The sequence below is a fragment of the Schistocerca gregaria genome, chromosome 11, assembly GCF_023897955.1.
Source record: "Schistocerca gregaria isolate iqSchGreg1 chromosome 11, iqSchGreg1.2, whole genome shotgun sequence".
NCBI classification, from domain to species: domain Eukaryota; kingdom Metazoa; phylum Arthropoda; class Insecta; order Orthoptera; family Acrididae; genus Schistocerca; species Schistocerca gregaria.
Window position 1 is genome coordinate 110413667 of NC_064930.1, and position 144179 is coordinate 110557845.

Here is a 144179-nt window from a genome sequence, read left to right on the forward strand (position 1 = left end):
ATGCACGACCGCATGTTGCAGGTCCTGCACGGGCCTTTCTGGATACAGAAAATGTTCGACTGCTGCCCTGGCCAGCACATTCTCCAGATCTCTCAACAACTGAAAACGTCTGTTCAATGGTGGCCGAGCAACTGGCTCGTCACAATACGCCAGTCACTACTCTTGATGAACTGTGGTATCGCGTGAAGCTGCAAGGGCAGCTGTACGTGTACACGCCTTCCAAGCTCTGTTTGACTCATTGCCCAGGCGTATCAAGGCGGTTACTACAGCCAGAAGTGGTTGTCCTGGGTACTGATTTCTCAGGATCCATGCACACAAACAGTATAATCACATGTCAGTTCTAGTATAATATATTTGTCCAATGAATACCTGTTTATCATCTGGATTTCTTCTTGGTGTAGCAATTTTAATGGCCAGTAGTGTATAAATTGTGGCCATAAGAGGCTGTAGTAATTTGAATGAATCTAGTCAGAAATGTCTTCGAAAGGGAGTAAGAATGCAATCATATTGTGGAAATACACTGAGATGACATTTCATCGGATAGTGATGTGCACATATACAGGTGGCGGTATCATCGCGTAGACGAGGTATGAAAGGGTAGTACATTGGCGAAGCTGTCATTTGTACTTTAGTGATTCATGTGAAAATGTCTACGACGGACGTGATTGTGGCCGCATGACAGAAGTTAACAGACTTTGAACGTGAAGTGCTACTTGGAGCTAAAAGCGTGAAATATATCATTTAGGGAACCATTAGCGAATTCGATATTCCACGACCCATAGTGACAAGAGTGTGCCGATAATACCATATTTCAGACGTAACCTCTCACCACCGACAATGCAGTGACCGATGGCCTCCACTTAACGACCAACAGCAGCGGCGCTTGCATAGAGTTGTCAGTGCTAACAGACAAGCAACACTGCGTGAAAGAATGGCCGAAAACAAAGTGGGATGTGCGACGAACGCGTCCGTAAGGAGAAAAAAGCGAAACTTGGCGTTAATGGGCTGTGGCAGCAGGCAAACGTCACGACTGCCTTTGCTAACAGCGCGACATCGGCTGCAGCACCTGTCCTGGGCTCGTGACCGTATAGTTTGGACCCTAGACGATTGGAAGACCATCACCTGGTCAGATGACTCCTGATTTCAATTGGTAAGAGCTGTTGGCAAGGTTCGACAGTGGTGCAGGCCTCACGAAGCCATGGTCCCACGATATCAACATGTCATCGTGCAAGCTAGTGGTGCCTCCATAACCATGTGTGTCGTGTTTACATGGAATGGCCTGGGTCCTCTGGACCAACTAAACCGGTCATTGACATAAAATTGTTATGTTCCATTGCCTGGAGGGCATTTCCAGGTATTCATATACTTCATGTTCCCGAAGAACGATGGAATTTTTGTGGATGACAATGCACCGTGTCATCGAACCACAATTGTTCCCCAATGGTTTGAAGAATATTCTGGACGATTCCGGCGAATGATTTGGTCACTTATCGAACACCTATGGGGCATAATCGAGAGATCACTTTGGGTACAAAATCTTGGACCGACAACACTTTTGCAATTAGGACGCCTGTAGGGTGAACATCGCCCATTATATCATCATGGGTCTTTCAACTTGTTGAGTCCATGCCACATCGAGTTTCTGCAATATGCCGGCTATTAGGAGGTTCAAATGGTTCAAATGGCCCTGAGCACTATGGGACTTAACGTCTGAGATCATCAGTCCCCTAGAAGTTAGAACTACTTAAACCTAACTAACCTAAGGACATCACACACATCCATGCCCGAGGCAGGATTCAAACCGTCGACCGTAGCGGTCGCGTGCTTCCAGACTGAAGCGCCTAGAACCGCTCGGTCACACTGGCCGGCGGTATTATGAGGTATCCCATGTAATGGCGTGGAAAAAGACATCGTGGAGTCGAAAAAGAAAAGACGCAAGGAAACGATTATTGTTGATTAGAAATCGCGGAGCAGTATTACCATAGTAGGTGCATACAGAGTTTTTGTGGTGTGCAACATTTTCCACACACTGCGACAATGGCGTAATTGCCTTACCTTACAAGAAAGACAAGGGCCAGGCATAAACAGTCACTCACGTATCAGCATTCTCTTCGTAATATAGAAGATATATGCTTAAATTGTGATCATCGCATAGAATTCGAAGAACCCTGCGTTTCAAAACAGCCAAGGAGCAAGCCGAATGTAGAGGTGGATATAAGGTAACGCGCCACTTGCAAGTCGCGAACATAATTTTGGAGCGAAGCAACGACTATGAACTAACACTCTTCTCGGCTTCCACAGATTTCACGAAAGCATTAGACTCGGTTTCAACAAAATTGCGCTGTCAACCCTCGGGAAAGAAGTAATTTCTCAGCTTGTGTTCGGTACACAAAAATATAGTATCGTCGTTTTTTATGCAATTAGAACAGCGACAAACGCAGAACAGGGGAGAGTAAGAGCAACCAGGAAGGAAAAGTCCACACCACCACAACTGTTGCCAGCGGCTGTACAGTAGGAGAAACTGACAGGTCCTCATAATGGCAAAATGAAGTAGCGATATGAGTTAATGGAACATACATAAACGACCTTCGTATTGCTATACACTTCACATTGCTTTCCCGTAGTATAAATGCACGAAACAACGAATGTAACACCTTTACAGCAAAACTGAAAATTGGTCTGGATACTATAACAACATTTCCAGAATGAGATTTTTCACTCTGCAGCGGAGTGTGCGCTGATATGAAACTTCCTGGCAGATTAAAACTGCGTGTCGGACCGAGACTCAAACTTTGCTTTTCGCGGGCAACCCAAGCACGACTCACGCCCCATCCTCACAGCTTTACTTCTGCCAGTACTATAACAATATGTTTACTTTTGTGCGTTAACATACAGATATAATCGGAAGTGAAAATATATTTGCAGAGGAAAGCACATAATGACATATATTGTATTTTAGGCCAATAGACATAAATAGTTATTGTAGTGTTTTTGAATACCTTTACCGGCCAAGGGTAAATGACACACACACACACACACACACACACACACACACACACACACACACATATATATATATATATATATATATATATATATATATATATATATATATATATTGCTACCTCAACATGAATTTCCTATGGGACCGAAGTTTATCATCCATTTACCAGCAGAGTAAGGTGCGGAGAAAATATTTCGCTCTATGCAATTTCCGTCCGATTTCGACAGAACAATTTGTGACCGTGAACCATCAAAATTTGCAGAAACATAAAAGAAAATTAAATACGTATGGTCATGAAGTAGAGAGATATAGCTTCTATACTAAATAATTAGTCCATACACAAATTCTGATCCTGGTGGAGGTTCGAGTCCTCCCTCGGGCATGGCTGTGTGTGTTTGTCCTTAGGATAATTTAGGTTAAGTAGTGTGTAAGCTTAGGGACTGATGACCTTAGCAGTTAAGTCCCATAAGATTTCACACACATTTGAACAGAACACAAGTTCCATTTAACTTTAAATTTATGGCCATCAATTAATAACGAACTTAACATCCTTCGGCATTTCCAGATACACGTCGCTCAATATAGCTTCTCACATGAATCTACTGCTATGCAGTATGGCACTTTCACGTTACACTAAAATAATATTTTTTAAACAATAATAATAATACGGTGGCAAGACATGCGTGTCCGACACAAATTACAAAAGACAGAAGAGTGAGTAACAGTTCATCGAGAATACCTCGTACATCAAAAGAATGTGTAAAAATGTTCTTCTTTTGTCCGCCTGCAACGCTTTCAATGTCAATAGCTCACTGCATCTTTGACGCCGCTTCCACAATAAACACGTCACGTCACAGGACGTTCGTTTTTTACATTCTCGCAACCTTATTTGCTAACTGTAGCTGTTGCCGAGCGACTGCTCGGTTTGTGAATGATTTAAAATGGTAGGCAATCACATAATGTTATTTGCCTTCCGTGGGAATCATGGAAATCAAGGAGGTTGCCAAGATTCACATGTCGCCGTTAACATTATGGGATTGAGTACTTTACGGATTTGCATGGATTAAACATAGAATTTCTGTCATTTGACTCACTCTGAGATAAAAGACAATTCTTAAGGTAAAGATACACAGAAAAAAATTTAAAAACTAAAGCAGTAAATCTACGAAGTTTACAATGGAGATTATACATTATGCTCATTATACTCCATTTTACAGAGTCCATAAGGACCACCTTTGTGGCCTAAAGTTATTGTCTAGAGCTCATAGGCTCTTTGCTCCTGAAAGAAAACACATATACATTCATTTTTTTTTACACACATATAATTCCCACACATAGAATTTCTTACACGTGTCCATCTTCCATTGCTCACTAGATGTCGTGATTTTTACGTTTTCATTATTTTTGTATTTGACAGGTAAGTTAAAATTGATTCTTCTCCAGATGAAGTTTATCGTTTGTGAAGTTGAATTGCTACTTTGCGTTCTCCGAGAAGAAAGCTTTCCATAAGCTCTGGTGGGTGAGTCTCGCTCGTACGTTAGGTGCACACGTTACAAATATACAGGGTGATTCAAAAAGAATACCACAACTTTAAAAATGTGTATTTAATGAAAGAAACATAATATAACCTTCTGTTATACATCATTACAAAGAGAATTTAAAAAGGTTTTTTTTTCACTCATAAACAAGTTCAGGGATGTTCAATATGGCCCCCTCCAGACACTCGAGCAATATCAACCCAATACTCCAACTCCTTCCACACTCTCTGTAACATATCAGGTGTAAAAGTTTTGATAGCTGCTGTTATTTCTCGTTTCAAATCATCAATGGTGGCTGGGAGAGGTCGCCGAAACACCATATCGTTAACATACCCCCATAAGAAAAAATCGCAGGGGGTAAGATCAGGGCTTCTTGGAGGCCAGTGATGAAGTGCTCTGTCACGGGCTGCCTGGCGGCCGATCCATCGCCTCGGGTAGTTGACGTTCAGGTAGTTATGGACAGATAAGTGTCAATGTGGTGGCTCTCCATCCTGCTGCAATATGAATTGTTGTGCTTCTTGCTCGAGCTGAGGGATCAGCCAATTCTCTAACATCTCCAGATACTGTAGTCCAGTTACAGTAGCACCTTCGAAGAAAAAGGGACCAAAAACTTTATTGGCAGAAATGGCACAGAAAATGTTCACCTTAGGCGAGTCACGTTCATACTGAGTTGTTTCCCGCGAATTCTCAGTGCCCCATATACAGACATCGTGACAGTTGACTTTCCCGTTAGTGTGGAAAGTTGCTTCATCACTAAACACAATCTTTGAAACGAAAGATTCATCTGTTTCCATTTGAGCAAGGATAAAATCACAGAAATCGATTCTTTTAATCTTATCAGCTGCAGACAGTGCTTGAACCAATTTCAGACGATAAGGTTTCATAACTAACCTTTTTCGTAGGACTCTTCATACAGCTGATTGTGGAATTTGCAGCTCTCTGCTAACTCTGCCAGTCGATTTTCCTGGGCTGCGAACAAATGCTTGCTGGATGCGTGCTCCATTTTCATCACTCGTTCTCGGCCGTCCAGAACTTTTCCCTTTGCACAAACACCCATTCTCTGTAAACTGTTTATACCAACGTTTAATACACCACCTATCAGGAGGTTTAATACCATACTCCGTTCGAAATGCACGCTGAACAACTGTCGTCGATTCACTTCTGCCGTACTCAATAACACAGAAAGCTTTCTGTTGAGCGGTCGCCATCTTAGCATCAACTGACGCTGACGCCTAGTCAACAGCGCCTCAAGCGAACAAATGTACAACTAAATGAAACTTTATAGCTCCCTTAATTCGCCGACAGATAGTGCTCAGCTCTGCCTTTTGTCGTTGCAGAGTTTTAAATTCCTAAAGTTGTGGTATTCTTTTTGAATCACCCTGTATATATCTAAGAACTAAGATTAAATCTAATTTTAGGACTTGGGATTCATAGGAATCTGACTTTGTGAGGTTTGGCTGTTCGCATTTCATTGATGGGATTACATTTTCTATGTTGTGACCCATTTAAGTGTCTTTTATTTTGGGAGCAGCTTTCATGGAAAGTCCGTTTCGTTGAACTACAGTGGGAGTGCTGTGCTGGTACATCACTTTAAATTTAACGCGTTTGTTGCGTGGATGGCCGTTGGCACGGTGCTGAATCGCAACTGGAGGCGCTGCCTAGTCGCCACGCGGTGTTTCAGCTTTCCCGCGCACGTTTCAGTGAACACGTTGCGTCGATGGTATTTTGTGGTTTGCTGAGCTGGTTGCGGAGGGACGAGGATTACCAGGGACAGAGACTCATCTGAAACCATCCCTGACTCCACATTTTCCAGCCGATTTTGAAGATTTTAAGGCAGGCTAGCGCACGTACTTTGCAAAGCAGCTAACACTCACACTGTTTCCGATGCACTGCACTTAGTCACATCACCGCCTTCGGTTACACCACCGGAGAATCACTGCCCGTCGGCATATCTGCACTCTTAACACTTATTATTTTCATCGTAAATGAAATTATCACTTATTTATAACCACGACATATTGCTTCATGTCTGTGGCAGACTTCCACAGCATTTTAAGAATTCACTTATTCACTGCTATGTACACAAAACTATTTTTTTACAGTTTACAATCAAATGGTTTGTCTCACTTTGAGGCTTGCTAACTGAGAGCTTCGAATATCATGTCCATTTCAATTTCTGTTGCTTTGTTGGTAGCCACCTTAACATTTCGCTTTACATTACTCATCATCTTTCTCTAAGACTAATTACGCTTTCGATTCACAGTCACAATACATTGGTTCTTCGATTTTTTAGCAATTACTTTTTGGATTCATTTGAATCGTTATTTCTATTCAGTAGATTAATTTAAGGTACCACTAACATTTCGACAAAAATTTCCTTTTTAGTAGATGCGAGGATCAATCAGTCACACATGATCGCCCTCTCACATCAGCACAAAACACCATTCAAGAAAACATTCAAATTCCTAATCTCAATCGCAGTTCCCAAATTCAAATGGCTCTAAGCACTATGGGACTTGACATCTGCGGTCATCAGTCATCTAGACTTGTTGTTGTTGTGGTCTTCAGTCCTGAGACTGGTTTGATGCAGCTCTCCATGCTACTCTATCCTGTCCAAGCTTCTTCATCTCCCAGAACCCACTGCAGCCCACATCCTTTTGAATCTGCTTAGTGTAGTCATTTCTTGGTATCCCTCTATGCTTTTTACCCTCTACGTTGCCCTCCAATACTAAATTGGTCATCCCTTCATGCATCAGAACATGTGAACATATCCTATCAACCGATCCCTTCTTCTGGTCAAGTTGTGCCACAAACTTCTCTTCTCCCCAATCCTATTCAATACTTCTTCATTAGTTATGTGATCTACCCATCTCATCTTCAGCATTCTTCTCTAGCACCCCATTTCGAAAGCTTCTATTCTCTTCTTGTCCAAACTATTTATCGTCCATATTTCACTTCCATACATGGCTACACTCCATACAAATACTTTCAGAAACGACTTCCTGAACTTAAATCTATACTTTCCTTGCCAGTCTACATTTTATATCCTCTCTACTTCGACCATCATCAGTTATTTTGCTCCCCAAATAGCAAAATTCCTTTACTACTTTAAGTATCCCATTTCCTAATGTAATTCCCTCAGCATCACCCGACTTAATTCGACTACATTCCATTATCCTCGTTTTGCTTTTGTTGATGTTCATCTTATATCCTCCTTTCAAGACACTATCAATTTATATCGACTGCTCTTCCAAGTCCTTTGCTGTCTCTGACAGAATTACGATATCATCGGCGAACCTCAAAGTTTTTATTTCTTCTCCATGGATTTTAATACCTACTCCAAATTTTTCTTTTGTTTCCTTTCCTGCTTGCTCAATATACAGATTGAATAACATCGGGGAGAGACTACAACCCTGTCTCACTCCCTTCCCAACCACTGCTTCCCTTTCATGTCCCTCGACTGTTATAACTGCCATATGGTTTCTGTACAAACTGTAAATAGCCTTTCGCTCCCTATATTTATCCCTGCCACCTTCAGAATTTGAAAGAGAGTATTCCAGTCAACAATGTCAAAAGCTTTCTCTAAGTCTACAAATGCTAGAAACGTAGGTTTGCCCTTCCTTAATCTAGCTTCTAAGATAAGTCGTAGGGTCAGTATTGCCTGAAGTGTTCCAACATTTCTATGGAATCCAAACTGATCTTCCACGAGGTCGGCATCTACTAGTTTTTCCATTCGTCTGTAAAGAATTCGCGTTAGTATTTTGCAGCTGTGACTTATTAAACTGATAGTTCGGTAATTTTCACATCTGTCAGCACCTGCTTTGTTTGGGATTGGAATTATTATATTCTTCTTGAAGTCTGAGGGTATTTCGCCTGTCTCATACATCTTGCTCACGAGATGGTAGAGTTTTGTCAGGACTGGCTCTCCCAAGGCCGTCAGTAGTTCCAATGGAATGTTGTCTACTCCGGGGGCCTTGCTTCGACTCAGGTCTTTCAGTGCTCTGTCAAACTCTACGCGCAGTATCGTATCTCCCATTTTGTCTTCATCTACATCCTCTTCCTTTTCCATAATATTGTCCTCAAGTACATCACCCTTGTATAGACCCTCTATATACTCCTTCCACCTTTCTGCTTTCCCTTCTTTGCTTAGAACTTGATTTCCATCTGAGCTCTTGATGTTCACACAAGTTGTTCTCTTATCTCCAAAGGTCTCTTTAATTTTCCTGTAGGCAGTATCTATCTTACCCCTGGTGAGATACGCTTCTACATCCATACATTTGTCCTCTAGCCATCCCTGCTTAGCCATTTTGCACTTCCTGTCGATCTCATTTTTGAGACGTCTGTATTCCTTTTTGCCTGCTTCATTTACTGCATTTTTATATTTTCTCCTTTCATCAATTAAATTTAATATTTCTTCTGTTACAAAAGGATTTCTACTAGCCCTCGTCTTTTTACCTACTTGATCCTCTGCTGCGTTCACTACTTCATCCCTCAAACCTACCCATTCTTCTTCTACTGTATTTCTCCCCCCATTACTGTTCCCTTATGCTCTCCCTGAAACTCTGTACAACCTCTTGTTCTTTGAGTTTATCCAGGTCCCATCTCCTTAAATTACCACCCTTTTGCAGTTTCTTCAGTTTTAATCTACAGTTCATAACCAATAGATTGTGGTTAGAGTCCACATCTGCCCCTGGAAATGTCTTACAATTTAAAACCTGGTTCCTAAATCTCTGTCTTACCATTATATAATCTATCTGAAACCTGTCAGTATCTCCAGGCTTCTTCCATGTATACAGCCTTCTTTTATGATTCTTTATGATTCTTTTATGATTCTTGAACCTATGATTAAGTTGTGCTCTGTGCAAAATTCTACCAGACGGCTTCCTCTTTCATTTCTTTGCCCGAGTCCATATTCACTTACTACGTTTCCTTCTCTCCCTTTTCCTACTACCGAATTCCACTCACCCATGACTATTAAATTTTCATCTCCCTTCACTATCTGAATAATTTATTTTATTTGATCATACATTTCTTCAATTTCTTCGTCATCTGCAGAGCTACTTGGCATATAAACTTGTACTACTGTAGTAGGTGTGGGCTTCGTATCTATCTTGGCCACACTAATGCGTTCACTATGCTGTTTGTAGTAGCTTACCCACATTCTTATTTTCCTATTCATTGTTAAGCCTACTCCTGCATTACCCCTATTTGATTTTGTGTTTATACCCCTGTAGTCACCTGACCAGAGGTCTTGTTCCTCCTACCACCGAACGTCACTAATTCCCACTATATCTAACTTTAACCTGTCCATTTCCCTTTTTACATTTTCTAACCTACCTGCCCGATTAAGGGATCTGACATTCCACGCTCCGATCCGTAGAACGCCAGTTTTCTTTCTCCTGATAACGACATCCTCCTGAGTAGTCCCCGCCCGGAGATCCGAATGGGGGACTATTTCACCTCCGGAATATTTTACCCAAGAGGACGCCATCATCATTTAATCATACAGTAAAGCTGCATGATCTCGGGCAAAATTACGGCCGTAGTTTCCTCTTGCTTTCAGCCGTTCGTAGTACCAGCACAGCAAGGCCGTTTTGGTTATTGTTACAAGGCCAAATCAGTCAATGATCCAGACTGTTGCCCCTGCAACTACTGAAAAGGCTGCTGCCCCTCTTCAGGAACCACACGTTTGTCTGGCCTCTCAACAGATACCCCTCCGTTGTGGTTGCTCCTACGGTACAGCTATCTATATCGCTGAGGCACGCAAGCCTCCCCACCAACGGCAAGGTCCATGGTTCATGGGGGGAGGCACCTAGACTTAGAACTACTTAAACCTAACTAACCTAAGGACATCACGCACAGCCCTGCCAGAGGCAGGATTCGAACCTGCTACCGTAGCAGCAGCTCGGTTCCCGACTGAAGAGCCTAGAACCGCTCGGTCACAGCGGCCGGCTTGCAGTTGGCGTCTCGGATTGACTTTAAAAGAAAAAGCAAAAACATTTCAAAACTAGCTTTTCCCGGTTTCGTACACGCATTTCCTTTTGAAAATCTTGTGCCCAAACCAGCCTTCCATGTCAACCGCGTTTCTCAACCTGTGACGTCAAGTATACGGCATTGGTTTAATCGGGTTAGGATATTTACACAAATTCAGAAGACAGACATAGATACAATAGCACATACAACAAGAAATATAGCAAACAACTCCATGTTCCTTATGACTTAGAAATTAATTTTTCTTACCGTCCTACGTCTGTGTACGCGCTCTAATTAAGAAACATCTGATTTGTTTTACTGGCGGTTTCATTGTCATTTTATTCTCGCTTTGACACCTGCTTGCGTTGCGTGCATTGGGCTCTATATGACCTTAAGTCATCACTGCTTTCTCCCGGTCACTTATGCTCTTATGCTTGGTATTTTTTTTTCATTTTTAGCTTTCAATATATCTGACCTTCGTATTGCAATTACAATTAATTCTGCTCTGTTTATCTAGATGAACGATAGCGCTATCGTCATGTTGCTACTTACGAACAACTCACATGCTTCGTAAGCATTACGTCATTTTAATGCAGATATGAACTTGTTCCAGACTTCTGTGTATATTACAACCTAACCTAGACGTCGCTGACTTAGAAACTACTTCCTTTTCAGTGGCATCATGCACCATTAATAATCAGGCGACCCTGGCCCTTAACGAAAATAAATTTCCTTTTTCGACCATTGCTCCTTGAACTAAAAAAAAGAAATGAAAATAAAACGTAGTATGTAGGAATCATTTAATATCGGAGAATCTGGCTTGTTAGGCACATCCTTCGCTTTATATTTCATTTTTCTCTCATAAAAATTATATGCTTAAAACTGAATCTTAAAATTAGAGTCCAGGGAGTCGATCACTTTCTTCATTAAAAAGAATATTTCATCAGCTTATCTGTACATAAATTATGGCTCAAGATAACATATTTTAAATTCTCTCCAGTATAGCAAGACAAGCTCACTGTCGTGTACTTTGTAAGGTGTCAGGCAAATCCAACACCTTCCATGAAAACCCTGACATGATAAGCAAATCCAGTAGTATGTCACATAGCTCCGAATAAATCGTGACATTAAATTAACCAAAGTAATACGAGTAACGAGTGAGCAAATGGAATACCACAGACTAACACAAGAATGCCTAAATGCATGTCGTACCTTCCCACCATGAGACTGACGCAGTTCCATCCGTGTTAAGCTGGAAGGCCCTACGATAAGTGACGGACTGGACACCCACGTCGGCAGCCTACCGCTAAGACTACCACCCGCACGTTTTAGCGTGAGACTTTTTCGCGTCTCTGTTACGTTAGGACCACCCCCCAGCCCATGTTAAAAGCTAGAGCCCTCCAGAAAAACAGTATAGATCTTACGATAACACAAAAAGGGCCACTACCACCCGCAAGTTTTAGCGTGAGCCTTTTCGCGTGTCTCTTACATTAGGACCTCTCCCCAGCCCATGTTAAAAGATAGAACCCTCCAGAAGAACAGTATAGATCTTACGATAACGCTAAAAGGACCACACCAGCTGCAGGTTTTAGCGTGAGACTTTTTAGCGTCTGTGTTACGTTGCAAACATTTCCTCACCACGGAAAGTATAACGTTTCTCATTGGATAGACAGAATTTTTGTAGGCGGAGCTTAAGGTTAAAATTGGGGCCCTGATTGGTCAGATAAAAACACAGCCAGATAGCTTTTTTAAATCTATTTCGGTAAATTGTAGTAAGGAGAAGTTAGGAAAGAGTTGCTTCCGAGATGGCGAGTTGAGCGGAGCTGTGCTGCCCGCCGCTGCCCTGACGCTGCCTAAACACCGACAAGGTAATGAACGCACGCGATGCCGCATTTTTGAGCGCATAAGGCTTCACTCAGAACTGCAGAAGTCTCATCTGTTACACCCCCTTTTTTGCGTAATACTAGTGTCGATCGTTAATTAAAACTCATGGTGTTCACATTTGCCACTTGAAGAACAGATCTGAAACGCGATGATTTTTCTGTTATATAGTTATTGAGAAGCCACATCAGCCACTGTAATTTACGACAAGTTAGATAAGTTATTAAAGATAATTGAGGGTCACTCTAGACCATTTTGATAGTTTTCTCTTTTGTGAAACTAAATTTAAACCTAGATTATAGATGTGATATGGCATAGGTCATCCTTCGATCCATTGTAGAACTTGGAAACCCATTCAGGGAATATTCGTTCGCATTTTTGTTGAACGCAGTTGGTTTTTACCATCCTGTATTAAAACATTTCCTTTTATCAATAGTGCAATTTATAAACGATGTTTTGTGAGTAGAATAAGATTTCCAATGGTAAACTTAACTGCTTTTTCGACGTTATTTTACCAGCTAACTAAAAATAGGAAAGCGTTGAACCCTTTCCACTATATTTAGTTAGTATTAAGATTCTTTTACAGGGAGTGCAGTGGAGCTGACGCTGAGATCATTTAGTATTTGGTTATATCATCGCTAGTCTCACCGAACTCTTCTGAATTCTACATGTCATGTGTGGTCTGGCGTCTCCTTACCAGCAACAGGTCCCAGGTTCAAACTAGTCAATTCCCTAAAAAACACGCTCAGAGCGTCGTTGCGCGAAAGTGGTAGGGAGACACGATATAGGACAAACAGAAACCACCATGAATGTTTAGAACTTTACCCTACGCATTTGTAACGAAGTCAGTTTTCACTTAGTTACTAGAGGCTAACCTTCTCTTGCCATTATAAAGCTTTCTCTTCACTTATTTTGTAGCATGATACATTTTAAAATCACAGTGATGGTATAATCCTTTTATTTTTCCATTTGCGGGATCAGAAATCAGATAACAACCTGTGTGCGGTATACGAAGGGTCTCGTAAGGTGCGTTTTTAGCAAGACCTTTCCGCCTACTTTATAAATTAACACCTTATTAATATGTTCGTCATGGGCCTTCTTGCGTAAATTGGCTTGGGTGGTGAATGTTGTTAGAGCTTGTCTTATTCTGTCGTCTAAACTAGCGCTTGTGTTGTTACACTTTGGAATTCAATTGACTCATTCAATTTTCTCTTGGTCTGAAGACATCAGCTCGCTCGGAATGAAACCAGTAAACAGGTGATTATTCACAATTTCCTCGAAAGCTGACACAAAGTCAACCTAGCAAGTCTGCTGATTTGGTACATACGTTCGAATGAAACGATTAAACTCCTTGAAGACTCCATCAGTCAGGTTCGACTGGGGCCTAAATTTTGACATAAGGACATGATGACGAGCAAGGAAAAGTGTCCATCTTTTCATCTTTTGCAAACAAAGCTAGACCCGTTGTCTGAGAGAATTGATTCAGGTCTTCCGAATCTAGGAAAGTAGTCACGTTCTAAATGATTGACGATTGGTTGCCTGTTTGTAGGTCTCATCTCAAATGTTCGGTAAATAGATGGATGACAGCTACAAGGTACCTTAGTCCTCCACGACCTCGTGGATGTGGTCCTGCCAAATGTATGCCTAGGATTTGCCTAGGTTTCTCTGTGATGATAGGATTCAAATGCAGTATATTCGAAAGATTAAAAGGTTTTGCCTTTTGACAAATGACACAGTGTTTCAGCAGCTTGTGAATTCTGCTATGAAGGTTAGGAATGTAGCAGTACTTTGCTATTTTACGCTTACACTTTTCTGGACCAAAGTTCTCCCAAGAAATATGTGTATACTAGAGTAAGTGTTCTACATATTCCTGTGGAGTGCATACTAGCCAATTTTCTGACGACAATGATGTTTGGTGGAAAACAACTTGATTATGTAATTTGTAATATTTGCACATGCGGTGGGCGGGATTAGTTTCGAGGATCTGTTTCACACCTCTCCATCTTGGATCAGTTTCCTGCATTTAGACAAAGATCAAAGAAATATTTGCGATGTATTGGATCCTTCAACAAAATAATGCTGTAATTTGACATTTGTTCCAAAAGTTCAGAACTGTCAGAAGAGCCTTCAGGCATGCAAGATACAGCATCTGCAATAATTTATATAGATTATTTTGACGTCAGAAGATAACTAAGAGCCCGATGATAAGAATAAACTTTGATTTTCTTGCCATTGATGTGGTAGTTGAATCTCTTGAAAGCCCAAACTACTGGAAGAGCTTCCAATTCGGTAATACAGTAGGATCGTGCGGTCTCTGTAAGAACCCTACTAGCAAAACTAATTACTCTGATTTCTGCTGTTTCATTGGCTTCATGGATCTGGAAGAGACATGAGCATAATCCCTGAAAACTTGCGTCAGATGACACACAAAATTCATTTTCCATATCTGGATGATTAAGGATATTGCTGTTTAACAAAGCTTCTTTGATATCGAGAAATGCCCTTTGACAGTTGTCAGTCCAATTACACTGAGTATTTTTCTTTAACAGTTTCAATAAATGAGGGTTGTTCATTACTTGCTCTGGGAAGAATCTTCTGAAGAAAGAAGTGAGTCCGAGATAACCTTTAAGCTGTCGTTTTGAAGATGGAATAGGAAAATTTTTAATTGCGCTTAGCTTAGCAGGATCAGGACGGATTCTGTCAGATGAAATGACGTATCCTAAGAATTCGATTTCGGCTCGGCCAAAGTGTGACTTTTGCAAGTTGGCAGTGACTCCGTATTCCAGGAATCGCTGAAACACTTTTTGTGTTAGTTCAACGTGGTTTTCCCAGGTTTTAGTAGCAATTAAAAGATCATCAACGTAGAGAGTGGTTTCATCAAGAAAATCTGGACCGAGAACATGATCTAGGGCAGAGATGAATACTCCAGAACTAACATTCAATCCAAAAGGCATGACCCAAAAGATCGGCCAGCGAAGATTAATGCCGTATACCTTCGTTAGTTAGGACTTATTCTCAGAGCAGTACTAGGCGCTACAGTCGAACCGAGCGACCGCTACGGTCGCAGGTTCGAATCCTGCCTCGGGAATGGATGTGTGTGATGTACTTAGGTTAGTTATGTTTAATTAGCTCTAAGTTCTAGGCGACTGATGACCTCAGAAGTTAAGTCGCATAGTGCTCAGAGCCATTTGAACCAACTTAGTCTCACTTGCCATTATGACATCTTCAAATCAAAGCTACTCAAATACTTAATTCCATAATATCTGTGCAGGTGTTCTTCAATCGCTTCAGGTCTGGTACAATAATTTTATTTATGTTTCTTGCCTGCCGGCATTTCTAGGCGCTACAGTCTGGAACCCTGCGACCGCTACAGTCGCAGGTTCGAATCCTGCCTCGGGCGTGGATGTGTGTGATGTTCTTAGGTTAGTTAGGTTTAAGTAGTTCTACGTTCTAGGGGACTGATGACCTCAGAAGTTAAGTTCCATAGTGCTCAGGGCCATTTTTATGTTTCGTGCGTCAAGTACGAGTCGTACTGTGTTATCCTGTTTCAGTCCGCCCCCGTAGCTGAGTGGTCAGCGCAACGCACTGTGAATTCTAAGCGCCCGGGTTCGATTCCCGGCTGGGTCGGAGATTTTCTCCGCTCAGGGACTGGGTGTTGTGTTGTCCTAATCATCATCATTTCATCCCCATCGACGGGCAAGTCGCCGAAGTGGCGTCAAATCGAAAGACTTGCACCAGGCGAACGGTCTACCCGATGGGAGGCCCTCTTCACACGACATTTCATTTCATCCTGTTTCAAAATCGTCAACGAAGGGCTACTATATGGCGACTTAGAATACTCTATGACTTCCCAGCTCAGCATCTTAATTTCATTGCGAACTGCTTCCCTTCTTGCATACGGTGTGGGGTATGTCACGCGACAGAAAGTTTGGTGCGGCACCACTTCCATAGTATATTCATAGTCCTTTATAATACCAGGTCGTTTGGAAAACTCTGCGATATATTGTGACAACAAACTGAATAATTCCTGTCTCCGAGGTTCGGATAGCTCTGTTGGTTCTGAGATGTTATTGGTTGTTTCCTGTGGAGAGCATAAGTCACTGACTGTTATTGCATCATTAAATGTATCACAGTTACCATATAACAAGTTGGAATGATTACGACAAGGAGGTCTTCTGCCTACCCTCTGTAATCTAATGCTATGACAAGTGCCAAAGTTTTCAGTCTTTCTTTCACTAACTCCAGTGCTACTTCTGTCTGCTGTACTGGCAGAAAATCCAAGAGACATGGCACTGCCAGATTCTTGACAACGAGGAAAATGCATTTGATGGGTACTGATTGAATCTCCAGTGGTACCTAAGCTTGTATACTGCCCTTTCGTGTCTGGGAGCCGATGGCTCCTGTTACTGAACATCCTTGGGCCGGTAATGTTGGAATTTTAAATAATGCACTAATTTGCTTATACACTCCTGGAAATGGAAAAAAGAACACATTGACACCAGTGTGTCAGACCCACCATACTTACTCCGGACACTGCGAGAGGGCTGTACAAGCAATGATCACACGCACGGCACAGCGGACACACCAGGAACCGCGGTGTTGGCCGTCGAATGGCGCTAGCTGCGCAGCATTTGTGCACCGCCGCCGTCAGTGTCAGCCAGTTTGCCGTGGCATACGGAGCTCCATCGCAGTCTTGAACACTGGTAGCATGCCGCGACAGCGTGGACGTGAACCGTATGTGCAGTTGACGGACTTTGAGCGAGGGCGTGCAGTGGGCATGCGGGAGGCCGGGTGGACGTACCGCCGAATTGCTCAACACGTGGGGCGTGAGGTCTCAACAGTACATCGATGTTGTCGCCAGTGGTCGGCGGAAGGTGCACGTGCCCTTCGACCTGGGACCGCACTGAAGCGACGCACGGATGCACGCCAAGACCGTAGGATCCTACGCAGTGCCGTAGGGGACCGCACCGCCACTTCCCAGCAAATTAGGGACACTGTTGCTCCTGGGGTATCGGCGAGGACCATTCGCAACCGTCTCCATGAAGCTGGGCTACGGTCCCGCACACCGTTAGGCCGTCTTCCGCTCACGCCCCAACATCGTGCAGCCCGCCTCCAGTGGTGTCGCGACAGGCGTGAATGGAGGGACGAATGGAGATGTGTCGTCTTCAGCGATGAGAGTCGCTTCTGCCTTGGTGAGAATGATGGTCGTATGCGTGTTTAGCGCCGTGCAGGTGAGCGCCACAATCAGGACTGCATACGACCGAGGCACACAGGGCCAACACCCGGCATCATGGTGTGGGGAGCGATCTCCTACACTGGCCGTACACCTCTGGTGATCGTCGAGGGGACACTGAATAGTGCACGGTACATCCAAACCGTCATCGAACCCATCGTTCTACCATTCCTAGACCGCCAAGGGAACTTGCTGTTCCAACAGGAGAATGCACGTCCGCATGTATCCCGTGCCACCCAACGTGCTCTAGAAGGTGTAAGTCAACTACCCTGGCCAGCAAGATCTCCGGATCTGTCCCCCATTGAGCATGTTTGGGACTGGATGAAGCGTCGTCTCACGCGGTCTGCACGTGCAGCACAAACGCTGGTCCAACTGAGGCGCCAGGTGGAAATGGCATGGCAAGCCGTTCCACAGGACTACATCCAGCATCTCTACGATCGTCTCCATGGGAGAATAGCAGCCCGCATTGCTGCGAAAGGTGGATACACACTGTACTAGTGCCGACATTGTGCATGCTCTGTTGCCTGTGTCTATGTGCCTGTGGTTCTGTCAGTGTGACCATGTGATGTATCTGACCCCAGGAATGTGTCAATAAAGTTTCCCCTTCCTGGGACAATGAATTCACGGTGTTCTTATTTCAATTTCCAGGAGTGTAGAAGCATAAGAACATAGCTTTAATATTTGCACCTGTACCTATGATTACAGTAGTCAAAATTCCCGCTATAGTAAGTTTTTCATGTATCGGTTCGTCACCGTCAGTCGCCTCTTTCTCTTGCAATAATTCTCCTCTCATCTTAATTCCGTCATTGCATCTCAGTACAAGTAGGTCATGGTTAGTCTCTCTGTCGAATTGGTCGCTCCCATTCTGTATCACAACATCACATAGGGAGCTTTCAGATGCTAAAATTAATTTTCCTGCTTTCGTGGTTTTGATTGGCCATCATTAGGAAGTAGACCAATGTGACATTATGAGAACACTCAGGAACAAAATTACTACTGCGTACAAACCTCGTGTCATAGTGTTGTTGCGTTTGTTCTGGTGACAATATGTGTTGCAGTGTTCCGTGTTCCGAAAAATACAGGGGGATTTTACTGCCTTCACGGGGTCTGATGATTTTTATTACCATTATGATTTCCGGAACTGTTACCGTGGAGTTCACCTCGACTCTGTATCTTGCCGTTAAACTGTGTGTTTCTATACATTACCTGTACTTGTTTTTTACTAGGCGCGGTATTGTGTTCGTATGAGTGGACGTTACGAGCTGTTTGTTGCTGCCCGTAATCTGAATGTTGGCCGTACGAGTACGGTGCATTCCATTGCGATCCGCTCCTCTGTGGCCAAATCTTTCGACTGAAACCATTTCCAAACTTCTGTTTGTACGGTTTAGTGCCGTATTGGTTACCAGTCGTGTCATCCATTGCCTTTATTTCCGTTTTGCCAATCGTTACTATGTTTGTAACCATTCCCTGGCTTTTCATAGCTGTTACTCTCGTAATGGTGTGGCCAATAATTGTGTAGAGTATTCCGCAGTTTGTTAGCTCTCAGGTCCTCTTAGATCAAGTCTAGGGAATCTAATATCGACAGAAATGTATATCTGGATCATAATCTGGTGGTTATCAGCTTCTCACGAATTGATGTGGGTAATGTAGACTTCTACATCTACATCTACATCCATACTCCGCAAGCCACCTGACGGTGTGTGGCGGAGGGTACCATGAGTACCTCTATCGGTTCTCCCTTCTATTCCAGTCTCGTATTGTACGTGGAAAGAAGGATTGTCGGTATGCTTCTGTGTGGGCTCTAATCTCTCTGATTTTATCCTCATGGTCTCTTCGCGAGATATACGTAGGAGGGAGCAATATACTGCTTGACTCTTCGGTGAAGGTATGTTCTCGAAACTTTAACAAAAGCCCGTACCGAGCTACTGAGCGTCTCTCCTGCAGAGTCTTCCACTGGAGTTTATCTATCATCTCCGTAACGCTTTCGCGATTACTAAATGATCCTGCAACAAAGCGCGCTGCTCTCCGTTGGATCTTCTCTATCTCTTCTATCAACCCTGTCTGGTGCGAATCCCACACTGCTGAGCAGTATTCAAGCAGTGGGCGAACAAGCGTACTGTAACCTACTTCCTTTGTTGTCGGATTGCATTTCCTTAGGATTCTTCCAATGAATATCAGTCTGGCATCTGCTTTACCGACGATCAACTTTATATGATCATTCCATTTTAAATCACTCCTAATGCGTACTCCCAGATAATTTATGGAATTAACTGCTTCCAGTTGCTGACCTGCTATTTTGTAGCTAAATGATAAGGGACCTATCTTTCTATGTATTCGCATCACATTACACTTGTCTACATTGAGATTCAATTGCCATTCCGTGCACCATGCGTCAATTCGCTGCAGATCCTCCTGCATTTCAGTACAATTTTCCATTGTTGCAACCTCTCGATACACCACAGCATCGTCTGCAAAAAGCCTCAGTGAACTTCCGATGTCATACACCAGGTCATTTATGTATATTGTGAATAGCAACGGTCCTATGACACTCCCCGTTGATCATAATTACATCTTTACTATTCATAGGGATATCCCAATACAGGATTTTGCCAAGATATTTTCGATGTACCTTGTCAGGCTACTATTCCTGGGGTCAAATTGCTCCGCGTTATAAACTTCTTTACGAAGGCGCTTCTGAACACCTTCGCTCCAAAATTTGCTGAGGAAACAGTGCTCAAACCCCTCATATGTTCGACACTTCACTTATCAACCATTTCGGTCCCCCATATTGCCGATTCATCCACCTATATATCCGGCAACAAATTATATACGGTGTCTATCGGTCCACGAATTTGGAAAAATGCCAGAGGATCCACGAAGAAAAACTATTGGGTGTATGTTTCGTTTTCCCGGGTTAAGGGTTTGAAAAACACGATATTTTATCATGCTTTCTTCCTTCATCATTTGTACTACTGAGTCAGATTACTGGTTTCGGTGACTAACTAAAATATGTGGCGGTGAAGTGTGTTCATTAGATACAACAGGTATTCGGAATTGCCGAAATAGTTCATGTTCTTCCTCTGAGGCTAAAGAGGTAGGATGGTTCGGTCTCTGTTTTAGGGAACTACTACTCGCTTGTGCCTTCAAGTTATTTAGTTGTTCCGCTACCTCTTGCTTCCAATTTGGTATTTCTTGCTGAAGGGTACGCCTAATGCTACCGAGTTCAGACATTACAGTATCTCCGGAGCTTCCAGGAACTGTCAAGATACTAAGAGTGGTTGCTTTCACAGTCTCTACTAGGTCTTTGTTAATTTTATTTTCGACAAATTTGTCCTTTCCAGCAATCCAGTTCTCATACTTTTCTCTAAATTTTCTCTCATGCGTATCTAGCCTCTCTTTTACTTTTGTTTCAGTTTCCAGAGTCAAATTTGACATTTCCTCGCTTAGTTTTTCTACCTGCATAGTTACCCTGTTTAATCTATCATTAAGCGTGGTTACAGAGCAATCAAGATTCATGGTTATGTCTCGGATGTCAGCTGTCTCCATTTGCATGGTAGCTAAAGCGTCATTCAGTTCGGAAATTCTTCCAATTCGCATTTGAGAAACTGCATCCTTAACATGATTTGCTACTTTGTTGGCTACGTCTTCTCTAACAAATGATGGTTCAAATGGCTCTGAGCACTATCGGACTTAACGTCTGCGGTCATCAGTCCCTTAGAACTTAGAACTACTTAAACCTAACTAACCTAAGGGCATCACACACATCCATGCCCTGCGCAGGATTCGAACCTGCGACCGTAGCGGTCGCGCGGTTCCAGACAAGCGCCTAGAACCGCTCGGCCACTTCTCTAACAGTTTTTGTTTCTTCGCTTACTGTGGAAAGTTTATCTTCAAGCGACCCTAACATTTGTCTGTTATCCTCCATCAAATCTTCCTTCATTTGATGATTTTCGTCTTTCAAATCCTTTTGAATGGACTTCACAATTTGTCGATTTTTTTTCTTTTAAATAATTTTTAATGGTATTCACTATTTGGAGATTTTCTTTCTGTATCGTTTGACTTATTTGATTCAGTAGATGTTTGAACACATCGCCTGTCACTACCACTGGATTACTTTCGCCTGCCTCCCTTGTAACCAGTGTATGGCTATGCATACTAGTGGCAGAAACTGTGCTAACATTGTCTAGTTCAGTAACAGTATGGTGTGAGGCACCAAAGTCCACTTCACTTTCTACAGTTGTTTCGATTGATTTCTCAGCCCTACTAATGAACCTGCGGGACTGTAAGTAACGCGTCACTTCACTCGTTTCATTCTGTTCATTTGAATCTAGAGATGACATTTTATCGTCTGCCATAGCTCACTTATTTACAAACAGCAAGTCAATGAAGTTCGTTTGAGCTACAGCAGTCTGCTGTCGACAGAGATGTAATTTATTGGTAGCGAGTCGGCTGTCACTGCTACGTAAGAAGATCGGAATTTCCGGAGTCGCACCTAACGAGAACAAGTGACTGTTCTTGACCGCAAAGAAAGTATGGCTGCTCCAGGGTCAAAATAAGTGAAAACTAATACTGGTCAGCTCCGTGAACAGGCAGCGAACATTTATGAACAACTGATATACAATACACAACAATGGAATTTAAGCAATCGTTAAAGAAATGGCCAATCTACTAAATGCAAACTACTGGATTTCAAGCAAATTTTCTACTGCAACTACTAAAGATGGTCACAAATTGATTAATGACGCCTGAAACTAAGGAAGCTTAGCTACGGCTGACAAAATTTTAACTTACGTTACTGATGACTGCCTTCGGCGATGCAACACGTTTATCGCACAAATTCTGTTCCAAAACATCTCTTTTTCCGTAAATTTCTCTAATTGCCTTATCTCGGTTGTTCGATCGATGGAAATTTTATTGGATGGTGTTTGATGCAAGTAACATATCAAAAGCACAAGATTAGCTACTATTCTTTATGAAAATTTCCACAATGCGTATCTTACTACAATTTTTTTATTCCTTGGAGCAGTAAACGAGATTTTTAATTCGTGTCTCTGTTCAGAGGCGCCAATTGTAACAATATGTTTACTTTTGTGCTTTAACATACAGCTATAATCGGCGGTGAAAAAATATTTGCAGAGAAAAGCACATTATATATATTGTATTTTAGGCCAATAGACGTAACTAGTTATTGTAGTGGATTTGAATACCTTTACTGGTCAGTGTCCGACGCAGTAAATGACTACTGAAAATATTTCTTTTTTTGGCTAGATCAGCATGCATTACCTAAGGGACCGAAGTTTATCATGCATTTACCAGCGGAATAAGATGCGGAGTAAATATTTCACGTTACCGGTATGCTACCTCCGTCCGATTTCGACAAAACCATTTGTGACTGTGAACCATCAAAATGTGCAGAAACATAAAAGAAGATTGAATACGTATGGTCATGTAGTAATGAGACATAGCTTCTATACTAAGTAATTAGTCCATACGCAAGTTCCATTTGACTTTGAATTTATGGCCATCAATAAATAACGAACTTACATCCTTCGGCATTTCCAAATATACGTCGCACAATATAGCTTCTCAGATAAATCTACTGCTATGCAGAATGGCACGTACACATCACACTAAAATAATATTTTTTTAAACAATAATAATACAGTGGCAAGACGTGCGTGTCCGACGCAAATTACAAGAGAAAGAAGAGTGAGTAACTGTTCATCGAGAATATCTCGTGCATAAAAAGTATGTATAAAAATGTTCTTCTTTTGTCCGCCTTTCGCGGAGCGGCTTTCAAAGTCAATAGCTCACTGCATCTCTGACGCCGCTTCCACAATAAACACGTCACGTCAGAGGACGTTCGTTTTTTTTTTTTTACATTCTCGCAACGTTATTTACTGTAGCTGTTGCCGAGCGACTGCTCGGTTAGTCAATGATTTAAAATGGTAGGGCAATCACACAATGTTACAAAACCAGTTGTAATTAGATAGAACAATTTATAACGAATACGTCGAAAATAGGTAGTATAGATTGGCGACGAAGTTACGGAAAAAATTCAAACGTATTTTGTAATATGTAGAAGAAAATGATTGGATGGCTTGCTAATAAATACACAAACATCAACGATGTGGCACACTTTTGGTAAGACTGATAGGGTTTTCTGTACTAAGCATTTGAGTGTTTAAAAACGATAGTTAACAACCTGGTTATGTAGTGACTTATGAACTGTAGCAGCGATACCATTAAATAAATTTTTTTCATGGAGCAACGCATTGATGAAGATTGGGAAGTATTGGGAGAGACCAGAAGCCAAACAGATGTATATGAGAACAGACTGCATTAAAACTGTACGGAGTATCTAATGGAGGTAGAACGAACATGTAACTAAGTGAATAGATGGTAGATAACGAAAGGAATATAAGGGAAAGAACTGCAGGTCAGTTTTAGAAAAAGACATCATCCTGCGAGAAGAAGTTGACAGAAAACCGGGAGACACGAGATGCATCAATGATTCTGCGTGAAATTCATTCCCTCAGAATTATTGAGATCCTCCAGAGAGCCAGACATGACAAAATTGTTCCACAGGTTTGTAGCCTTTATGATAAATGTAGAATACCCTCATACTTCAGGAAGAATGCAACAATTTCAAATCCAAAGAAGACAAGTGCTGACAGATGTGAACACTATCGAAACATCAGTTTAACATGTTGCGATTGCAAAACATTGACTTAAAATTTTTACATCAGAATCTAAAACTAATGGAACAAGCTATGCAAAGCAAGTCCTACGGCAAAGTCGACAAAATACGTTGAAGGAAAGCAAAGCTGCAGTTATGGAAATTGTAGAGGTAGCTTTTCAGAAAGTTGACTTTACTTTCAAATTTTGAGCGTAACAAGGGCAAAAACCATGAATCGAAATGTTATTTACGACTTCTGCAGAAATCAGACCTCAGTTATAAGAGCCAAAATACAAGAAAGAGAAGCTGTATTTGAGAAGGGATTGTGACAGGTTGTTAGATTGTTTGTAACTATATTCAGTCACTACACTGTGCAATTTTCGATGGAAACCAGGGACAAATTAGGAAAGGCAATTAAAGTTGAGGTAGAAGAACTAAAATCTTTGAATCTTTTCGATGACACTGCGATTCTGTTAGTGACAGCGAAGGATTTGGAAGAGCAAAGTAACTGTATGTATAACAGTCTTGGAGCATGATTATAAGATGAACTTCAAAGAAAACAAAACTAGAGTAATTAACTGTAGTTGAATTAAATTAGGCGATACTGAGGTAATTAGATTAGGAAATGTAACAGGTGAGGTAGTAGCTGTGTTTTGCTGTTAAGGTACAAAAGTAAGTAGTGATAGCCAAAACAGAAAAGACATGAAGTACAGAATGGGAGTAGCCCGAAAAGCATTTCTGAATAAGAGATGGCACAACTTGAGCAAAAGAGGGGATCAATTGACAGTCCTCTTCCTGAAACACCCAGGGACGTTCAATATGGTAATTGCAGAAGGTGAGGAGCGTAAAACCTATAGAAGGAAACAAAAATTGGAACGCAGTAAGCAGGTTCAATCGGACTTAGTTTGCTGTAGTTACATAATAAGATGTGGCTTCCACTGGACACACTAGTGTGGACAATAGCATCAAACCACTCTTTGGACTGAAGACCACAACAACGACGGTGTAGAACTGGCGTCAGACGAACATGATACACACCAGAGTCGACTTCAGGTGGTTCTGTGATGATTTGGGAGAGATTTTCGTGTCGTTAGTTAAGTCTATTGATTCATGCCAACATTCCAGATGTTCCGATGTTCTCCATTCTTCTACATATCACGATGAGTATGCTGTGGACACTCGCATCTTCCAAATTGACAACAGTCATTCTCAAAGAGTTGTGCTGTTGGGTTCTTGATTTGGTACACTGTAGCATCAAGTCTTGCCCCTCTAAATCAATCGTTCTTACTCCCTTAAAAATGTCAGGGACTATTTGGAACAGAGAGTAAAAATAGCAAACAAGATCCTTGCAATTTTGTACGAGGTGCATTCAAGTTCTAAGGCCTCCGATTTTTTTTCTAGTTAACTACTCACCCGAAATCGATGAAACTGGCGTTACTTCTCGACGCAATCACCCTGCAGACGTACACAATTTTCACAACGCTGACGCCATGATTCCATGGCAGCGGCAAAGGCTTCTTTAGGGGTCTGTTTTGACCACTGGAAAATCGCTGAGGCAATAGCAGCACAGCTGGTGAATGTGCGGCCACGGAGAGTGCCTTTCATTGTTGGAAAAAGCCAAATGCACTAGGAGCCAGGTCAGGTGAGTAGGGAGCAAGAGGAATCACTTCAAAGTTGTTATCACGAAGAAACTGTTGCGTAACGTTAGCTCGATGTGCGGGTGCGTTGTCTCGGTGAAACAGCACACGCGCAGCCCTTCGCGGACGTTTTTGTTGTAGTGCAGGAAGGAATTTGTTCTTCAAAACATTTTCGTAGGATGCACCTGTTACCGTAGTGCCCTTTGGAACGCAGTGGGTAAGGATGACGCCCTCGCTGTCCTAGAACATGGACGCCATCATTTTTTCAGCACTGGCGGTTACCCGAAAGTTTTTTGGTGGCCGTGAATCTGTGTGCTTCCATTGAGCTGACTGGAGCTTTGTTTCTGGATTGAAAAATGGCATCCACGTCTCATCCATTGTCACAACCGGAGAAAAGAAAGTCCCATTCATGCTGTCGTAGCGCGTCAACATTGCTCGGCAACGTGCCACACGGGCAGGTGTGTGGTCGTCCGTCAGCATTCGTGGCACCCACCTGGATGACACTTTTCGCATTTTCAGGTCGTCATGCAGGATTGTGTGCACAGAACCCACAGAAATGCCAACTCTGGAGGCGATCTGTTCAACAGTCATTCGGCGATCCCCCACAACAATTCTCTCCACTTTCTCGATCGTGTCGTCAGACCGGCTTGTGCGAGCCCGAGGTTGTTTCGGTTTGCTGTCACACGATGTTCTGCCTTCATTAAACTGTCACACCCACAAATGCACTTTCGACACATCCATAACTCCATCACCAAATGTCTCCTTCAACTGTCGATGAATTTCAATTGGTTTCACACCACGCAAATTCAGAAAACGAATGATTGCACGCTGTTCAAGTAAGGAAAACGTCGCCATTTTAAGTATTTAAAACAGTTCTCATTCTCGCCGCTCGTGGAAAAATTCCATCTGCCGTACGGTGCTGCCATCTCAGGGACGTATTGACAATGAATGCGGCCTCATTTTAAAACAATGTGCATGTTTCTATCTCTTTCCAGTCCGGAGAAAAAAAAATGGGAGGCCTTAGAACTTGAATGCACCTCGTAGTTCACAGTTCTAATGTCAAATTACATGTAATGTACATTATCTTTATTGATAGCTCATTTCCTTGCAAACTAAATGGACAGTTTGTGTGATTCAATTTTTTTACAAGTCTTACATAGGATTGTTTTATTATATCTTGGTATGTACTTGTGATTTTACAATTAATTAAAAACTTACAAAAGTAACATTAGACTTAGAAACTGGAGGAATTAACACAAAATTGTTTCATTACAGAGGGGAAATAAAGGGCAGGTTAGAATGTGTGAGAGCCCACCACTGGTGCCATCACAAATGCGAGGAAGTTGATGGTACACTTAACTCGTCTTTCTTAGACACACTGATTTGTGATACCTGTGCTGATGGTAGCGAAGCATCTCAGAATGAACCTGGTGTCCTTACCATGAATCCCTCTTCCATGGTAATCTATCCTAATCTATATTCCATTCGAGTCCTTTTATCGTTCTGTGTGGCTAGTGTATTTTGTTTACATACGATCTAATGGTGTCTTGCTACTACTTCTAAGCTGTAGCTACTTCAAGTTCAACATGACTATGTAGGACGCAATCTGGCAGCGTTAGCGCTAGCTATAGTCTACACATGTTACTTCAAAAAACGGCTCTGAGCACTATAGGACTCAACTGCTGTGGTCATCAGTCCGCTAGGACTTAGAACTACTTAAACCTAACTAACCTAAGGACATCACACACATCCATGCCCGAGGCAGGATTCGAACCTGCGACCGTAGCAGTCGCACGGTTCCGGACTGTGCGCCTAGAACCGCAAGACCACTGCGGCCGGCACACATGTTACTTCCTGGGAGTGTTGTGTGTCTAGTTTTTTCATTCCACTTCATCTCTCATTAACTAACCACTGTCACTGTCAGAATGAGTGTTATCATTCTGTTCTCTTTTCTCTGCATTGAGCATGTAACATATGATGTGTACTGTCAGCCTGTCTGTTGATATTTGCGTTTTATCTGGCTCTCTAATGGATTCTCGGATGTCGTCGTGTGTCAACTGTGTTCATGTCCCCATATCTCTGTGCATTTTAGAAATAAATGGTCAGTATTTTCCCCATGGGACCAAAGTCCGCTGAGTGAGAAGCATTCGACGTGGATGCATTGGGTAGGAATTGTGTCGCCTTAAAGAAATGCACTATGCCTCGACTCGGGTCTAAATGGCTTATTTGCAACCGCTCCCGGATGTCGGGGAGAAATAAAAACACTGTACGGCCTTTGACACTGATTGCCACCCCCCCCCCCCCCCCCCCCTTCTTCCTTACACTGCCATCTACTGACTCGCCACTGTTATAGTTGGCGGCTGCCCCTGAAATCTTCCCACATAATTTCCATTTTCTTCCACTAGTCTTTAAAATCTTAAACTTGGCTGGAGACAGCAAGTGTAATGTACCTTTCGTGTAGTAAATGGTGAAAACACATGAAACTTCCTGGCAGATTAAAACTGTGTGCCCGACCGAGACTCGAACTCGGGACCTTTGCCTTTCGCGGGCAAGTGCTCTACCAACTGAGCTACCGAAGCACGACTCACGCCCGGTACTCACAGCTTTACTTCTGCCAGTAACCGTCTCCTACCTTCCAAACTTTACAGAAGCTCTTCTGCGAAACATGCAGAACTAGCACTCCTGAAAGAAAGGATACTGTGGAGACATGGCTTAGCCACAGCCTGGGGGATGTTTCCAGAATGAGATTTTCACTCTGCAGCGGAGTGTGCGCTGATATGAAACTTCCTGGCAGATTAAAACTGTGTGCCCCGACCGAGACTCGAACTCGGGACCTTTGCCTTTCGCGGGCAAGTGCTCTACCAACTGAGCTACCAAAGCACGACTCACGCCCGGTACTCACAGCTTTACTTCTGCCAGTATCCGTCTCCTACCTTCCAAACTTTACAGAAGCTCTTCTGCGAAACATGCAGAACTAGCACTCCTGAAAGAAAGGATACTGTGGAGACATGGCGTAGCCACAGCCTGGGGGATGTTTCCAGAATGAGATTTTCACTCTGCAGCGGAGTGTGCGCTGATATGAAACTTCCTGGCAGATTAAAACTGTGTGGCCCGACCGAGACTCGAACTCGGGACCTTTGCCTTTCGCAGGCAAGTGCTCTACCAACTGAGCTACCGAAGCACGACTCACGCCCGGTACTCACAGCTTTACTTCTGCCAGTATCCGTCTCCTACCTTCCAAACTTTACAGAAGCTCTTCTGCGAAAGGCAAAGGTCCCGAGTTCGAGTCTCGGTCGGGCACACAGTTTTAATCTGCCAGGAAGTTTCATATCAGCGCACACTCCGCTGCAGAGTGAAAATCTCATTCTGGTGAAAACACATGCTGAAAGCCCCATACAGTCGGAGCAGGGCCCGCCTGTGCCCTCCCCTAACCACTGTTCTGTTCTGATCACTGTGAGACAAAGTCCGTAAAGTAGTTACTCCGAATTTTTCACGTGAAAACTCTGAATTTTTTTTTAAAAAAAAAAGCAAACGTTGTTAACATTCTATCTACCACACCACACACGAGCACAACGACATCTGCATCAATCTGATGCCTTGGACTCATTGTCATGGATCGTCCTCCTTTCTGTCCCGACTAGGCCGCAAGCGGTTTTTATCTGCTTCCGAAAGTTAAAGAGCACCCTCAAGGACTTCACTTTCACAGTGAAGAAGTGATGGATGCAGAGGTGAGGTTATGGAATAATCAACAAAGTCAGACATACTACAATGACGATCTCAACAAACTGTTCTCTTCTGGAGCGAAATGTGTTTGTCGCCATGGTGACTATAGTGAGAATTGAATATGCAGGCGTGAAGAATAAAGCTGTAAGTTATTAGCAATGTTTGTTTTCAGAATGAGATTTTCACCCTGCAGCGGAGTGTGCGCTAGTATGAAACTTCCTGGCTGATTAAAACTGTGTGCTGGACAGAGACTCGGATTCGGGACCTTTGCCTTTCGCGGGCAAGTGCTCTACCAACTGAGCTACCCAAGTACGACTCACGACCCGTCCTCACAGCTTTAGTTTTGCCAGTACCTCGCCTCCTACCTTCCAAACTTTACAGAAGCTCTCCTGCGAACCACGTAGAACTAGCACTCCTGAAAGAAAGGATATTGCGGAGACATGGCTTAGCCACAGCCTTGGCGATGTTTCCAGAATGAGATTTTCACTCTGCAGCGGAGTGTACGCTGATATGAAACTTCCTGGCAGATTAAAACTGTGTGCCTCGCCGAGACTCGAACTCGGGACCTTTGCCTTTCGCGGGCAAGTGCTCTACCAACTGAGCTACCCAAGTACGACTCACGACCCGTCCTCACAGCTTTAGTTTTGCCAGTACCTCGCCTCCTACCTTCCAAACTTTACAGAAGCTCTCCTGCGAACCACGTAGAACTAGCACTCCTGAAAGAAAGGATATTGCGGAGACATGGCTTAGCCACAGCCTTGGCGATGTTTCCAGAATGAGATTTTCACTCTGCAGCGGAGTGTACGCTGATATGAAACTTCCTGGCAGATTAAAACTGAGGGGGCGTGAGTCGTGGATGGGTAGCTCAGTTGCAGAGCACTTGCCCGTGAAAGGCAAAGGTCCCGCGTTCGAGTCTCGGTCTAGCACACAGTTTTAATCTCCCAGGAAGTTTCAATGTTTGTTTTATTTAAAAAGCTTTCACCCTAGTAATAGCAACGTGTTTTCCATAACGCATACCGCCAAGGGAATGTACTTCACCCCCAACACAAGAAAGACAAATTTCGTTAAGTTTTGTCAACTTCATCAATAACGTCATTTTTAAATAACGTTCTGACATATAGGTACGGCCAAGAACCTGAAAATTTTTCGTAATGTGTACACAGAGAGCACCACATTTTTTTTAAAAAATACGGAATTCGTTAACTATCGTAGACTTTTGTTGACTTCATACTTTTTACAAATATGCAGTATGTTTATGTAAGAGAGATTCTCAACACCAAAATATGAAAAAGCCATATTTAATATTAAGACTTAAATTTTTGGGTTACGTTCTACCGAAAAATACAAAAAAAGGAAAAAATACAAAACCTGATATAAAAAAGGTCATCTAAAGCAATAAATATTTCTTTCAATATTTTAAATTATACAGTAGGTATATGAGTAGATTACAATGTTTTTAAAAGGTGAGCATGAAGACCGCTCGGCCCTCCTTCTTCCCTCCCCCCCCCCCCCCCCCCACAATATTACGAGGGTTACGAGTTTTCATATACAAAATTCTTTCGGAGGCATCACTTTTCAGTGCACTCTCGTACTATTGATTCAATTGATTCAAACAAAGCTGAGTGATAGATTCGTACAGTTTTCAGCAGCAGTGTGTAATTCTCTTGCTGCTTGTGAGTTTTCAAGATTTCCTGCTTGATCAGTTGCATGTTTTAAACGTCGGTTAAACGTCAGTCGATCGCCAGTATGTAGCCCTAAGTATCATATTTCGTGCTTTCTGTGAATACTCACATTGTGCAGCTTTACTATCGGGCTCCGCTGTAGCTTTCCCTTCAGTAATACGTCTACTCTGGAGCCACAGTGTACTTGCTTTTCATGCATAATCTCCCCATCCCGTGTAGAATGCCACCGGATTTGATTTTTTCTCTTCTTGAGGTGGCTGGCGCCACAAGAAACGAATGATAAGTGTTGTAAGTAGGTAGTTTAGGTATGTATGTTGGTAGCGCTGTGCAGCACTCGGTATTTAAATCACTGACTGCGGTGTGTGCAGACTGTGGCTGGCTGGACTCATTGTTGGAAGTTACTCGCCAGTTGGGCACTTGGATGTGAACAGCCCGTAGCGTTGGGCAGTTGGAGGTGAGCCGCCAGGAGTGATGGATGTGGGGAGAGAAATCCCAGAGTTTTGAGATCTTAATATGAGCGGACGATCTGGACGTGCGTCCGTCAGGAAAAGGAAATCTGTTAAACTGGATGTCAAGAATTTAACACGTATCCGAAGGGGGCGAAAAAACAGGAGTTCGTGTTAAAAAGATTCGTGTTAAGTGAATAACACAGATTTTAATAAGTGTACATGTATAGCAGTTCACCAATGTGTAATACACTACACTATCAATCACGTTATTGTAGAATTATAACACTATAAAGTGATTGTAAAATCCAAGTACTCACAGCCAGCCACGGTTGCCTCGCGGTTCTAGGCGCGCAGTCCGGAACCGTGAGACTGCTACGGTCGCAGGTTCAAATCCTGCCTCGGGCATGGATGTGTGTGATGTCCTTAGGTTAGATAGGTTTAAGTAGTTCTAAGTTCTAGGGGACTGATGACCACAACAGTTGAGTCACATAGTGCTCAGAGCCATTTTTTGAACCAAGTACTCACAAATTATGTACGTTACTTTCTTCGAAAAAATTCGGTCATTGTTTGCTGACGTTCATGGGAACGATAATATTTTGTAATTTCACAACCAATTGTGATGATAGCGTCCGTAAACCCAGCAGTGACGTCAGATGTTGAAGCGAACCGTCCTAAACAGTCCAAGGCTGTAAACATCTCCTGACGGGTAGGTGGAATGGTATCTGTATTCTCTTCCTCTTCACTTTCTTCTGATGGCCCTTCTTGCACCTCGTTCACAGCTTTTGGCACATCCGTTTCCACAGAAGCAACATCGTCGTCTACACTAATGAATTCTTCGAAACGAATCCCAGGGTTCGCAACGGCCATTCATCAGGTGAAGTGGCATCTTCTAACTCGTGGACATCTTCAGTGTTGCTGTGTCTACAGGCTCTATTAAAGCACTTCCCTATATGATGTGGCGATACTGAGTTCCAGGCTGCCGCGATGGTTTTTATTACGTCAAGCAGATTCCAATTTGGGGTTGCATTATTGTTTTCAGCAGCACAAATTGCAGCTCTTAGAAGTCGCTTACGATAAGCTCTGTTTATGAGAAAGATTATGCCTTGGTCCGAAGGCTGAAGGCGGTTTGTGCCGTTGGGTGGAAAAAACTGAATCTTTATGTTGGACAGGTTCAGATCATGAACGTTATCGGCAGTACATCTGTCCAATGTAAGAAGAATATGTCTCATTTGAGTAACCATTCGACTGTTGAAACGAAGAAGCCACTTGCGAAATGATGTGCCATCGATCCAAGCTTTCTTGTGGTGAGAGTAATGCAAGGTAAAGTGTCCATATATATGTTTTGTAAACAACGTGGTTTCTCGGATTTACCGATAATCAGGGACGAAACTTGTCACTGCCGTCAGCATTACAGCACAGCACAAGAGTCACACGCTGTTTGCTTCGTGCTCTACTGTGACACTTATCACCTTTTATCCCCCGGGTGTGATTTGGAAAAAGATTGTAGAAAAATCCAGTTTCATCCACGTTAAAACACATCACACGAGGCATACTTTTCCCTCACTCGGTTGAATTCATGCAACCAGCTGTTCGTACTTTCTTCATCAACTTCATTTGCTTCACCACAAATTTGCACCGATGAAATTGAATGTCTCTTTTGGAACCGATACGACCAACCAGCAGAACAACGAAAGTCTTAGATGCCCATATCTTTAGCAATATCATTTGCTTTTGACTAAATCACAGGGCCAGTTAAAGGCATGTTCGATGCACGCATATGATTGAACCATTCTAGCAGTAAAGTATTGATGTCTTCATACTTGGCGGTACGAAGTCGTTTAGATTTGTTTCCAGAACCTGATGTCGCAGCTTTAATAATTTTTTGTCGATTCTTAATAATCGTAGATAAAGTAGATTTAGGTATTCCAAACTGCTCTGCAATTGCTGTTTTCTTGGTACCACGGTCCACTTCATCTAGAATCTTAAATTTGTACATTTAGAGCTGTCTGTTTCCTCTTTGCCATTTTCGCGTGCTACGGAACGGTTGTAACTGTAGTTTTATGCAGTATTCCAACTCGATACAGCTAAGACTAACAGAACACCTGTCAAATCTGCACTGAGTACATTCTTAAATGCTGTTGCACATATTATTGAATGTCTTACAATTTACAGCTTACGCTGATTGTTGATGTGATAATCGCGCCTACCGACCTCCGATACGTTAGGAACGAGTCAACAATAAGTATAATTAGCATTGTAGCTACATTTCTTACATTCATTTTGGGAAAAAAATACTCTTTAGAATACTCTAAGGTCGGAAGTTCGTGTTACAGTGAAATTTAATTACGCTAAGAACTGAAGCAGAGTTCGTAATTCTCCGTAACCGAAATTCGTGTTAACCGATAAAACGTATCATAAGAACTAATGTATTCCTGGCGGGACCAATATTTTTTTTTTTTTTTTGCGTTAATAGCGAGTTCGTCTTCTGCGAGTTCGCGCTAACGAGGTTATACTGTATTATGACTTTTCAACACTATTAAGGTAAAGATAATTTTTTGTTCCCTATCAAAATCTTTCATTTGCTAACTATATGTGTATCAGTAGTTAGTGCCTTCAGTAGGTAGAATCCTTTATGTAGCTGGCAGTATTGGTGCTCGCTGTATTGCAGTAGTTGGACTAACGAAGATTTTTGTGAGGTAAGTGGTTCATGAAGGTTATAGATTATTGTTAGGGCTATTCTTTTGTAGGGATTATTGAAAGTCAGATTGCGTTGCGCTTAAATATTTTTTATCAGTTTAGAAATGATGGGGATAAGTAAAGAGAAAACAGTCTCAGAACGTTCATTTTCAATCTGGTGTTTGAAGAAGTAACGTAGAAGTTTTACCAGCAGTCATTCTTTGCATTCACAGTGGAAGTTTCAGTGTACGCGGCAATCCCTTTGAAAGCGCTCGGTCGATTTCTTTCCCTATCCTACACACTGTCCGAGATTGCATTCCGTGGCTAATGAGCTCCGAGTCGACGGGACCCTAAGCCCTAATCTTCCTTCATCTGAAAATTACATTTAGCATCTACGGTGCAGGATACAGACCAGGAAGCAGATGTGCAGCCAATACGAGGCTGAATCGCGTCGAGGAAGAAGTCGTACTGTCGAGAGGTTATCTCGGGTTGAACGGTCGCAGATACGCTCACGGTCACCTCCTACTACTGCTCCAAAAACTCTGGGCTGCGTTTTGCGCAACTCACACTTGAAAGCTGAATGTTTCGCGTAGTGTGGCTGCAGTACCCGCATTTCTACCCCATTAACCGGTGACGTCACCTACATCTACGGTGTGCGCCAGAGGGTGCTTCAGCTACAATTGTCTCATGCCTCTTCCCCCTTACATTCGCGAATAGCGCGTGGAAGGAATGGTTGAAAATAAGCTTTCGTATTTGCTATAATTTCTCTAATTTTCTCGCTATTGTCATTTCTGTAGACGTATCTGATATGTTATCTGACTCCTCCTGGAACGTACTTTCTCGGAATGTCAACAGTACTGGTGGGCAGGAAATGGCGTATCTGTTAGAAATCACAGTGATTGAGAAGTCACAGATTTCACAATAACAACTTTACAAAATCTAACTGCGATTTCGGTCACAGTTAGCAGTCGCAAGTAGCATTTCACATTAAACGCCGTGAGCCATCTGTTGGCCGAATTTCATACCGCTTTCTGCGATTTCAGTGACAAATCGCAACTAAGAGTCGCAAGTAGCAACTAAAACGCTCAGTTAACAGTGCTATCTGTTGGCCAAAGTTTATACTATGCTCATCTCTGCGACACGCTATCGAGTCTAACTGCGATTTCCGTGACGAGTCGCAAATAAGAGTCACAAAGTAGCAACTAAAAAGCGCAGTTAACATTCTTTTCCTAGTGCCATCTGTTGAACGACGTACGTACTTCGTTATGAGAGCCTTCTGCCTCACGAGATCGGTGTGCTGTGTGTGCATGTGAAGGGCTTATTTCATTAGTGGTACAAGTCCATTTTTGTTCATTTTGAGATACAGAGTCGTAAAGTTAAACGAGCGCTGAAAAATCTACAGTTGAGATACCGGAAATATTCAAGCATATGGCTTCTTGCTAGAAATGAACCGTTATTAATGTATGTTTGGATCATTAATTTCAGAAGCATTATAGACAGAAAAGTGGAGTTAATCGACTTGTACCACTATTGAAATAAGCCCTTCACATTATATGACAATATGCACATTCAGCATCAGTTATGGTTGGTCAAACACAGCTGTGACACTGAATGTACACTCCTGGAAATTGAAATAAGAACACCGTGAATTCATTGTCCCAGGAAGGGGAAACTTTATTGACACATTCCTGGGGTCAGATACATCACATGATCACACTGACAGAACCACATTCACATAGACACAGGCAACAGAGCATGCACAATGTCGGCACTAGTACACTGTATATCCACCTTTCGCAGCAATGCAGCCTGCTATTCTTCCATAGAGACGATCGTAGAGATGCTGGATGTACTCCTGTGGAACGGCTTGCCATGCCATTTCCACCTGGCGCCTCAGTTGGACCAGCGTTCGTGCTGGACGTGCAGACCGCGTGAGACGACGCTTCATCCAGTCCCAAACATGCTCAATGGGGGACAGATCCGGAGACCTTGCTGGCCAGGGTAGTTGACTTACACCTTCTAGAGCACGTTGGGTGGCACGAGATACATGCGGACGTGCATTGTCCTGTTGGAACAGCAAGTTCCCTTGCCGGTCTAGGAATGGTAGAACGATGGGTTCGATGACGGTTTGGATGTACCGTGCACTGTTCAGTGTCCCCTCGACGATCACCAGAGGTGTACGGCCAGTGTAGGAGATCGCTTCCCACACCATGATGCCGGGTGTTGGCTCTGTGTGCCTCGGTCGTATGCAGTCCTGATTGTGGCGCTCACCTGCACGGCGCCAAACACGCATACGACCATCATTGGCACCAAGGCAGAAGCGACTCTCATCGCTGAAGACGACACGTCTCCATTCGTCCCTCCATTCACGCCTGTCGCGACACCACTGGAGGCGGGCTGCACGATGTTGGGGCGTGAGCGGAAGACGGCCTAACGGTGTGCGGGACCGTAGCCCAGCTTCATGGAGACGGTTGCGAATGGTCCTCGCCGATACCCCAGGAGCAACAGTGTCCCTAATTTGCTGGGAAGTGGCGGTGCGGTCCCCTACGGCACTGCGTAGGATCCTACGATCTTGGCGTGCATCCGTGCGTCGCTGCGGTCCGGTCCCAGGTCGACGGCACGTGCACCTTCCGCCGACCACTGGCGACAACATCGATGTACTGTGGAGACCTCACGCCCCACGTGTTGAGCAATTCGGCGGTACGTCCACCCGGCCTCCCGCATGCCCACTATACGCCCTCCCTCAAAGTCCGTCAACTGCACATACGGTTCACGTCCACGCTGTCGCGGCATGCTACCAGTGTTAAAGACTGCGATGGAGCTCCGTATGCCATGGCAAACTGGCTGACACTGACGGCGGCGGTGCACAACTGCTGCGCAGCTAGCGCCATTCGACGGCCAACACCGCGGTTCCTGGTGTGTCCGCTGTGCCGTGCGTGTGATCATTGCTTGTACAGCCCTCTCGCAGTGTCTGGAACAAGTATGGTGGGTCTGACACAGCGGTGTCAATGTGTTCTTTTTTCCATTTCCAGGAGTGTATTATATTAATAAGAAGCAACATTGCCTTTTTCTCCTGAAAATATCAAGTAACGTAACAAATGTGATTCTGCTCCCAATATGACAATTTTCGTTAATACTCCACATGTCTATAGGACTTTGCAATGTTAACACAGCAGAACTCAGACATCTGTATAAGTGTAGTGAAATGAAAACAGCATTATTGAGTCATATGAATGCCTCACTTTTATTCCGGCACAGTTCAAGACTCGGGATGAGAGTTTTGCACCTGGTGTTCTACATGGCAACTTCAAACACACGAACTTTTTGCCGACACTACTACCACCTACATAAGTAAGCTTTTCCTGTGTTACTTTCAAGTAATGCACTTAAGCTATTCCTGATGTAACTGGAAGATCTGTACTTCCCACTTTCATATCAACAGCCTCAAAATGCATATTGTAGACTTTGGGCTATTTTACAGGTCAGTGTCATACCAAGATTGTGGAGAAGGGGGGGGGGGGGGGCGGCATGTCACTCTCCAACAAGTGTTTACCAGTAAATAAGTGGCGGAAAATTGCGGGTATAGGACGGCTTAAACATATGGAAAATGAGATTTTCATTATTCACTCACTGTATTTATTATTCATTTAAAATCGTATAACAACTTCAATAAACCACAGTTTAATCACTCATCTGCACACTTATTTCACAATTATGTCACTTTTAAACTGCAAATACTCTAAGGGCTGTCTTAAATCTTCACGAGTCTCTCTCAACAGCCTTGATGTGGACAGATACGTACAGCAACCAGTAATCAAGAGTCAGAACTGTGTCTGCAAAATCACAAGGATTATTAAACAATTTTTGCTGTCACTAAATACAAGCAATATAATTGACAGAGTAGATTGCTAATATTTGCTGTAATGAAATCCACTCAATGGGGTATATTTCACATTTGCAAGAACGATCTCACTGAAGTAATTAAGTCCATCAAAACAGAAACTAACCTATCGTCTGACGAAAACGGTCTAAAGACGCAGTGGCAATTTCTCCAGATCTGTTGACAATGATATTTTGAGTTATCAATTTACTGAGTGACTGAAATGTAGTTCGGGTACCTCTGAACATAACAATATGTTAGAATTCATTTTCTAAACACGAACTATTACGCTACTGTATGGCTACTTACATATTAATTGCACTATTAATATTTTCACAGTTGTTTCTTTAATACATAATTAAAGCCAACGGGAGTACAAACGTAAAACGTACTTACCAATAACAGGTTTGTTGAGATACAATTTTCTGTGTGGGCAGATGTAACTTTTTCATACGGTGGTAAGTCGCAGAAATCGCAGGAGTCACAGAAATCGCAGAAGTAGCAGAAGTCCCAGAAATCGCGGAAGTAGCAGAAATAGCAGTGGCGGAGGGATACGCGACCTACGTTCCTTAACTGCGACTCTTAACTGCGACAAATCACAGTTAAGAATAGCAGATACTGAAAAGTAGCATTCACAGAAATCACTGATATCGGAAAATCGCAGTTTAGCCCATCACTAGTCAACAGCAAACCTCAACACTCGGGGTTGTTGTGTAACTCTGCAACGATCGCTCTCCAACAATATGACCGAGTGACGTCACGCGCCGCTCTTGTTTGGGTCCTGTCAACTTCTTCTGTTAATCCGACTTGGTAAGGAACCCACACTAATAAACAATACTGAAAAATAAGTCGAAGAAGTATCCTGTAAGGCACTAATTTAGTGGATGAATTACGCTTTTTTAAGACTCGTGTGAATATGAGTCAGATATCTGCTTTTTCTACTGTTTTTTTTCTATATGTTGCCACTCCACTTATGTTCATTCCAGATGGTTGTATGTATGTATGTAGGTATGTATTAAACTGGGAAACTAGAAACGACTGAGAGGCTTCGTACCCACCGTAGCCCTCAGTGGTTCACAACCCCACAACAGGCTGCAGCAGTCCACTCACCCCAGCGCCGCCCCACACAGAACACAGGGTTGTTTTGCGGTTCCAGACACCCCCTCCACCCCCCCCCCCCCACCCCCCCGCGATTGTCTCATACCAGACGTGTGCAACCCCAATGTTTGCGTCGTAGAGTGATTAGCGGAGACAGTGTCCAGATGGTTACTGCATGATATTTTACGGTAATAACAGTTTCCACCAGTTTGTCAACAACAGTCCAATTGCACAGCAGTAGGTTTCTTCTCCTAAGTATGCATAATGCTTTACATTCATCAGAATTTGACATTCTTTCGGAGTTGTTACCTTTTGTCTTCTGTCTGCAAGGAGGTCGCGAATCCAGTCACAAATCTGGTCCGAGACGCGCTAGGCTCTTATTTTTCTTTTCACTAAATGGCAGTGGGGTGCTGTGTGAAGAGCATCTCTGGAGTCGATTACCGAGCCATCGCAGCAGCGGCGGTATCCACAGGGCTGTGGACCTTATAGTAGCGATCAGAGTCTCGCCAGATCCCAGTTAATCTCAGAAAATGTTCAGCTTAAAAAATGGCTCTGAGCACTATGGGACTTAACAGCTATGGTCATCAGTCCCCTTGAACTTACAACTACTTAAGACTAACTAACCTAAGGACGTCACACCACACCCAGTCATCACGAGGCAGAGAAAATCCCCGAACCCGGGAACCCGGGCGCGGGAAGCGAGAACTGTCCAGCTTACATAAACAGATGTGCTTCGAGTGCTACGTTTTTGTGATGTAACAATTATCTGTGAGTTTTTACCCATATGACAAATTGGCGTGAGGTCCAACTTAAAACGAACACGATTAATAAGCAAAAGGTTTTTTTGACACCTGAAGATGACAGCAAAGTGTGTCGAAACCCACTATTTTAAATTGAGAAGTATTTATGCGATCTTGCCTTTCCATTGTTTTTGCAAGTATAACAGATCCCTCCTTCTGTCTTCTCAAAACGAGAAAATTTGGTCAGATCTCAATTTCTGGAATCCATGTTCATTTTTATAAAGCAGATTTTTTTCTCTCAAGAACCGAGCTAATAGGTGAGCATAGAACGCGTGCCGTAATTCTACAACAGGCAGACATCAGCGATGTGGGGATGTATTTTGTGCATCTGTCCTACTGCACATCGTGGAAATGTGAATGACCTTCGCTTTTTTTTCACTACGCACTAATCGTTGTGTAGTGACCAATGATAAACTGCTGTAGTAGGGGAGCAAGTTCTCTTGTGTAATGTCTGATTTCGTCCGCGTGCCCTGCTAACCGTTTGTACCTATTCGGTTCCTCGATCGCTTACCGCAGTATCTAGCATTTCGGCGTTCGTGCGATGCTAGAAAAGAGGGACCACGTCACTATCTTCCGCCGTGAAATTCTTGCAAAAAAACGAATTCTGTGTTTCGGCCTGTTCTGTTATTTCGCACTATAGACGTGATATGGTTACTGAGTGATTGCATACAAAATTTCGATACACTTACTTATTATATGTAAGAACAAAGTCTTCGTAGGACTTTTGGTCAGATCGTTTGGCAAAACTTTACCTTGAAAGTTAGTGAACGCCACAAAAGTGACGTTTCATTGGCGTTTGTTGGTGTCAGACATCGCGTAGCGAGACTTCGGACGTCAGACGTGCTCACGGGTTATCGTTGCAGGAAAAGGGCAGGGGAATGTGGAGTGGGGTATGGAGTAGAGGGAAATCGGAGAACAGAGTGGGTGGGAGGTGGCAGCCCTGCCGAGCCGTGCACAGCCCAAGGTTAAAAGGAGCGACTCGCGACCGCCGACCGCCATAGAGTAGGCTGCTACGGCGCGGACCGGAGAAACACGTGTCTGGTAAGTCTCTGCGTGTTTCCTCCATTACTGTGCCGTGTGCTGTACGTATCACTTTCTGGAATTTGACACTATCCTGTTCTCTGTCCTTTTTTGGTTTTTTTTGTGACTGGTTTGATGCGACCCGCCACTAATTCCTCTCCTGTGCCAATCTCTTCATCTCAGAGCAGCACATCCAACCTTCGTCCTCCATTATTTTCTGGGTGTACTCCAATCTCTTTTCTCTACAGTTTTTGCCCTCTACAGCTCCCTCTAGTGCCATGGAAGTCATTCCCTGATGTTTTAACAGATATCCTGTCATCCGGTACCTTCTCCTTGTCAGTGTTTTCCACATATTCCTTTCCTGTCCGATTGTGCACAGAAACTCCTCATTCCCTACCTTATTAGCCCATCCAATTTTCAACATTTGTGTGCAGCACCACCTCTCAAATGCTTCGATTCCCTTCTGTTCCGGTTTTCCCACAGTCCATGTTTCACTACCACACAATGCTGCGCTCCAAAGGCACAGTCTCAGAAATTTGTTTCTCAAATTAAGGCCTATTTTTGATACCACTAGGCTTCTCATGACTATGAATCTCCTTTTTGCTGGTGCTAGTCTGCTTTGATGTCCTCTTTGCTCCACCCACCATTGGTTATTTTGCCGCCTAGGTAACAGAATCCCTTAACTACATCTACTTCGTGAGTATCAATCCTGATGTTAGGCCCCTCGCTATTCTCATTTCTGTTACTTCTCATTAATTTCCTCTTTCTTCTATTTACTCACAATCCATATTCTGCACTCATTTGACTGTTCATCCCATTCAGCAAATTATGTAATTCTTCTACACTTTCACTCAGGATAGCAATGTCATCAGCAAATCGTATCATTGATATCGTTTCACCTTGAATTTTAATTCCACTCCTGACCTTTCCTTTTCTTTTCTTCTTCGATGTGCAGATTGAACAGTAGGGGCGAGAGACTACAGTCCTGTCTTACACACTTTTTAATCCAAGCACTTCGTTCTTGGTCGTCCTCTCTTAACCTATTCTTCCTCACAACTTTCTTGGCTCTTGTACATATTGTATATTACCTGTCTCTCCCTATAGCTTACCACTATTTCTTTCAGGATTTCTAACATCTTGTACCACATTGTCGAACGCTTTTTCCATGTCGACAAATCCTATGAACGTTTCTTGCTTTTTCTTTAGTCTTGCTTCCATTATCAACCGGAACGTCAGAATTGCCTCGCTGTTGCCTTTACGTTTCCTTAAAGCCAAACTGATCGTCACCTAACACATCCTCGATTTTCTTTTCCAGTCTTGTCAGCAACGAAGATGCGTAAACTATTAAGATGATTACGCGAGAATTCTCGCACGTGTCAGCTCTTGCAGTCTTCGAAATTGTGTGGGTGGTATTTTTCTGAAAGTCAGATGGTATGTCGCCAGACTCATACATTTTACACACCATTGTGAATAGACATTTTGCTTTCACTTCCCGCTATTATTTTAGAAATTCTGATAGTATGTGGTCCATCCCTTGTGCCTTATTTAATTTTAAGTCCTCCAAAGCTCTCTTAAATTGTGATTGTATTACTGGATCCCCTATCTCTTCTAAATCGACTACTGTTTCTTCAGTTAAATCTTCCCCCTTATAAAGGCCTTTTGTGTACTCTTTCTGCACCTTTGCTCTCTCCTCTGAATTTAACAGGGAATTCCCGTTGCACTGTTAATGTTACAACCATTGCCTTCAATTTCACCAAACATTGGTTTGACTTCCTATATGCTGAGTCAGTCCTTCCGACCATCAATTCTTTTTCGATTTCTGCACATTTTTCATGCTGGCACTTCGTCTTAGATTCCTTGCACTTCCTATTTGTCTCATTCCTCAGCGACTTGTATTTCTGTATTGCAGAAATTCCCTCAACGTTTTTGGACTTCCTCCTTTCATCGAAGAATTCAAGTATTTCTTCTGTTACCCATGTTGTAACCGCGGGTGTAAACTTCTCAGTGTTACTCATTCTTAAAAGAGTTGGTTATGAAAACGAGGAAAACTAAAGAAAGCACCAAGTCATTTTCTTTTCTACTCTATTTTCCACGATTTGCGCGATAGCTCTTCTGTGTCTTCCTGTATTGGTTTGTGTCAGTTACGTGCTTTAGGAGACGACTCCTAACCAACTAAAGATGCTACTTGCAGTTCCTATTACTCTTATATGGTACATGCCCATGCATCAAGTTCCTCTATGAATGTTACTTTTTTTGGCAGTTTGTTGGATCTAATGAAACCTGTGTGACGTCTGGTGTACTTGGCGTAGTGTCCAAGACATTTGTACGTCGGTATTAGGCGTGTAATGAATCTAGTAGTTGCAATTTTGCACATCATCTCATCGATATTATTGAGTACACTGTTCCTTATGCACTGAAGCGCCAGAGTAACTGGTATACCTAAGCATGATCAAATACAGAGATACATAAAAAGGCAGAATACTGCGCTGCAGTCGGCAACGCCTACGTAAGACAACAAGTGTCTGGTGCGTTTGTAGATCGGTTACTGCTGCTACAATGGCAGGTTATCAAATTTAAGTGGGTTTGAACGTGGTGTTACAGTCCGCGCACGTGCGATGGGACACAGCAGCTCCGACGTGGAGATGAAGTTGGGATTTTCTTGTGCGACCATTTCAAGAGTGTACCGCGAGTAGCAGGAATCTGGTAAAATAAGAATCTACGACATTACTGCTGCCGGAAAAAGATCCTGCAAGAACGGGACCAACGACCACTGAAGAGAATCGTTCAACGTGACATAAGTGCAACCCTTCCGCAAACTGCTGCAGATTTCTGTGGTGGGCCATCAACAAGTGTGATCATGCGAACCATTCAACGAAACATCATCGTTAGGGACTTTCATAGCCGAAGACCCAATCGTGTACTCTTGATGACTGCACGACACAAAGCTTTACGTCTCGCCTGGGCCCATCAACACCGACATTGGACTGTTGATGACTGGAAACACGTTACCTGGTCGGACGAGTCTCGTTTCATATTATATCGAGAGGATGGACGTATGTGGGTATGGACACAACCTCATGAATCCGTGGATCCTGCGTGTCAGCAGGGGACTCTTCAAGCTATTGGAGGCTCTGTAATGGTGTGGGGCGTGTGCAGTTGGAGTGATATGGGGCCCCTGATACGTTCAGATACGACACTGACAGGTGACATATACATCAGCATCCTGTCTGATCACCTGCATCCATTGATGTCCATTGTGGATTACGACTGTACTTGGGCAATTCCAGCAGGACAATGTTACACCCCAAACGACCAGAACTGCTATAGAGTGACTCCAGGAACAATCTTCTGAGTTTAAACAGTTTCGCTAGCCACCAAACTCCCCAGACATAAACATTATTCAGCATATCTGGGATCTCACATTCTTACGGATTTATGGACAGCCCTGCTGGATTCATGGTGTCAGTTCCCTTCAGCACAACTTCAGACATTAGTCGAGTCCATGGCACGTCTTACTGCGGCACATCTGCATGCTCGCTGGGGAACTACGCGATTTTAGGCGGGTGTAACAGTTTCTTTGGCTCTTCAGTGTATATGACGCTGAAGAAAGTCACAATGTTGACCACATAATTTTTATTCGGAAATATTATGAATGCGCATTTACATAATGAATACACCCATGATTAAATATCATCAAACTTAAAATATTCACGATGTTGTATTATTAGGAACAGAAGCGCATAACTCATGCTATTTTAATATTATGTGTAACCTTCACAAATTCAGAGTAATGGCACATTTACACCATCATACTGTTCTAAAATCTGCTGCAGTATTTAGAACACGTAAAATGACCGAGATGTGACATCTGTAGTATTTACTGACTTCTTTAGCTTTCATTTAATATCTAATTTTCCACAATAGCTCAAAGTAGTTCTTAGTTATTACTCTCTAGTGCCTATCACAATTTTCACAATTACAAAAATTCGTAGCTGTTGCAATAACTATCGCAAAATCATGACCCATGTCCTTTTGAGCTCGTCTCACCGCGATCAGCTTTTAACTGTCTTAGGTTCATCACAGCGCGTGACTAGGAGAATGCAACAGCCATATTCGACACAGCGACCTGTAGCCGCCGTTATATCCCTAATGCAATAGTTTTCCCCACGACCTCGCTGGGAAGCTGCCCCTCGCCCGCCCTTACACGCCTGAGGCTCATTTAGCCACCTGATGCCTTTGCTACAGGCAACACACACCCCCACCCCTCTCTCCCTCTGTGTGAAACATTAGCACACAATGTAATATACTGCAGCTTCATTAAGGAAATTAAAGTTGATACCGATACCTCTGCAACTGATATAGGTGTGACAAAAGACTATAAGTCATTTACAGAGCACTTTCCGACAGTTAATCAGATGTAAGCAGAAATACACTCCTGGAAATTGAAGTAAGAACACCGTGAATTCATTGTCCCAGGAAGGGGAAACTTTATTGACACATTCCTGGGGTCAGATACATCACATGATCACACTGACAGAACCACAGGCACATAGACACAGGCAACAGAGCATGCACAATGTTGGCACTAGTACACTGTATATCCACCTTTCGCAGCAATGCACGCTGCTATTCTCCCATGGAGACGATTGTAGAGCTGCTGGATGTAGTCCTGTGGAACGGCTTGCCACGCCATTTCCACCTGGCGCCTCAGTTGGACCAGCGTTCGTGCTGAACGTGCAGACCGCGTGAGACGACGCTTCATCCAGTCCCAAACATGCTCAATGGGGGACAGATCCGGAGATCTTGCTGGCCAGGGTAGTTGACTTACACCTTCTAGAGCACGTTGGGTGGCACGGGATACATGCGGACGTGCATTGTCCTGTTGGAACAGCAAGTTCCCTTGCCGGTCTAGGAATGGTAGAACGATGGGTTCGATGACGGATTCGATGTACCGTGCACTATTCAGTGTCCCCTCGACGATCACCAGAGATGTACGGCCAGTGTAGGAGATGGCTCCCCACACAATGATGCCGGGTGTTGGCCCTGTGTGCCTCGGTCGTATGCAGTCCTGATTGTGGCGCTCACCTGCACGGCGCTAAACACGCATACGACCATCATTGGCACCAAGGCAGAAGCGACTCTCATCGCTGAAGACGACACGTCTCCATTCGTCCCTCCATTCACGCCTGTCGCGACACCACTGGAGGCGGGCTGCACGATGTTGGGGCGTGAGCGGAAGACGGCCTAACGGTGTGCGGGACCGTAGCCCAGCTTCATGGAGACGGTTGCGAATGGTCCTCGCCGATACCCCAGGAGCAACAGTGTCCCTAATGTGCTGGGAAGTGGCGGTGCGGTCCCCTACGGCACTGCGTAGGATCCTACGGTCTTGACGTGCATCCGTGCGTCGCTGCGGTCCGGTACCAGGTCGACGGGCACGTGCACCTTCCGCCGACCACTGGCGACAACATCGATGTACTGTGGAGACCTCACGCCCCACGTGTTGAGCAATTCGGCGGTACGTCCACCCGGCCTCCCGTATGCCCACTATACGCCCTCGCTCAAAGTCCGTCAACTGCACATATGGTTCACGTCCACGCTGTCGCGGCATGCTACCAGTGTTAAAGACTGCGATGGAGCTCCGTATGCCATGGCAAACTGGCTCACACTGACGGCGGCGGTGCACAACTGCTGCGCAGCTAGCGCCATTCGACGGCCAACACCGCGGTTCCTGGTTTGTCCGCTGTGCCGTGCGTGTGATCATTGCTTGTACAGCCCTCTCGCAGTGTCCGGAGCAAGTATGGTGGGTCTGACACACCGGTGTCAATGTGTTCATTTTTCCATTTCCAGGAGTGTATAATGCGCTGACCGAAGTGTCATCTGTCTCTTAGAACGACGTAATCCAAGTTACATTAAAACATTAATTTACAATAATTAATATGCTATACACCTTACACAAGGAAAATCAATTTTGTAACTCTATTTGTTCATAAAATTACAGGTTGTGCAATAGTGTGCAAATCTGATGTAAATATTTCGTGGCAAAAGTTCTACACACTTGGGTCCGACATCTTAGTCTTTGCATCATGTTCCGCAGAAGCATTAGTTGGTTCATCTGCATTTTGGTGGCCGTAGTCATAGCTGCAAATTGCAGTGACTCAGATTCTATTACAGGTAAATTTTCTTTTTTTGTTTATGTAAGTTTAGATAACGAATAACAATTTCATAGTCAGTAATAAAATAGATTTGTATGAATTCTTTTACAGGACCCGATCTGGAAGTCAATGTTTTACGCTTAAGATCTGAAAACCAAGGTAAATATTCTTTTGCATAATTTCTAAGGACATTTCAAGGTCTAATAGCTTCATTTGGTGCTGACCTATCTCGTTGTGGCTCTCTACTTCTGTGATTTAATAAATCTGTTACCTGCTGTAACGTCAGTTGTAATCAACACGTGTAATTTATATGATTTTATTACTTGTATATTGGCCGGTGTGGCCGTGCGGTTATAAGCGCTTCAGTCTGGAACCGCGTGACCGCTTCGGTCGCAGGTTCGAATCCTGCCTCGGGCATGGGTGTGTGTGTGATGTCCTTAGGTTAGTTAGGTTTAAGTAGTTCTAAGTTCTAGGGGACTGAAAACCACAGATGTTAAGTCCCATAGTGCTCAGAGCCATTTGAACCATTTACTTGTATCCTCTTCATCCCAAATTTCAGCGTATATCAACGTGAAGAAACGTAAATTTTGGAGATTTTTCGGTATTTACGAGAGCTGCATGTAAAAACTGTTTTTAGTAAATGGACTTTGACGCTTAGTGAAGCACATGTTATCGCAAATTATAGCTGTTTTTGAGTCTGTTAGCTACTGTAACTTCAAAAAACGTTTAAGATAAATTACTGTATTTTTACCCCTGGTTTTTCTACTGTGTTAATAGATACTAGTTCTCAACTGTAATTAGTTATACCTTTAGCTTAACTGATCCAAAGATTAGAAGACAATCCGCTAGCTAATTTTAGTGATATTTGTTTGCTATTCTATAAAAAGCTGCAGCGACCACAACGCAACTCCACGGTGAATGCTGATGAGTTAGCTGAAATTCGTTCACAGCTGGAATTCACCCTGACTACGGCCAAACAATTGGAAATTGTGCGAACAGGTGTGTTTGGAGGGCTCTTCACAGTCGTGTACCAGAGACAGCAAGTATTCTGTCTCCTCTACAGGATGTACAGTTTTCATCATTACTGATGCACTTGTCACTGAGTGAGTAGACGCCATGAAAAGGAGAGAGAGTGAACAGAGAGAGCTTCACATGTTTGGAAACATGCTGTGTCCTGTGTGAGGACCATCTAAACGCATAAATGCCAGAGGTCTATAAATCGTCGGCAATTCCAATGAATGGTGAATGATGGTAACCCTTAGAGAAATTGCGACAATCGAGCGAGGTGGCGCAGTGGTTAGCACACTGGACTCATATTCGGGAGGACGACGGTTCTATCCAGCGTCCGGCCGTCCTGATTTAGGTTTTCCATGATTTCTGTAAATCTCTCCAGGCAAATGCTTGGATGGTTCCTTTGAAAGGGCACGGCCGACTTCCTTCCCAGTCCTTCCCTAATCCAGTGAGACCGGTGACCTAGCTGTTTGGTGTCTTCCCCCAAAACAACCCAAGAAATTGCAACAAGGGTTGGGGAGCGACACGGGTTTCACTCATTTTGCACACCCGATGTCCTCATTTGACATGTTGTAGGGTCTATTCTGGCAGCTACTGAGGGAACAGGATGCACCTACTGCAGATTGTGGCGCACATTGGAACGAAAATGCCTGTCGTTGCAGCTCCGAGATCGTGCTTGGATCATTCCAGCATCTGGCACAGAAGATGGAGAACACGTTCATGGAGTTCTGACGAAGCTCACAATCTGCAGCACTGTCTGAAGATCTGATAGTGCCTCCTGGTTCTGAATTTAGAGCAGGGCCGGCCAAACGCTGCACAATGTGCAGACGTGCGGAAGTGCTGCACATGTGCGACAGCGACATCTGTTATTAGACGTGTGTCCTAAATGAAAGGCAGCGGCTCCTCTTCCCCGTTTATGTGGTACAGGCAAGAGCGCAACATACCCAGTCTCGTTTACCCCTGGTGACCGCAACTTTAACAGAGAAGTACTGAGAAATGGCAGGTACTGTGAAAAAGCAAAGAACGGAAGATCTATGTTCTCAGTTCAAAAATGGTTCAAATGGCTCTGAGCACTATGGAACTCAACATCTTAGGTCATAAGTCCCCTAAAATTTAGAACTACTTAAACCTAACTAACCTAAGGACATCACACACACCCATGCCCGAGGCAGGATTCGAACCTGCGACCGTAGCGGTCTCGCGGTTCCGGACTGCAGTGCCAGAACCGCACGGCTATGTTCTCAGTCGTTTCGATCAAGCACAGGGATGAAAATCTCCTGCAACTGCTTGCGTTTGTCAATGAGCCGTGCTTTTGTGCCCGATATTAACTATATCACTTCTCATGACCAGTGATAAACGTGTTTGGATTTATTCCTTTCATAATTAAAAAATTTGTTTACTAACTGTGCATTATTGGATCATTCTGCTCCATGTTACATTATTATCAGGAAAATTGGTCATTAAACCGTTTGTTCCAATGTGTACTTACATTTAGGTTGTGTGAAGGGCTACGCTCAGCTGAAGTCGATAAAACATAACATTCATCTAATTGTCGGTTATTATGCAGATTTCAGACGGAACTGATGAAAGATGTAGCAATAATGGTATTGAAATAACAGGTGATCATCGAGAGGTCTGCGGTTGTCATTCTGTTCAGAGGTCAGTGAGACAGAAATTATGTAGGGGGTAACTGAGGGCACCGAGAATTAGTTATGGGAAACCTTGCATTGGTTTAATGTTATTTGAAATCACGAATAAGGATCGTTGGAAGTCGCTATGTGCTCTCTTTCTTAAATATTAGATCAAAAACATTACGCGTGTTTACGTGCCGTCAGTCAAGCGGCCTTAATAAAAACCCACGGTTGTTAACTGTGTTACTTCTCTTACTGGGTTAAACTGTTAACATAAAAGTAGACGTCTCAATGAGTAGACTGTGACAGTATTTTAAATGTTTAATAAGCGAAATACCTTCCCGTGGTTGGCTTGCAAGCTGTGGAAAGAGCACTAGAACGCGCCGGTACAGAGTACCCCAGCAAGTGGATAAAGCGACATTGGTGGGCATAAATGAGCACTACATTAGCGCTGACGGCTGCGGCGTGCACGCTGTGACCCGGGAGTTGCACATGTGCAGGAGCGCCGCACGCATGCAGAATTTCTGGCCGACCCTACATTAACGCTGACGGCTGCGGCGTGTATGCTGTGACCCTTAAGTTGCACATGTGCAGGAGCGCCGCACGCATGCAGAATTTCTGGCCGCCCCTACATTAACGCTGACAGCTGCGGCGTGCATGCTGTGACCCGGAAGTTGCACATGTGCAGGAGCGCCGCATGCATGCAGAATTTCTGGCCGGCCCTACATTAACGCTGACGGCTGCGGCGTGCATGCTGTGACCCGGAAGTTGTACATGTGCAGGAGCGCCGCACGCATGCAGAATTTCTGGCCGGCCCTACATTAACACTGACGGCTGCGGCGTGCACACTGTGACCCATAAGTTGCACATGTGCAGGAGATCACATGCGTGCAGAATTTCTGGCCGGCCCTGATCTAGAAGAAGCCAGTTCAATGAAACGCGTGGCTGCAGTTTCCGGGACTTGCACCATTGGCTTGAGAACTGTAAGGTCCCACTAAAGTGGTCAGGTGTACATTAGAAGCTGGTACCCAGGTAGCTGACTACATGTGGAGTGGAGTACCTGTCTGATGTTAAGTCTTCCTAATTTTCCCGATAAGAAACACCACCGTAACTGCTTGTCCTACAACTGCGACAGACCCTTGTCTTACATTTCTACTACCTCGTGTTCCAGGGGAAAGATTCACTTGGCGCTGACATTACACATTGTACACTGTTCGCGGGGCTACGGCAACATGTTTCCATTTCCACCGAGTGGTCAAAACGCGCTCCTGACGCATTAACTCAACTCGTACTGTTTCTCCGCGAGATGCAGAAGGTCACAGATACAGCCCTCTCTGACTTCCGTTCACGTCCGACTTAGAGTGAGACCGTCACATGGACGAAGGTGCAGGGATGGCAGGGCAGAGATTGAGGAGCAGCAAAGGGACTGTTTAAAAACAGTGCTGGAGTTTTTGCTGTGTGGGATCCTTGGCAGATAGATTCGAAAAAGGTGACTCGTTTCGAGATACGAGTAGCTTGTCACTTAGTTACCCTGGAACACTGTTTTCTCGTGCTTTATCATGAAAGTCTTCACGTATGATTTTGGCTCTTATATACAGGGTGATCAAAAAGTCAGTATAAATTTGAAAACTTAATAAACCACGGAATAATGTAGATAGAGAGGTAAAAAATTTACACACATGCTTGGAATGATATGGGGTTTTATTAGAACCAAAGAAAAACAAAGTTCACAAAATGTCCGACAGATGGCGCTGGACAGCAAATCTGCTACCATGGCGGGTGAGAGGTACGCCGATATGTTACAGAATTGCATCATCCCCAGCCTTGGCTGATAAACACGTGCTGGAACGTACGATGTTTATGCAGGATGGCGCTCCACCCCATATTGCTAGACGCGTGGAAAATCTCTTCCGCGCATCATTTGGTGATGATCGTGTGCTCAGCCGCCACTTTCGTCATGCTTGGCCTCCCAGGTCCCCAGACCTCAGTCTGTGCGATTATTATCTTTGGGGTTACCTGAAGTCGCAAGTGTATCATGATCGACAGACACCTCTAGGGGTGCTGAAAGACAACATCCGACGCCAATGCCTCACCATAACTCCGGACGTGCTTTACAGTGCTGTTCACAACATTATCCCTCGACTACAGCTATTGTTGACGAATGATGGTGGACATATTGAGCATTTCCTAAGAAAAGAACATCATCTTTGCTTTGTCTTACTTTGTTATGCTAATTACTGCATTTCTGATCAGATGAAGCACCATCTACTGTACATTTTTTGAACGCTCGTATTTTTTTGGTTCTAATAAAACAACATTCAAGTATGTGTGTCAATTTGTACCTCTCTATCTACATTATTCCGTGATTTATTCAGTTTTCAAATTTATACTGACTTTTTGATCACCCGATACTTTAATGTTATAGTATCTCCATGTAACTTTACCTGTTTTATTTATCATGGGTTCGGGATGTTGTTCACTTTCACTACACCTATATCTAGCTGTTCTCTCACATGTTGAGGTGCCTTCTCTTTGTATGGAATAAAAATAGCTGCTGACACGCCACTTTCTTCTTCGATTCCTTTGCGAATATAGGTTTTTACCTGTGTACGATGCCAACCAGTAAGTGTTATCTCGTTTTTATAATGCTTTCTAAGCTATCAAGTTTATTGCTACTTTCATATTCTCACACACCTACTATATATCTGCAAAAGCTATGTACATTCTTAAATTTCATTCGTAGAGCTCTCTAAAGTGATTTTAAATTTTATTTTGGAACCAAATTGATTTTCTGAGAATGTGGCGTCAACTGTTCGAGGACGAAGGAGTTGGATGGTAAAGTTTTTCGGTAATTTTCGCTTTTTAAGACATTCTCAATTTTGCGGATGGGCATTATAAGGCTTCGCTCAAAATCAGCTGGCAGTTTTCCAAGTTCATGTACGCTACAGTTAAGAGCATATAACAGGACTTTGATATCCATTCCAGCCACATACAGAAGTTAGGACAGAATATTGTCGATTCCTAGGGTAACTAGCTGCTCATGTTTTTTGGAGCTACTACAAATTCTGATTTTAAAATGAATATAACGAAGTCTTGGGTTAGTAGACGGAAGGACATCTGATATATGTAAAACGTAATTTAACCTCTCATTTGAAGTATCCCCTTATCATCTAAAGAGGATTTTCTAGACACTGGTTATGAACAGGAACTGGTAATTTTTTGAACGAAAATTAGATCTTGCAATTGAGAACTTAACTTTTCAAATTTTTTATGTCATCTGAAATGCTGTTTTAGCGTACATCCGCTCAAAATAATATCAGCAAGGAAAGGTACACTATGTGATGAAAAGTATCCCGACACCTGGCTGAAAATGACTTACAAGTTCGTACCGCCCTCCACCGGTAATGTTGGAATTCAGTATGGTGTTGGCCCACCCTTTGCCGTGATGACGGCTTCTCCTCTCGCAGGCATACGTTCAATCACGTGCTGGAAAATTTCTTGAGGAATGGCAGCCCATTCTTTACGAAGTGCTGCACTGTGCAGAGGTATCTATAACGTTCGGTAAGGCTTTGCACAAAGACGGCGTTCCAAAACATTCCGAAAGTGTTCTATAGGGTTTAGGTCAGGACTCTGTGCAAGCCAGTCCATTACAGGAATGTTACTGTCGTGTAACCACTTGGCCATAGGCCATGCATTATGAACAGATGCTCGACCGTGTTGAAAGATGCAATTGCAATCCCCGAATTGCTCTTCAACAGTGGGAAGCTATAAGGTTCTTAAAACATCAATGTAGGCTGGTGCTGTGATAGTGCCACGCAAAACAACAATGGGTCTAAGTCCCTTCCATGAAAAGCACGACCACACCATAACACCACCGACTCTGAATTTTACTGTTGGCACCACACACGGTGGCAGATAATGTCCACTGGGGATTTGCCATACACACACCCCGCCATCGGATCACCACATTGTGTATCGTGATTCGTCACTCTACACAACGTTCTTCCACTGTTCAATCGTCCAATGTTTACGCTCCTTACACCAAGCGAGGCGTCGTTTGGCATTTACCGGCGTGACGTGTGGCTTATGAGCAGCCGCTCGACCATGAAATCCAAGGTTTTCTCACCTCCTGCCTAACTGTCAAAGTACTTGCAGTGGATCCTGATGCAGTTTGGAATTCCTCCCTTATGGGCTGGATAGATGTCTGCCTATTACACATTACGACCCTTTTCAACTGTCGGTGGTCTCTGTCGGTCAACATACGAGATCAGCATGTACGCAATCGTTCTGTACGTGTCCTTTCACGTTTCCACTTCACTATCACATCAGAAACAGTGGACCTAGGGATGTTTAAGAGTGTGGAAATCTCGCGTACAGACGTAAGACACAAGTGACACCCAATATATTCAATAAACTTACCACGTTCAAAGTCCGTGAGTTCTGCGGAGCCCCCCATTCTGCTCTCTCAGGATGTCTAATGGCTATTGAGGTCGCTGATATGGAGTACCTGGCAGTAGGTGGTGGCACAATGCACCTAATATGAAAAACGTATGTTTTTGGCGGTGTCCGTATACTTTTGATCACATTTTGTAGTATTGGAATGTGTAAGAAGCGCTGAAAACTGGTTGCAGTCTGATTATGCTGCTACCCCAAGTTAATGGTTCCTAGAATCGCACCCGACACACTATTAACCCGTTGTTGATCCTGTGTAACTGGCAACAAGGAGGTCAGGAGCAGAGCAATACAGTTTCCTGCAATACAAGATTGTTGTTTCTTTGAATAAATGGAAATATCAGGATGATGACTCGTTGAATAAAGAACTGCCACTTTGTGAATGATCTCCTGGGCAAATAACTGTAGGAGGAAATTACGGATATGAGATTTGCACCCCATCTGTGGCTTGTTTTGCAGACGAAATCTACTGAAATCAATAGAAAATTGTTTAAGTGGCTTAATTAAAGACTTGATTACCACTCGTTGCTTCTCCCACGCAGACTGTATGGTGTGCACAGATATTTCTTTCTTTAATCGAATTTTTATATTGTTCACAAATTTGTACACGTTCTAAACATTTCACGCATATTAAGGCCACCGAAGTGTGGTCTTTTCTGCACATACTTCTGCCAAAAAGATTATTCTGGTCGCTGAAGTCCAAGTTTTTTTTGTTAATCATGCGTTTTACGTTCTTGTGTTGATATTGGCATAGAAACTTTCATTCTCTAATACACATTTATTTATATCTAATCGAGAATTGAAATACTATTTTAATAGACTTGACTCTACAGTTTTTAATGAAATATTTTCTTGAAATTTTCCATCCCTCCATTTCACCCCCTCGGGGGTTCAGTTTCCAAACAAAGTGAAACACATAATGTACAGGGTGTTTCAAAAATGACCGGTATATTTGAAACAGCAATACAAACTAAACGAGCAGCGATAGAAATACACCGTTTGTTGCAATATGCTTGGGACAACAGTACATTTTCAGGCAGACAAACTTTCGAAATTACAGTAGTTACAATTGTCAACAACAGATGGCGCTGCGGTCTGGGAAACTCTATAGTACGATATTTTCCACATAGCCACCATGCGTAGCAATAATATGGCGTAGTCTCTGAATGAAATTACCCGAAACCTTTGACAACGTGTCTGGCGGAATGGCTTCACATGCAGATGAGATGTACTGCTTCAGCTGTTCAGTTGTTTCTGGATTCTGGCGCTACACCTGGACTTTCAAGAGTCCCCACAGAAATAAGTCACAGGGGTTCATGTCTGGCGAATACGGAGGCTAATCCACGCCGCCTCCTGTATGTTTCGGATAGCCCAAAGCAATCACACGATCATGGAAATATTCATTCAGGAAATTAAAGACGTCGGCCGTGCGATGTGGCCGGGCACCATCTTGCATAAACTACGAGGTGTTCGCAGTGTCGTCTAAGGCAGTTTGTACCGCCACAAATTCACGAAGAATGTCCAGATAGCGTGATGCAGTAATCGTTTCGGATCTGAAAAATGGGCCAATGATTCCTTTGGAAGAAATGGCGGCCCAGACCAGTACTTTTTGAGGATGCAGGGACGATGGGACTGCAACTTGGGGATTTTCGGTTCCCCATATGCGCCAGTTCTGTTTATTGACGAAGCTGTCCAGGTAAAAATAAGCTTCGCCAGTAAACCAAATGCTGCCCACATGCATATCGCCGTCATCAATCCTGTGCACTATATCGTTAGCGAATGTCTCCCGTGCAGCAATGGTAGCGGCGCTGAGGGGTTGCCGCATTTGAATTTTGTATGGATAGAGGTGTAAACTCTGGCGCATGAGATGATACGTGGACGTTGGCGTCATTTGGACCGCAGCTGCAACACAGCGAACGGAAACCCGAGGCCGCTGTTGGATCACCTGCTGCACTAGCTGCGCGTTGCCCTCTGTGGTTGCCGTACGCGGTCGCCCTACCTTTCCAGCACGTTCCCAGTCCGTTGAAATTTTTCAAACAGATCCTTTATTGTATCGCTTTTCGGTCCTTTGGTTACATTAAACCTCCGTTGAAAACTTCGTCTTGTTGCAACAACACTGTGTTCTAGGCGGTGGAATTCCAACACCAGAAAAGTCCTCTGTTCTAAGGAATAAACCATGTTGTCCACAGCACACTTGCATGTTGTGGACAGCACACGCTTACAGCAGAAAGACGACGTACAGAATGGCGCACCCACAGACTGCGTTGTCTTCTATATCTTTCACATCACTTACAACCCCATCTGTTGTTGAAAATTGTAACTACTGTAATTTCGAAAGTTTGTCCTCCTGAAAATGTACTGTTTTCCCAAGCATATTGCAACAAACGGTGTATTTCTATCGCTGCTCGTTTAGTTTTTATTGCCGTTTCAAATATACCGGTCATTTTTGAAACACCCTGTATGTATTTCTGACATAGAAGGCAAATACAAATTTCCGTAGATTTAGCTTTTAATATGCTTTCGTAATGAAATAATTCCATTAAACTTTTCGTCGTGTGTCTCACTCCCCTAGATCTTGGACTTCCAGAAACACTGAAACACTTTTTTTTTTAAAGTCAAATACCAATTTCCACAGATGTATTTTTTTAAATGTTTCATTAGTTCTTCAATATGATTTACTTTCAAATAAACTTTCACCCACTGTTTTAGCCCCTTAGTGGCTCAATGTCCATAATTTTTCCAAGTATTATTTATTTCTGACTGAAAAACCAGATACCAATTTTCGTAGTTCTAGCTTCAAAATTGCCACAGCCCTTTAATACCGTGTATCTCGAATTCGCGTCATATCAGTGCTCTACTAATAAATGGAAGGTTAACTGTTATTTAATAACACTGCCACTAGATGCTGATTCTTCATGAATCTTACAAGGCTTCTGACATGTGTTGTATTTATGGGCACATCTAAAGCGCCATAGTTTTTGTTTATTACTTTTCATTTAGAAATTTATACAGGCATTAAGAAGTTGCCAGTGACCTATTTTCAAAAAACGCTTCATCCCCCATTTCACCGCCTTAGGGGTGGAATTCCAAAAAACGCCTTCCTAAAACGACGCCTACAATTTAAGATCAACGTGCTCTCAAAATTTCAACTTTCTATCCTTAGCGGATTGGGCTGGCTGGTGATGAGTCAGTGAGTGATACACTGAAGAGCCAAAGAAAGCCTAACATCGTGTGCGGCCCAACCAAGCATGCAGAAGTGCCGCAACAAGAAGTGGCATGGACTCGACTAATGGTTGAAGTAGTGCTGGAGCGAACTGACACCATGAATCGTGAAGGGCTATCCATAAATCCCTAAGAGTACGAGCAAGTGCGATCTCTTCTGAACAGCACGTTGCAAGGCATTCCAGATATGCTCAGTAATGTTTATGTATGGGGAGTGTGGTGGCCAGCGGAAGTGTTTAAACACAGAAGAGTGTTCCTGGAGCCACACTGTAGCAATTGTGGACATGTGGGGTGTCGCATTGTCCTGCTGGAATTTCGCTAGTCCGTCGGAATGCACAGCGGACATTAATGGATGCAGGTGATCAGACAGGATGCTTACATACATGTCACCTGTCGGGAGTCGTACCTAGACATATCAGGAGTCCATATCACTCCAACTGCACACACCCCACACGACTAGAGAGCCTCCACCAGCTTGAACAGTCCACTGCTGACATGCAGGGTCCATAGATTCATGAGGTTGTCTCCATACTGGCACACGTCCATCTGCTCGATACAGTTTGAAACGAGACTCGTCCGACCAGGCAACATGTTTCCAGTCATCAACAGTAGAATGGTAAGGTTGGCGGTCCCAGGCGAGGTATAAAGCTTTGTTTCGAGCAGTCATCAAGGGTACACGTGTGGGCTTTCGGCACCAAAAGCCCACATCGATGATGTTTCGTTGAATGGTTCATACGCAGACAGTTCTTCATGGCTCAGCATCGAAATCTATAGCAATTTACCGAAGGGTTGGACTTCTGTCACGTTGAATTGTCTCATGAGTTGTCATTGGTTCTGTTATTGCAGGATCTTCTTGCAGTGTTGTCTGAGATCTGGTGTTTATACCAGGTTTCTGATACTTGTGGAACACTCGCGAAATAGTCGTACCGAAAAATCCCCACTTCATCACTACCCCGGAAATGCTGTGTGCGCAGACTATAGCACCACGTTCAGACTCACTTGGTAAACGGTCTAACAACTGCAGCCGACACTTATTGTCTTAGGCAGGCGTTGTTGACCACTGCATTGCATTCTGCCTGTTTACGTATCTCTGTATTTGAATATGTGTGCCTATACCTGCTTCTTTCGCTCTTCAATGTATATTGAGATTTGCAGCTGTTTACCTATTTCATTATTCCGAGAGAGAAAGCATATTCTTGCGACCCAAATAAAGCGTAAAATATTCGCAATAGTTACTTGATGCAGTTCTGCATAAGGCTTAAGTAACTAAGAAGAGTGTTCTGTGGTGGCACATAGTTCTTAGTGACACTGTGTGTTTCAGGACAGTCCACAGTGGAACCAGAAACGGAGGGTAAGGAGACCCCAGCTGTGGATCTGAGCGCCCTGCTGGACGCCGGGGAGGGCGCCGTGGTGACCCTGGTGGCCGGCGAGACGCGTCTCGCAGCGCACAGGGCCGTCCTGGCTTCCAGGAGCCCCGTCTTCGAAGCCATGTTCCGGCAGGACCCGCTGGAGGCCAGCAGCGGTCAGGTCGCGGTCCAGGACGTGGAGGGCCCGGTGCTGCGCCAGCTGCTGGCCTACCTGTATACACTCCAGGCCCCGCGGCTGCCCGGCCTGTCTGCACAGCTGCTGGCCGCAGCTGATAAGTACGGCGTGTCGGCCCTGAAGGCGGACTGCGAGCTGCAGCTGGCAGCACAGCTGTCTGTCGAGACAGCGGCGGCCACGGCTGCTCTCGCGGTCAGGCACTCTTCTGACAGCCTCAAGCAGGAGGCCATTACATTCATAAGGGCTCACTTGGTCCAGGTGATTTTCACACGGGGCTGGGCTGACGCAGTGCGCTCCCAGCCTCAAGACATGGCTGATGTGTATCGCCTGCTCTTGGAGACACCAATGGAAACCAGGTAGGCACAAGACGGGCCGCTCTTCTGTCCTGTTCACTTCCATATGTGTGCATGTGTGTGTGTGTGTGTGTGTGTGTAAATTTACCAGCCTACATTGTTTGCCACTGAGTTTCCTTAGACGTGCTTTATCATCAATGGCCATTTGCTACTGATGCCTCCCCTGACTTCTCCTAACATGTTCATAAAATCTCTAATTTGAACTGTGTTTCTTAGTATACCAGTTAACGAACAAAAATCATGGGAGACTGAATTCGTTCTTTCTGTGCAGTTGTAGACAACCAGCTGTTATTAAGCATGCGGCATCAAGCCTCTCAAAAAAACTGTGAAAGTAGTGGGACCCATTCAGGCAGTGAACAAAGTGATGTGCTGCTCACAAGAGAGACTCACACAGTGGTGCGTTTAATTTGCAGCAGGTTGCAGCCCTGTCAAGCAAGTGTGCGGACTCCATTTTGTGTGCCATTAGGCTACTGTTAACTTGTTTATGCAAGTAGCCGTTGTCATTACTTCTTGTCTCTGCTGCTGCTGACAATGAGGTACCTATAAATGGCGACATGCTGTAAATTGGGAACATAAAGATGAGAAGCATGTGTGTCATATATATCTAACGGACGACTTTGAAAAGTCTCAAGTACTACAATTTATTTGTTCAGAGGGGGAAATCCAACGATACCACACTCAACCTGTCAGCCCACCACATGCATTGGTGGTGGAAAGCAACTTAGAAAGCTTCAGTGGGAACACTCGCTTTTTATTATTACGATTCAACAACTAAATCGACAAACATTTAGTCTGAAGTATTTTCTTCATTCCGCCAAATCCCCACCTGCATTGTGTGAGAGTACAGGAGGCCAATATACTACAATTCAGATTTAAAAAAAGTTATAATTCCAATTTATTTGTTCAGAGGGGGAAATCCAACGATACCACACTCAACCTGTCAGCCCACCACATGCATTGGTGGTGGAAAGCAACTTAGAAAGCTTCAGTGGGAACCCTCGCTTTTTATTATTACGATTCAACAGCTAAATCGACAAACATTTAGTCTGAAGTATTTTCTTAATTCCGCCAAATCCCCACCTCCATCGTGTGAGAGTACAGGAGGCCAATATACTACAATTCAGATTTAAAAAAAGTTATAATTCCAATTTATTTGTTCAGAGGGGGAAATCCAACGATACCACACTCAACCTGTCAGCCCACCACATGCATTGGTGGTGGAAAGCAACTTAGAAAGCTTCAGTGGGAACCCTCGCTTTTTATTATTACGATTCAACAGCTAAATCGACAAACATTTAGTCTGAAGAATTTTCTTAATTCCGCCAAATCCCCACCTCCATGGTGTGAGAGTACAGAAGGCCAATATTTCGTAACTTCTAATAGGGAACCCAATTCGCAAAATTGTATTCATTCAACATATTGAAAAGGGGGTTACTCGACATGCCATTGTGGTCATGTAGCGAACTATGACACATCGTAACAGGCAGTACACTGTGACCAGATCTTAAATATCATTTGGACATAGAACAGATATTGGCTCTAAACATTACAATACTTGCACTTCACACCTATCTGTCATTTGGTACACGCTGGTGCAAGTGGACAATGAATGTTGGAACCACAGAAAAAAAAATTATCCTGTTTTATCCTGTTTTATGGAGCATGTAGGAGGCTGCTGCTGCCTTGTATGCCTGTGTAGGTACCTCTCATTGTGTACAAACTGCTGCTAGGTACGGTAATCTACCAGTGTGGGGAGCTCAACAGAAGTGGTGGATACAGTGATTAGATCACTCCTACTGGAGCTACTACTGTTGTTGGCAATGTGTTGACCACTGTTATTTGTGTGCTGACAATTTCCCATTAGTACTGGCTGCAGTAAACTGCCCTCTGGCCCCCATGTGGAGACACCCTCCTGGGCAGTATCTCTTTGTGCAGCGCGCCAGCTGTTGGAGGCAGTGACAGTGGGACCGCTCCCACCCCCACCACTCAGCCACACAGCGACCACGGCCGGACTCCTGCCACAGCCGCACCACCCACCACTCAGCGCCCAGCTGCTCCAACTGATGGCCACGCCCTCTCTCTCCTGCGGTGAGTTCTGTCACTACAGACGCACATCTTCCTCATCCACGGTGTAGCTTATGGTGGCATTAACCAAACGCTGTGGAAAAAACTGAATTTAGCAGTATTGCATTTTTCTGTTCCCAATGAAGCTGAGCTTGTGACTGTTAACAGCAAACTTATTGTTTCAGTTGATCTCTACAACCTTCATAGCATATATGTACTGAATTGCACTAAGTTTCGAGTCTGGATGTCATTCCATTGTTGCTCCACATACTTTTCTCGATTCACCGTGCGTGCAATCTGCTCCTAAACATTTTAAAATTGAGTGTATGTTTTCGGTGTTTAATTTTAAAAGAACATTATCGCCTTATTTGTTTTATATTATGCAACATTTGTAAAACAATTGGGCTTTCAAGAGACAGTGATAATCTGCTACCTACCCACTTCACCATGGGTTACTAAAGTACCAATGGAACCTGCAGTATAACTTGCCAGTAGCCAAAGAGGCCTTGAGCCAGAACCCATTGAGGAGCAATGTGTTGACACATGTGGAAGCTCATTAAAATTAATTGTCAGGATCTAAATCTCTTAGTGCACAGTGGTACATATTTGTATAATATGATACATAACTTGAGTATATAGTTTCTTGAAAGACAAGTAACACATGGGAAGGCAGAAATGACGCCTTGTCTGGTGCCAGTCAGCTGCGTGTGGCACCCGTGGTGCAAGGACATAGATGTCCCTTTACTTTTGTGTCACGTCATCCACTTCTCCTAGCGGTGTCAACCACACAGGCGTCACTCTCTTCGTCCTATATCTACAGCGTGATGCGATGCACAGTATGTGCAACTTTTAGCACAGTTAGCATCTTTGTCCCAGAGCAGATCTGGCCCCAACGCCCATCATCTCTCACGATACATGGGCTATGCTGACCATTCTCCAGACCATCGTTATTATCAGAAAGTGAAATGCCTCATGCTGACGACTAGTCACAACATCATATCTCTGGTTTAATTCATGATTTCCTGTTTCATTTTCCCATATCTTCTTATTCTGGATTCATTTTGATGTCTTTCTAGTAGACAACAGCTTTGTATAACATAGAGAGCTATCTAGCATCCATATTTACCACTGTGCCTCCTACATCATGGTCCTTTAACGCCTGAAGTACATTTAATGGCTATTGCTATTTCCTAGGGCGTTAACCCGATGTTGGGAACTAACATCCGCAAGTGACAACATTGGCAAGACCCTACAAATTAGGAACACTGACTGATATGCCAGCTGCTATTAAACCAGACCAACAGGCTACAGCACGGAAGCCGACAAGGTCACACACAAACAAACCGCCAACACTATCCTATACCGTGAATACGATATATGACCTATTAAACACCAAACGATGATGAACCTATCTGTTACAGATATGCTGACGCTCACCGAGAAGCCAACACTGGCACCCCACTGCAGACGCCGAGTAACACCACTGCACAACGTCAAAGGTATGCACCTGTACGATACCCACTACTAACAAAGTCTACCCTTGCGTGAGCTATGCAGGCAGAAACAAAACGGCTACTGCTCTTACAACCCGCCCCACCTATCGCAGAACTGTTTCGTTTTGGCTCTTGCCTAGGGACCTTTTTCCCGCTGCCCTTCAAACCGCTACTCTTCTGTCAACTTAAGACCCAATCCCTCTCCAGAGTCCACAGCTCGTGGTCTCGCGGTAGTGTTCTCTTTTTCCTACCATGGGGTCCCGGGTTCGATTCCCAGAGGGGTCAGGGATTTTCACGTGCCTCGAGATGACTGGGTGTTGTTGTGTCGTCTTCATCATCATCATTCATCCCCATTACAGTCAGAGGACGGCAATGGCAACCTACCTCCGCTAGGACCTTGCCTAGTACAGTGGTGTGGGTCTCCTGCATCGTCCCCCACGCTCTGTGAAGGAGAATGGGACTTCATCATCATCATCATCTCTAGACGAGCGCATTAATCATAAAAGACATACACAAACATCGCAGTACCCACATCCTGTGAGACCTTACTTAGTGTTACTGTAGAGGGGCTTCACCCTATTTCCGATTTTAATTTCTATACCGTTGTTATCGATATGTATTCAAACTGATGTCCAATATTTGCCACATAACTCCAGCATAACTGTTCACTCCTGTATGTACTTTGGAGTCTTTCGTTTTCTGTACGAAGTGTTGATTGGTGTACTAAGCTCATACTATTGGGTTATCATGAAGACTGAATACTGGTTAGGTCAGTGGTAAATAATTCATCTTAGTGGACCCACTACTGTCATTGTTACAGTGTATTATATGATTTGTGTATGGACAATCCATCAGAAGTAATAATCTGCTCTCTGACCTCTGAAAACACTTCGCCAGTCAGTCTCTCTGCGTGGCAGTCAAGCCTGTAGAGAGAGTGTGGACACCCCAGCCATTCCACTGTCTCTGGGCTCCTGCCTCAGCTGCGCCGTCCACAGCTCAACACCCCCCTGCCACACTTTGTAACGCCACCGTGTCTCTCCTGTGGTAAGTTCTTTGTGCACCTTTTCCACATTCACGTTATAACTTATTGGGGCATCCAGCAAGTGTTATGGACCAAAAATGGAATATCACATTAATGGATTTTTCAATAAAGCTGAGGTTAAGACTGTTAACAGCAAACTTGCTCGCAAATTGAATTTTCACTTTGAGACGGAGTGTACACTCATATAAATCTTCCCAGCAGGTGTGAATGGTGTCTGGACCAGGACTCGTACCGAGGACCTTATCCTTTTGGAGGCAACCGGTCTACAAACTGATGATCCCCAGCATAATTTTCGACGGGCATCGTTGTTTTACTTCCACTGATAACTTCCAAACTACAGGGAAGTTTTCCTGCCATAGTTGGTAGAATCGTTCTTCCGGTAGAGAGGTTATTGTGGAGAAGTGGCTTAGGCACAGCCCGTGAGAGTGTTTCCTTTCTTCTGGCAATGCTGGTCCTGCAAATTTCGCAGTAGAACTTTTGAGAAGTTTGGAAAGTAGGGTAGTGAAGGATGTACAGCTATGAGGGCGGATCCTAAGTCGCGCTCAGGTAGAGCAGATGTGCTGTTGGTAGAGCACATGAATAGGAACAGGTCCGATTGTAATCTTACCCTCCCTCATTAAATTTTCCAGTCTCTTCATTAGTTTCAAAAGCTTCGCGAGGCGTAAGATATACAAAAAAAAAAAACTTTTTTACTTATTTCATTTCCTCATTGTCGGCTGCAGTCACGCCTAGGAGTTGATTATTGAGGCTGTAAGTTTTTTAACTTAGTGGGTTACAGTTGATCTGATAACTGATGAAGTAATTTCTCTTTCTATGACTTTTTCTTTGCTTTTCCCATTGTTCTATGTCACACTGTCTTTACAATTTCCACTTCCATAATAACAATAATTACATTGCTAGTGCAATGATTCCATCAGAAGCATGCCCACTATTCCTTACATTCTGCAGTACTAACTATAATCCAAAGAGTTTACAAAACAAAAGAGTATACAAACTTTCTTGACAAAAGAAGAAGCTTCATCAAGTTATATAATCTTTAATAAGTGAGTCAGAGACAAATTTAATAATTAGCATTAGATTGTGCAATTAATAATATGAATTTTACATATGGCAGATATTTCGTAATTACAAATATTTCTAAAAGAAGAGTAATTTTAACTGTACGTATATATCGTTTGTAATAAATTAATTTCTTTTTTATACATTTTAGCCTGAAATATAATGCATCATAGACAAAAAATGAAATTCATTTGGTAGAACAGCTGAAATAATGTTCATGTATACAAGAATCGAAAGTACACTTGGTATCAACAATTTCTGTTACAAGAGGGTAACGTTAGAGGAGGATGTTCCATTACACGATCCGGAACAGTTTTGATCCACCCCAGCAAACTTGTTGTTTCAGTCGATCTCTACCTCCTTCTTTACATTAACGGGTTGATTTACGCTCATTTTGGCGACTGAATGTCATACCTTCAATTCTATACATATCTTTCTTGATTTACCACATGTCCATACTATCTTTAAAGATTTCATAGCTGGATAATTTCTTTTACGTTTACGTTTAGAAGAATGATATCACCTCTGTTCTTTTAGATTATGAAAAATTTCGAAACCGGTCTTGCTTTCAAGAGACAGTGACCATCTGCTGCCTACACACTTTTCCTTGGGGTACTAAGACAGCAATATCAAAAAAAAAAAAATGTTACAGCAGGCACCTCTTTTACTTGGCAATGGCAGCGGAAGTAGTCATTGTGGAGAACTCATGGAAATTTAAAAATTTGACACCTCCAGTTCCTGATTGAAGTTAATTGTTGGTTGTTATACACCTACTTATTTTGTATCGAAGGATACATAAAGTGGTTCTCAGTTGTGTTGTAAGTCAAGTAATGAGCAGCGGAATGGCGTCACTCGGTTTGGCACAAGAACTGAGACGTAGTTTCAAGAAGATCCCACAGTACACGGATATAGATGCCCTTCCTTTCTGTGTCACGTCATCTGCTTCCCCTACTGCCAAAAACCATGCAACAGCCACTCTGTTTGTCCCGTGTCGAAAGCGCAACAGCTTATCCAGGGCGCGAGTTGTCTGACACTGTCAGCATGCTGGTCCCAGAACAGTACAGGTACCTGACACTTGTGCATTCTAACGGCAGGTGTGTTTCAGTTGGCATCAGTCCCTGTGCGTTGTCGGGACACACAGGCGTCGGTTATGCTTTTTAGTGTCACCAATAGCCCCATGAGCCAACGGCCTTGCCGCTTTGGTAACACTGGTTCCCATCAGATCACCGAAGCTGTGCTGTCAGGCTGTACTAACACTGGTATGGGTGAGCAGCTGGTCTACCGAGTGCTGTTGGCAAGCGGGGAGCACCCAGCCCTTGTGAGGCAAACTGAGGAGCTACTTAACTGAGAAGTAGCGGCTCCGGTCTCGGAACGTCATACGGCAGGGAGAGTGGTGTGCTGACCACATGCCCCTCCATATCTGCATCCAGCGACGCTTATGGGCTAAGGATGACACGGCGGCCGGTCGGTACCATTTGATCTTTATGACCTGTTCGGGAGAGGTTTTGTTTAATTTTTGATAGCCCCAGGAAATGACATCACACATGTTAACTCCTTCTCACGTCATATCACTGGATTAATTTATCGTTTTTAATTGTATTTTTCATATTGTTGTATGTTCGGTTTATTTTCATGTCTTCTTTTTTGCAGACAGCTGGAATGGAATAAGACAAAGAGCTATTTAGCCTCCCCATTTACTGTTTTCTATATCCTACAGACCAGTGCCTGATGCCCAGGAACAAACATTATCTGCGATCATTGAACTGTATGTTGTACGTAAAGGGTTGATGCCTTTAAAATTGCTGAGTGATTGCTGTTATGTATTCAGAATCTGCCAACCAGTCACTGTCACATCAGTACATCATAACTGTCGACTCTTGTATGTACCTTTCGTCTCTGCTTTAATTCGGGGCACGCAGCTGATTCAGATGCCAGGCTATTGCTGTGGGGAACTCTGGGGAAGCACAGTGTAAACTGATTAGACAAATGGTAAGTCATCTATCTTCGCTGAATCACTGTTTTGGTCGCCAATGTGTATCTCATTATTTGAGTATTATTTTTTGTGGTTTTAGGGCACACAACTACAGTGGTCATTAGCGCCCAAGACAATCACGGACACGGAGACACCGTGTGTGTGTGTGTGTGTGCGTGCGTGTGTGTGTGTGTGTGTGTGTGTGTGTGTGTGTGTGTGTGTGTGTGTGTGTGTGTGTGTGTGTGTGTGTGTGCGTGTGTGTGTGTGTGTGTGTGTGTGTGCGTGCGTGCGGGCGGGCGAACAATTCCTCAGCGCTACTGTCTGCGGTATGCTGTCCTCCGGCCTCCAGGTGAAATACTTTCCCAACGACTGCGCCTCTGTGCAGACCGCCAGCCACTGCAGACGGCAGAAGCACCCCAGCTACTGAGGCGCCCAGCACCCGTGACTGGACTTCGGCCACAGCTGCGCCGCCCACGACTCTGCACTCCACACTCTGGCCTGGTGGCGGCACCGCCTCTATTCTACAGTGAGTTACATCACTATATGTGCTATTTTCCCACATCCATAGTACAGCCTACGGCGGCGTAAGTTAGAAAAACAAGTATCGTTTTATTGTACGCACATCAAAAGAAGTTTTGCATCACCTCGGTCCCGAGAGTTCCAGAATCTGTGCAGTAAATTAGAATATAGATCAACATAAACACCATTACACCTTTTTTATTCCTCATAAAAACCACACATTGTACGTTATACCACCATACAGCGAGACCTTCAGAGGTGGTGGTCCAGACTGCTGTTCGCACCAGTACCTCTAATACCGGGTAGCACGTCCTCTGGCATTGATGCATGCCTGTACTTGTCATGGCATACTATCCACAAGTTCATCAACGCACTGTTCGTTAACATTGTCCGTCTCCTCAACAGCGATTCGGCATGGAACCATCAGAGTGGTTAGTGGGTCACGTCATCCATAAACAACCCTTTTCAATACATCCCACGTATGTTCGATAGGGTTCACATCTGGAGAACATGCTGGCCTCTCTAGTTGAGTGATGTCGTTATCCTGAAGGAAGACATTCACAGGATGTGCAAGATGGCGGCGCGAGTTGTCGTCCACAGAGACGAATGCCTCGCCAATACACTGCCAATGTGGTTGCACTATTGGTCGAAGGATGGCATTTTACCAACTTCAAAAAGATAGAGTTTTCAGGATGTTTTGCGCGCTTGCAACTTTAAAGTAATTCAATGAAAAGTGTCCTCCAGATTGTGTGTTTTGAACTGAATAGTGAAGTGTGAATAAATTTCTGTTTGGACTGGTTCCAAATAGAGCAGTGATTTCATTGAACTTTGACTGAGCTAGTCTCTCAAGCTTTACAATTAAAGTAAGTGCACGAAAGTGTCTTTAGGACAGTGTTTAATCCAAAACAGTGAGTGTATTCTGTTTAACACTGTGACCAGGAGAAATATCTTAATTTTTTTATGTTATACCTTTAGTTCCGTAGTGCCAAATTGAGGAGCCAGTCTCCAAGGTCAACGAACGTGTCTGTGCATGAAAGTACAACATGAAAGTGGTAGACAAAATAAAGTGTTTACTAGCCCAGAAAAAGACAAGCCAAAAGTTCATGTAAACGCAATCAACAAAATAACACAGGTATCAGCTTAATTTTTCAAGGACTTATCGACAGAGTAGAAGTAGTGACGCATGAGGAAAAACTTCAGTTTCGATTTGAAAGCTTGTGGATTATTGCTAAGATTTTTGAATTCTTGTGGTAGCTCATTGAAAATGGATGCAGCAGTATCCTACACATCTTTCTGCAAAAGAGTTAAGGAATTGCGATCCAAATGCAGATTGGATTTCTGCCTTGTATTAACTGAGTGAAAACTGGTAATTCTTGGGAATAAGGTGATATTGTCGACAAGAAAAAGACAGCAAAGTGTATGCATATCGAGAGGCCAATGTTAGAAAACCCAGACTAATGAACAAGGTTCGACAACAGATTCGTGAACTTAGATTCACTTAAAACACACTAGTCCTGCCTAACCTTTACTACTGTGATGCAGTTCAACACGGCACAAATGGTGAAAATTCTAGATGCCTCGAGCTAGTGATGAATGCTTGCGTTAGATACGTGTGCAATATTCGGTTGTATGATCATATCAGTCCTTCATACTCCCAGCTAGGTTGGATACGCCCACATACGGCACGCGATCTCCACACGATGTGCTTGCTTCATCGATTTCTCAGCCACTGGTGCCCCCAATACTTATCTTCTCACATTAAACACCTATCATCATTCCACAATCGCAACACCAGATCGGATACGTCTATCATCTTGGCTGTACCTTTACATAACACAAAATCTTTCTCCGTGTCATTCTGCATCTCAGCCATACGACTATGGAACGCGCTCCCCTGTGATCTGCGTGTTATCCAGAACTACTCAACATTCAAGAGGGAACTCAAAACTTACATATTAGGGACGGTATAGCCACCATTCTTGTGCCCCTCCCATCTCTTTCTTTCTCCTCTCCATCACAGCTTCGAATTTTACCGTTCTATTTCTCTTCCTCTAACCTATCTACCTCTTATATATCTCTTTCACCCCATTCTATCGTCTTATGTCTCTGCTCGATGAGAATAACTCACAAGCTGCAAGAACATAACGAGAAAATTCCCAACTAACAATGGGACTGACGTTTAGAAAAGAAAAGTATGTTTACTTTCATATACATAGTCATTATTATTATTATTACTACTATTATTACTATTACTATTATTATTACTATTACTATTATTATTATTATTATTACTATTATTATTATTTTTTTTATTGTTATAATTATTTTTTATTGTTATAATTATCATTGTACTACTGTCATAATATCTATTTTTTTCTTTAACATCAATACTGCATAATAGGTTATATGTCCTTAATGTTATGTAGAAACTGTAACTCGTTCAATCTGAGTATGCCTGGTTAGGTGTAAGAGAAGCCCTGAAGGCCCTAATCTTGCCAGGTAAAATAAATGCATAAATAAATAAATAAATAAGTGACATGGTACTTAAATGGACCTTTGGACAATTTCTGAGCGTGTGAGATGTGTTAGATAAATATTTTACCTCAGGGGTGTAACTTAAGTGTTCTCCTTTCGTACTTTGTCAAAGAGAGTACATATATGGCTAGTGTTCTAACGTAAACAACTGACATTGACTGATGTTCAAGATATTCGGCCCCATGGAACACAGAAGAGCGTCTCAGATCTACAGAGGATAATGGCTGTGCATATCACTGTAGTGACAATCTGCAGGCACCTTGGAAGTGTGGTGTACGCTCTCATCGTTCTCGTCTTCTTGAGTGGTACAGCTCGACACATCCTGCTGCAGTCACGGCCGTTATCGTCCTGTGGTGCAGCGCAGAGATAAGTACATGAGGGTGAAGCCCGAACTGCAGCTACAAGCTTATGACTAGGCAGGAGCAAGCTAGTGGGTGAACGAGTAAGTGTGAGACTGACGAGGGGAACTCTGTTGGTGAATAACAAGGTACGTTATGAGGATATTACCAAACACACACATCAAAAAAAGTTTTCCATCACCCCAGTGCCCAGAACTCCACGTTGACTGTGGATATTGTATCACAGGCACGGTTCCTTCGACTGCTCAAAGATGTCACCAAACCCACCCAAATACACTCCTGGAAATGGAAAAAAGAACACATTGGCACTGGTGTGTCAGACCCACCATACTTGCTCCGGACACTGCGAGAGGGCTGTACAAGCAATGATCACACGCTCGGCACAGCGGACACACCAGGAACCGCGGTGTTGGCCGTCGAATGGCGCTAGCTGCGCAGCATTTGTGCACCGCCGCCGTCAGTGTCAGCCAGTTTGCCGTGGAATACGGAGCTCCATCGCAGTCTTGAACACTGGTAGCATGCCGCGACAGCGTGGACATGAACCGTATGTGCAGTTGACGGACTTTGAGCGAGGGCGTATAATGGCCATGCGGGAGGCCGGGTGGACATACCGCCGAATTGCTTAACACGTGGAGCGTGAGGTCTCCACAGTACATCGATGTTGTCGCCAGTGGTCGGCGGAAGGTGCACGTGCCCGTCGACTTGGGACCGGACCGCAGCGATGCACGGATGCACGCCAAGACCGTAGGATCCTACGCAGTGCCGTAGGGGACCGCACCGCCACTTCCCAGCAAATTAGGGACAATTGCTCCTGGAGTATCGGCGAGGACCATTCGCAACCGTCTCCATGAAGCTGGGCTACGGTCCCGCACACCGTTAGGCCGTCTTCCGCTCACGCCCCAACATCGTGCAGCCCGCCTCCAGTGGTGTCGCGACAGGCGTGAATGGAGGGACGAATGGAGACGTGTCGTCTTCAGCGATGAGAGTCGCTTCTGCCTTGGTGCCAATGAGGGTCGTATGCGTGTTTGGCGCCGTGCAGGTGAGCGCCACAATCAGGACTGCATACGACCGACGCACACAGGGCCAACACCCGCCATCGTGCTGTGGGCAGCGATCTCCTACACTGGCCATACACCTCTGGTGATCGTCGAGGGGACACGGAATAGTGCACGGTACATCCAAACCGTCATCGAACCCATCGTTCTACCATTCCTAGACCGGCAAAGGAACTTGCTGTTCCAACAGGACAATGCACGTCCGCATGTATCCCGTGCCACCCAACGTGCTCTAGAAGGTGTAAGTCAACTACCCTGGCCAGCAAGATCTCCGGATCTGTCCCCCATTGAGCATGTTTGGGACAGGATGAAGCGGTCTGCACGTCCGGCACGAACGCTGGTCCAACTGAGGCGCCAGGTGGAAATGGCATGGCAAGCCGTTCCACAGGACTACATCCAGCATCTCTACGATCGTCTCCATGGGAGAATAGCAGCCTGCATTGCTGCGAAAGGTGGATATAGACTGTACTAGTGCCGACATTGTGCATGCTCTGTTGCCTGTGTCTATGTGCCTGTGGTTCTGTCAGTGTGACCATGTGATGTATCTGACCCCAGGAATGTGTCAATAAAGTTTGCCCTTCCTGGGACAATGAATTCACGGTGTTCTTATTTCAATTTCCAGGAGTGTATGTAAACAACCAAGCATGAGCAGCGCCTATTAGATGGAGGGGGTCCGACAGCCCATCGGTTCCAGTCATTCCACCAGCAAGACGGTCGTTGGTTAGACAATCAATAGCACGATGCGATTGCGTCTGTATTGTTACTTTGTGCCAGGAAGGGCTCTCAAAAAGGGAAGTGTCCAGGTGTCTCAGAGTGAACTGAAACAATGTTGTTTGAAAATGGAGGAGATACAGAGTGTCATGAAGCGTCGACGACATGCCTCACTCAGGGCGGCCAAGGGCTACTACTGCAGTGGTTGACCGCTTCCTACGGATTATGGCTCGGAAGAACCCTGACAGTAATGCCACCGTGTTGAATAATGCTTTACGTGCAGCCACAGAACATCTTGTTAAGACTCAAACTGTGCACATAAGCTCCATGGCGAGGTCCATCCTCGCAACCATGACACAATGCAGCGTGGTACAGATGGGCCCAACAACATGCCGAATGGTCTGCTCAGGATTGGCATTACGTTCTCTTCACTGATGAGTGTCCCATATGCCTTCAACCAAACAATCGTCGAAGACGTGTTTGGAGGCAACCCGGCCGGGCTGAACGCGTTGGACGCTCTGTCCAGCGAGTGCAGCAAGGTGGAGGTTCCCTGCTGTTTTGGGGTGGCATTGTGTGTGGCCGACGTATGCCACTGGTGGTCACGGAAGGCCCTGTAGTGGCTGTGTCCATTATAGACACTGCATCAATTTTGAATAAACACTACTTGAGATTTAAAACTATCTTAAGGATTTCTCCCATTGAGTTGTCGCCAGTTTGAGATCGTCAGGTTAGTGCACCCATTGTCTGATTCAGTAGCAAGTGAAAGTTTACCTGTAGTCACAGGACGTTCAGAACAGTCATAGCTTGGACATAACATTGTCTAATTTCTGTAAACTATACGATTTTGAAATTTTTAGGGTGTGTAGACATGAAGTTTGATTTGTATACCAGACTTCTTTGACACTGACTGTGATTTCATTAGCAAGAGAAAAATTACCAGCAGTCACTGCTGTATAACGCCATAAACATGTCAGCTTCCATTTCTTACTGTGTTGAACTTCTATTCTTGCCAATTAACACGAATCTAAAATTTCGAATTTCTGTTGAGAGAATGGTCGATCTGATTACAACACATATCCACATACCTCCAAAAACATACGTTTTTTCACATTATGTGCATTGTGCTGAGACTTACTGCCAGGTACTCCCTATCAGCGACCTCAGCAGTCATTAGACATCGTGAGTGAGCAGAATGGAGCGCTCTTCGGAACTCATTGACATCGAACGTGGTCAGGTGATTAGGTACCACTTGTGTCATAAGTATGAACGAGACTTCCACGCTCCTAAACGTCTCTGGTCCACTGCTTCCCATATGGTAGTGAAGTGGAAACGGGAAGGGACCCGGACAGCACAAAAGTGTATAGGCTGACTTCTTCTGTTGACTGACACGGAACACCGACAGTTGAAGATGATCTTAATGTGTAATAGACAGACATCTACCATCACACAAGAATTTTGAACTGCATCAGGATCCACTGCAAGTACTATGACAGAGGCAGGAGGTGAGAAAACTTGGATTTCATGGTCGAGTGGGTGCTCATAATCGACAAATCACACATGTAAATGCCAAAGGTCGCCTCGCTTGGTGTACGGAGCGTAAACATCGGACGATTGAACAGTGGAAAAACATTGTGTGAAGTGACAAATCACGGTACACAGTGTGGTGATCCAATGGCAGGATGTGAGTATGGCGAATCCCCAGTGGACGTTATCTGCCAGTGCGTGTAGTGCCAACAGCAAAATTTGGAGTCGGTGGTGTTGTGGTCGTGTTTTTCATCGAGGGGGCTTGACACTTTGTTGTTTTGAGTGGCACTATCACACCACAGGCCTACATTGATGTTTTAAGCAAATTCTTGCTTCCCTCTGTTGAAGAGCGATTTGGGGATGGCAATTGCATCTAACATGATCGAGCACCTGTTCATAATGCATGTCCTGTGGCGGAGTGGTTACACGACAATAACATCCCTATATTGGAATGGCCTGCACAGTGTCCTGACCTGAATCCTATAGAACACCTTTGGGATGTTTTGGAACCTCTCCTCAGTGCAGCACTCCGTGAAGAATGGGCTGTCATTCCCCAAGAAACCTTCCAGCACAGGATTGAACGTATGCCTGCGGGAGTGGAAGCTGTCATCAAGGGTAAGGGTGGGCCATCACCGTATTGAATTCCAGCATTACCGATGGAGCGTGCCTCGAACTTTTATGTCATTTTTAGCATGGTGTCCAGATGCTTTTAATCACACAGCGTACATGACAAATAAGGCGCGACGTGGAGGACTTTAGCCCACGACGAAGAATATGACTAAATGCAGTTCGTAGAAACTCTACAGCCCACAGCTTTTTGATACTACAGTATGTTTCTGCGCATTAAACGACTCGACGGAAATGCACAGATATATCTACCTCCATCTTCTAGTGCGACTTTTACTTTCAAAAGTATACTATCTATTAATTTCTTATATGTTAAGCACCACTTGTAATCCAAGTCAAGATTTGAAGAGATCATGTTTATCCGCTACATGTCCAGTTTCTCGTGGACTATTACTATATCAGTATGGACAAAAATACTTGCCGCACGTAGCGGCCGTGCGGTTTGACGTACCAAGTCACGGAATGTATGGCCTCTCCATCCGGGTGTTCGAGTCCTCCCTCGGGCATGGATGTGTGTATTGTTCTTAGCCTAAGTTTGCTTAAGTTGTGTGTAAGTCTAGGGACAGATGATATCAGCAGTTTGGTCCCTTAGGAATTCACAAACATTTGAATATTTGAAAAATATTTACAGCAGGCACCTATTTCTTTACAACAGCCGAATAGCACTCACTCAGGAACTTGTGGAAGCTGAAGTACTTGAGACAGATGGTAGGTCATTAAACTTAAGCATTAGATGTTACATATCTACTTCAATTACACAAAAATCATTTCTAATGTTGTAGAATATACACTATGTGATCAAAAGTATACGGACTCATGGCTGAAAAAGACTTACAAGTTCGTGGGGTCCTCCATCGGTAATGCTGGAATTCAGTGTGGTGTTGGCCCACCCTTAACCTTGATGACAGCTTCCACTCTCGCAGGAATACGTTCGATCAGGTTCTGGAAGGTTTCTTGGGGAATGGCAGCCCATTCTTCACGGAGTGCTGCACTGAGGAGAGGTATCAATGTCGGCCGGTGAGACCTGGCACAAAGTAGGCGTTCCAAAACATCCCAAAGGTGTTCAGGTCAGGACTCTGTGCAGGCCAGTCCATTACAGGGATGTTGTTGTCGTGTAACCACTCCGCCACAGGCCGTGCATTATGAACAGGTGCTCGGTCGTGTTGAAAGATGCTATCGCCATCACCAAATTGCTCTTCAACAGTGGGAAGCAAGAAGGTGCTTAAAACATCAGTGTAGGCCTGTACTTCCACGCAAAACCACAAGGTGTGAAAGTCCTCTCCATGAAAAACACGAACACACCAACACCAGCGCCTCCGAATTTTACTGTTGGCACTACACAAGCTGGGAGATGACGTTCACCTGGCATTCGCCATACCCACACCCTTCCATTGGATCACCACATTGTGCACTGCGCTTCTTCACTCGACACAACGTTTTTCCACTGTTAAATCGTCCATTGCTTACGCTCCTTACACCAAGCGAGGCGTCATTTGTCATTTACTGGCGTGATGTCTGGCTTATGAGCAGATGCTCGATCATGAAATCCAAGTTTTCTCACCTCCCATCTATGTGTCATAGTACTTGCAGTGGATCCTGATGCAGCTTGTAATTTCTGTGTGATGGTGTGGGTAGATGTCTGCCTATTACGCGTTACAACGCTCTTCAACAGTCAGCAGTGTCTATCAGTCAACAGACGAGGTCGGCCTGTACGTTTTTGTGGCGTATGTATCTCTTCACGTTTCCACTTCACTACCAAATGGGAAACAGTGGACCTACGAATGCTTAGGAGCGTGGCACAAGTGACACCCAATTACCTGACCACGTTCGAAGTCCATGAGTTCTGCAGAGCACCCCATTCTGCTCTCTCACGATGTCTAATGACTACTGAGGTCGCTGATATGCAGTACCTGGCAGTAGGTGGTAGCACATTACAGCTAATATGAAAAACCTATGTTTTTGCGGGTGTCCGGATACTTTTCATCACATTGTGTATATACTGGGTCTCAGTTTGCTTGAAAAGCGAGTAGCTAGCGGTGAGATGGAAATGACGTCTTGGCTGACATCAGTCTTGTCGATATGGGCGTGATGGCACGTTTCCAAGCAGCTTCTGTTGCGCGCCGACAAAGAGGTCACTTCTCTTTTCTGTTGTGAGATCCGTCTCGCCCAACGGCACCACTTACTTTGTCGTACAGCCACTGTAGCACATTATTCCTGGCACATGTGCCATTTCATGTTTTCCCCATCCAATCCCAAGACAGAACTTGCACCATTACATATGTTTTCTAACGGAATACAGAGGTCACTGACAATTTTTGGGCCATCGGTAGGGGCAGAAAGTGAGGTCACACATTCTGGCAACCTCTCAAAACATCGGATCAGTGGTACCACACTGAGGTGACGAAAGTCTTGGGATAGTTCCTGATACCATGTCAGAGATCTTTTTGCCCAGCGTAGTGTACCAACTCGACGTGGCATCGACTCAACAGGTCCTTAGAAGTCCCCTGCTGAAACACTGAGCCATGCTGCCTATAGCTGTCCATAATTATGAAAGTGTTGAGGATTCAGGATATCGTGCACAAAGCGACATCTCGATTATGTCCAGTAAATTTTCGATAGGATTCATGTCAGCTGATTGAGTTCGCCAAATAAAATTCTGCCCAGAATGAACTTCAAACCAACTGCGAACAGTTGTGAACCAGTGCCATGACCTTGTTGTTTGGGAACATGAAATGTATGAATGGTTACAAGTGGTCGCAAGTAGCTGCACATAACTACTGCCAGTTAATTGTAGGTTCAGGTTGGAGCAGGGGACCCAGTCTGTTCCATGTAGGCACATCCCACAGCATTTTGGAGCCACCACCAGCTGCCACAGTGTCTTGCAGACAATCTGGGTCCATGGTTTCGTGAGGACTGCGCCACACTCGAACCCTACCGTCAGAACTCACTAACTGAAATCAGGACTCATCTGAACAGGCCACGGTTTTCCAGGTTTCTAGAGTCCAACGATATGGTCACAAGCCCACGAGAGATTCTGTAGGCAATGTCGTGTTGTTATTAAAGACACTCGCATCAGACATCTGCCACCATAGGCAATTACTGCAAAATTTCATCGCAGTCTCCTAACGGGTCCGTTCCTCGGGCATGCCCCATTACACAGTATTGCTGTATTTCTTGTCCATTAGCACTGACAACTCTACGCAAAGAGTATCGCTGTCATTCGTCTAGTGGAGCACGTCAGCCACCGCACTGTCCGTGGTGAGCGGTAGTGTCCGCATTGTGGTATTCTTGGCACGCCCTTCACACTGTTGACCTCACAATATTAAATTCCCTAACGGTATCCATAATGGAGTGCCCCATGCATCTAGCTCCAACTACCTCTCCGTGTTCGAAGTCTGTCAATTCCAGTCGTGCGGTCATAATCACATCAGAAACCTTTCCACATGTCCTACCCGAGTACAAGCGACAGCTCTGGAAGTGGTCTGTCCTTCTGAACGTTGCGTGCGTGATGCTGCCACCGTCCGTACGTACAGCGTGTTTCAAAAATGACCGGTATATTTGAAAAGGCAACAAAAACTAAACGAGCAGCGATAGAAATACACCGTTTGTTGCAATATGCTTGGGACAACAGTACATTTTCAGGCAGACAAACTTTCGAAATTACAGTAGTTACAATTTTCAACAACAGATGGCGCTGCAAGTGAGGTGAAAGATATAGAAGACAACGCAGTCTGTGGGTGCGCCATTCTGTATGTGGTCTTTCTGCTGTAAGCGTGTGCTGTTCACAACATGCAAGTGTGCTGTGGACAACATGGTTTATTCCTTAGAACACAGGATTTTTCTGGTGTTGGAATTCCACCGCCTAGAACACAGTGTTGTTGCAACAAGATGAAGTTTTCAACAGAGGTTTAATGTAACCAAAGGACCGAAAAGCGATACAATAAAGGATCTGTTTGAAAAAATTCAACGGACTGGGAACGTGACGGATTAACGTGCTGGAAAGGTAGGGCGACCGCGTACGGCAACCACAGAGGGCAACGCGCAGCTAGTGCAGCAGGTGATCCGACAGCGGCCTCGGGTTTCCGTTCGCCGTGTTGCAGCTGCGGTCCAAATGACGCCAACGTCCACGTATCGTCTCATGCGCCAGAGTTTACACCTCTATCCATACAAAATTCAAACGCGGCAACCCCTCACCGCTGCTACCATTGCTGCACGAGAGACATTCTCTAACGATATAGTGCACAGGATTGATGACGGCGATATGCATGTGGGCAGCATTTGGTTTACTGACGAAGCTTATTTTTACCTGGACGGCTTCGTCAATAAACAGAACTGGCGCATATGGGGAAACGAAAAGCCCCATGTTGCAGTACCATCGTCCCTGCAGTACTGGTCTGGGCCGCCATTTCTTCCAAAGGAATCATTGGCCCATTTTTCAGATCCGAAACGATTACTGCATCACGCTATCTGGACATTCTTCGTGAATTTGTGGCGGTACAAACTGCCTTAGACGACACTGCGAACACCTCGTGATTTATGCAAGATGGTGCCCAGCCACATCGCACGGCCGACGTCTTTAATTTCCTGAGTGAATATTTCGATGATCGTGTGATTGCTTTGGCCTATCCGAAACATACAGGAGGCGGCGTGGATTGGCCTCCCTATTCGCCAGACATGAACCCCTGTGACTTCTTTCTGTGGGGACACTTGAAAGACCAGGTGTACCGCCAGAATCCAGAAACAATTGAACAGCTGAAGCAGTACATCTCATCTGCATGTGAAGCCATTCCGCCAGACACGTTGTCAAAGGTTTTGGGTAATTTCATTCGGAGACTACGCCATATTATTGCTACGCATGGTGGATATGTGGAAAAAATCGTACTATACAGTTTCCCAGACCGCAGCGCCATCTGTTGTTGACAATTGTAACTACTGTAATTTCGAAAGTTTGTCTGCCTGAAAATGTACTGTTGTCCCAAGCATATTGCAACAAACGGTGTATTTCTATCGCTGCTCGTTTAGTTTGTATTGCCGTTTCATATATACCGGTCATTTCTGAAACACCCTGTACACATATCGTTATGCCAAGACTTATCTCAGTGTACATTATTCTTTCCTATGTTTACTTCATATTCCTTTCTGGATGGAATTTATTGTGTGCTAGGCACCAGATGCTGTGTTGTTTGATTTCAGTAAGGCACTTGACACCGTCCCGTATTGCCATTTAATGAGAAAAATACAAGCTAACGGAGTATTGGAACAGACCTGTGATTGGATTCAAGACTTTCTTGCAGATAGAACTCAACACGTCGCTCTTAACGGATCTAAATCGAGAGATGTAAAGCTAATATCCAGAGTGCCACAGGGAAGGGTGATAGGACCGACGCTGTTTAGAGTATATGTAAATGAACTAGTAGAAAGCGTCCGATGCTCTTTAAGGCTATTACCAGAGGGTGCAGTTGTTTATACCAAAGTAGCAACGCCAGAAGATAGTAAGAATTTGCAGAACGACCTGCAGAGAATTGGTGAATGGTGCAGACTCTGGCTGTTGACCCTGAACGTAAATGAGTGTAACATATTGCTCATACATAGGAAGAGAAATACACTACTGTAGAGCTACACTATTGATTACAAACAGCTGGAGACAGTGTCTGCCGTAAAATATCTAAGCGTAACTATCCAGAGTGACGTTAAGTTGAATGATCATATAGAGAAGGTAGTGGGAAAATCAGACACCAGAATCAGATTCATCGGAAGAATCTTAGGGAAATGAAACTCATCCTCGAAAGAAATTGCTTACAAGGCGCTGGTTAGCCTGATTCTTGAGTATTGTTCATCTATATGGGATCCCTATCTGATAGGACTAATATGAGAGACAGAAGATCCAACGAAGAGCAGCGCATTTCGTCACGGGGTATTTTAGCCGCCGACTGAACGTTACATAGATGCTAAACAATCTCCACTGGCAGACGTTACAAGAGAGGCGTCGTGCATCATGGAGAGATTTACTATTGAAATTTAGGGACAGCACTCTTCAAGAGGAGTCTGACAGCATATTACTCCCTCCCACATACATCTCGCGTGTTGACCATGAGGAGAAAATTCGAGAAATCATAGCCAATACAGAGGCATTCTTCCCACGACTATTCGCGAGTGGAACAGGGTTGGAGGGATCACAGAGTGGTACCGAAAGTACCCTCCGCCACGCACCATTATGTGGCTTGCGGAGTACAGGTATGATGTAGATGTGGACATAGAGTAACACAAAGAGATTTTTAGCACTTCTGTTTCCCACCTGTTTTTCTTTCAACCTAATTCCAGAAATGTGAGTACAAACACTGATAGTTGCTGCCCCACGCCATGTACGAGGTGCGGCAGTAAAGTAATGAGGCTGATGTGAAAAAAAAATGTTAGTCAAGTTTAGTGTTGTCTCCTTCAAAGTAGTTCCTATCTGATTGCACACACTTTTTCCAACGTTTCTGCCACTGATGGTAACATTTCTTGAACTCATCTTCTGTAATATCCTCCAAGAACCTCGTCACACCTTTTTGGATATCTTGTGTTGTTCGAAAATGGTGTCCATTGACTGCCGTTTTGCTGTACTGACAGAGCAGTCTGGGATGGCGCATTATTGTGATGCAGAAACCAATTTTCTGCAATATTGGCACTGACACGAAGAACTCTTTTACAAAGTCTTTCTAAAATTTCTTTGTAGTAATATCGTTTAACTGTTTGTCAAGGAGGCACCCACTCTTTATGAACAATTCCCTTGGAATCAAAGAAGCACATAAGCATGCATTTCGCTTTTGACTTTGACATGCGAGCTTTTTCAGGCCTGGGTGATCTCTTTGAGCGAACTTTGGCGTTTTGTCTCTGTATCGTACTGAAGTTTCATTACGATAACAAATCTTGACTGATTTCCGTTTCCTCTAACAGATCGGCTGCCACATTTTTCCGTGTTTCTTGCTGTTGTGATGTGAGACTGGGTCAAATGGCTCTGAGCACTATGGGACTTAACTTCTGAGGTCATGAGTCCCCTAGAACTTAGAACTACTTAAACCTAACTAACCTAAAGACATCACACACATTCATGCCCGAGGCAGGATTCGAACCAGCCACCGGAGCGGTCGCGCGGTTCCAGACTGCAGCGCCTAGAACCGCTCGGCCACTACGGCCGGCGATGTGAGATTTTTTGGGACCATTTTTGCACAAACCTTTCTCATACCAAGAGCTTCAGTTATTATTTGACGAACCGTTTCTCGATTGATGTTCAGTTCTTCTGCAATCATTTTCATGGATAATCTTGAATCACATCATACGAGTCCACGCACCCTGGCCAAGTTGACATCCTTCCGTGAGGTTGGTGGTCGTCCACTCCGGTCTTCATCTTCAACATTCGTTCTGCCTTCACAAAACCATTTATATCAACGAAAAACTTGAGTTCTTGGCATAACCTCCTCTCCAAAAGCCTTCTGAAGCCTAACGTAAGTTGTCGTCGCGTTTTCATCCAGTTTAACACAAAAAGAAATGGCATACCGTTGAGTAATATTATGCGGTTCTATTTCCGTGACCAGAAACTCAAACATGTGTTAACTTTTTACAACACAAATTACGACTGAGCAGCTGCATCGATGTGCCACTTGGACTAGAAGCAGCTTATAGACCAAGGTCAAAGATATTGGGCCTACGCAAGACTGCAGAACTGCCACATCTTGCAAGTAAAATCAATCTCATTACTTTATTGTCGCACCTCGTATGTTAAAAGGATATTGCCGTTTCGATTTTCGTTGTTATGTATTCAAACTAAACTGTCCAATCCCGCCAGCATCACTATTGAAACTTGTACGTACCTTCCAGCCGTGCTTTATTATGTACAAACTGTTGTTTGGTGTGCTAAGCTACTTGTATGAGGGGCTCAGGAGACCAAAATTGTAAAATGATGTGGTCAACAGTAAGTCATTTGTCTAAGCATGCATATTACTGTTGTTGACTATGTGTGTTCTATTATCTGTGTGTAGACAGTCCCCGAGCGAGGTGGCGCAGTGGTTAGCACACTGGACTCGCATTCGGGAGGACGACGGTTCAATCCCGTCTCCGGCCATCCTGATTTAGGTTTTCCGTGATTTTCCTAAATCGCTTCAGGCAAATGCCGGGATGGTTCCTTTGAAAGGATTGATTTCCTTCCCAATCCTTCCCTAACCCGAGCTTGCGCTCCGTCTCTAATGACGTTAAACACGAACCACCACCACCACCCCAGCTGTTACTGCCTGCAAAAAGCTGCCCTCTGGCCTGCATGTGAATGCACTTTTTCACGTAGCTTCTCCCACACAGCACACCAGCCACTACAGAGAGCTCAGTCGCCTCCACCTCTCAGCTGCAGAGCAACCACAGTGACCACAGCCGGACCTCCGCCTCAGATGCCACGCCCACAGCTGCCAGCCCGATTCCCTCAACCGATAGCGCCGCCATCACTCTGCTGAGGTGAGTTTTGTCACGACATGTGCCCTTTCTTCACATTCATAGAACAAATCATGTGGGTTTTGAACCAAGTGTTATGCCAAGAAAGACAGATGTCTTATTGTATTTTTTTAAATGATGATATATACACTGAAGGAACAAAGAAACTGGTGCACCTGCCCAATATTATGTAGAGCACCCGCGAGCATGCATAAGTGCTACAATACGACGTGGCTCGGGCTTGATATGTCTGAAGTAGTGCTGAAGGGAACTGACATCATGAATCCCGCCGGGCTGTCCATAAATCCGTAAGAGTATGAGTGGGTGCAGATCGCTTCTGAACAGCACGTTGCCAGGCATCCCAAATATGCTCAATTATATTCATGCCTGGGGATTTTGGTGGCCAGTGGAAGTGTTTAAATTATACTGAGTGTTCCTGGAGCCACTCTGTAGCAGTTCTGGACGTGTCGTGTGTCACATTGTTCTCCTGTAATTTCCCAAGTCCATCAGATGCACAGTGGGTGTGAACGGATGCAGATGATCAGAAGTACATGTCAGAGCTGTATCTAGATGTGTCAGGGGTCCCACACCAATCCAACAGGACATGCCCCACACCATTACAGAGCCTCCACCAGCCGGAACAATCCCCTGCTCACATGCAGGGCCCATGGAGTCATAAGATTGTCTCCATACCCTCACACGTCCATCCACCTGATACAATTTGAAACAAGACTCGTATGATGAGGTAACACATTTACAGTCATCATAAGTCCAATGTCAGTGTTGACGGGCCCAGGCAATGCGTGAAGCTTTGTCGTGCAGTCATCAAGGTTACAGGAGTGGGTCTGAGGCTCCAAAAGCACATATCAATGATGTTTCATTGAATAGTTCGCACATTGACATTTGTTGATGGCCCACCATTTAAATCTGCAGAAATATGTGGAACGGCTGCACACCTGTCACGTTGAACGATTCTCTTGAGTCGTTGTTGGACCCGTTCTTGAAGGATCTTTTTCTACCCCCAGAGATGTCGGAGCTTTGACGTTTTACCAGATTCCTGATATTCACATTACGCTCGTGAAATGGTCGTACAGGAAAATCCCCACTTCATCGCTACCTCAGGGATGCTATGTCCCATCGCTTGAACGCCGACTATAACACCACCTTCAAACCCTCTTAAATCTTGAGAACCTGCCATTGTAGTAGCAGTAACAGATGTATACAAATACCTGCACCAGTTTCTTTGGCGCTTCAGTGTAGTTACCAGGAAAATTTATTCCCTTCATAAAATTTGACATTCAAATAGGTGTGTGAATTACATTCAGATCAGAATGGGTATGATTTAATAAATGCTGATACATAGGAAATATGCTATAATCTGTACTTATGTGGCTCCGCTGCATCGTATATCTCATATAAGGACGTTGAATGTTATGTTATGAGACCAAGATGTTGCTGTGTTCGATTATATAGTTTACTAAAATAGGCCCGTATTGATGTGGCTGCCATTTCCAAGTCATGTGTGGAAAGTATAGAATTTGGTAGCGTGTTTCAAATTTTGAAGTAGACAATACATCTTATTATTAAATTTTGATTTGCTATGTCCTTCGGGTGGCCTTGATATCTGCATGACATCAGTGTATCACTCGCTGTTGCACAACTATGGAAGTTTGATCCTTCGATATTGATGGAACTGTAGTGTGCGTTTAACTTTTCCTCGAGCAGTTAAAACTGGAGCAGTATATAACGTTCCAGCAAAAGTTTAACAGCTACAGTAGCTGCATCAACATCAAACAAGCAAGCTTATACAGCAGCATGACAGAAACTGCGGCATCAACCTCTTATAGGTATCAAGACCACCTGATGTATATAGCAAATCATAATTCTATAATATGTTGTATTATCCGTTCCAAAATTTGAAATTATTAATCAAACTACAAATTACATACTTGCCACAGATTATATATATATATATATATATATATATATATATATATATATATATATATATATATATTTGTTCGACACCATTTATGGTTTGAGTAATAACAGATAGCTGGAAGTAGAGGGGCAGAATGATTGATTGGTGTGTTAGGAACTTTTCTTATAAATGCATTTAAAAATCGAAGACACTGCAAAAATTAATATAATTCAACACGCAATAGACTCTGAAATCATTTATTAACAAAAGTTACCCACAAATTTAGAGAAAACTACATTAAACACATCTATATTAAACAATAGAATTGCAGCCGTCACACTCCTCAGTACACGCAAATCTTAAGTAAGAAAATATTGTGAGTATTAAGTATGAACTGGTTTCTCATGAAAAGCTGCTAGCTGACAAAAGGAAAATTTATACAAAGTCCTCCCTGAAATGACTTGGCGACTTCTGTGCAATCACGTGACAGAGGAACAGTTTTCCTGTACTAGAGTCACCCACTCCGTATGCCCATTCAATGAGACCATTTGCAACACTACATAATAGATAGGAGAGCATTTAATTATGGTGCATTAAAATCAGTTCTTCAAGAGAACAGCACTGAACAAAAGAAATGTTCCAAATAGGCATATACAGGTTGTATTTAAGTCCAGGAACACTTTCAATTATTTATTGCATAAGAACCAAACATTGTACAGATATCATACACATGTCATTTTGAAGAGAAACTGTGAAAGTTTTTTTTTTCATGTCTACCGCCACAGCGTAGTTTGGTAATTTGCCGATAGTCAGTGCTACTTGTGAACAATCGCGAGTGCAGGTGCAGAGCGAGCTTTCTGTATGTCGGAGTCCAACAAAAGCAAGTGCGCTGCAGCTGTTCAACGGATGTTTAGAACCAAGTACAGTAAGAAGCCGCCAACAAGGAAGGCCACTTACCACTAGAACAACAAATTCGTTAACACGGCTTGCTTGTGTCCAGCAAAGAGAAGCAGACATCGCAGTGTGGGTGAAGTGAATGTGGAGCACGTACGAGAGACACTCGTAAGGAGTCCAGAGAAATCAGTGCGTCGTGCATCGCATGAGCTTGAAATGGCGGCAGTGAGAGTGTGGGAAGCCCTGTGACAGAAGCTGTCTATGAAACTATTCAAATTGTAACTCGTGCAGGAAGCTCAATGGCGATGACAAAGACAAGCATTTTGAGTTTTGTTCGCAGTTGCTACAACTGAATAAGGATGGGGATGGCATTGCTGATCGCTTAATCTTTAGTGACGAAGCCACTTTTCACGCTAATGGGAAACTGAAGGGGAATAACTGTCGAATCTGGGGGTACAAAGCATCCACGCAATTCATTGGATTTGAGCCCGATTCCCCAAAGGTAAATGATTTTTATGCCTTGCCATGTCAAAAACTGTACGGGTCATTCATCTTCCCCGAGAGCACTGTCACTATACATCCCTACTTGGACCTGTTGCAGCAATGGATGATGCCTCAAATGCAGTCGTACTCTCCGTTCATGTTTCAGTAGGATGGGACCCCACCCCATTTTTATCATGAGTTCGTGGGTACCTGAACACGGAGCAGCTGCATCGATGGATCGGCGTGCCACAGAAGGTGACTGCTGTTTCATGAAATGGCCTCCCTGATCACCCGATCTCACTGCCTGTGACTTTTTTCTGTGGGGACACATTAAAGATCTGGTGTATGTGCCGCCTCTACTACGTGATGTAGCAGAGCTTCGAGAGGAATACAGGAAGTGATTGCCATGCTGGGACAGGTATGGCAAGAATTCGATTACCGTATTGACATCTGCCAGGTCACTCATGGTTCACATATCGAATGTTTGTGCAAGATTTTGAGAGTTTGTCTTCAAAATACAATATGTATGACATGTGTACAATGTTTAGTTAATGTGCAATAAATAATTGAAATAAAGCATCATCTTTTCCCTAGTATCGGTGTGTTTCCACTGAGTCAAATTCTTCCATACAACATCAGTTTTTCTTCTTGATTCTTGCTTCTCCTGTCAATAATAACACTCTGATACATATTTGCTTTAGTGCTTGCAGACCAACGCAGTGCAATAAAATGCCACTTACAACAAACTCACGTTAACGACTTGCAGGGACAATGTTAAAAGGTAGTTCCACAGTAATCCACAAGGGTACTTCGCTGGAAACACGATAAGCACTATAAATAGTTTACTATGACACAACGACTAATGCCTGCCTCCAACATCAGAAACGCTTAGAGTGCTCAGTGGCGTTGAAAATCCCTTGGGACATAATCACAGCTTGGGTACGCAATCCACAGTGCGTGTTCCAATCCAGTTGCTGCCAAACGTGGGTAGTCTTGCATCCATGGTGCCATGGTAACTGATGTCAAGTGCACCATCTCAACACCCACATCGCCTCAATGCACACCTCCCATGCCACCTCGCGTACACCAGCACGATTCCTGCCAGCAAAATGCCACGTCCTCTGTCAGTGTGGGACACGATCTGATTTCCTTGGTATCTGTCTTAATCGGACAGAGATGGGCCCTTAGCTCCTGACAAGTGTGCAGTTCTTGTAGCAGCACTGTTATAACTTCGTCCAAACAGGTGTTGGAAGGCCCAATGGTACCGACCAGCCGCCGTGTCATCCTAAGCCCACAATCGTCACTGGATATGGATATGGAGGGGCAGGTGATCAGCACACTGCTCTCCTGGCTGTATGTCCGTTTATGAGACCGGAGCCGCTACTTCTCAATCGAGTAGCTCCCCAGTTTGCCTCACAAGGTCTGAGTGCACCTCGCTTGCTAACAGTGTTTGACAGACCAGATGGTTACCCATCCAAGTGCTAGCCCAGCCTGACAGTGCTTAACTTTGATGATCTGGCTGGAACTGGTGGTACCACTGCAGCAAGGCCGTTGGCAGCAATGTTATAAGGGTAAGATAACCCTAGAGTAAGAATGGTCCCCTATACCAGGCCAACAAATTCTTAGTAATACTATCAGCTGACTTAATATTCCTCTGAAAATTCTTAACGTGGACCTCATCCCCAACTTGTTAAGAATTGCGTTCCTTATTTAAGTGTATTGCCTGGGTGTTCTTCCTGGTTGTCCTCTACTGCTGTGGAGTCTTTCCTTTAGGCAACAGGTCCTCTAATGCCCACAAATTGCACAGTGGAGTTGCCACCTCATACCCGAAGGCACTTAGGCCAGTGTTGACTTATGTGTTTCACAGAATGCTGTATTGAGGGCCATAGCCCCAATTATCACAGTGAACGATCCGAGTTGCTCTGGCCCTTGTGATGACACACAATCAATGTAAATCTAACATTATGATTGAGGCATTCAGCAAAAGATGGGTTTGGGGTAATGTGAAGTTGTGGGAACGTGTTTTTACCCCATCCCTAAAGAGAACTACACAAACGCCTCAACCGATAGCTGGCCAGGATTTGGGCAATGACTTCATTTATTGGATTGGAACCTGTCCTGACAATCACTAAGGATATGGTCAAACTAGAACTATTTAACTGGCTTAGGAAGCAGCACGTAGAATACTGGAGCAAGATCCATAAACAAAAATATGGTAAGGTAATGACGTCCAAGTCATATTTTGAAAGAAGCTCTGTAATCCTGGGATTGAACAGGACAGAGATCAAACTCATGACTGGACTAATGACCGCCCATGTGAATTTTAAAAACCACCTACACACATTGGGTATAATGGAAGAAGACCATAAATGTAGGATTTTTGATAAGGGTGAAGAAACTGCATCACATCTAATTTTCGAATACATGGCATTGGAGAGTAAAAGATACAGAATCTTCGGGAAAACTAGACCTGAAGAAATTGTTGTTGTTGTAGTCTTCAGTCCTGAGACTGGTTTGATGCAGCTCTCCATGCTACTCTATCCTGTGCAACCTGCTTCATCTCCCAGTACCTACTGCAACCCACATCCTTTTGAATCTGCTTAGTGTACTCATCTCTCGGTCTCCCTCTACGATTTTTACCCTCCACGCTGCCCTCCAACGCTAAATTTGTGATCCCTTGATGCCTCAAAACATGTCCTACCAACCGATCCCTTCTTCTAGTCAAGTTGTGCCACAAACTTCTCTTCTCCCCAATGCTATTCAATACCTCCTCATTAGTTACGTGATCTATCCACCTTATCTTCAGTATTCTTCTGTAGCACCACATTTCGAAAGCTACTATTCTCTTCTTGTCCAAACTAGTAATCGTCCATGTTTCACTTCCATACATGGCTACACTCCAAACAAATACTTTCAGAAACGACTTCCTGATACATAAATCTATATTCGATGTTAACAAATTTCTCTTCTTCAGAAACGCTTTCCTTGCCATTGCCAGTCTACATTTTATATCCTCTCTACTTCGACCATCATCAGTTATTTTACTTCCTAAATAGCAAAACTCCTTTACTACTTGAAGTGTCTCATTTCCTAATCTAATTCCCTCAGCATCACCCGATTTAATTTGACTACATTCCATTATCCTCGTTTTGCTTTTGTTGATGTTCATCTTATATCCTCCTTTCAAGACACTATCCATTCCGTTCAACTGCTCTTCCAAGTCCTTTGCCGTCTCTGACAGAATTACAATGTCATCGGTGAACCTCAAAGTTTTTACTTCGTCTCCATGAATTTTAATACCTACTCCAAATTTTTCTTTTGTTTCCTTTACTGCTTGCTCAATATACAGATTGAATAACATCGGGGAGAGGCTACAACCCTGTCTCACTCCTTTCCCCACCACTGCTTCCCTTTCATGCCCCTCGACTCTCATGACTGCCATCTGGTTTCTGTACAAATTGTAAATAGCCTTTCGCTCCCTGTATTTTACCCCTGCCACCTTTAGAATTTGAAAAAGAGTATTCCAGTCAACATTGTCAAAGCCTTCTCCAAGTCTACAAATGCTAGAAACGTAGGTTTGCCTTTTCTTATCCATTCTTCTAAGATAAGTCGTAAGGTCAGTATTAGCTCACGTGTTCCAACATTTCGACGGAATCCAAACTGATCCTCCCCGAGGTCGGCATCTACCAGTTTTTCCATTAGTCTGTAAAGAATTCGCGTTAGTATTTTGCAGCTGTGAGTTATTAAACTGATAGTTGGGTAATTTTCACATCTGTCAGCACCTGCTTTCTTTGGGATTGGAATTATTATATTCTTCTTGAAGTCTGAGGGTATTTCGCCTGTCTCATAAATCTTGCTCACCAGCTGGTAGAGTTTTGTCATGACTGGGTTTCCCAAGGCCGTCAGTAGTTCTAATCGAATGTTGTCTACTCCGGGGGCCTTGTTTCGACTCAGGTCTTTCAGTGCTCTGTTAAACTCTTCACACAGTATCGTACCTCCGATTTTGTCTTCATCTACATCCTCTTCCATTTCCATAATATTGTCCTCAAGTACATCACCCTTGTATAAACCTTCTATATACCCCTTCCATCTTTCTGCCTTCCCTTCTTTGCTTAGAACTGGGTTGCCATCTGAGCTCTTGATATTCATACACGTGGTTCTCTTCTCTCCATAGGTCTCTTTAATTTTCCTGTAGGCAGTATCTATCTTACCCCTAGTGAGATAAGCCTCTACATCCTTACATTTGTCCTCTAGCCATCCCTGTTTAGCCATTTTGCACTTCCTGTCGATCTCATTTTTGAGACGTCTGTATTCCTTTTTGCCTGCTTCATTTACTGCATTTTTATATTTTCTCCTTTCATCAATTAAATTCAATATTTCTTCTGTTACCCAAGGATTTCTAGCAGCCCTCGTCTTTTTATCTACTTTATCCTCTGCTGCCTTCACTACTTCATCCCTCAGAGCTACCCATTCTTCTTCTACTGTATTTCTTTCCCCTATTCCTGTCAATTGTCCCCTTATGCTCTCCCTGAAACTCTGTACAACCTCTGGTTCTTTCAGTTTATCCAGGTCCCATCTCCTTAATTTCCCACATGTTTGCAGTTTCTTCAGTTTTAATCTACAGGTCATAACCAATAGATTGTGGTCCGAGTCCACATCTGCCACTGGAAATGTCTTACAACTTAAAACCTGGTTCCTAAATCTCTGTCTTACCATTATATAATCTATTTGATACCTTTTAGTATCTCCAGGGTTCTTCCACATATACAACCTTCTTTCATGATTCTTAAACCAAGTGTTAGCTATGATTAAGTTGTGCTCCGTGCAAAATTCTACTAGGTGGCTTCCTCTTTCATTTCTTAGCCCCAATCCATATTCACCTACTATGTTTCCTTCTCTCCCTGTTCCTACTACCGAATTCCAGTCACCCATTACTATTAAATTTTAGTCTCCCTTCACTATCTGAACAATTTCTTTTATTTCATCGTACTTTTCTTCAATTTCTTCATCATCTGCAGAGCTAGTTGGCATATAAACTTGTACTACTGTAGTAGGTGTGGGCTTCGTATCTATCTTGGCCACAATAATGCGTTCACTATGCTGTTTGTAGTAGCTTACCCGCATTCCTATTTTCCTATTCATTATTAAACCTACTCCTGCATTACCACTATTTGATTTTGTGTTTATAACCCTGTAGTCACCTGACCAGAAATCTTGTTCCTCCTGCCACCGAACTTCACTAATTCCCACTATATCTAACTTTAACCTTTCCATTTCCCTTTTTAAATTTTCTAACCTACCTGCCCGATTAAGGGATCTGACATTCCACGCTCCGATCCGTAGAACGCCAGTTTTCTTTCTCCTGATAACGACATCCTCCTGAGTAGTTCGCGCCCGGAGATCCGAATGGGGGACTATTTGACCTCCGGAATATTTTACCCAAGAGGAAGCCATCATCATTTAATCATACAGTAAAGCTGCATGTCCTCGGGAAAAATTACGGCTGTAGTTTCCCCTTGCTTTCAGCCGTTCGCAGTACCAGCACAGCAAGGCCGTTTTGGTTAATGTTGCAAGGCCAGATCAGTCAATCATCCAGACTGTTGCCCCTGCAACTACTGAAAAGGATGCTGCCCCTCTTCAGGAACCACACGTTTGTCTGGCCTCTCAACAGATACCCCTCCGTTGTGGTTGCACCTACGGTACGGCCATCTGTATCGCTGAGGCACGCAAGCCTCCCCACCAACGGCAAGGTCCATGGTTCATGGGGGGGGGGGGGGGGGCTGAAGAAATTATGTCTAACAAAAAACTGGTAAAGGGACTCCTTGCACTATTTAAGGACCCTAGTTGGTTTTACTAGTTACACAGAGAGCGATACCACACAATTAACTCGGTTTTGATGCAGGTAGTGACGGGTTAGACCAAAGTTGTTTTGGCTTCCCTGTGAAAATCAAATCAAAACGCCTCAGCCTTGCATTATCGGTGACCATTGACTGTGGCGGCCAGAAAGTCCTATAAATACTGGACTAAATTCTGGGTAACTGCTCAGGGCGTTGCACCTCTGATTGACAGCAATCACATAAATCTAGTACACGCATCAGTACACACGAAAATGTTTCTATTCCCCTTCTTAGACCTTGGTAACGGGGCAGCAAAATTGATATACATTTGGTGGGAAGCTTTCTTTGTGGGTTTAGACGCGAATTTACCAACCCTGGTATCCTGAGCTGCCTTGGTCATAGCACATACCTGGCAGCTGGCTATCCTCCCATCCACTTTCGGTCACAAGGACTGTCAGAATTTTGCCTGCGTCTTGTAGACACTTAAATTCCCTCCTACTGGGAATTCATAAAAAATATTTGAACAACAAAGGCACCTAAATCTTTCGCTCTTTTCTCCATCATGGACGGCTAAATTACTTTTCTAATTCACACCCAGGTCTCCATCATTTTTCCTATACCGTTCTTTAATCGCCACAATATAATCCCGTATTTCCTTCACCTGTTGCGCGTTAACACCGACCAAGTCGTTCAGGCTATCAATATAATGATCCAAGTGGACCTATACTGACACTCTGCTACTATCCTGAATCATTTCTATGATTTCTACCAATGTGGCACAAATGGCAGCAGGGGCAAACTGCTTTCATTAGGTACGATAACTTTATGTACCACTTGCCTATGACTGTGCTGACATACTTGTTGAATCAACTACTGGACCATACCCCATGACTCCAGCCCATGTCGCTCCAATTTGTAAACAAGCTCACCTCGCCTCCGACAAGCCAGATCCTTGACAACACCAGACATTGTGGAAAATACAAATTAATTACAATCCACTACTTAACTTCAAGAATGCACTACTTACCAAAAATGTAATAGGAGGCTGGAAGTCAAGAGCGGGATGACTCATTTAGGGTTAGCGGATCTTTACCTTTTATATACATGTATTTAAGAAAAACAGAGACAATCCAAAAAATTAATAAAAATTCAACTCACAATAATCTCTGAAAGAAAAACCAGTAAACTCATCCGCACTAAACAACAGACTTGCAGACATCAGGCTCTGAAATAATATGCAAATGTAAATTAAGAAAATATTCCAATTATTAAGTTGTTGTTGTGATCTTCAGTCCTGAGACTGGTTTGATGCAGCTCTCCATGCTACTCTATCCTGTGCAAGCCTCTTCATCTCCCAGTACCCACTGGAACCTACATCCTTCTGAATCTGCGTAGTGTATTCATCTCTTGGTCTCCCTTTACGATTTTTACCCTCCACGCTGCCCTCCAATACTAAATTGGTGATCTCTTGATGCCTCAGAACATGTCCTACCAACCGATCCCTTCTTCTGGTCAAGATGTGCCACAAACTTCTCTTCTCCCCAATCCTATTCAATACTTCCTCATTAGTTATGTGGTGTACCCATCTAATCTTCAGCATTCTTCTGTAGCACCACATTTTGAAAGCTTCTATTCTCTTCTTGTCCAAACTATTTATCGTCCATGTTTCACTTCCATACATGGCTACACTCCGTACAAATACTTTCAGAAATGTCTTCCTGAGACTTATATATATACTCGATGTTAACAAATTTCTCTTCTTCAGAAACGCTTTCCTTGCCATTGCCAGTCTACATTTTATATCCTCTTTACTTCGACCATCATCAGTTATTTTGCTCCCCAAATAGCAAAACTCCTTTACTACTTGAAGTGTCTCATTTCCTAATCTAATACCCTCAACATCACACGACGTAATTCGACTACATTCCATTATCCTCATTTTGCTTTTGTTGATGTTCATCTTATATCCTCCTTTCAAGACACTATCCATTCCGTTCAACTGCTCTTCCAAGTCCTTTGCTCTCTCTGACAGAATTACAATGTCATCGGGGAACCTCAAAGTTTTTTATTTCTTCTCCATGGATTTTAATACCTACTCCGAATTTTTCTTTTGTTTCCTTCACTGCTTGCTCAATATACAGATTGAATAACATCGGGGAGAGACTACAACCCTGTCTCACTCCCTTCCCAACCACTGCTTCCCTTTCATGTCCCTCGACTCTTATAACTGACATCTGGTTTCTGTACAAATTGTAAATAGCCTTTAGCTCCCTGTATTTTACCCCTGCCACCTTCAGAATTAGAAAGACAGTATTCCAGTCAACATTGTCAAAAGCCTTCTCTAAGTCTACAAATGCTAGAAACGTAGGTTTGCCCTTCCTTAATCTAGCGTCTGAGATACGTCGTAAGGTCAGTATTGCCTCATGTGTTCCGACATTTCTACGGAATCCAAACTGATCTTCCCCGAGGTCGGCTTCTACCAGTTTATCCATTCGTCTGTAAAGAATTCACGTTAGTATTTTGCAGCTGTGACTTATTAAACTGGTAGTTCGGTAATTTTCACATCTATCAACACCTGCTTTCTTTGGGATTGGAATTCTTATATTCTTCTTGAAGTCTGAGGGTATTTCGCCTGTCTCATACATCTTGCTCACCAGATGGTAGAGTTTTGTCAGGACTTGCTCTCCCAAGGCCGTCAGTAGTTTCAATGGAATGTTGTCTACTCCGGGGGCCTTGTTTCGACTCAGGTCTTTCAGTGCTCTGTCAAACTCTTCACACAGTATCGTATCTCCCATTTCGTCTTCATCTACATCCTCTTCCATTTCCATAACATTGTCCTCAAGTACATCACCCTTGTATAGACCCTCTATATACTCCTTCCACCTTTCTGCTTTCTCTTCTTTGCTTAGAACCGGGTTTCCATCTGAGCTCTTGATATTCATACAAGTGGTTCTTTTATCTCCAAAGGTCTCTTTAATTTTCCTGTAGGCAGTATCTATCTTACCCCTAGTGAGATAAGCCTCTACATGCTTACATTTGTCCTCTAGCCATCCCTGCTTAGCCGTTTTGCACTTCCTGTCGATCTCATTTTTGAGACGTCTGTATTCCTTTTTGCCTGCTTCATTTACTGCATTTTTATATTTTCTCCTTTCATCAATTAAATTCAATATTTCTTCTGTTACCCAAGGATTTCTACTAGCATTCGTCTTTTTACCTACTTGATCCCTCAAAGCTACCCATTCTTCTTCTACTGTATTTCTTTCCCCCATTCCTGTCAATTGCTCCCTTATGCTCTCCCTGAAACTCTGTACAACCTCTGGTTCTTTCAGTTTATCCAGGTCCCATCTCCTTAGATTTCCACCTTTTTGCAGTTTCTTCACTTTTAATCTACAGGTCATAACCGATAGATTGTGGTCAGAGTCCACATCTGCCACTGGAAATGTGTTACAATTTAAAACCTGGTTCCTAAATCTCTGTCTTACCATTATATAATCTATCTGAAACCTGTCAGTATCTCCAGGCTTCTTCCATGTATACAGCCTTCTTTTATGATTCTTAAACCAAGTGTTACCTGTGGTTAAGTTGTGCTCTGTGCAAAATTCTACCAGGCGGCTTCCTCTTTCATTTCTAACCCCCAATCCATATTCACCTGCTATGTTTCCTTCTCTCCCTGTTCCTACTACCGAATTCCAGTCACCCATGACAACTAAATTTTCGTCTCCCCTCACTATCTGAATAATTTCTTTGATTTGATCATACATTTCTTCAATTTCTTCGTCATCTGCAGAGCTAGTCGTCATATAAACTTGTACTACTGTAGTAGGCATGGACTTCGTGTCTGTCTTGGCCACAATAATGCGTTCACTATGCTGTCTGTAGTAGCTTACCCGCATTCCTATTTTCCTATTCATTATTAAACCTACTCCTGCATTACCCCTATTTGATTTTGTGTTTATAACCCTGTAGTCACCTGACCAAAAGTCTTGTTCCTCCTGCCATCGAACTTCACTAATTCCCACTATATCTAACTTTAACCTATCCATTTCCCTTTTTAAATTTTCTAACCTACCTGCCCGATTAAGGGATCTGACATTCCACGCTCCGATCCATAGAATGCCTGTTTTCTTTCTCCTTATAACGACATCCTCTTGAGTAGTCCCCGCCCGGAGATCCGAATGGGGCACTATTTTACCTCCCGAATATTTTACCCAAGAGGACGCCATCATCATTTAATCATACAGTAAAGCTGCATGCCCTCGGGAAAAATTACAGCTGTAGTTTCCCCTTGCTTTCAGCCGTTTGCAGTACCAGCACAACAAGGCCGTTTTGGTTATTGTTACAAGGCCAGATCAGTCAATCATCCAGACTGTTGCCCCTGCAACTACTGAAAAGGCTGCTGCCCCTCTTCAGGAACCACACGTTTGTCTGACCTCTCAACAGATACCCCTCCGTTGTGGTTGCACCTACGGTACGGCTATCTGTATCGCTGAGGCACGCAAGCCTCCCCACCAACGGTAAGGTCCATGGTTCATGGGGGGAGGAAAAAATTATTAAGTATAAACTGGAATTTCATGAAAAATCGCCAGCTGGCAATAAGAAAATTTACTCAAAGCCCTCCTTGGCGACTCCTGAATAACGAAACTTGCTAACAATACAGAATGTTACAGAACAACTCCCCTATGCTAGTGTCACCCACTTTGTATGTCTGTTCAATCAGACCATTAACAGCACTGCATAGAAGACAGAATAGCATTTAATTATGGTGCATTAAAATCAGTTCTTCTACAGAAACAGTATGAACAAAAGAAATCTTGCAATTAGGCATATAGAAAGAAAAACAGTATACAACCAACATGAATCAAGTAAAGCAATCTGTCTTCCCTTCCATCAGTGTTTTGTTGCCGAGTCAAATACTTCCATATGACTTCAGTCTTTCCTCTTGGTTCTTGCTTGTCCCGCCAATAATAACACTGATACACTTCAGCTTTTGTGCTTGCGGAACAACACAGTGCAATAAAATGCCACCTGTAACAATTTTGTGTTAAGAACTTGCAGAGAGAATGTTGAAAAGTAATCAATTCCACAAAAATCCACAAGGCCAGTTCCTTGGAAGCACGATAAGCATTATAAATGGTTTACTATGACATTGTGACCAGTGCCAATCTCCGTTATCAGGAACACTTAGCATCCTCAGTGGAATTCTCTATCACCTTGGACATAATCACAACTTGAGCACATAATCCACAATATGTGTTCCAACATAGTTAGTGTCAGACATGACCCTGGGTCAAATGTACATATAAAACCCTCATATGGTATAGGCTGACAAAAAAGTTTACTCACTGTTGCAGATAATCATGGAAGACACAACACTTATTCTGAAATTATGTCAAGAATAGGAGCCTGAGAAGTATCTGCTACATTTGATGTATTAAAGTAATGTGAATCATGTGACACATGAAGATGTGCATGTTAACAACCAGCCACAAGACGGTGCCACTGAAGAATAAGCAGACAGATCAAAGTGGAGATCACTTTCCAAGAAAGATGACACACCAACATGTATATCCACAAATGCAGTGAGTAACGTTCAATGGAGTGTGACCAGGAAATGGGTTAAATTGTGTAGCACATACTAAAATATAATGTAGTAGAACCTCTAGAGGGAAAGGAACATTACATAAAATAAAAACCAGTAGAGGAATAGAATCAGAAATATGACATGGGAAGGAAAGAACTTTTCAAGGTACATCAATATAGAGTGTGAAAAGATGCTGCAGCAGAGAACCACAGCCGTTTATCAACAACTGAAAAACGTGATAAATGTACAAGCACAGGAAGAAGTAAAAGTGTTAGAGCAAAAAATATAACAAAGTAGGACAATATGTGAAATACAAAGCTAAAAATTTGTCAGTAAAGACAACAAGACGTCTGTTTAGAAATAGTACATAGGCATATAAATACGAAAAACGACTTACAAGGTAAAGAAAATGATTTCCTTCTTTGATATGCAGTTGCCTGATGTGGGGACATATAACAGAACTTACACAAAAAAAGGTCAGTGCCTGACTAAGGCTAAATACAATTAATGGTGTTGGAAAAAGAACTCCATAGTTTTAAATATAAATTTAATGGGGAAATCAATGAAAAATTACATCAATAAGTACATATCATGAAAGAGAATTCCTTCAAGTTTTATTTAATGTTAGCAGGCTTCAACGTGGGATCCATATGTTGCCCTACCCACGTCAAGACGATATTCCACTTCTCGCCACGTATTGAGCAACATTTCAGGTGTAACTCCCATCCGCCTCGAAGATTTTTTCCAGTACACTACATTTGTTATGTCTCTCCAAAAGAAAAAGTCCAGTGGGTTTAAGTCTGGGCTTCGTGGTACCCAAGGCATCAGGCCAGCCCTGCCTATCCTATCCACGTTCCTGGACAGCGAGCAACATGAGCCACACACACACACAGTTACTGTGATGAGGTGGGGCGCCATCTTGTTGGAAAAACACAAGCCCCTTTTCCACCTCAGTATAGTCCATTTGGGAAAGGCGTGCTCTGTCAACATGTCTCAGTGAATGCGTGGACTGAACTGAGGGAACAGAGGGGAAAATAGCAGTGCTGCCATCTTAAGATCAAACAGACCTGCTAACTGCAGAGGAGCCAAACTTGGGAGAGTTGATGAATCAAACAGCACAAACTAGTGTATGTCTTTGTACAGATTCTAGGACACATTTGAACTAGGAAATTCTTTTTCAAACACACTGTACTTTAAACATAAACTGTACACGGTCATAAGTAAAATTACAAACTCTGAAAACTGTCTTTCAGACTAGAATAATATAAATTTTTTTTACAGGAAGTAGAAATCAACAAAATCTAAATACTTGGTGATGACACAGTACATAATGTAAGTGACAAGAATGGGAAAACTATTCAATTTGGTGATGGAGTAAACTGTAAAACATCAGCATTTCTTAAAAATCGAAAAGATGCAGTGGCATGGCCAAAGGACCTGTTGTTGGTGCATATTTTTTTGCCCCTTCGCTGTCATTACGGGAACATTTTAATTGTAAAGTTGTGTAGAAGCCAAATTTTAATTTTATGAAAGAGGTGAATGCTTCGGACATGCACAGTACTGCACCTCATTATACTTACGCAACAGTCCATGACAAGAATAAATTCTGATGAGACCTTAATATGAAATGCAACATGTTGGAGTTATGGACACGCGACCTGATAAAGAATGTGTGTAAGCAAAAGAGAGATGAGTGGAAGATCTAGAAACGGTATGGGCCTCAAATGAGGAAATCTAATGATCTAACAGACTCTGACTAAGGGCAAATTGTGACGGCCTGGCGTCGGGGAAAAGGGCTCGACAGTTGATGTGCAACTGTTGTAAGCAGCCAATGAAAGTCGTTGCCAGACGGTGAAACCAAGAGTAGGGGACAAGAATTTGTATCTATATTTCATGTCAGAGAACATGGATATCAGAGCCTTATCCATTCTGTAAATCAGCATAGGCGGCAGTTTGTGGCACATCTGAGGATGGAGCTCAGTGCTGATATAGGCACAGTGATTTGAAGCACATTTTCAAGTACTTGTTGATGAAACACAGGACTCTGTAACACACCACCTCTGAGAGTTCCCCATTGACCCAATGACGTCGTCAGCTATGACTTGAGCGAGCACAAGATCATCGAGATATTTATTTATTTATTTCATTAACAGTACAGATCAACCCACTGCCTTGAAATGTAAGGTAGGTCGGATGCTTATAAATCGAACAGCAAACACTTCTCATTATTACAATGTTATTGGTATACAGTTGTTAATGCTTTTTTAAATAATAGAAAGAACATAATATATAAATATCTCTCTAAGGCTACAGCGAATTGAGTGCTTAACAATTGTTAAAATGATTCTATATAATTTGTCTCTGCCTAGTTGATAAGAATATAATTTGTACAATGCAAATGTCAAAAAAATAAATAAATAAAAAATAAAAATGTTATACAATGAGTGTGGTGAAAATAATTTGCAATATGTAGAGGGAAGTGATGTACTCTATCTGGCTGTGTAATAAAGCCTATGTAGCATGTTGGTTGGTAATGCCCTGTTTCTACCTATTTCTGGTGAAAAGGTATCGGGAGAGCCTCGAGCTATTCTCATCTGAAATGGTTTGTGCTTATGTATGTTTACTGTGTTTGTGTGTGTGTGAGTATATTACTGGAAGTATCCCAAGTCAGGACACTACATAACAATGAGCAGCTGTTTGTTTGCCCCATTGTTGGAAGTTACGGTATATTCTTTGTGATACCTTAGATACATACACCTGGTATTATACACATTAAATACCGTCTAGGCATTTGATACGTGGAACACATGAATTTTAGCTTTACATGATAAATACACTTATGTTTGTAAATTTGTTAATAGAAATAGAATGTAGCTCATAGCTACTTCATTGCATTATTCCTTAAATAACTTAATACATTACATTTTTTATCCATACTTTACACAGAAAATCGAGATAGGGCTGTGTTTCTATCATCGAGATAGAAACACAGATGTGTATCAATGTGAAGGTACCGCCTTCATAGATGAATGACGTTTCTTGTTGCTTCGTGTCCATGGCCATGTCTGGATACGCCATCATCCAGGTGAGTGACTGCACACTTGTGCCACAGATGCAGGACTCTGAGAGAAGTATTGTACTGTGAGAGGCATTCTTGTGGATTTTCTTGGGTCCTGTAAACCCTAATCAGAGGTATCAAAGCGGCTGTGAACTATGTGATCATTACTGCACACCAGCTGCATGCTTGAATTCTTTGTGTGTCTCTTGATAGTGATCGCATCTTCCAGGAGGATAATTGTCCCTGTCACTACGACTGATGAATGCTGCAGTGATTTCAGGAAAATGGGAGTGATCTTCTGTCCACCAGTTTTGGATAACTGTTAGTTTCACATGAGCATAATCATGGTATACAGATTTGATGAGCATAATAGGAAACTCATGTCGATGACTTGGCCACGAAATTCGGCTGATCTGAGCACAATATAACACTCCCAGGACATTACCAGGTGGCATCTCCACACCTCTAGACCATCATCCCATAATTTATGGGAATTGCGTAACGTGATTATCAAATTAGGAACTACCCACTGCTATAAAAGAAATCAAGGCAGAAGTGTGTTTCACCCCTCCTACACGAGTGTTTTGAGGGTTAAATGGTGACACACGTGTGACACAGCAAACAAAGGGTAGATTAAGAAAATCACAGAATGTCATTACATGGGTCTTCATGGCATGTGCCTAAAGTGATGTAGCACAAAAAGCAACTTTGAGATGATTAACTGGAAAGAGTTTGTAATAATAAATTTAACACATCTAATATTTACAAGTTAGTGTGTGTGGGATAGAATTACACAAATATAACACTTCTAATGTTTACAAGTTATTGTGTCTGACATAGAATTATATAAATATAGCACATCTAATATTTACAAGTTACTGTGTGTTGGATAGAATTACACTCAATATAAACCATAGAGTACATATTACACAAAGAATAAAAAGGAAATCAGGACCCACAAAAGAACAGTTAATGAGCAAGGACAGAATGCATTGCCAGATCAAGGATGAAATTAGTGAACACACTTTAGGTGATCTACCACCCTATATGTGAATACTTGTACCAAACAAGAAATTGGCGAGATAAATCGTCTTCAAAGACACAGCATCCAGCATTGATAGTATACCTTTGCATTTATTGAATAGCTATTGATGACAGTTAGCACAGAGTTTACCTGCACACATAATTAACTTTTGGCCAAACTAGTATTTCCTAGAGATCTTATTGACAATCTTGGAGTGGTCATGACAAAATACTAAACCAGATCATCACTGTACGACTGTAGATTGATAATATTTGCTGATTACAACTTCTGGCATGACTAGTAAATGTGAGATTAAAACTGCTTCTGAAAACGAATTAGTACCATAAAAACTCAGTATCACCATAGTTAGCAGCAAGACAGATTTATTGGCAGAATGTACAGACATATTTCATATCTCACCTCAATTCTTAAATCACAGTCTACAACATTACAATAGATAAGGCATCCAGAATTAGTTGTACAGCTATATTACAACACCATTATCGATAACATGCACGATTCCCCATGGATGTGTGTTGTCAGTAAGATTAAACGCAGTTGAACAATACATTAACAGGACTCCAGGTTTCCAAAGTGAGGAACACTCTCTAGATGCCGGCAAAGACCCACTGTCTCCACCAAGGCCACTCCCAAGAAAGAGCTGTGGAGGTGGAAACCACTTCCAGACTGTTAACCGCTGTACAGTAGTGCAGTAAACACGTTTAATGTCTCACCATTATATAGGAAAGATCAAGACACATTTGACACAGTTTTCAGAACACTAAGATTCATTTTTGTGTATGCACTGTGCAATTTTCAGTTGAAACAGCCACATTAGTACCTCCATATGCGCATAACGTTTACAGAAGAAGATAGTAAGTACCTGATCGATGGATGGATATTGAAATTATCAGCTGTAATATGCCACTTGGCAGAAAAACAGAATGAATTTGTTTTTAATTGTAATTACTCCACAAAGAATTCGTTATTTCTAGCTGCTGGGCATTTGCAACATGAATCTTCTTCTATGAGTATCGAGGTACTATCCGTTAAGCTCTTTGTAGGGAGTCTGTCACTTGCAAATAACATGGTGTGTTGACTACAGGATATTCAGGGAACCAAGATTTAGTTGGAGCAGTATTTCCTATGGCAATCGGGACAGTTGCATGACACATTAATTTACTCTCATATGTGTGTGTGTGTGTGTATTGGTTATACATGCAAGGATGTTTATCTCTGCCAGTGTGCATGTAGTAATCAGCATATTTGTGTATGTAGCCCAGGAAATCTAGTTACCATCATTGCTGCTTCTGAAATGTTTCCGGCAAATGGTTTCCTGTTAGACATACTAATTCTCTGTTTGATTAGTCTGTCAGTAAATTTGTAAGTATGTGGGCTGATGTTCTTATGCCATGACAGTAAAGTTTCTTTAAATATCTGGAGATGTGATTCGTTCTGTGTGTCCTACGTATCAGTGTGGGAAGGGATTGCTGTATTCGAAAGATCAGTATCAGCTGCATGAACCAGCTCTTTCATTGCAGAGCAATTAAGGATTAACAATAACATCCTGAGGTCAAAGCAACTCACTGTCAGGATTGTGAACATCCTGAAAGACAGAATATAGCAATTCAAATTAGACAGCAGATGAACATATTGAGAGGAGGGTACCATTGCAAATCTATACCTTCTGATACAGAGATTTTCGCATAGTTTTTTATTGGAGAGAACTGTAGATTTTAGACTTATCAGTTGTCAATACACAGATGTGTGTTTAGAACTGGCCTTAGTGTTGCTTCTGTGATAGTGTTCTTCATCAAGTGTGTGTGTTTCCTGAAGAGTTTAAGAATTTCTTTCTTTTCTGCAGGAGCATTTCTGGAGAGAAGGGCCAGAGGCTGCTACAAGCAGCTAAGGAAGGGGCAGTGGAGGAGCTGCAGGCCCTGCTTAAGGCTGGAGCAGACGTGGAGGCGATGGACGGGAACATGGAGACCGCCTTGCACTGGGCAGCAAAGCGGGGACACGTGGAGGTGGCGAGACGTCTGCTGGAGGCCGGGGCACAAGTGGAAGCCAGGAACAATAGGAAGAGCACGCCGCTGCAAATGGCTGCAGAGAGTGGCCACGCAGCTATGGTGCGGTTACTGATAGCGTCTAATGCCGACTTCAATGCCAGGAATCAGTATGAGAGTACAGCAATGCACTATGCGGCAGAATATGGCCACACAGAAATTGTGAAAACGCTGCTGGAGGCAAAGGCAGAAGTGGACACCAGGAACGTGAAGCAGAGCACAGCTCTGCACATTTCTGCATGGAAAGGCCACACAGCTGTGGTGCGGCTGCTGTTGGCGTCTAAAGCCAACCCCAATGCCGTGAATAAATTTGGGATGACGCCGCTGCACTATGCGGCCCAGCAGGGCCACAGTGAGGTGGCGACACTGCTGCTCGAGGCAGGGGCTAACAGGGAGGCCAGAGATAATGATGGGAACACACCACTAGACCTCGCAAGGCTGAAAAAACTCCAGAAGTTGATAGATATGCTAAGATGAAGCTAGAAGTCCGTCAGATATGTCTAGACCAAAACCAGACGAGTTTCATCATTTGAATTTTAGTTCTTTTTAAAACAAAGAATACAAAAAGATAATCTGACAGTTGTTCTTTGTACACAAATTAATATAGTGCTTACATCTAATCTACTAGCACCACAACAAAAACAATAATGAGAGATACCTACTAACTAATGTAAACACCAGGATGCACGCTTCCTTTCGTGAAAATTCGGAAAAATTCGAAACATGCCCCAGCTACTGATAAAGACCAGTTCTCTATATCTGAGTACTGAAAGATATTTGATAGGAACATGTCTGGTGCATTGAGAAACTACTGTGAATTTGCAAGAAATGCGTTCTCAATTGCAAATATGACGAGACTGCAGCTGTGACCTCCATTTCTCACCCGGTATTCATGTCCTGCATTCACACAGTCGCCGTGATTGCTGCACAGAAGACGACTCATTACTATAGTCGTGACCTTTGACTAGACATGAAAACAGTATTTGCAGTGCCAGTATTTAATGATCTACTATGCAGTGTTATCTGATTTAGCCTGCTCCAGGACAACGATAGTGTGGCCCACCAAAGAGGATGCCATATTTTGTTTAAATGGGGATCTGAGACTAAGGGCTAGCCCTTTATTTAGAAAACACATTTGCTCGTGATTAAAAATGATTCTAGTTTGGTTCTAAACCGTATGGTAAAAGTTAAAATTACATTCAGGAGCTACTTCTGAAGCAGAGTCAAACCTAACACCTAATCTCTCCAGCTTCCTGACATTAGAACTAATAATATTATCCTTCAGACAATCAATGAGATACAAAATATGTGCATATGCATCGCCGAAAATAAAATGGGTCAGTTCATTAGAAAATTTAAGGTGCATTACATAGGCTTTCCTATTTAGGACATTTTTTAAATATAAATGTCTAATTTCTTTAATGATAGCAGTTATCATGAGCTGCTGAATGTAACATAGTGAGCTAACAGTCTTCTGATAGAATTGGGGATCACGTTATATGCTAGACACATTTAATTAAAATTAATGGTGGCTGATGTCAGACAGAGTCTCTTGCGTTAATTCAGAAGTCAGTAATATGTTCCAATTGCTCTATGTGGCATTTTACTACAAACAATCCTGTTGAAAGAACATTCGCAACTAAGAATTATATGTTGAAAATACCACTTCAGTTGTAAATTTCTTTATTTTCATACGACTGGTTTCAGACTGTTATAAGCCCATATTCTGGCATTGTACTGGAAATATCACAAGATGGGAGACAATCTTCACACGCTGCAACACGCATGGAAAAAAAATTCTAAAAACTTCTAAAAAACATTTAGAAACTGTCATTCAGGCTAGGTGCTGTGAAACCTATGTCAATGCAAAAGTGACACCAGACAGAACTACAGATGACTGTCTAGATAGGGAAATATAGAAATAAAATCACGACACTTACGCTGTGCTGTGGCCCCGAGTGCCACGATGGATGTGTACTAGACACGCTGTGCTACCTATGAACGCAGAACAGGGAGTAGCGGATGTAAAAAAGGAGGGAAATTGGTACATCAGAGTGGCAAAAGTGCTGCCATCTATTGACAGAGAGAAGAATGTAGGGCCACTAGCCTGGCCGTTCACAATTTGAATTTAGTGGTTTACATTTAGAATGAAGAAAAACGAAAAAAATACATAAAAAGTACACAAAATAAGTTATCCTTCTCTTAATATTGAATGAAGTTAGATTATAGCTTTTTGATATGCAGCACATGAACCCCTCCTCTGAAACACTAACTTGTACACAGAAAAGGCACAATTTCCAGGTAATGTAAACCGTTTTTATTCACTTACTTCACAGAATTTAAAGCTAATTGTGAACCATTTATGCATTCCATCAAGGAATCTGCAATTGTTGTCAATTTGATGCCCCAGTGTATTATAAATAGTTCAAGCTGAATCTAGAGTGACAGTGTGTAATAGTCTTAATAACAATATGAGAGGATAGACTGCTACTCACTGCACAGAGGAGGCACTGAGTTGGTGAACAGAACACTTCACAGTACATTTCAAAGTAAGCACAGCTCACAGACAAAATCCTTCACAAGATTTATAAAAACACAAACATTTCTGTAAATATCTATCAATGGACCGAAGCCTGAGCCCCATTTTATCTACAACAGAGCATACGTAATCACTTCATTTCATATTTCTAAAAACTGTTATAACCAGGTACTTATACAAGTAACTAATTCCTATTGTGTCTCATTGTATGGAAGTCAGAGGATACTACATCACCACAGAAACTCTGGAATTTGCCATGTTGAAATGGCTTGAGTGCCTTAAAGATGTAGCTAGCCATATATTAGTTGCACCCACAATGGAGGGGTATCTGTGTAGAGGCCAAAATAACATGTTGTTCATGAAAATGGGAGGCAGCATTTTCAGCAGCTGCAGGGGCAGCAGTGTGGGTGATTGACTGAGCTTTGTAACATTAGCCAGTATGGCTCCAGTGAGCTATTCTGTATGGTTAAATGATGATGCATCTTCTTGGGTAAAATATTCCAGAGGTTAAATAGTCCCTCATTTGGATCGTCACGATGGGACAACTCATAATACTTAGTTTACGAATCATGAAGATCGTATATGTGGAAGAGATCTGGGGTCACTGAAAGATTTCAGAGAGGTTATACAATGGTAATGTAGATCACAAAACCACATTTAAATGCTAACATATTTCTGGGGGTACATGTGAGCGACGAGGTCATTACAGACGGAGCACATCCTCACATATGCAAAATGACAGTGAAGGACATCAGACAGGTTGTTTTCAAATGAACGAACATGTCATTTGCCTTCAGCAAATTAGTGAACTAAAGTTGCAAATATTGAAATTTACTCCAGGAATTGCACTTAACTTTAGTAGCTATAGCTGTACTACCTCAAACACCATATGAAAATTCGTTGCCAAGCCGGGACTCCAACACGGATTTCCCACATATCACGAGCAGTTAAATTTCAACTTAGGCTATCTGAGCACATTCCCCAGACAGATTCAAATGTCAGGTTTCAGAATCAAGACAACAGACAACGTGAAGTCATAAACTATTGTTGTCATTTTTGACACACAGCCACCTCAGCCTGATATATAAATGGTGAACTACAGTTTCCCGTGCTGAAATTTATACTTGTAAATCAACTAAGAAGGTATAAACGTACTATCTAAAACTACACATGAAAATTTGTGCCACACAGACAATAAGTGGAAAATTCATGCTAAAGTCGTGATCTGGCACAAATTTTCATATGTCACTTTAGGTAGCATCTGTGTCTATTCCACTTTAATTTCAGCAATAAATTTGGTAAAAGCATAGAACTCCTAAACCTGTGCTGCTGCATGGGAACTTAAAAATCACTATAATCCCTAATGTAAGTATAGTGAACTAACCAATAAAGCATCTCACTCAGTGGGTGATATCCAATATGAATAGGCCTACATTCTTACGATGTATCAGTAGCTGTTTGTGCACGAGAGATAAAAATGTGATCATGAGCAGCTGTAAATGTAGCTGAATACCCAGTATTTTTTCTTCTCCAAATCAGTGGCATTCTTGTAAGTGTTGTTATATTACATTTACCTTGAACAGGTTCAAATAGCTTATAACACACTATTGTTGGCTCAAAGACTGGTTTGAAGTAGCTCTCCACAACAGTCTATACTGTGACAGACCCATCATCATCGCTTAACTACTGCAACTTACATCCATTTTGAACCTTGGTCTTCCTCTACAATTTGCATCTTCCCTCAGTTACCAAACTGACAATTCCTTGATGCCTCAGAACATGTACTGTCATCTGATACCCTCTTTTAGTCAAGTCATGCTATAGATTTCTTTTCTGCTCAATTTAATTCAGTCTCATGTGATGTATGCACTTAATCTTCAGCATTCTCTTATAGCACAACTATTCAAAAACTCCTGTTCCTTTCATGACTGAACTGCTTATCATCCATATTTCTTTTCTGTGCGAGGTTTCACTACAGACAAATCCCTGATAAAAAAAAAAGTTCCTTAAATTTATATTTATATTTATTATTTCTCTTTTTCAGAACACTATCCTTGCTATTATCAGTCTACATTTTACACCCTCTCCATTTCAACCATTGTCAGTTACTTTGATGCTCAAATAGCAAAACCAGATACTAATTTTAGTATCTTAGTTCTTAATGTCATTCCCTCAGCACCTTCTTATTTAATTCAACCACCTACGTTCCATTACCCTCCTCTTTCTTTTGCTAGTGTTCATCTTCTAGCCTCTTTTCAAGACTCTATTCATGGCATTCAACTGTTCATCCAAGCCTATTGCTGTCTCTGACAGAATTACTACATCCTCGACAGACTTAACAGTTTTTATTTGTTCTCCATGAACTTCATCTCCTGTTACAGATTTCTCTTTGGTTTCCTCTACACATTGAATAACATTGGGGATAGGCTACAATCTGTTCCACTCCCTTTTCAATTACTGCTTTTCTTGCATAGCCTTCAACTCTTACAACTGCAAACTGGATACTGTACAATATGTGAATAATTTTAGCTCTCTGCATTTCATTCCTGATTTCTTCAGAATTTCAGAGAGTGTACTCCAGTCAAAACTGTCAAAACCTTTTTCTAAATCTACAAAGATTATAATCATAGGTTAGCTCTTAAGGTGTGTTTAGGATATGCCGTAGGGTTAGTATTACCTTATGTATTCCAACAAGTCTCCAGAGTGCAAACACAGATCTTCTCCAAGGTCACTCTGTACCACTTTTTCCGTTCTTCCACAGAGTCAATATTTTGCAACCATGACTTGTTAAACTGATGGTCTGGTGGTATTTGTACTTCTCAGCACTTGCGTTCTTTGGAATTAGAATTGTTACTACTTTCTCCAAGCCTGAAGGTATTTTTGCTTGTGTCCTATTTCTTGCAAACCAGGTGGCCAAGTTTTGCCAAAGCTGGCTCCACCGAGGCTCTCAATAATTCTGAGGGAATGTAGTCCACTGTAGGGGACTCATTTCAACATTGATCTCTCTGTGATCTGTCAAATTCATCAGGTAGTGTAAAACAGTTAAAAATCTGAATGGAATAACAATAGTATGAACTGGATATTATTGTACTATTAAAGTCCTTCATGAGACAGGAAAGTGAGTGAGGACACGTGCGCTCACCCAAACACACACACACACACACACACACACACAAAAGTGTGATGAGTAGCACTCATATCTATAGTGAGTAGTTGGGGGTACAGAAGGGCTGCCTATGATCTCTTAATAACCTCTGGTTCTTTCAAATGATGTAGGTACCCTCTCCTTAATTTCCCACCTTTCAGCATTTTTTCCTTCAGTTTAATCTGAAGTTTATAACCAATAAATAATGGTCAGAGACCACATCAGCAACTGGAAATTTCTTACAGTTTAAATTCTGGTTTCTAAATATCTCTCTAACTATTTTATAAACAATCTGGGACATACCAGTGTCTCCTGGTGTCCACCACATACACAACTCTCTCATGAATCTTAAACCAAGTACCTGAAATGATGGAATTACACTATATGCATAATTGTACCAGGTGGTTTCCCTTTCTTTCTTTTCCCCCAGTCCATAGTCATCATATTCTCTTCCTTCTCCTACTATTGAAATGCAATCCCTTGCCCTACACAATCAGATTTTCATTTGCCTCAATTCTCTTAAGAATTTCTTTAGTATCATTATAGATTGCTTCAACCTCATAGCTTATACACACTCTATTTTTGTTATTTATTATTAGACCCTTCCTGCACTACCACTATCTCATTATATATTTACAATCATAAACCTACCTGTCGAGAAGTCTTTTTTTCTGCCATTGCACTTCACTACTTCTCAATAAGTAATTTTAGTCCGTGTTTCCCTTTGCACAATCCCTAACCTACCTAAGGGGTCTAACATTTTACACTTGGAACCATAGAACACCAGATTTGCTTTTCCTGATGATGACCTCCTCCCGAGTTAACTCCCACCCAGGGATCCGAAAGGGGGATTCTCTTACTTCTGGAATACTTTACACTCAAACAACACTCAAAGACGTAAGCTGAAATAAGTTCTTTAGAATTATTAAGCTCTTTGTGAAAAACAGCCAGGACAAAATTGTTCCATCTGGTGCTCAAGATATGTGATGCTGTTGAAATACCACCAGCCTTCAAAACAAAATAAAAGTACCAAAGAAGGCAGTAGTGACAGATGAGAATACAGCACAATCATTATTTTAACAAGTCAGGGTTGTAAAATACTAATTCAAATTATCTAGAAAGCGTCTAGATAACTACAGGGACCCAGCAAGCAATACTGACTCTACAATTTAGTTTAAAAGATAGTTTGAAGAATGACAAAACCACATTCATAGCACTTTTAGATTTAGAAAAAGCTTTTGACAATGTTGACTAGAACACACTCTTAGAAATTCTGAAGGTAGCAGAGATAAAAGAAAGGGAGCAAAAGGCTATTTACAACAGACTAGTTATAAGAGTCAAAGGATGTAAAGGGGAAGCAGTTGTTGAGAAGGGAATGAGACAAGGCTGCAGACCGTACCCCATGTGGACATTCATCAAGCAGTGAAAGAGGCAAAGGAAAATTTTGGACAGGACATATGATACAAAAATTCAAACGCAACACCATCAATACACCAGTCCTCATTAGCAGAAGAAATCAAATGTGTTTCTCACCTTTTCTCAGTAACGTATCGATTCACAAAGTTGTATGAACAATACAATATCAAAATAAGCTTTCAGGCAAACATTAAAATTCAAAAAACAATAGATTCACAACAACTTTTTGCTGCTCTGGAATATATAAACTAACATGTGACAACTTCTCTTGCTAGTACACAGAACAAACAGCATGAAATTTTAAGATTTGATACAAAAGAGCACACTGACTCACTACATTTAAAACATGTAAATAAATTCAGTTTTGCCACCCATATAGTGTAAACTAGCTATCCCACTGGACATATAAAAAAAAAAGCAACCTCCGTTACCTTACACAGTGTAGAGGAGGGGATGAAGATGGACCCTCTGCAACAGTTAGAACCTTCTTAAATAAATTTTATTTCAGAATTTAAAGAATCCTTGACCTTGAAAAACTAAGCAGTTACTCTGAAACTAAATACCTAGCTGCTCTCTCTCTCTCTCTCTCTCTCTCTCTCTCTCTCTCTCTCTCTCTCTCTCTGAGTTGCTTGTGTGGGCACACATGCCCCGTACACATGCATACATGCGTGAAGGGGCAGGGGGCAAAAAACTGTGTAGGTAGACAGAAACGTAAGTTCGTGTGGATGTTGGTTGTGGTAGTTACACAGATTAAGAGGCTATCACAGGATAAACTAGTATGAACTGCATCAAAACAGTCTTTGGATAGCAGCACTGAAACAAACAAACTGGAATGCTGTACCAACAAAAACTTTATCTTGCATGATTTATCATCAATCTAAATTTGCTCAAAGTTCATCTCCTTTCCTTTCATTTTCTATGGTTATGAAAAGATTGTCAGAATTCAAATATGACTATTCTTGAAGATAATCCAGATGAATACTGTCAAGTAACAGCAACATCAAACAGTGTGCCATGTGGTATTGGATAATCCGCAATTAAATGCCTGATGGGATAGGAATATCATAATACAGATGAGTATGTTATACATCAATAATTAGTTTTTAGAAAGCATTCTTCTATCAGGTGTCATACTTGGTCAATGCTGAGCAAAACCAAGTGATAAAAAAAGTTATCAAACACTGCTTACCAAGATGCAAAATGGGTTACATAATAATTTATTACATCATGATCACCTGAAACTACAGTGTTTACATTATTAGTTTTAGCACCTTATTGCCATATTCACATGTTATCAATACATGAATGGCTTCATCATGATAAACAACAATTCCAGTTATGCACTTTGAACACGAAGTTTTATAAAATTTCAGTAAATGTAGTTATGTTGGTGCTGTGTGACTTCCATTTGGCAATATGTAAATTCCTAGCAAACTGGATTCTGGTTATTAATTACCTTACATGGGATAAAACAATAACTGGAAAACATCACACATGCTTTCTTCATGAATTCATTGAAACAAAGGTTACAACACAGCAGATGGATTGTGAAAGAAAATACTTTATTTTCCATGCAAGCAATGCATTTACCCATTAAGGTGCTGTTGCAGTAAGGTGAATTGCAGACTATACAAATATCCAGCAATTAACTTGAATTGGCGTCCCGTTATCTTCAATTTTTCCCACATCAGAAGATATTTGTTGCCAGAAAATGTGTTCTGTACATGGTAGCCAAAAATTAGTATTTTACAGACCTTCCTGAATCTCACTTCAAGGATGGATCAATATCACTGGAAGTATGCTGACCAAAGTGAAATCATTTAATACAAGAACACCTGTCACAGACATTTCACCACTCTAAATCACATTTTCAAAAGATGATCAAAAGTCATGCATTAAAATCAAATGTACTTGTGGCAGAAATGCATCAGAATATTGTCTATGCTTGCATGAAGTTTGTGGCAAGAATGCATTACCATACAGGATGGCTACACGATGGGTCAAGGAATTTCATGTTTGTCAGAATGAGACTGCAGATTTTCGCCTCACAGTCTGGCTTCTCAAGATGAGACTGACATCACCAACAGTCTTGTTTCCATACAGTTTTGATGGACTGTTAGAGGATATTTCCAACAAGGTTGATTTCAGTCGCCAGCACGCCTGGCACCTATTGAAGAAATGTATTAAAATGAGGAATATTGCATCCCATTGGGGTCAACATTGACTCACCAGTGTACAGAAGTTGCACCAGTATGAACTGGCTGGCAACCATCTGGACAGATATCACATTTCTACAGTGTATTTTCACCACTGATCTGATGTGAACAAGAGCCTACAAGCCTGAATTAAAGCATCAATCGAGCAAAGGGATCACCCTGATTCGCTATATCCACAGAAATTTTGACAGAGACCAAGTTGGGAGAAGTTTATCCAGATTTTAGCATACAACTATGAAGGTATTATTCTTATGGATGTTGTGACTATTACGGCCAATTACTAGAGCATTTTCTGTATGCAGCTATGTCATGCAAACATCCACTTTTATTGTCAGATCATTACACTGTTGCATGCCATGATAACCCATGTTTCCACATCGCAAACAATAGCGAGGTCTTATTGCGACAGTGGCATTGGGATGTCTTGGAACACCTTTTGTAGCCATCAGATATGTGTCATTGCTATTTCAACCTGTTCCCAAAGTTGAAGGAACCCCTTCAAGATCACCAATTTCCTGGTGTGGCACTTGTACTCTAGAGAGTAGAGTCCTCTGTTGCTATCATCAACAGAGAACTTGTAGGCAGTGGTCCCCAACAGCTTCCTGGCAGTGGCAAAAGGTAATAGACTTTGTGGGTGGCTACACTGACAAAACATAATGCAACTGTACTTGTTAGGTCATTAAATATTGTATTCTATCAATGTTGCCAATACTTTATTGACAGCCATTGTACTTACACAAACACTTGTGCACTTAGAAATCACATGAGGAGAATACTCTCACTTATTATTAAAAAGTTTGGGAGAATGGAAATTCCGGGATAGAATAACATGTAAAATGAAGGACAGGCAAACACACACAGATCTGAAGCTGAATGGTGTGTGGTGCATAGAGACACTCCACAGAAAAAAGTATTTATGGTAGCTTTTGAGCTCTTGCTCTTTCTCTAGCACACATTGCCACACACAACCATGCAGACGTCAGTGGCCATTATAAGACTCATTCTTCTATGCATCTCTGTGCACTTCATATCAGTCAGCTACTGGTGAGTAGGTGCCTTTTCTTCATTTGACATAACAATTTGAAAGAAACATATGGCCCAAATGTGAAAAATTGCAAGAGGAGCCCCAAATAACAAATCAAAAAATTAAAATACAAGTTCTCTCCCCATTAGACCTACACTTGGAAATAATGGCGCGAATAAACATAACCACTCATTGCACAGTTGAGACATTGCATAACTGATAAACAAAAATGCAAAATGGTACCTTAGAATAAGAACTTTTTCAGAGTACACAGATATAAACATAGCTACATTGTACTGGCAATGTGGCACAACCCTGATGATTACCTGATTTGGATGGAGCAGGAAAGATAAACAAAAGTAGGTCAAAGGAAGCACCAAGGAGTGGATGAGGAAAGTTCAGTATAAGTCAGAGGTAAGAACATGGCACCAGAAGAAGCAGGAACAGTTAGAAATTACTGACACAAAGTGATGATAGTGACAAACAATCAAGTAGCAGAGTAGAACAGAGAGGCTGCAAAGTGTACACTGTGGATTAAAATTCACAGACTCAAAGGGTCACAAAGCAAACTAAACCAAGGGAGGGAGAGAGCAGCAATACAGATCATAATGTTGACGTCTTTTTCTTCAGTTGTTTGTCACTCTCCTAACCCTCACTCCACTCTTTATCTAACCATTCCCTTAAGCGTCTCCCTTGTTCATCTCACTCACCTCATTTAATAGTGCCCCCTTTCATCTTACTGTCAAGAGAAAACAGCTGCCAGCATGTGTGTCTACTCTGAAGCACAATGCAAGTTTTTAAGCTGAGTTTCCACTTCACAATTCTTATTAACATTTGTGTGTACCACTCAACTTACTCTCCCCCTCTCAATTATAAATTTAGTGACATCTTTACTCATTCCAGTTCCTATTCTATCCACGACTTCCCAGATTTGTGTGTCCAATGAAGGTAATGAAAAAATCATAGTAAAAGAGAAAAGGGTGTGTGCACAATTAATGAAGGCAGACAAAACCAATTTGCAATGGAATCAGGTATCTTTATAATATGATTACTGAAATACTCTGAAGTATGTGATATTATAAGGCAAGGATGAAAATATGGAATGGGAAGCAAAGAACAAAGGCCTGTAAAGTTACTGGTGGATAATACCTGCATGGAAATTATTAGAATATCATACATCTGGATATTGTTTATAACATCTTGGTGATTAAGATAGTAATATGAATGGGAAGCGTGTATTTTGCTGAAAGGCAGACTTTTCGAATAACTTATGTGAGAGACACTGAAGTGTTTCACAAAAGAAAACATAAGAATAAATTTATATTAAATCCATGATGGATGAGTGGTCAAGAGCATATTATATTTGGAAGTTACAATGCAGGGTCAAGTATTAAGGATGCAAAAGCACTATTTTTCAGTGAGTGCTTTCGCACTGAGAATGGTTTAGTCGACGCTTCAACTTTCAAAAGTAAGAATGAATGTTTGACAGAGTGTACATCTCAGTACATTTGTATCATCTATGTTGCCATAGTTGTGAGCAAGTTTCAGTTCAGTTTTTCTAATACAAAATGCAAATTTTGATAATTTTTGCTTGTGGAAAGCAAATAAATTGAAATAAGTATTTAGCACATCACTGCACTCATTTCTTCAATCTTATTTCCCTTGTCTCTAAAAAAAAACCTTATTTGCAATGTATTTGAACTTTTGATTTGAGAATCATCATCAAAAATATCAATAACCAGAAATTTATCAATATTTCAATTAAGAAAAAACCTTACATTTTGTGTGTTATGAGTCAGCTTTGGGTCAAAGATTTCATAAATGTACTATCAGTTTAAAGTTTCTGCTATGCAGGAATTTCCTCTAACTTTATTTTTGATGTTTCCTCTGCAAGTCACTCATATTGCTCCTTTGCCATAGATTAAAGCTAAGAGAATTGAACCAGAGTGAGTCAATCTTGCTGCAGACCACATGGCCAATAATAAGCAATACTCACCACTCTAGAGAGGACAGCTACTCCTTTTACTGTGTGTGTGCTGTTGATTAGTGGGAAACCAGTAGTCCATGAAATGAAAAAGCAACACAGATACTGTTACTTGTGTCGTGATTCAAAAGCAAATAGTTGTTTTGTTCCTAGAACTCACATTATTTCAGCAACATATTTTTTTTTCATAGAGTACAACAAATACAAAGGACAACATCCCTTGAAACTTTTCTAAAAGAAATTGATTCAAATATATGGTCATTTTAACAGCTCAGTAAATAGTCTGAGGTTGATCAGTTTGAAGTAACAAAGATTAGGGTTATCCCATCAGCATTGAGATCATTAGAGAAGGAACACAAGCTCGGATTGCTTTGAGGATGGGAAAGGAAACTGGCTTGTTTTTTTTCAAAGGTAACATCCCAGCACTTGCCTGGAGTGATTTAGGAGAATCACAGAAAATCTAAATCTGGGTGGCGAAATTCAGATTTGAACTGTTGTGCTCATGAATGTTGATCAGTCTGTAACTACAAGTAGGGGAGAGGTTACATGTTGAATGAGTCAGGAACAAAGAATAAAACATGTAACAAACATGAATCCAACTATCACATTCTGAAATGATCCATATTTCACAAGTGGATCTTTAAAACATTGTATATTGAGTATCTGATTATATTTCAAAACTGAAGATGAATATTCTGTGCTTTTTCAACTGACTGATATTGGGGATTGCCAAACATTATACAGCCAAAAGGCTGCTTCAGGAATATGGAGCTGCAATCCCAAATCTTCATGAAATATGTGCATTACTAGAACATCAAGGTTTACTACACAGAAAGTACCTCTGAAGTACATGTTAATATATTGTTAATGGATAATACTGCAGTTTGTAAATTAGTTCTTTTACATTTAGCATCCATGACACTCTACATATGTATGCAGCACCCAATGTATTTTAGAAGAGAATGATGTAACTAAATAGGAGCAAAGCACCCAGCACTACCACTGCTAAACATAAAAAATACTCTCTTCTAATGATGAAATGACAAGTAGCCATTAATTCTACGTAGTCATAAATTCTAGAAAAAAATTACCTCTCCATCTGCACTTTCCAGAGTGAATGGGTACACCTGGAGCTGTGGTAAAAACATCGTGACTACAATTAAAATAAGTTTATCTGTATGTATAGTGATGTGAGATAAAGAGTACTCAAATAAAATAATAGTAGTCTGAAACACAAATACATTGTTAAATCTGACAAAGTCCCAATGAAATTTGTTACTACTATCATCGTGTGTATATTTGATCCACAAATTACACTTTACTAAGCACCCACTCCCTTTCATCATCCTGCCCCCAAACACGTGTATTGAGAAAACTGAAGGTATCATTTTGTAATCAGCTTCATTTACAGAAAACATGTTTTCACTTCATAACAAAATGCTTGGAAGGATCTAAGAAACATGAGAGGCTATAAATTAATCCATGTAGCCAAAAGTAATTATTGCATCGAGTAAAAATTTATTCTTGCCACAATGGCAACTTAAACCTGGATTTCATGATTTTTGTGGATTGTTTCCATAAAAGTAGAGGATGATCATAATTAAACTTTTACTACTGAACCAATGTAGAGGGGAAACAATGTACCGTAGGGTGCCAAACTTTATAGGAATTATATTCAGACTGGTAATGCAGGATTTGCTTTGTTAGTAGTGTTAGTGGCAATTTGCCATTAGGCACTGGTATTGGTACAGCAATGTAGGGTTGAAACAAACTTCAGTATGCATTGCAATTGCAGACAGTCAATGTGGGTCTGGACGATGCAAGCAGTGCTTTACTCATAAAGCTGTTTCATCAAAACATCAATACAGCTGTTGCTCTTTGTGAATGCTGACGCACTAAAGGAATATGGAGAGATCTTCTTTCCACACCAGTGATGAACACTCAGAAGTTGGAATTAATTAGTTAGAGAATTGCTCCTGGGAGAGTAACAGCCAATTGTACCACAAATTGTAGAGGAAGTTACAGTTAACAAATGTAGAAATTAAAACATGTTTGTTTCAATGGTTTATTCATAATTTTTTTCTGCATGTCCTTACACATGTTTCCACAGTGTTTCATAGTCATAGGATCACTCATATTTCATTGGGGCTCTCTGCAGTAGCGAAAGTTCAATTATACCACCATGTAATATGTGCTAAACACACTTTACTGTTCAATGTTAATGTTTCAGTTCATATGGTATAGAGGTTAAAATATGCCGTATTTTGCCTGCTTTTCCTCACTTTCTGCTAAAGGCATATCATATCTGTCTCTCATTACCATGTAAATCTTTGTGCTAATGGGCAACCATACTTTCACCACAATTGTGTATTGATATAACAGATTTTATAAACTCTCTCTCTCTCTCTCTCTCTCTCTCTCTCTCTCTCTCTCTCTCTCCCTCCCTTTCACATTACTGGATAACATATAATCCAATTCCATAAAGAATATATTGAAATTATGTTCATTAAACTCCTTTACCTTTGCACATTCTTTCAATGTTTAGTAAATAATCCATAATCCAAGTCCTATTTGAGATAGTGATACAAATATGTTAGGCTCTGAAATGAATCTCCCACTCCCATAAACACTATAGGTAACAGGAAGTCTTTAGTTAACAGGCATTGGTCTCCTGATATTTGTGTTCTTTTTAAACAAATGATGCTACCATACTTGTCAGAATCCCAAAATCTGAGCATGACATGTCTACATCTTCATCGAAATCTACATATAGATTCTGCAAACCACTGTGAGGTATATGGGAGAGGGTACGTCCCACTGTAACAGTTATTAGGGTTTCTTACTGTTCCATTCATGCACGGAGCATGGGAAGAATGATTGTTTGAATGCCTCTGTGTGGGCAGTAACTATCCTAATGTTATCCTCACAATCCTTGTGTGAATGATACATAGGGGATTTTAGTATGTCCCTACAGTAATCATTTAAAGCCAGTTCTTGAAACTTCATTAACAGGCTTTCTCGGGATGGTTTACATTTCTCTTCAACAGTTTGCAATTTGAATTCCTTCAGTATCACTGTGAGAACCCCCAGCGATTAAACAAACATGTCACCATCCACACTGCCATTCTCTGTATACATTAAATACCCTCTGTTGTCCTATCTGGTACGCGTCCCACACTTGAGCACTATTTTAGGAATGGTCGCATGAGTGATTTATAAGCAATCTCTCTTGCAGACTGACTGAACTTCTCCAGTATTCTACCAACAAACTGAAGTCTACCACTTGTTTTACCCACGACTGAACCTATGTGATCATTCCATTTCATATCACTACAAAGTCTAACATCCAAATATTTGTATAAGCTGACCAATTCCAACAGTGACTCACTGATATTATAGTTATAGGATACTAACTTTTTTGTGAAATGCAAAATTTTACACTTCTGGACATTTAGAGGAAGTTGCCAAAATCTTCACCATGCCGCTTCTTCGAGGTAGCACGTCACTATAGACAACTGCATCACCTGCAAAAAATCCTGATTTTACAACTAATATTGTCTGCAAAGTCATTAACATACAACATAAACAGCAACGGTCCCAAGCCACTTCCCTGGGACACACCCAAAGTTACTTCTACATCTGATGATGACTCTGCGTCCAAGGTAACATGCTGTGTCCTCTGTAACAAGAAGTTCTCAATCCAGTCACAAATTTCAATTGATACCTCATATGATAATACTTTTCACAATAAGTGTAAATGTGGTACTGAGTGAAATGCTTTTCGAAAATCAAGAAACACTGCATCGACCTGGTTGCCTTCTCCAAAGCCTTCAGTATGTCATCTGAGAAAAGTGCAAAATGGCTTTCACATGATCAATGTTCTTGTAAACCGTGCTGGTTGGCATTTAGGAGGTCATTGTATTTAAGATACCTCATTATGTTTGAGCTCAGAATATGTTTTAAGATTCTGTAACAAACTGATGTCTAGGATACTGGATGGTAGCGAACGCTAGTCAAGTCTCAGAAACCGTCACCATTCTCCATCCTCAGCTCCCATAGCAGGTTATCTTCACCAATTCTTTTTTAGTACATTTTTGTCCACCAATGACAACCATAGTTTTCTCAGCAAAATCTTCAATATTAAGAGTGCAAGTCTCCTATCAGCATATCATACCTGTCACGAGATATAATGCAGCAAACTAAGCGAATGTTCTAATATATTCTAGACTGTGTGAATGCACCAGTGCAAAGACCAAAACTAAGAAAAACCAAAACATTTTGTGAACAGCAGAGGAAATGTGTGCCACACAAACATGCTTCCAGCTGCAGTTGATACATGGTGTAAAGAAATCACAATACCTGTTCCATACTATGTACATACTTACTGAATTTTTTTAAAAAAATTCAAATTATTTACACTACTAATATGCACTATGGAGTAATCTTCATTCTTATTTCGTACATTAAAGTTGGCATTCAAAGAAATATGGTATCAGATAAAATCCTTTTTTATATAAACATAGTATCAATGCCACTGAGTGGTGCATTAAGAATTAATTTAATATTAAGTTTAAATTCTACCCATGTATTCCAAACATGCACCATACTGTATTCATGGTGTCATAAACTAATGTACAACAGTGAAATTTCACTAGGTTATTTTTTTTTCACTGCAATACTTATGATTCCAACAACAACAGTGTTAACTGAATCTGTGTATACTAATGTTGGCTCCAGCCTATAAGGTAACGATAGTATCAAGTGACATCATATGTGCACAAACAGAAAGGTAACAGACACAATATTTATCTTTCTTCTATATTAATTTATGAAATGTATGTTGTGGTGGAAGATTCACCTGTAGCATAGCCTGATGCTTACGTTAGTTTGAAAAGTGACACTTCCATTGAAAGCAGGTGAAGCAATATCAAATAGTTCAGTTAATCCTAACGTGACAAGAATTACATTTACTTATACAGCATATGTGCACACTACACACACAGATATCGATGAAACAATGGGAAAAAATACAAGGAAGATGGTGTATTACATACCCTGTTTGTTCCTTCTTTTTTCAGCCAAACAGTTTTCTTGTCATCCATTTCTCAGCCCCTGAAAAACAGCAACTCAAATTAAGTAGTCATAATTAATTTCCACTATCACTGTGGGATACAGGTAAAACCACTATTTTCAGTCAACTACTGGCAGCAGCAAATGAGCTACTTCATATTAAATATATTTCACACAGGCTGAGGAACAGAGAAAGTCCAATTACAAGAACCAATTAAAACACTTGAGTTATGGTAAGTCAGCATCAATGCATGGAGGTATGTACCATCTATGCAACTAAATGAAGGCAGGCTGTTTGTTGCCATATGCATTTTGCTTCATTTATTTGGGAAGCATCATCAGAAGCAACTTTTGTAGCACAAGTTCTGTATTGTGAATGTATCGTTCGATGTTACTTGTGATTTTGAGCTACCAAAGTTGCTTCTCACCTCAAAAGCAAGAGAAAAACATGACAAAATGTAATATATTGGCATGTTATATCTATCACATATTATGTTTATTGTATGTATAAAAAGAAACATGTATTTCAGGCCACTAATGATTCCTCCCAAATAAATGAAGTGAAATGCGTATGGCAACAAACAGCCTGCCCTCAGTTAGTTGCATAGACGGTAGATACCTCCACGACTTTTGAGCAACTAAGGGAAAGATGGAAAACATGAAAATGGATGGTCTCCAGAACAGAATATCAAAATTTTGCAGACCACATCCAATGGTAACAAATGACTATTGATTACTGCTGCTTCTTTGTAGCACTGATTTATGATATACTATCCTACTGTGAGCATTATGGGAGATGTATCTTGCTTTTTCTGCACGAATTCTAGCTTCAGCACTATGCTCGATCAAAGGAACTAATACATGTAAAGTGAATTTGCTAAAAAGCATTTACTACAGTCAGTCTCAATTTGATAGATGAAGAAAAAAGGGTTCAAGTGTAACTTGCAGTCCTTCGCATAATTAATGTTCTAAATTTATTCTGGGAATTTGTAAATGTATACTACATACCGAAACTGTGCGATCTCGAAACTCACATATCACCCTCTGCTTTGTTCATTGCAATATTTAGTTTCAGGAGGACAGGCACAAAATGAAAAGCTACTCCTACAACTATTCACCTGCTTCTGAAGTACATTTTATCAGACAATTTAATATGCATTTTCATCAGAGCTGTTTCTTTAATACTTTAACACCTTCTTATACATACTCTGCTCATAGTTGTGTATCAAATTTACAGCAACTGCTAACACGCTGGAATTTTTATCCAGTCAGTATAGAATATTCAGATCTATTGAAGTCCACAAACAGTACTGTGCTGCACATTATCAGTTATAATTACACTTACGTACTATAGTAGGCTTGGGTTGATTTGGGGGAAGGAGACCAAACTGCGAAGCCATCGGTCTCATTGAACAGGTTGGGGAAGGAAGTCGGCCGTGCCCTTTCAAAGGAACCATCCCACAAAATAAAAACCAACTACTCCAAGAATTATAATGACACCACAACTATCGATACCACAAAACCAACACCTAAAACAACAAAAATTGGAATTGGACACTTCCCTTGACCTATATACGCCAACAGCAGCCCACGATACCAAAACACACATAGCTGCGCCACATTGGAATCGGACACTTCACTTGCCCTCTATAGGTCAATAGCAGCTCACGATACCAAAAACAGGTATGTCAACACATTGGAATCGAACACTTCCCTTGATCTATATAGGTAAACAGCAGCTCAGTATCAAAACGCAGCTATGAGACGTTGGAATCGAACACTTCCCTTGACCTTGGCGAAAATATTAAGCACTTAAAGGTCATCAGCAACTCATGATACCAGAACAACTAGGATGACAGACTGGAATCGAACACTTCCCTTGGTCTATATCGGTCAACGGCAGCTCACTACCAAAACGTACCTACGCCATGCTGGAATCGGACACTTCCCTTGACCTATATAGTCAACAGCAGCTCACGATACCAAAACACACGTAGCTACAACGACACATTGGAATCGTACACATCATTACACATGTTCTCTAGGCACAATTTTCAAGCTATAGCTCAGAACAAACTAGATGAATACTCAACGCATTCTGAATAGAGATGGCAAATAAATAGTCTTTGATTCCTAAATAAACTATCCCAAAAATTAAGTAATAACTGCAGGCACTTTAATTGGTTTATGCTCAACACTTCGATACAGCATGGACATCACGAACATCATACGTATACTAATATTGTAAATGTGCGGACTTCACTATGCACAAAGTATTTAATAATCACTTTTGCTTTCTTTGCTGATGACAATATAAATAATCTGCTCCAAAAACTTCAGGCAATACCTCACAATGCTAGCAGTTCCTTTCACGAAGTTAGAGAAGATACATGTACGAATTTCATCGGATGTGGCTATACACGTACCAGAAGAACCAGGTATTTTTCAAAACTGATGTACGGTAACCCCAAAATAAAATGCATCATAATAGACGTGAGGAAGTTATTTACCTCTCTGTTGTAATTCGAGATTTGTACGCTCACTCAACACTGACGGTTTGTTGAGATAAGCAAAACCTATTATAATTACACTCAAAACTTGGCACTGTCTCATTTCAAAGTCGCCAGTAGTCTAACCACTCACGTTTATACACGAAATAAAATCAATTTCAAATGTGATAGTTGAATATTGGGCTACTGAAACACAATATTGTCACGTTGTCCACGGCTCTCCACAATGCTGCTGACTTTGCTGGGTTTCAAAAAACGTTGCATCAGTTACATACCGTATGGGATACATATCGGACGTGCGCTTGTAAATCGATCATGCGACACTGGTGGCGGGCATAGCGATCAGTTATCTGTTTCCCGTCGTTCCATTAGTTACTTTACATTACAAACCTGCGCGAATTATTTGTGAATAGCTAAGGAATCCCAGACGATTTATGTGGCTTCCTGAGTAGGATGTCTGGTGTTCTTGACGTTTCCTCGGGCGATTCTCTCACATGGAAAATCTAATTCCATGTTTATCCAGCGTAGGAAATTGTTCGACTTTTTGTCGGAAATGTGGAGTACCACCGGACGAGGAAAGAAGAGACTGTGTAGACTGTGGCGGTGTGAAGTGTGTAGAACTCCGTAAGAACAGTTTCGATGCTGAAATACCGTTTACAATTTCATTGTGGACAGTGCGGAAAACGAACGAGTATCATGAAGAATACACGGTTCGACTCTTCCAAATTATCCATCCACACCACCGTAATGGACTTTAACATAACAACACCGTCGACGAGTAAGGTAAGTCGTCTCCTTTGCAATGAAAAGTATTTTTGTAGGTCTGTTCTTTTGTCGTTGCTGTGGCGACCAGAGTCGCATGATCGATTGACGATAGCACATTCGATATGTATCGTTTGGACTCCGGCACTTCGATAGGCAATCATTCTATATTTATAGTAGTCTTACCCGGAACGTTCATCTCCCTCGTTATTCCGCAAGGTTACCGCCCTTCGATTGTGCAGTTTCCGCACTAATCGAAACGTTAGGGTTTCAGGTGCCAGCCAGCCAGCCGAGCAGCAGCGCTCCAGCCGTGCAGTAGCAGTCCAGCCGTGCAGCAGCAGCAGCAGCAGCGGTCCCGGCCAGCAGCAGCGGTCCAGCTGGGAGCAGCCAGCCAGGCAGCCCTCCAGCAGCGGCGCACCAGCCAGCCAACCAGCCAGCCAGCCAGGCAGCCCTCAAGCAGCAGCAGCAGCTGCGGTGGCATTCCTGCCAGCCGTCGTCGGCGTCAGCGCCAGCGCCAGCAGCCCGGGACTCTGGTCCTCATCCATCTTCGTCTACCTCCGTCTTCGTCTTCTTCTGTCGTCGTCTTCTTCCATCTCCGTCTTCGTCTCCATCTGTTCCCAGTTTTTTCGCCGTCATGTCAGTCCCTACCACCACTACGGCCACAGCCATAGTTTACACTTCCCCCTCTGCCGCCACCACCACCATTACATGGTGTGCCTCCCGCTTTCCATTCCTCCTCTTCTCACTCTCCCTTCACCCTCGCTCTTTGTCGCCCCCTCTCCAGCTTCTTCCTCCCGCTCCTCTCCCTCTCATCATTTCCCCCCACTCCCCCGGCCTGTCACTGTAGCTCCAGCTAGGTTGGTGGCCCGTCGGGCCACTGCCCATGACCCACTCTCCCCATCGCCTTCGCCATCACCGCTGTCGCTGTCTCCATCGCCGTCGCCTTCACCGTCACCGTCACCATCTCTGGCGCCGACTGCTGCGTCCACGCCGGGACCTGCCCCTTCCCGCCACCTCCCTGTAGCTCCCATCTCTCATATCACCACCCACCCTTCTGCTGCCGTTAAGCGCCCTAGTGTCCCCGCCACCTCCTCCGCTCCCAAAAAGGCCCCGCCCCGTCCTCCTTCCCCCCTCCCCCCAGGATGCCATGGTTGTCTCCCCGCCTGGCCCTGCTCCCGCCGCCTCCTCCTCCACCTCCCCCCCCCTCTTTATACAAATACCTTCTCTCCCGTCCCGATCCTTCCCTTTTTGAGGCCCAGAATCTCTCCCTCCTCCTCCACCAACACTTCCCTGATGCTCCCATCTGTCTCCTCACTCCCAGATGGGATTCCGTTCTCATTTCCTCCCCCAGCACTACCCTCCATACTGACATCCTCTCCCGCCTCCCCGTCACCCGTTTTGGCCCCCATGATTCCCTCACCCCTGGTGCTTCTCCATCTCCCACCCACCAACCCCAAACCCCGCATCGCCTACTGACCCTCACTGCCGTGATCACTCAGCTCAGTCCGTCGATCACGGAGGAGGAGGTGTTGGCGGAGCTCAGGGCCCATCCCACGCTGGAGGTGCGGGCAGTCCGCCACATTTTCAACTGGGCTGGCCCCACCCGCCTTATGTGGGTTTTCTCCAAGGATGCCCCCTCCATTGACCATCTCTGGAAGGAGGGTGCCCTCCTCTGCCACCAGCGCTACAAGGCTGAACCATCCCGTTCCTCTCCTCAATCCCTGCGCTGCCAGAGATGTCTGCGCTATAATGCACACCCGACAACCGAGTGCCGCGAGGCTCCCACCTGCCCACATTGTAGACAAGCGCACTTCCTGCCGCAGTGCCCTAACCTCCAATCCCCTCCCTCCTGCAATACCTGCAATCTCCCCCATCCCATCTACTCCCAAAAGTGTAAACCCTGACCCCCTCCGACCACTCCTGAGCTCACTGTACCTGTCCATCCTCTAGACGCCCCCACCCCTCCTGGAAATTCCCTTCGTCCCCCCCCCCCCCCCCGCTGAGGATATCGTCAGGTTCCTCACCATTCCATTGTCCTACAAAATGTCCACCCTTTCCAGCGCCCTCACACCCTCCAACAGGTCTCCCTAGCCGCCCGTTCCATTTTCCACTGGAAAATGTATGCCGTCTAGTCCAACAACCAGGCCCATTCCACCTTCTCCCGTCTTGACACCCTTGTCATGGCAAGACAGCACCGCATGCTTTTCAACAACATCCGCTCCCTTCCCGCCAACAAGAACCTCTTCCTGCACACCCTTGCCACCCACCGCATGGATGCCTTCCTCCTCAATGAAACTTTCCTCCAACCCTACCACACCATCCACACGTCGCCCTACCTCCTACACCGGTCTGATAATCCCCTCCCGATTGCACGTGGTGGAGTTGCCATTGGTCACCACCGCCAGATCCCAGTTCGGCTCCAACCTCTCCTTCCCGACCCCACTGAGCACCTGATCCTTAGTCTCTTCATCCCTGGCCTTACCATCACCTGCACCACCATCTACGTCCGCCGTAACGTCCCTAGTCCCTTCGACTTCCTCTCCCACATTGACCGTACCTTCTCCTCCTACGTGATCGCCGCCGACCTCAACATCCAGTCATTCCGCCGCCCAGTTACGGTGGTGGCATCGGTTCCTCTCCTCCCTTCAAGGTGACCTCATTCCCATCTCCCAGCATACCTGTCCCGAATCCAACTCCACTCCCGATGTTATCCTTTCCTCCCCTAACCTCCTTGGCTGCATAACGGTGGATGTCCTGGAGCCTATTGGTAGCGACAATCTCCCTGTCCTCCTCACCGTTTCAGACGGTCGTCGCCCCTGCCCTGACCCTTGTAATGACCCTCCCCTGAATTATGTCCATGATTATTCCCGTGCCGACTGGAATGCCTACCGGGATAACCTTTCTACCCAGGTCGATAGCCACCCCTTCACCTACCACCACCCTGATGATGTAACCCATGCTGCCTCCTTTCTCCAGCAGGAGCCCATGTCCCTACTGTCGCCATCCACCCCCACCGTCCTATCTTACCCACACAGGCTGTCCTCCTCCTCCGTGAATCCTGCCGTCCCTACCGTGCCTTCCTCCACACACGTGACCCCGACACACTCTGACGCCACCAGCAACTCCAACGACACACTCGAAATTTGCTTGTGGCTAAGAAACACCGGGACTGGCGACAGACGTGCACCTGTTTAAATGCTACCCTGCCTATAAACTCGTCCAATTTTGGTCAGCCTTCCGTCGCCTTACCGGAACTATACTCTCCCCCTACTATCCTCTTCTCCGTGATGATCACCCGTTCCCTGACACCCTTGATAAGGCCAATCACTTTGCCTCATACTTCTCCGATGTCTTTTCCATCCCTGATGCTCCCCAGTTCGATTACTCTCTCTTCCCGGATGTCCGCGACCGAACTGACATTTCTGTCCCTCCACTCGCACCTGGTTTCCAATATTTGGACAACATTTTACACATGGAACTCAATGCCCCTATCACTAGACAGGATCTCATTGCTACACTCCGCATAAAACCGAACACCAATCCTGGTCACGATCGTGTCACCTACCATCACCTTCGTGAAGCTCCTGTCTCTTTCCTCTCCACCCTGGCCAGGCTCTACAATGTAGTCCTGTCCACCGGTTACTACCCCGACCTGTGGAAAACCTCCCGTATCCTGATGTTCCTTAAACCTGGTAAACTGCAGTCCGCCATCTCCTCCTACTGTCCTATCAGCCTTACCTCGGTCTTCAGCAAGGTCCTGGAATCTAACCTCACCCGCCGCATCCACCAGCATCTCTGCCAGCACCGCCTCCTTCCCATTACCCAGTGTGGCTTTTGGCCGTCCTTGTCTTCCGACGACCTTCTCCTTCATCTCACTCATCTCCTTTCCAAACAGCTTAATTCCCGTCGCTCTGCCATCTCCCTCTCCCTGGACCACAAACATGCTTATGACCGCGTATGGCATTCCGGTCTCCTCTTCAAGCTCCAAACCTTCGCCCTTCCCATTAATTACGTCCGTCTGATCGGCTCCTTTCTCTCCCACCGTCCTTCCTACGTCACCATCATAACACGGATTTCTACACATTTTTTCCCTTGGCCGGTGTGACCCAAGGCTCCGTCCTATCTCCCCTTCTGTACCTTTTATATATGGCGGACATGCCGTCGCCGTCACCCACCCATTCACCTTCTCCAGTTTGCCAATGACACCGCATTCTTTGCCCCCACCCTGCAGCACTCCCAACACCTTCTCCAATCCCATCTTGACCGTTTCACCACTTGGTGCAACCAGTGGTTGCTCAAGGTCAATCCCTCCAAAACCCAGGCGATCATTGTAGGCAAAACCACCCCTTCCTTCCGCCTCCTTGATTTCTATCTCACCATCTATGGCCGTCCTATCGCCCTCACTCCCACCCTCAAGCACCTTGGCGTCACCCTCGACTGTCGCCTCTCCTGGACCCCACATCTCCGGACAATCCAAGCCAAGGCACACTCCCCACTCCGTCTCCTCAAGCTCCTTTCGGGCCGTACTTGGGTCTGGACCCCTCCACCATCCTCCACACCTATAAATCCCTCATCCGCCCTATCCTCTGCTACGCCCATCCGGCCTGGATCTCCGCCCCCCCCCCCTACCTTTTATAAATCCCTTCATATCCTTGAACGCCATGCTCTCTGCCTCGCCTATCGCACCCGTCTCCCCTCCCCCACGTGAATCCTGTATGATCTCATTCCTTTCCCCCACCTCCTCCTTTTCCTTGAAAGGATACGGATCCTGTACACCTCACGCAAACTCGACCCTCCTCACCCGCTTGTCTCGCCCATCCTCTCCCACCCCCGCCCGCTGCAGCGCCTGTATTCCCACGTCCCACCCGGTCTCCATCTCTCCACCCTCCTTACCCTCTCCCAAGGTGGCTTCCGCCAGCTCCCCCTCCTTGATGATGTCCTCCTCCCCCCATCTACCCCTCCTATCAACTTTGATCCTCCCCACCCCCACTCCTGTGTCCTCTCCACTTGGCACCCTTCCTCCACCCCTCTTCCCCCGGGATCCCCCCTTTTTTCCTCCCCTCCCCCTGTCTCCCCTGCCCACGGCATCTGCCCTCCCCTCTCCCTGTCCCACTCCCCTTCCTCCTCCCCCTCCCTTGGCAGGTCCCCGAACTCGCACACGCTCAGTGAACAATCGCACGCCGGAGATCAGCGCCTCATGTTTCTGTGTGTGCCGTCGTTTTGTGCTTAAGTGGTTCAGTGTTATTCATTTTGTGCACCTACGTTCACGTGTGACTATTTTTCGTCTATATCTGTGTCCAAGTGTCTGAACAACTTTTATCTTGCATTCTACATCTGTGAACAGCTCCATGTATTTTAAAGAGTGTTTGTCTTCGTTTATATGTCCACCATCTATTTATCTCACATTGTCATCATTTCTGTCTTGTATGTTTCTCTACGGTCGAAGAGCGGCGTAGTATGCTGCTGCAGGCCTGCCTGTAAACAGGTTTAAAATAACAATAAAGGAAAAAAAAACGGAACGTTTGAAGAAATGGGGTTTCACTGCCCACGGGATACACTGGTTGACTAACTATACAGATAAATTCCACGGAAGAGCATACAATAAGTTGCTGTCTCCCTCGTTGTTTGAGAGTTTGAGTAAGTAAGCGAGATGTGAATCTACTAGTATGTACGATAAGGGATCTTGGCTTTCACTCGTGACTTACTCGTTATGTGACGTCTTGACTGAGCGGTGTGTTTGAAAATAGCGTGTCAGATTATATGTTTTTTTCGTTTCATAGTGAGGAGAGCCTTCTGTATGTAAAACATAATTACACGTATAGTAGGTGAGTATATGGAAGCGGTCTCTAGCGTTGAATTTAGATGTTTCCGCCGTTTTGCTATTTACAGTAGGCCTAGTGAGTGTTTGCAAGTGAAGGTAGCGTTTAATTTCGCCATGAACGATGCCATTGGAAATTTGCAGCTGCGTGGATGTCTGGTCGAATTTGTGTAGTACCAAGAGTGTCACAAGTACATCAGGTTACATGCCATTATTTGTATACACAGCACGACAGGTACCAAGGCTGCGAGCCTTTCAATGGTATAGGCCTACTTTGGTTTTCCCGTTCAAAGTTTCTCAACCAGAGTCGTGAAACGCCGTGTGGCATATTTAAGCGTGATGGAATGTGATAAAGCGCCTTGTGAAGTATCTGGTAAGATTTATTTCGGCCAGGAAGAATTTATACGCACATGTGAGGCACTGCTGCGACACCGACGTAAACATAAATCTGGGCAAAGTGGTGTGTAACACTTGTGACAAAATGTTTTCATTAATGTGCTTTGTGGCAGGTGAGGATAGTTTCCTTTGATTTAGAGTTTTACGAAATAACAGAATCTGAAAAAGCTATGTGTGGAGTGTGAGGTAAGACTTTTAAGCTCAGGAAGACTGTGAACAGACACATGAAGCGTTGCCATCGGATGGAAGTAGATTTAAGTACAGTAGAGAGATGTGTGACATTCGTGTCAAAAAGTTTTCGACCGTAGCCGTGTTTGATCACCTCGCCAAAATACACAGTCCGGCGACTGGAAAGGCAGGAAGGAAATGCTTCTCTAGATAAGAAGTCATCGGTAATGAGATGATTTTGTATGCGTTTCATCAGTATTTAAGTTATTTGCCTATTGTTGAAACTGGAGACCTTTTGTATGCGTTTCATCAGAATTCAAATTATTTGCCTATTGTTGAAACTGGAGACCACAGTCTTCCCTTGTGTAGTACTTGTTTGTTTCAGAATTGTCTTACAAATATGGCATGTTAAGTTGTGCAGAAATGCATAAAAATATGTTTACAAACATACATTACAATACACTAATTTAACTTTTTTTAATGCATTCGTTCTGTTGTATGTTGTTTTTCGGAGGTTTTCATGTTAAATGACTGCAGCAGTTACTACAATGCTTGGTGTATGGTAATGGGCCAAGCAACCGGAGATTATTGAGCACATGGCATATGTTGCCTGTCGTGGAGCGGTAACATTGCAAGTAAAGTAAAAGTGAATGTTTTGAAGTAAAGTATTTTCAGAACTATTAAAACCTTTCAACCACAGAAAGACAAAGATGCATTTGCAGACTTAATGGAAGGTTTCCTTAGATGGCGTGCGGAGGACCAAGGCACCAAGAACTTTGAGGTTTATTTTAAATATGAATATGCTGGGAGGGTTGAAATGTGGGTTTTTGCCATAGGTTGGAGCTTGGCCTGAATACTAATATATATTTGGAGGCTCTTCATAGTGCTTTGAAGCATTGCTACTTTCGATCAAAAGTGAACTGGAGAGTCGATGCGTGCATTCAGGATCTACTACATAGAACAAGGGACTTGTTACTTGAGAGGTTAATAACGCTCAGTAAGGGGGGGGGGGGGGGGGGGAAGAGGTTTCAGAAATAACTTGGAGTCATACAAGGAGTCGGAGTATAAAGGTGGGCATGATAATATGTTGAGGACAGTGTGAAGGCATTGCTATTTGTGGGGCATAAATTTATTTTTTATTTTTTTCTCTTCCTTTCTTTTCTTTCTATCTATTTCATGTCTATATGCATATTTCTGATGATATGGCATAGTGTTTGTTTGCCCTGTGTTTTTGAAATTAATGTTTTTTTTCATGAGTAAATACATTTCTCTTGTTTATTGAGTAGATAAAATGTTTTGATTATTTGCTTATCATTCGCTGAAAATGTTTATTGTGATTAAAATAGTTCATACAACTAAAATATACTGAGATTCTGTATACATGGAGTGAGAGGATCTGGAAATATCGATAGTGACGGTCGACCAATGTGAGTCTGTGTGTTGGATGGAGGTGGCGCGCGAACAGGTATGGTTTGGGGTCTGTGCTTGTTTTCTTGCAAATCAGTGCTAACAAAACTCGTTAGTAGTGATATATGTTTCTGTTATTCCCGTACCAGATTCTGAAGATGTTTATTGTGTACAGAGAAGTTGGACTGTGTAAAACCGCCAACTGAACTGGGTCATGTAATTACGACAATACAGCCATGTGCGGATGACATTGTAGTTAGGGGTTTTGAGGTGAACTACGTTCGCTTTGACTGTACCACGTGCACTTTGCAAGTTTCAGAACTTCGATGTATGTTCGCATTGTGGCTGAGACCAGAGTACTGATGAGCTGCTGTCACACCATCTTCAACTTCACAACATACTGTCGTCATTTGAACACGTCATTACTGAAAAGATAAGACGGAAAGCTTTGCGCTCTCTCTATTGAAAGCCTAAACAGGAATTCAGCGGATGGACTTGTAAATTCTTTATTTCCATTTAAAAAATGGTTCAAATAGCTCTGAGCACTATGGGACTCAACTGCTGTGGTCATTAGTCCCCTAGAACTTAGAACTACTTAAACCTAACTAACCTAAGGACATCACACACATCTATGCCCGAGGCAGGATTCGAACCTGCGACCGTAGCAGTCGTACGGTTCCGGACTGCGCGCCTAGAACCGCGAGACCACCGCAGCCGGCTCCATTTAAAAACCATAATTTTGTTTAACTTTGTCGATGGTAATAAAACTACTTCCATTGAACTGTTAGCTTTCATTGAAGGTATTGTTGACCTACCAGTATTTATAAGCAGTTTTCTTTCATTTAAACTCTATGTCATTTTAAGTTAACGTTGCTGTATTTGCATATACTTTTGTGTGCCTTTTGGGGGAAAGTGCTATAAATGTGAGTGTCGTATTAATCCAAAAGTGAGTAGGCATAGTTTATTGTGTGATACGTTCGTGCTCATAAATTGAGGTGTCCACCAGTAGTTTCTGGGCACTGAACAATAGGATTGAAGCTACTAATTCGTTATTGGTTCTAGCTTTGCGGCGAGGGTAAAATTGAATGTCACAGCTGCCAGACGACACAGGCTATGTTTACATTGTACTCAGTCATGTTACCACACTAAGATAGGTAGAAACATAGAGTTTTATTGATTACAGGGGATACGTGTAGCAAAGTAAAACCTAAACCTTCAGCATGTATGGGATATTAAAAGAATTGTGTGGGATTTACACGCTTAGGAGACTATCTCATTCAAGGATGTTTTGTTCCACACAATTCGGAAGTAAAACGAGTTCTTTTGGGATAAATGTAAATCTTGTGTGACTAGGGTCTCCTGTTGGGTAGACTATTCGCCGGTTGCAAGTCTGTCGGTTTGACGCCACTTCAGCGACTTGCCCGTCGATGGGGATGAAATGGTGATGATTAGGACAACACAACACCCAGTCCCTGAGTGGAAATCTCCGACCCAACTGGGAATCGAGCCTGGACCCTTAGGATTGACATTCTGTCACGCTGACCACTGAGCTACTGGGGGCGGACTCTTTTGGTGTGATATAATTAGATACATTGTCAATAGGGTTATTTTCTTAAGACTTTGTATAAACACACGGTCTGTAATCTCACAAAGTAAAATCCTGGGCATAACTTTGTTCACAATGGGAAGTGAGAGGTGTAATCGTCTTCAGACCATATGGCCTGAACTGCAGCTATTGTAGACACCTCATGTCCTGTGTGTCCTTCGTCGTGTCTTAGGTGTAGGGTATGTGTAATTATTTTCACCGATATAGCTTCAATTCCTGTCACTTTGTGTCACAATTTGTGAATTGATATGCATGATTTATTTTATAAGGTGTTTATAATCAATTAGTTTTCTTTTTATAGGAGTGCGTCCACAGTTACATACATTCTTGCACAGATTACATGGTAAAGGCAATATGCGCAAGCATATTTATGTCATATTGACACACACAGGAATGGTATGTTCATTTCACAGGACTGTGTGAGTTGACAGAGAGCCTGCAGGAGACAACAGGGACTGCAGAATTGCAGCCTTCATCAGTTGCCAACACAGAGACCTCGGAACTGCAGCAAGGGACAGATATGATTTGTTAAAAGAAATCGCAGATAGTGTAGGTGAAGAAAACTGTCATTTTTAAGCTGCATCAGTAGACCGACTTATACAGCAAGATAGTGTAACTATTTCTGCACACAAGGAGAGCCCTGCCGCAGACAAGTATTAGATGCTCCTTATTTTCCAGTAATGGAGTCAGAGCTCCAGCAAACAAGTAATATAAGCGACAAAGATGTTTGAGTCTGTCAGAAAAAGCCAGGCTGAAGATGGCATAACTTTTCCACACCTACTACTTCAGAAATTGTGGCAATTGAAGAAGGGCTCTTCCACAATAACAACAGTAGCACAGAACAAGACAATTCATATATTAAATTTCTAATTCAGGTAAAGCAGGCTTCGAAAACTCATCCTCATTTAGTGACATAAAAGTTTTCTGAGTACCATACCAAATCCTAATGCAAAAAACCACAGTACACTGCAGAAACGAATGTCTAGCTGTAGACACAGTGTCCTCCTCCTGGGTCTACAGTAAACCCAAGAAGAGGCCACTGCAAACATGGCAGAAATGTTTGTTTCGCCTGTCTTGCCAACTACGGAAACTCTTCTGTTCCTGACGTTTCAACCAGGACTGTGCTGCACATCTTCAGAGGTGCTCCTCCACTGAGTCTCGCCAACTGCAGAAACTCTTCTGTTCCTGACATTTCATCCAGGATTATCCTGGACATCTTCTGAGGTGCTCTTCCACTGAGTCATGCCAAATGCGGTAACTCTTCTCTTCTTGATGTTTAATCCAGGACTGTGCTAGACATCATCAGAGGCGCTCCTCCACTGAGTTTTGCCAACTGCAGAAACTCTTCTGTTCCTGACATTTCATCCAGGACTGTGCTGAACATCTTCAGAGGCGCTCCTCCACTGAGTCTTGCCAACTGCAGAAACATTTCCATTCATGACATTTCATCCAGGGCAATGCTGGACATCCTCGGAGACGCTTCCCCACTGAGTCTTGCAAAATGCAGAAACACTTCTGTTCCTGACATTTCATCCAAGACTGTGCTGGACATCTTCAGAGGCGCTCCTCCACCAAGTCTTGCCAACTGCAGAAACTCTTCTGTTCCTGAGATTTCATCCAAGACTGTGCTGGATATCTTCAGAGACGCTCCTCCGCTGAGACTTGCAAACCGCAGAAACTCTTCAGTTCCTGATGTTTCATACAGGACAGCGCAGGATATCTTCAGACACGCTCCTCTACGGAGTCTTGCCAACTGCAGAATCTCTTCTGTTCCTGAGATTTCCTCCAGGACTGTGCTGTACATCTTCAGAGACGCTCCTCCACTGAGTCTTGCCAACTGCAGAAACTCTTCTGTTCCTGATATTTCATCCAGGACTGTGCTTGACATCTTCAGCGGCACTCCTCTGTTGAGTCTTGCCAACTGCAGAAACCCCTCTGTCGACGATTCATCCAGGACTATGGTGGACATCTTCAGAGGCGCTACTCCACAAAGTCTTGCCAACAGCAGAAATTCTTCTGTTCCTGATGTTTCTTCCAGCACTGTGCTGGACATCTTCAGAAGCGCTCTTCCGCTGAGTCTTGCCAATTTCTGAAACTCTTCTGTTCTTGACGTTCCATCCAGGACTCTGCTTGACAAATCCAGAGGCGCAACTCTACTGCATTTTGCCAAAAGCAGAAACTTTTCTTTTCTTGATGTTTCATCCAGGACTGTGCTGCATACCTTCAGAGGCGCTCCTCCAATGAGAATTGCCAACTGCAGAAACTCTTCTGTTACTGACATTTCATCCAGGACTGTGCTGGACATCTTCAGAGGCAGTCCTCCACTAATACTTACCAAATGCGGAAACTCTGTTGCCCTTGATATTTAATCCTGGACTGTACTGGACATCCTCAGAGGCGCTCCTTCGCTGACTCTTGCCAACTGCAGAAACTCTTCTGTTACTAACATTTCATTTAGGACGGTGCTGGATATCTTCAGAGGCGCTCCTCCACTAAGTCTTGCCAACTGTAGGAACAATTCTGTTCTTGAAGTTTCATCCATGACTGTGCTGGACAGATTCAAAGGCGATCCTCCACTGAGTCTTGCCAAATGCGGAAACTCTCTGTTCTTGATGTTCATCCAGGACTGTGTTGGACTTCAGAGGCGATCCTCCACTGTGTTTTGCCAACTTCAGAAACTCTTCTGTTTCTGATGTTTCAGCCCGGACGGTGATGGACATCTTCAGAGGCGCTCTTCTACTAATTCTTGGAAATGCAGAAACTCTTCTCTTATTTATGTTTAATCCAGGACTGTGCTGGACATCTTCATAAGCGCTCCTCCACTAAGTCTTGCCAACTGCAGAAACTCTTCTGTTCCTGATTTTTCATCCAGGACTCTGCTGGACATCTTCAGAGGCGCTGCTCCACTGAGTCTTGCCAACTGTAGAAACTCTTCTGTTCCTGACATTTCGCCCAGTACTGTTCTAGACATCTTCAGAAGCGCTCCTCCGCCGATTCTTGGCAACTGCAAAAACTCTTCTGTTTATGATGTTTCATCCAGGACTGTGCTGGACATCGTAAGAGGCGCTCTTCGACTGAGTCTTGCCATATACGGAAAGTGTTGCTTCTTGACATTATATCTAGGATTGCGCTGGACATTTTCAGAGGCGAACCTCCACTGAGTCTTGATAACTGAAGAAAGTCTTCTGTTCCTGATGCTTCACCAACGACTGTGCTGGACATTTTCAGAGACCCTCTCGCTGTGTCTTGCCAAAAGCTGGGACTATTCTGTTCCTGTTATTTCATCCAGGACTGCGCTGGACATCTTCAGAGGCACTTCTGCGCTGAGTCTTGCCAAATGCGGAAACTCTTTTGTTCCTGATGTTTCATCCTGCTAAACGAGTTCATAGGCGCTCCTCCGCTAAGTCTTGCCAACTGCAGAAAGTCTGTTGTTCCTGTCATTTTATCCAGGACTGTGCTGGACATCTTCAGAGGTGCTCCTCCACAGAGTCTTGCCAAATGCGGAAACTCTTCTGTTCTTGATCTTTCATCCATGACTGTGCTGGAGATCTTCAGAGGCGCTCCTATTCAGCGTCTTGCTAACTGTGGAAACACTTCTGTTTCTGACATTTCATCCAGGACTGTGCTGGACATCTTCAGAGGCGCTCCTCCACTGAGTCTTGCCAACTGCAGAAACTCTTCTGTTCCTGATGTTTCATCCAGGACTGTGCTTGACATCTTCAGAGGCGCTATTCCGCTAAGTCTTGCCAATTTCTGAAACTCTTCTGTTCTTGACGTTACATCTAGGACTGTGCTTGACAGATCCAGAGGCGCAACTCTAATGTATTTTACAAAAAGCAGAAAAATTTCTTTTCTTGATGTTTCATCCAGGACTGTGCTGGAGACCTTCAGAGGCGGTCCTCCTATGAGAGTTGCCAGCTGCAGAAACTCTCCTGTTCCTGACATTTCATCCAGGACTGAGCTGGACATCTTCAGAGGCAGTCCTCCACTGATTCTTACCAAATGCGGAAACTCTGTTGCTCTTGATATTTAATCCAGGACTGTACTGGACATCCTCAGAGGTGCTCCCTCGCTGAGTCTTGCCAACTGCAGAAACTCTTCTGTTACTAACATTTCATTTAGGACGGTGCTGGATATCTTCAGAGGCGCTCCTCCACTGAGTCTTGCCAACTGTAGGAACACTTCTGTTCTTGACGTTTCATCCATGGCTGTGCTGGACAGATTCAAAGGCGCTCCTCCGCTGAGTTTTGCCAACCCCAGAAACTTTTCTGTTCCTGATGTTTTATCTAGGACAGCGCTGGACATCCTCAGAGGCACTCCTCCACTGAGTCTTACCAACTGCAGAATCTCTTCTTTTCCTGAGGTTCCATCCAGGACTGTACTGTACATCTTCAGAGGCGTTCCTCCACTGAGTCTTCCCAACTAGGAAACTCTTCTGTCTTCTGTTCCTGACGTTTAATTAGGACAGTGCTGGACATCTTCAGAGGTGTTCCTCCACTGAGTATTACCAAATGCGGAAACTCTTTTGCTCTTGACATTTAATCCAGAACTGTGCTGGTGATCCTCAGGAGCACTCCTCGCTGAGTCTTGCCACCTACAGAAACTCTTCTGTTCCTGACATTTTATCCAGGACTGAGCTGGACATCTTCAGAGGCAGTCCTCCACTGATTCTTACCAAATGCGGAAACTCTGTTGCTCTTGATATTTAATCCAGGACTGTACTGGACATCCTCAGAGGCGCTCCCTCGCTGAGTCTTGCCAACTGCAGAAACTCTTCTGTTCCTGATGTTTCATCCAGGACTGTGCTTGACATCTTCAGAGGCGCTCTTCCGCTAAGTCTTGCCAATTTCTGAAACTCTTCTGTTCTTGACGTTACATCTAGGACTGTGCTTGACAGATCCAGAGGCGCAACTCTACTGTATTTTACAAAAAGCAGAAACATTTCTTTTCTTGATGTTTCATCCAGGACTGTGCTGGAGACCTTCAGAGGCGGTCCTCCTATGAGAGTTGCCAGCTGCAGAAACTCTCCTGTTCCTGACATTTCATCCAGGACTGAGCTGGACATCTTCAGAGGCAGTCCTCCACTGATTCTTACCAAATGCGGAAACTCTGTTGCTCTTGATATTTAATCCAGGACTGTACTGGACATCCTCAGAGGTGCTCCCTCGCTGAGTCTTGCCAACTGCAGAAACTCTTCTGTTACTAACATTTCATTTAGGACGGTGCTGGATATCTTCAGAGGCGCTCCTCCACTGAGTCTTGCCAACTGTAGGAACACTTCTGTTCTTGACGTTTCATCCATGGCTGTGCTGGAGAGATTCAAAGGCGCTCCTCCGCTGAGTTTTGCCAACCCCAGAAACTTTTCTGTTCCTGATGTTTTATCTAGGACAGCGCTGGACATCCTCAGAGGCACTCCTCCACTGAGTCTTACCAACTGCAGAATCTCTTCTTTTCCTGAGGTTCCATCCAGGACTGTACTGTACATCTTCAGAGGCGTTCCTCCACTGAGTCTTCCCAACTAGGAAACTCTTCTGTCTTCTGTTCCTGACGTTTAATTAGGACAGTGCTGGACATCTTCAGAGGTGTTCCTCCACTGAGTATTACCAAATGCGGAAACTCTTTTGCTCTTGACATTTAATCCAGAACTGTGCTGGTGATCCTCAGGAGCCCTCCTCCGCTGAGTCTTGCCACCTACAGAAACTCTTCTGTTCCTGACATTTTATTCAGGACTGAGCTGGACATCTTCAGAGGCAGTCCTCCACTGATTCTTACCAAATGCGGAAACTCTGTTGCTCTTGATATTTAATCCAGGACTGTACTGGACATCCTCAGAGGCGCTCCCTCGCTGAGTCTTGCCAACTGCAGAAACTCTTCTGTTACTAATATTTCATTTAGGACGGTGCTGGATATCTTCAGAGGCGCTCCTCCACTGAGTCTTGCCAACTGTAGGAACACTTCTGTTCTTGACGTTTCATCCATGACTGTGCTGGACAGATTCAAAGGCGTTCCTCCACTGAGTCTTGCCAAATGCGGAAACTCTCTGTTCTTGATGTTCATCCAGGAGTGTTTTGGACTTCAGAGGCGCTCCTCCACTGTGTTTTGCCAACTTCAGAAACTCTTCTGTTCTTGACGTTTCATCCGAGACTGTGCTGGACAGATTCAAAGGCGCTCCTCCACTGAGGCTTTCCAAATGCGGAATCTTTTCTCTTACTAATGTTTAATCCAGGACTGTGCTGGACATCTTCATAAGCGCTCCTCCGCTGAGTCTTGTTAACTGCAGAAACTCTTCTGTTCCTGACATTTCATCCAGGACTGTTCTGGACATCTTCAGAACCGATATTCCGCTGTGTCTGCCAACTGCAGAACGTCTTCTGTTCTTGACGTTTCATCCAGGACTGTGCTGGACACCTTCAGGGCCGCACCTCCACTGTGTCTTGCCAATGGCAGATACTCTTCTGATCCTGACATTTCGTCAAGGACTGTGCTGGCCATTGTCAAAGGTGCTACTCCACTGAGTCTCGCCAAATGCGGAAACTCTTCTGTTCTTAATCTTTCATCCAGGACTGTGCTGGACGTCTTCAGAGGCGCTTCTCAGCTGAGTCTTTAGAACTGCAGAAAGTCTTCTGTTACTAATATTTCATTTAGGACGGTGCTGGATATCTTCAGAGGCGCTCCTCCACTGAGTCTTGCCAACTGTAGGAACACTTCTGTTCTTGACGTTTCATCCATGACTGTGCTGGACAGATTCAAAGGCGTTTCTCCACTGAGTCTTGCCAAATGCGGAAACTCTCTGTTCTCGATGTTCATCCCGGACTGTTTTGGACTGCAGAGGCGCTCCTCCACTGTGTTTTGCCAACTTCAGATACTCTTCTGTTCCTGACATTTCATCCAGGACTGTGCTGGACACCTTTAGTGGCGCTCCTCCACTGAGTCTCGCCAAATGTGGAAACTCTACTCTTCTTGAATTTTCATCCAGGACTGTGCTGGACATCTTCATACGTGCTCCTCCACTGAGTCTTGCTAAATGCGGAAACACTTCTGCCCTTCACGTTTTATCCAGGACTGTGCTGTACATCTTCAACGGTGCTCCTCCACTGAGTCTTGCCAACTGCTGAAACTGTTCTGTTCCCGAAACTTCATCCATGACTGTTCTGGACATCTTCAAAACCGATATTCCGTTAGGTCTTCATAACTGCAATAACTCTGCTGTTCCTGATGTTTTATACAGGACTGTACTGGACATCGTCAGAGGCGCTCCTACTCTGAGTCTTGCCAACTGCGAAAACTCTTCAGTTACTGATGTTTCATCCACTAATGAGCTGGACATCTTCAGAGGCGCTCCTCCGCTGAGTTTGCCAACTGCAGAATGTCTTCTATTCCTGATGTTTCGTCCTGGACTGTCCTGGACATCTTCAGATTCGCTTCTCCACTGAGTCTTGCCAACTGCAGAAACTATTCTGTTCCTGATGTTTCATCCAGGACTGTGCTGAACATCTTCAGAGGTGCTCCGCCACTGAGTCTTCCCAATTGCGGAAACTCTTCTCTTCTTGATATTTAATCCAGAACTGTGCTTTACATCTTCAGAGGCGCTCCTCCACTGAGTCTTGTCAACTGCAGAAACTCTTCCGTTCCTGACATTTCATCCAGGACAGTGCTGGACATCCTCAAAGACGCTCCCCCACTGAGTCTGGCAAACTGCAGAAACTCTTCTGTTCCTGACATTTCATCCAGTACTGTGCTAGACATCATCAGAGGCGCTCCTACGCTGAGTTTTGCCAACCGCAGAAACTCTTCTGTTTCTGATGTTTCATCCAGGACTGTGCTGGACATCTTCAGAGGCATTCCTTCACTGAGTCTTGCCAACGCGGAAGCTCTTCTGTTCCAGATGTTTAATTAGGACTGTGCTGGACATCTTCAGAGGCGCTCCTCCGCTGAGTTTTGCAAACCGCAGAAACTCATCTGTTCCTGATGTTTCATCCAGGACTGTGCTGAACATCTTCAGAGGTGCTCCGCCACTGAGTCTTCCCAATTGCGGAAACTCTTCTCTTCTTGATATTTAATCCAGAACTGTCCTTTACATCTTCAGAGGTGCTCCTCCACTGAGTCTTACCAAATGCGGAAACTCTTTTGCTCTTGACATTTAATCCAGGACTGTGCTGAACATCCTCAAAAGCGCTCCTCCGCAAAATCTTGCCAACTGCAGAAATGCTTCTGTTCCTGATGTTTCATCCAGGACTGTGCTGGACACCTTCAGAGGTGCTCCTCCACGGAGTCTTGCCAAATACAGAAACTCTTCTGTTGTTGATGTTTCATCCAGGACTGTACTCGACATCCTCAGAGGCGGTCCTTCCCTGGTCTTGGCAACTGAAGAAACTCTTCTGTTCCTGATGATTCATCCAGGACAGCGCAGGACATCTTCGGAGGCGCTCCTCCACTGAATCTTGCCAACTGCAGAAACTCTTCTGTTCCTGATGTTTCATCCAGGACTACGCTGGACATCTTCAACGGAGCCCCTCCGCTGAGCCTTGCCAACAACAGAAACCATTTTGTTCATAACGTTTCAACCATTATTATGCTGGACACCTTCAGAGGCGCTACTCCACTGAGTCTTGCAACTGCAGGAACTTTTCTGTTCTTGATATTTCATCCAGGACTGTCCTGAACATCTTCAGAGGCGCTCCTCCACTGAGTCTTGCCAACTGCAGAAACTCTTCTGTTCCTGATGTTTCATCCAGGACTGTGCTGAACATCTTCAGAGGTGCTTCTCCAGTGAGTCTTCCCAATTGCGGAAACTCTTCTCTTCTTGATATTTAATCCAGAACTGTGCTTTACATTTTCTGAGGCGCTCCTCCACTGAGTCTTGTCAACTGCAGAAACTCTTCCGTTCCTGACATTTCATCCAGGACAGTGCTGGATATCCTCAAAGACGCTCCCCAACTAACTCTTTCAAACTGCAGAAACTCTTCTGTTCCTGACATTTCCTCCAGGACTGTGCTAGACATCTTCAGAGGCGCTCCTCCGCTGAGTTTTGCCAACCGCAGAAATACCTCTGATCCTGATGTTTCTTCCAGGACTGTGCTGGACATTTTCAGAGGCAGTCCTCCACTAAGTCTTGCCAACTGCAGAAGGTCTTGTGTTCCTGATGTATCATCCAGGACTGTGCTGTACATCTTCAGAGGCGCTCCTCCTTAGTGTCTTGTCAACTGCAGAAAGTCTTCTGTTCCTGACATTTCATCTAGGACTGTGCTGGACATCTTCAGAAACGCTCCTGCACAGTCATGTCAACTGTGGAAACACTTCTGTTACTGAAGTTTCATCCAGGACTGTGCTGCACATCTTCAGATGTCCTCCTCCACTGATTCTTGCCAACTGCACAATCTCTTCTGTTGTTGACGTTTCATCCAGGACTGTGCTGGACATCTTCAGAGCCGCTCTTCCGCTGAGTCTTGCCAATTTCTGAAACTCTTCTGTTCTTGACGTTCCATCCACAACAGATCCAGAGGCGCAACTCTACTGCATTTTGCAAAAAGCAGAAACTTTTCTTTTCTTGATGTTTCATCCTGGACTGTGCTGGACATCTTCAGAGGCGCTCCTCTGCCTAGTCTTGCCAAATGTGGAAACTCTTCTCTTCCTGACATTTCATCCAGGACTGCGCGGACTAACGGGTCCATAGTAACGGTTCACCAAAATTAACGGAACGAGCGGGAAACGAATTCTAAGGAACGGTCTTTCATAGTTCAGTTCGGTCTCTGTTTTCTACTTATAGGTCGCGGGAACCTGAAGCGGTCGAGTTCATTCCCGATCAGCACGTCGGCCGGTCTCGTTGCAACCTCGGTCCCGTTCCACTTTCTGTGTCGGTCTCGCTCGGCCACTCGTCGCAGTTCTACTGCCGACTGCTCTTAATTAGTTCAGCATCGAGTTGTTATTCGTTTCGTTCGCTTTGCTAGCCCAGTCTAGATTTTTTTCAAACCGTTTTTGAACTCTGATTTTCTGGTTCTTTTCGTACTCTATTTAGCGTCCACAACCGGAAATTTAAATCTATTTTATAATTACGTAAATTACATCTAAATTACGTGGTAACAAAACGGCGTACCAGCTTAGATCACTCTTTCGATAAACAGCACAGGTAATGCTTGTAAAATGGCAAGATCTTTTTGTTATTACACATGCAAAGGTCGTCGGCACACGGCAAACACGAGTGGTC

The 144179-nt window shown here is 43.2% G+C and overlaps 1 protein-coding gene and 1 non-coding gene across 4 annotated transcripts; one reads left to right on the forward strand and one right to left on the reverse strand.

The window, feature by feature from the left end:
* Window positions 1-28751: 28751 nt before the first annotated feature.
* Trnas-cga (transfer RNA serine (anticodon CGA)) lies at window positions 28752-28825 on the reverse strand. The gene has a single exon. It is a non-coding gene; the product is annotated as a tRNA-Ser (tRNA).
* A 12320-nt stretch (window positions 28826-41145) lies between these two features.
* On the forward strand, window positions 41146-105584 carry LOC126295163 (ankyrin repeat, PH and SEC7 domain containing protein secG-like). 3 transcript variants are annotated; one of them, XM_049987459.1, is made up of 9 exons: window positions 41146-41294; window positions 47272-47444; window positions 47537-47584; window positions 59063-59639; window positions 61572-61724; window positions 63122-63199; window positions 67652-67792; window positions 82928-83077; window positions 103716-105584. In XM_049987459.1, the coding sequence occupies exons 2-9, from the start codon at window positions 47357-47359 to the stop codon at window positions 104389-104391; spliced, it is 1911 nt and encodes a 636-aa protein (XP_049843416.1). In that variant the 5' UTR covers window positions 41146-41294; window positions 47272-47356; the 3' UTR covers window positions 104392-105584. The 3 variants fall into 3 exon arrangements, with proteins under 3 accessions (XP_049843416.1, XP_049843418.1, XP_049843417.1); XM_049987461.1 differs by lacking the exon at window positions 61572-61724 and having other exon boundaries at window positions 41208-41294; XM_049987460.1 differs by lacking the exon at window positions 47537-47584 and having other exon boundaries at window positions 41208-41294.
* The last annotated feature ends 38595 nt before the right edge of the window (window positions 105585-144179 follow it).

Bases quoted from the DNA above. Each gene is read 5' to 3' on its own strand.
- LOC126295163 (XM_049987459.1), top strand. From the start codon at position 47,357: ATGTTCCGCAGAAGCATTAGTTGGTTCATCTGCATTTTGGTGGCCGTA. The intron at 47,445-47,536 runs GTAAATTTTCTT...ATTCTTTTACAG, and splicing joins TGACTCAGATTCTATTACAG to GACCCGATCTGGAAGTCAAT. The intron at 83,078-103,715 runs GTGAGTTTTGTC...TCTTTTCTGCAG, and splicing joins GCCGCCATCACTCTGCTGAG to GAGCATTTCTGGAGAGAAGG.